General features: G+C 45.2%; 1 protein-coding gene across 1 annotated transcript; it reads left to right on the forward strand.

Annotated features, from left to right (window-relative positions):
* The first annotated feature begins 480 nt into the window (after positions 1–480).
* BRIP1 (BRCA1 interacting DNA helicase 1) lies at positions 481–114,951 on the forward strand. The gene is made up of 23 exons (XM_083379665.1): positions 481–544; positions 2,411–2,531; positions 4,155–4,266; positions 5,648–5,833; positions 6,898–7,034; positions 9,016–9,141; positions 41,987–42,280; positions 44,065–44,286; positions 45,370–45,569; positions 46,282–46,414; positions 48,656–48,801; positions 48,920–49,085; positions 51,123–51,263; positions 52,901–53,062; positions 77,362–77,521; positions 79,125–79,246; positions 97,119–97,231; positions 98,883–98,965; positions 105,965–106,252; positions 110,246–111,055; positions 112,960–113,031; positions 114,173–114,224; positions 114,317–114,951. The coding sequence occupies exons 2-22, from the start codon at positions 2,439–2,441 to the stop codon at positions 114,181–114,183; spliced, it is 3,777 nt and encodes a 1,258-aa protein (XP_083235791.1). The 5' UTR covers positions 481–544; positions 2,411–2,438; the 3' UTR covers positions 114,184–114,224; positions 114,317–114,951.
* Positions 114,952–144,179: the final 29,228 nt, after the last annotated feature.

Below are 144,179 nucleotides of genomic sequence, written 5' to 3' on the forward strand. Positions count from 1 at the left end.
TGGGAGTTGAAGTCCACCCATCTTAAAGCAAACTGGCTGGGGAATTCTGGGAGTGGAAGTCCATCTTAAAGCAGGCTGGCTGGGGAATTCTGGGAATGGAAGTCCACACTGTAATCGCATTTTAACCTTCTTCCCATAATCCACTGCCCATCTTGCGCACTCAAAAATCATGAGGCGCTATAGAGTCAGTGTCAAGAGATCAAGGCCTCCACCAGTTCGAAAGACCCTTCATGGTATGGCGTCAGGGGTCTTCCTCGCAGCCAACTGAATGTAAATTCCTCAAATTCTTGGATCAGCCGGCGGAATTCACGCCGTCTCAACAGAAGACGACCAATCTGTCCCCGAAAGGAAGGCCGGGAGAATTAGGCCGCGAGGTATCTAAGCAACCGAAGGACACCGGAAGCCGCGCTATCGAACGGCTCTCGTTGGCGCTTCCAGCTCACCGCTGATTGGCAGAAAGGCAGGAAGGCGGCGGGCGCAGCCGAAGCGGGAAGGAAGGTTCGAAGTCGGAAAAAGCGAGTGAAGAAGCGCTTGAAATCCTGAGGTAACTCTTCTTGCGCGCGCTGGGAAGAGAAGGGCGCGTATTGGTTCCTGCGCGTTTTAGACGAGTCCAAAAAGCGGGTGGTTGGCGGGGGAGGAGTACAGGACCTTTCGACTCTTCCATTCCGAAGAGGGGGGGGTGATTTGTTTTTAAAGCACGTTCGGTTTTTGTGCCTTTCTGTTTCTCTGATATAAAAGGATTTTTGAAGGATCGAAAAGTGGGGCTTAGCGGAGAAAATAAAATGCCCCCATCAGCCTTTAGTGAGTCAAAAAGTCTTTTTTTCGGGGGGGGGGGCTATTGGAAAGAACCCCCATCGCGCAAGTAAAGCTTGCTTTTTTCGTGCATCAATTCATTTTTTAAAAAATTATTCCTAAAATTCCTAAAGTTATTCCTAACCTCCATTAGTTATTTAATTTTAATTTTCCATAATCGGTTCAATTATATTCAAATCGATATATATATACGTGTGTGTGTGTGTGTGTGTGTAGGTCTTGGCGTATTCGGGTCTTTTCCCGTGTAAGATTGATAGTGTCTTGGCGACGTTTCGATGAGGTCCCACTTGTCATCTTTAGGCTGGTGTCTTCGGCTTTGTGCTTGTGCAAAAGGACGAAGCCGAAGACACCAGCCTGAAGATGATGAGTGAGACCTCGTCAAAACGTCGCCAAGACACTGTCAATCTTACATGGGAAAAGACCTGAATACGCCAAGACCTACATAACATACCTGTACCCATGAAAATCTACGAAAACACTCACACACACACACGATATTAAAACTATTATTACTATGAATACTATTACTATTATATTTTATCAAATGAGATAAAATCTAGTTATGTGTGTGTGTGTATAAATTTATCTCATTAGATAAATAAAATATAGTATACAATAGATAGTATACCTTAGATAGATAGATAGATAGATAGATAGATTATAATAGTAGGAATGATACTTTTAATGCCATTGAATATCCACATCTGTCTATCCTGGGTCCTTGGGAAGGACTCGGAGAGATGGATAAAATTGCCAGATCCAGTCTAAGCATCCGGCTGCGTGTGTGAGAAACATTGCATAGACTGATTGCAAATACCAGCACGGCAAATTAGCAACAACAGTGCATTGGAAGGTCTGCAAGAAATACCATTTCTATGCAGATAATCCTCGACTTATAACGATTCATTTCGTGACCATTTGAAGTTACAATGGCACTGAAGAAAGTCTTAGGACAGTTTTTCACTGGGCAAATTACTGCAGCACGAAGATAATAGCTTGACTCCTTGTGACTTCACAAATCAAAGCTCTGGGAGCTTTCTTATTAGCGATGTAGAGATGGTTTGAACTAGCCTTTCTTCTATTAGGGATTTTCAAATTCTCAGTTGAGAAATTATTTTATTTTATATTTATTTGTTTGTTTGTATCACGCCTTCAAGTAACTCCAGGTGGCAAACATACCCAACAGATCTTCCTCCTATTTTTATCACAACAACAACCCTAGTTGTTGAGTTGGACTGAGAGAGAGGGACTGGCCCAAAGTCACCCAGCTGGATTCATGGCTAAAACAGGTCTAGAACTCTCAATCTCCTGGTGATCGGCCCAAGGTCACCCATCCAACTGTCATGACTAAGACAGGACTAGAACTCACTGCCTCCCAGTGATTGGACCAAGGTTTTCATGTCTAAGGCGGGGCTAGAAATCTCAGTCTCCTGCTGATTGGCCCAAGGTCACCCAAACAGCTCTCATGGTTAAGGCAGGACTAGAACTCACAGCCTCCTGGTGATTGGCCAAAGTCATCCGGCAGACTTTCAACTCTGAGGTGGGATTGAAATTCACAGGCTTCTAATTTAAAACACTGCTTCTTTTTTTCTTGAAGGTGGATGTCCTGAAAAGTCATTGTGATTATGGCATTACGAACATCAGAATATACCATTGGTGGAGTAAAAATTATCTTCCCGTGTAAGGCTTATCCATCACAACTTGCTATGATGAATGCAGTAAGTCTGTAAAGCAGTGATTTTACAAGAGTGATTGTAAAGTTGTGCTTAAGCCTCTGGAGCAATGTTTCTTAACCTTGGTAACTTACAGGTGGACTTCAACTCCCAGAATTTGAAAAAAAAAAGTGCATAGAAGAGCAACTAAGACGATTAAAGGCCTGGAGACTAAAGCATATGAAGAACGGTTGCAGGAATGGGGTATGGCTAGTCTAGAGAAAGGAAGGACTGGGGAGGGGGGACATGATAGCAATATTCCAGTATTTGAAGGGCTGCCACAAAGAAGAGGGGTTCAACTTATTTTCCAAAGCACCAGAAGACAGGACAAGAAGCCATGGATGGAAATTAATCCAAGGAGAGAAGCAACCTGGAATTAAGGAGAAACTTCCTAACAGTGAGAACAGTTAACCAGTGGAACAGCTTGCCTCCAGAAGTTGTGGGTTAATAATAATAGTAATAAATAATAAACCTTTATTGTCAAAGTACAACATGTGTACATTGAGATTAGCTGAGCCTCTCCCCATGCTCCCTCCCCCCAACACACAGTGACAACAAACCCTCCATCCTACCACACCATGTGAACCAACTACACCACACACCGGCCTCCCAAGTCAATTCTGCATAAGTTCACAGAGATTATGTCCCATTCAAAAGCCTAACAGCCCACGGATGAAAGCTGTTTTTCAGCCTGTTGGTACTTGTGGGTTCTCCATCACTGGAGCTTTTTAAGAAAAAACTGGACTGTTGTCTATCTGAAAGGGTATAGGGTCTCCTGCTAGAGAAGGGGGTTGGACTAGAAGACCTCTAAGGTCGCCTCTCTATTCTGATTGATTGAATTGTTAGATGCATGCAGCCGGCCAGCCTGCTGGATGGGGAATTCTAGGAGCTGCAGTCCACACTTTTAAAAATGGCCAAGATTGAGAATCACCACTTTATAGTTAGTTGCAAACCAGGATTTTCTCCAGCTTCCTTGAATTTTTTTTGTCTTTCAACTTTTAAAATCTTTGCTTGGTGTTTTTTTTTTTAAAAAAGCAGCAGGATTAAATTCAAGACTTTTAAATCACGGTGAAAATTACTAGCCCCATTTTGTGACCTTTTTTTGCCATGGTTTATTTTTTTTAAAATTTTTAATCCCATTTATATCCCGCCCTTCTCCGAAGACTCAGGGCGGCTTACAATCTAAGCACAATCAATGTTGTTAAGTGAATCACAGCAGTTGTTAAATGAATCGCGTGACTGTTAAGCAAATCTGGCTTCCTTCATTACTTTATTGGTTGGAAGCTGGCTGGGAAAGTTACATATGATGAGCCCATGATCCCAGGATGATGCAGGCTGTTCACATCAGAAATGAAAAAGTTTTTGATATTGGGGAGTCAGGATCCAACATTTCTCCCTGAGTAGAAATTGCTTTTTCCACTGAAATTCCATGTTTTAAAGTAGATGGGACGGCCACCTATGTTATTCTTCAAATTCAGTTCTGCAATGAATGAAATTAGGGAAACAGTTTGAAAGCAACGGGTAAATCAGATCTTCAGGGTTTTGTTAGTTGCCGTCTTACAGCGTGCGCAAAAAAAAAGGCAGCAGCTTGTTTTCCGTGCTGGCAAAAATTCATATCCTCCTTTGCAGATTGTGAAAGGGCTGAGCTCCGAGCAACACTGCCTGCTGGAGAGTCCCACTGGAAGTGGAAAGAGCTTGGCGCTGCTCTGCTCTGCGCTGGCCTGGCAGCAGTCCCTCTATGGTGAGGCCTCGGGTGGGCCAGCTTGAGCTCATCAAGACTCTGCTGTTGGCTTCATTTCCCCTGCTAATATGTCTGTCTGTTTATCCATAAACATCCATCCATCCATCTATATGTATCCATCCATCCCTATCCATTATCTCTCTCTCCATTATCTATCCATCCATCTCTATCCATTATCTCTCTCTCTCTCTCTCTCTCTCTCTCTCTCTCTCTCTCTCTCTCTCCATTTTCTTTCATCTATCTATATATTCATTATCTATCCCTCCATATATTATCTATCCATCCATCCCTATTCATTATCTGTCTGTCTGTCTGTCTATCTATCTATCTATCTATCTATCTATCTATCTATCTATCTCTATCTCTATCCATTTTCTATCATCTATCTATATATTCATTATCTATCCCTCCATATATTATCTATCCATCCATCCCTATCCATTATCTATCTATCTATCTATCTATCTATCTATCTATCTATCTATCTATCTATCTATCTATCTCTATCTCTATCCATTTTCTTTCATCTATCTATATATTCATTATCTATCCCTCCATATATTATCTATCCATCCATCCCTATCCATTATCTGTCTGTCTGTCTGTCTATCTATCTATCTATCTATCTATCTATCTATCTATCTATCTATCTATCTATCATCTATCTATTCATTATTTATTATCTAGCTATCCATCCATGTATCTTTCTGTCTGTCTGTCTCTATATCTATCTATCTATCTATCTATCTATCTATCTATCTATCTATCTATCTATCTATCTATCTATCTATCCAGTTTGTATCATCTATCCATCCATATATTCATTATCTATCTAACCGTGTATATAGCTAGCTAGCTAGCTTATTTAAGAACGGTTCTATCTCCCTCACAGAATAAAATATTAAAAGCATAAAAACAGTATATAAAATTTAAACGAGGCAAGGGTTGTTAAAAATTGATTAAAAGGTGGTGTGGGGGGGGGGAAGAGCTTTCAACGTGCCAGCAGTTGTGCCTGTTTTTATGCCCTCTTTTTGCCGCAGCTGTTAAGCGAATCACTGCAGTTAAGTAAATCACACGGTTCTTAAGTAAACCTTGCTTACCCCATTGACTTTGCTTGTCGGAAGCTGGCTGGGAATGTTACAGTTGGGGCTCATGTGTTCCTTGGATGCTGCAACCATCGTAAACACAGGCTGATTGGCCAAGTGCCCAAATTTTGATCATGTGATCTTGGGGACGCTACAGCAGTTGTAGGTGTGAAAAAACTGTCACAAGTCCACGTTTTTCAAGCCCGTTGTAATTTGAATGGTCATTAAGCAAATGCTTGTAAGTCAAGAATTACCTGTATTTATTTTTTTTTAAAAAAAACTTGCCTGCTCTTTAGGTAAACCGCTGGATGACTTATGCTCAAAAGAATGCAAGAAGACAGAGGCTTTGCAACGGTGCCACTGCCCGTGCCATGCTAAATCGTCCGGTCAGGATCCACAAAGAGGCAGCCAAAGCACATCTTTCTTCCCCAACAGTGCAACAGAGGCCTCACCAGGCAGTGGAAGCAGCTCATCTCAAAAAGGTATTGTCTTATCTAATGGGCTTTTAAGGGCACCACCCTCATTTATAACAGAGTAATAGAGTTGGAAGGGACCTTGGAGGTCTTCTAGTCCAACCCTCTGCTCAGGCAGGAGACCTTACCCCGTTTCAGACAAGTGCCTGTTCAGTCCCTTCTTAAAAGCCTCCAGTGATGTAGCTTCACAACTTCTGGAGGCAAGCTGTTCTTCTGGTTGATTGTTCAGAAAGTTTCTCCTTAGTTCCAGGTTGCTTCTCTCCTTGATTAGTTTCATCCGTTGCTTCTAGTTCTGCCTTCAGCTGCTTTGGAGAAAAGGTTGACACACACACACACACCCTCTTTGTGGTAGCCCCTGAAGTATTGGAACACTGCTATTATGTCACCCCTAGTTCTTCTTTTTCTTCCTTAGACTAAAAGGTAAAGGTTCCCCCGCACATGCGTGCTAGTCGTTTCCGACTCTAGGGGCCGGTGCTCATCTCCGTTTCAAAGCCGAAGAGCCAGCGCTTGTCCAAGGATGTCTCCGTGGTCATGTGGCCGGCATGACTAGATGCCAGAGGCGCACAGAGCGCTGTTACTTTCCCACCGTAGTGGTCCCTATTTTTCTACTTGCATTTTTATGTGCTTTTGAACTGCTAGGACGAGTAACAGGCGCTCACTCTGTTATTATTTATTAATTTTTATTTATTATTTATTAATTTTATTTGTATACCGCCCTTCTCCCGAAGGACTCAGGGCGGTGAACAGGGCAGTACATGTTGAAAGCACTCGGGATTCGACCCGCCAAATTGCCAACCTTCTGATCGACAAGCTCAGCGTCCTAACCCACTGAGCCACCGCATACCTTCCTTAGACTAGACATCCCCAATTCCTGCAACCGTTCTTCATACGTTTTAGCTTCCAGTCCCCTCATCGTCTTTGTTCCTCTGCACTGCCCTTTTTCCTAGGGTCTCAACAAGTTCTCCATTTTTATTTCCTTCTTATCTGCCGGGTTACGTTTTTCTGTTGAATTAGGATGTTTATAAAAATTGTTTTCGGTTTCACTGGCTCCCTTTGATGTATTATCATTGCAGAAAACCTCTCACGAACTACGTTGGCTTCAAAACTGTCCGCCAAACAGCAAGCCTCATTCCATGAAGAAGATGACAGTGACAATGATTTCAAAGTAGAAAGGAAGAGGATTCTTCGTTCGCTCGAAACAGAGGACCAGGTTGGCAAAATGTATACAGGCAGTCCTCGTCTTGCGACCATTAGTTTAGCGAGCGTTCGGACTTACAGTGCCACTAAAGCAAGTGGCCTCTGGCTGTTTTTCACATGACCGTTGCAGCATGCCCGTGGTCACGTGATCAAAATGTAGCCACTTAGCAACTGTTTCATATTTATGATGCAGTGTCCCAGGGTGTTTATAAAGAATAGAGCTGGAAGGGACCTTGGAGGTCTTCTAGTCCAGCCCCCTTCTTAAGCAAGAGAACCTGTACCATCTCAGACAGGTCATTGTCTAGTCTTTTCTTAAAGATCTCCAGTGATGGGGTGCCTACGATTTCTGGGGGTAAGCTGTTCCACTGGTTGATTGTCCTCACTGTCAGGAAGTTTCTCCTTAATTCCAGGTTGCTTCTCTCTTTGATCAGTTTCCAACCATTGTTTCTCGTCCTGCCCTCTGTTGCTTTGGAGAATAACCTGACCCCCCTCTTCCTTGTGGCAAACCCTCAGATACTGGAACACTGCTATCATGTCTCCCATATTTCTTCTTTTCTTTAAACTGCCTATACCCAAGTCCCGCAGCTGTTCTTCGTATGTTTTAGTCTCCAGGCCTTGGATCATCTTAGTTGCTCTTCTCTGAATTTTTTCCAAACTCTCAACATCTTTTTTGTGATATGGTGACCAAAATTGGCTGCAGTATTCCAGGTGTGGTCTTACTAGGGCTTTACAAAGCGGTACTAATACCTCGTGTGATCTTGATTCTATGCGTCTGTTTATACAACCCGGGATTGTATTAGCTTTTTTGGCTGCAGCTGCAACACGTCTGGCTCATGGTCAAGTGATTGTCCACTAGGACTCCAAGGTCCCTCTCACAGTTACTGACTCTCCACGATTCGTTTAACAATCTGGTTACAAATGCTGGTTATAAATACAAAACAACTCTGGAGTGCGTTGCAGTGAAGAACATCTCCCATTGTGCCAGCTTTTCAACCTCTTCCTCTTCAGGGAAGATTTTTCTCTCCATGCCACAGCCTGCAATGTGCTATTTGGGGCAAAAAGACACCTTTTTCCCAGTGGCCGTTGTGCTTTTTGCAAGGACATCATCTCTTGAGGCACGGTGGCTCAGCGGCTGAATGACGTTGGAGACGGTTTCTGCTCCAGCGGTTTGAGTCCTAGCACTGTGTGGCAGGGTGAGCTCCCATCCCTTGCCTCAGCGTCTGTACCACCTAACAGTTTGAAAGCGTGTTCTCTGCGAGTAGATAAATAGGCACCACTTCAGTGGGGAGACAGCTCGGTGCTCTGTGCAGGCAGTCGGATTCTTGCCAGCTCGGAACCTTCCCGGTTGCGGTGCCTGTTTTACAAGCTGGCTCCAGGGAAGGCAGGGGACCTTGGGTGCCGATGCAGGAAGATCTGCTTGTCTCTCTTTCTGGTGTGAAGCCAGTTCACCCTCCTGTGGCGCACCTTGGGAAGCGCACAAACGTTTCCTAGAACGGCCAGAATGGGATAACTCGACGGTCAAGTCACCACGGTCAACTTTGCTGCAGGACAGCTCGCTGCGGGGCAGTTCAAGAATTCAATTTAATTATTTTAAATAAATTGTTTTCATTTTTGTCATTCGTGTTTCATTTCGTCCCTCCTTTGGCGTCCTTTCTTTAGCGATTCTGTTCCACCGTTTCTTCGATATTAGGGTAAATCTGGCTCTGTGGTGCGTCGTCCCGTGGCACGTTGAGTGTGTTCGCTGTGGTTAATTGGCAGCCAAACTACTATTCTGCAATTGCATTGGGATCCCCTGGCTACTGTAAGAACACCATAGGTTAATAACAACAACAATAACTTCATCTCTTCAATTCTCCTAGCCCTCTGTTGCTGTTTCTCCTTCTAACAACTTGTTTTTATTACAAAAAACACTTTATCTGGGGAGGGGGGAAAAACACATTGATTTGTAGACTTTTAGCCTTCTGAATTCAAAGGCATGTTTGCATGGCTTGTAGGCGAGAAAACGATATCGGCTGGCCAAAGGAACCCAGCTGGTGGATGCTTTGGAAGTTCACGAACAGCGGAAAAATGGGGAATTGACTGTGACTCCTGGAAAAACGGATCCTTCCTCACTTAAAACCGTAAGTACAGTAATACTAAGATTTTTTTTCTTTTCTTTCTTTTCTTTTTTTTTAAAAGAGAGAAAGATGGATTGGATTGGTTTGGAAGAGCTCAGAGTTCAGCTGTGAGAAAAGATTGCTTGGATTTTGCCTCCTATTCTAGTTACAGGTAGTGGTGGGATTCAAATACCTGGACAACTTGCTCTCTGCGTGGCTGCCACTTCCGGAAGTCCATTCTGAGCCGGGGAGGCCTCCCAGGCCTAGAACGGCCCACCGGAAGTGCGTGGATGCCACTTCCAGTGGGCTGTTCTGGGCCTGGGAGGCCTCCCCCGGATCAGAATGGACTTCTGGAAGTGGTGTTCCAGCGGTCCGTTCTGGGCCTTGTGAAAAAGGGCTAGGGCAGGGGTCGGCAACCTCGGCTCTTTTATGACTCGTGGACTTCAACTCCCAGAACTCCTGAGCCAGCATAGCTGGCTCAGGAATTCTAGGAGTTGAAGTCCACGAGTCATAAAAGAGCCGAGGTTGCCGACCCCTGGGCTAGGGCATCAGCTGGTGTGACAAAGTCAACAAAAAATTAGCTACCGGTTCTACTGAACCGGTGGAAACCGGCTGAATCCCACCACTGTTCTTGACTTACGACTATTCAAGTTATGACGGATTCCCCAAAGTTACGATGCCTCTCCCATCACATGATCACATTTCGGGTGATGGATGGATTGATTGATTGATTTTTGTGTGTGTTGCGTAACCAACTACCCATCTCCCTCAGACAGATTTTTATTTTTTATTTATTTATTTATTAAATTTATATGCTGCCCATCTTGCTAATCCAAAGTGACCTTCGCTTCTGGTTTTTGGCAAAAACGCCCCAGAGCAAACAAGGGCTCTGCTTAATGACCGTAGCATTCATTTCACAACTGCTGCAAAAATGATCATAAAATCAGGTCGCTTATGTGGATGACCCCTTTATAGCCATCATGACTTACTAAGGCTCCGGTACAGTGGTAAATTGAAGACTACAGATAGTCCTCCACTTACAACAGTTTGTTTAGTGACCGTTCAAAGTTACGCTGCCGAAGGTGACTTTTCACACTTAACAAACCATTGCAGCATCCCCATGGTGTGTGACCAAAATTCAGATGCTTGGCAAATGACTCAGATTTATGACGTTCACACTCTCCCAGGGGGTCATATGATTGTGTGTTTTTTTTTGTGACCTTATGGCAAGCAAAGTCAAAGGGGAATCCAGGTTCACTTAAAATCCTGGTTACTAACTGAACAATTGGAATGATTCACAACTATGGCCAGAAGAGTCGTAAAGTGGGGCAAAATTCACTTAACCACAGTCTCGCTTAGCAACAGAAAATTTGGGCTGTATTGTGGTCCTTAGTCAAGGACTATCTGTAGTGCTTTAAAACCAAGATGAGCTTTTGGCTGTGTTCAGCCTGGCATACTTTTGTTTCCTTCTCCCTACTCTCTTGCTCCTGTTCCTCTGAGTCAGATATTTGTACTTTCCTTCATCTCTTTTATCTTTTTGAAAGGGTGGAAATGTTTTCACAAACTGAGCCTGGAGCAGCTCCTATTGCTGTAGGGATGTACGTGCGTGGTTGTTTAAAAGATGGAGTTTTAGACACATCTCCCATTAACAGTGGGCATCAGATTTGATGTATTGATGACATTACTTTGTGGGAGGCTGAGATGAAAAATGGAATGCCTGGAACATTTGTGCCTCTGCATTTGTGCAGGATGACAAGTTTAGGCTCTTTGTGGGGCTAGCAATTCTGGGTTTTTATTTATTTATTTTGTCATTTATATCCCGCCTTTATTGTTTTTACAAAGAGCTCAAGGCAGCAAACATACCTGTATTTCCCTGAAAATAAGACTGGGTCTTATATTAATTTTTGCTCCAAAAGACGTATTAGGGCTTATTTTCCGGTTAGGTCTTATTTTGGGGGAAACAGGGTATCCATCACACCTTCGTCCTCAGATTTTCCCCATAACAACAACCCTGTGAGGGTGGGTTGGGCTAAGAAAGAGTGACAAGCCTTGAGTCACCCGGCCGGCTTTCATGTCTAAAGTCTCCAACTTTCTAGCCTAAATCACTATGTCAGACCAACCTCTAAGTAGAAACGATCCTTGGCGCCATTTGCTGAGAAAAAGTATAATTTTATTAGACGTCAAGTGCATTGTGGTATTGCATAGCCAGAACTGAGAAAATCCCCTAGTCAAACTTCTCTCCCTTAGCTACCTCCCGTCAGGCGGGCTATTTTCGTAAAGGTCAGGAAAGTAGGCAGCTGGTATGCTGGGTGACCTTGAAGCAGCATCTGGGAGAGATACAGTCCTTTTGTTCCCCCCCTTGCCCTCCTTCCCCCCCCCCAAAAAAAACTAGCTCAGTGCCACCTGTCAGAATTCGAGAAGTACACCTGACCTCTAGAATGATGGGGGAGGCACGCGCTCTGAGATTCAAATGGTCTGACTCTGTCAAGGTAATATTTAAAAGGTAACCAGCTGATGTGATGTAATGTAATGTAAGATGATGCAATGATGGGAATGACTCAGCAGGGTCTGTGTCCCTTTAAGAGCCTGAGTATAAAAGGGATACTTTGCTGGAGTCTCTCTCTCCCTCCCTCTCTCTCTCACTCTTTCTCGTTTCCTGCTGTAACTGGTTTGTTGGATCCTGCTGCATTACCACGTGTATGTATATTTGTTCCTGGTGTACGATATTGTAGATAGTGTAAGGTAAACCACCGTTTAATATAGACCACTCTTTACTGTGTTTACTCCTGGGTTATCTTGCGCAATAAGACTGTGCACACTCTGACAGACTCTACCAGTACACGTAGTACTTGACTTATGACTGGTCACTTAGCAACTGTTTGAAGTTACAACAGACCTACCTTTGGGGTTCTCGTTGCATGGATTTGAAGATTTAATTTAATTTAATTTAATTTAATAACATTTATATACCGCCCTTCTCCCTGAGGACTCAGGGCGGTTCACAGGGCAGAATAAAATAGCAAATACAAACATTAAAAAAAAGATTAAACAATTGCCCTAGTTAAAAACAATATAAATACAACGCTAAAAACCCCCAGAAAAATTAAAAAACAAAAGATAAAACAACCCCAACACTCCCCCTCAGGCTAGGCCGGCTTGTAAAAACAGAAATGTCTTGAGATCGCGACGAAAGGAGCGAAGATCGGGCGCCGTCCGGAGCTCTACCGGTAGCTGATTCCACAGCTCCGGAGCGCCCACAGAGAAGGATCTCCCCCTGGGGGCCACCAATCGACATTCTCTGATCGGTGGCACCCTGAGGAGGCCCTCTGTGGGAACGCACAGGGCGCAGGGAGCTTGATGCCGGCAGCAGATGTTCCCTGAGGTACTCCGGCCCCATGCCATGGAGTGCTTTGAATACCGTTACCAGTACCTTGAATACCGTTACCAGTACCTTGAATCCAGAGGTCAGCCCCCCCCTCTGCAGTAACATGACCGAAATTCAGGTGCTTGGTTTGGTGGCTGCATTTACAGTTCTGTACGCCATCCCGCAGTCTTGATGAAAACTGGCATTTTTGCTTTTATTTATTTATTATTTATTTATTCGGTTTATATACCGCCCTATTCCCCAAGGACTCAGGGCGGTTTACAAGGCAAAATTTAAAAACAATCCAATATAAAATTAAAATAAATTAAAATAAATTAAATTAAGTCTAGCCACAAAAATTAAATCACAATTTAAAAACATTAAACCCCTCAGTCCAGACCAGATAGCTCAAAGAGCCAGGTTTTTAGGTCCCGGCGAAATGAACGAAGGTCGGGGGCAGTCCGGAGTTCCGTTGGCAGTTGATTCCATAGGGCAGGCGCGCCCACAGAGAACGCCCTCCCCCTATGGATCGCCCGTCGGCAATCCTTGACTGTCGGTACCCTGAGGAGGCCCTCCCTGTGGGAGCGCACAGGACGATGGGAAATTGACGCTGGCAGCAGGTGCTCCCTTAGATAATCCGGGCCCATGCCATTTAGGGCTTTATAGGTCATCACCAGCACCTTGAATCTCACCCGGCGGGCAACTGGAAGCCAATGCAGCTCGCGGAGAAGAGGTGTTACATGGGAGTATTGGGAGATTCCCATTACAACTCGCGTGGCTGCATTCTGCATTCTTTTGGGCCTTTGGTTCACTTAATGACCTTGACATTTGCTTAATGACTCCAGCTTTCACTTAAACGACCGTAATGTTTGCTTATTCATCGCTGCAAAAGAGCCGTAAGATCCTTTACGACCGTTACAACTTACGAACCTGTATTTGAAAAGGACTACCTGTATTTTAAAACAGGGGTCCCCAACCCCCGGTCTGTGGACTAGTATCGGGCTGCGGCATGCCAGAAACCGGTCTGCATAAACAAAAAAAGCCCCATCCGCAAGAATGCAGGGAGCACACAAAACCACGACCCCTCCGGTCCGCGGAAAAACCTCTCTCCACGGAAGCGGTCCCTGGTGCCCAAAAGGTTGGGCACCTCCATTTTAAAAGGCCCTGAAGACGTGGCTCTTCACTCAGACTTTTGGCATGGATGACTGACACACACACACCCCGTTTCTCATCCCCCTCCATTCTTTTCCTTGTAAAACCATCCAGAGTTCCTGGGTGTCAGGTGACCTAATTTTTAACTTGAATCTGAACATATACTATGCTGATATATTACATCTTCCTAGGACCGTGGTGGCGAACCTATGGCACCCGTGCCACAGGTGGCACGCAGAGCCCTCTCTGGGCACGCTCACTGTTGCCCCAGTCCTAGGCCTTCAGCTGGGTTTTATACAACCTTTTTGCTTTAGGCCTCTTCCGCCGTGTGGGAAAAAAAAGGCTCAATCAATCAATCAATTTCAACTTCTCGTGGGGAAAAAAAAAAGAACTCGCAAAGTTGGAATTGATTGAACTTTTTAGTCCCACCCAGTCTGCCGTTACCACCGCAGTCCCGCCCACCCAATGGACCATGCCCACCCGGCACCTGACGACACATAAGTGGATTTTGGGTTGCAATTTGGGCACTCGGTCTCTAAAAGGTTCGCCATCATTGTCCTAGGAGGTTCTTGGAAAGAACTTGATGTGTATGAAGGCCATCACCAGCTGAAGAACAGGCAGCTGTGGTTCCATATTTTTGTACACATTATAACAATATGTCCCCAAAATGCTACCATCTCAGCCAGACATGTCAAACTCGCGACGTCACGTGACGTCGCGCAACGTATCGGGACGGTTTTGCCATTGCCGGCAATGGGGTGGGTGCGGCTTCCGCGTGACGCATCCGGCCCGCGGGCCGGCAGTTTTGACACCCCTGGTCTAAGCAGAAAAGAAAGATATTAAAATATCTTTGAAGCTCAAGGAATGGACAGCAATTGTAGCGATACGTTACTCCTTGCGGAATTAAATCAGCCCTCTTATTGTTTATGTGTTTTGTTTTGTTTTTTAAAAAAATCTTCGAGATTTCTTTTGCCATAGTTAACAGTGGCACCCCTAGAAGAAATTAGGTAGCCATTTCTTAGAAAATACGTTTCGGGGTCTTGAGGTTTTATTGGAATGTTTTTCAAACTTGGCAATTTTAAGATACACAGACTTCAAACTCCCCCAGCAAAGCTGACTGGGTAATTTCTGGGAGTTGAAGTCCACGTGTTTTAAAGTTGCCAAGTTTGAAAAGCGTGTTTTTGGTTTTTTTTTAATTCCTAAGGCACTTCAGGCTGGCAAAATGCGTGGGCAATTTTGGATAAGAGTTTACGAGCTGTTTTACAGAAGCAGTGGAAATCCATTCCACCAAGCGACAGAGCATCAGAAACATTAAGAAACAGTCTGAAGATCAGCAACAAACTTATTACAAAAAGACAATGAGCAAAAAGCGTATTTCAAGAGAATCAGACTCCAGGGGTTACAAAGGTCACGGATTGGAACCCCGGAGTAGCTAATTCAGACCCAAATGTTGGTTTTTTGGGCATTCATTGACTCTGCTCTTTAATGTTCTTGCTTTTTGAGAAGCTCCTAGACTCAACATTTTAATCCGTGGAGATTAACCAAAAGGGACTGTTTGTGTGCACAAATAAGCCCCTTGATCCCCTAGTAAACCTTTCCAGCCGTTTGGTGACCCTAGACCTACTTAACCACCCCATCTTAATCTTTTTGAGGTTTTGTTCAGGGTCAGGCTGGGATCAGAAGCTCTCTCTCCCCTCAATGGTCCAGATCTTCTTGACATTGTGTCTCCCGAGGACTTGGGCCTTTGGGATGGTGGTTTAATTCATCCACTGGAAGATCTAAATTCTTGTGACCTTTTTTTCCCCAACCAGTGCATCTAGGACCCCATCCAAGACCAGAGGTGACTGAATTTGGACCAGTTTGGGTCCAATTCTCCATCCAGGAAGCAACTGGACTTCCTTGTTTTTCTTTGAAGACGTTTCTCTTCTCATTCGAGAGGCTTCTTCAGCTCTGACTGGACGGTGGGGAACGGAAGGATTTATACTCCTTGCTGACAGCTGGTCATTTGCATTCCTTTTAGAGAGTCCTTGAGGCCACTTGGAGGTTTGTCTGTGTCCTCAGGGTCAGCTGAGTGGTGCAAATGGGTGGGGAGCCTTCTTGGCTGCAGGTGGTTTTCCGCCCTGGGTCCCTTCCCTGTTGGAGACGGGCAGACAGGCTGTTGGGGATGGGTTAGGGTAGTCTGCATCTCATACTGAAGCACAAATGGTTCCTGGAGTCTGCAATGTCTTCTGGAAATCCGTTCACCCTCTCGCACCCAGAGCCATTCCATCTTGCTGTGGTCCTCAAAAGGGAAGAACATTTCAGTCCTGTTGTTCCCCATCCATCCCTATATCTTTAGGTCACCCTTTCGAAGCAGGTAGTGCCTTTCAGCACCCCTCCTGCGTTTTATTATCTATTTGAGGCTCTCTGCTCTCACTGTCAGAATCCATTTTTATCATATTCATAAATGGAATGTTTCAAACATTATTCCATGGATTCTGCCATCTCCTGAAGAGAAGAGAATAGATGTGTATTGAACCGGCAATAGGCATTTCAAAGGAAAGGAGAAGCCTTTTGAACTGGGGAAACAAAAGGGGGGGCTAGCATCTGGCTTTTGTCACGGAAGACAGCAATAAACATGAAGGGTGCTAAGTTCCTTTTTCCCACCAGAGGGATGATACGAGATAAAGGATGGGGGACTGACCAAATGGGGTTAAGGGGGGTTAAACCGGGAACTCTTTATAAGGGTTTACTTCGTGGAATAATATTAAGTCCTGTCTCCTTTCCTACAACCAAGCATGTCATAGTAAAGATTCTTTTTGGAATAGATTTGACTCCAAGAATTTTGTCTTCCTAAGACGTGGTTTGGGGTGGGTCCTGACACTCACAGTCATGAACTCAGAGGTCCTTGGTGTTCTTTGAGCTTGGTGGTTTTCTTGCAGACTGATTGAGCACTGATGACGTTACCTAGTTGGGTCATGAAACGTCTGCAAGAAAACCACCAAGCTCAGGACTGCATCAAGGACTCCTTATTTCAACCCTGAGCTACAAATATTCTTTATTGGAATCATGAAATCTTAAGATTAAGATTAGACCAAGGACTCCATAGTTGTCGTCCTCCTCCTCCTCCTCTTCCTCCAAACCCCACTCCCTTCTAGCACTGATGATGTTACCTAGTTGGGTCATGAAACGTCTGGAAAACATCCAAGCTCAGAGAGCACCAAGGACCCCTCATTTCAACCCTGAGCTACAAATATTCTCCTTTTCTGGAATCATGAAATCTTAGAAATTAAAATTAGAGCCAAGGCAAGTGGTTGGTTTTGCAGTATGCTGTCTTCCCATTTTTAAAAAAATTAAAAGCAACTTTTTTTAAAAAAAAAATCAGCTGAATCAGGAAGCTTGGTCCTTTGAAAGGAGAAATCATTGGGTACAGATAGTCCTTGGCATACGACCACAAGTGAGCCCCAGATTTCTGTTGCTAAGTAAGACACATTGAGTTTTGCCCCATTGTATGACCTTCCTTGCCACAGTTGCTAAGCGAATCGCCGCAGTTGCTAAGTTTGTTGTTAACGTGAATCCGGCTTCCCCATTGACTTTGCTTGTGAGAGGGTTGCAAAAGGGGAGCACGTGACCCCCAGATGCTGCAACCGTCGTAAATATGAGCCAGTTTTTCAAACGTCCGAATTTTGATCATGCGATCGTGGAGATGCTACAATAATCATAAATGAAAATTGGTCATAAGTCGCTTCTTTCAGTGCCGTTGCAACTTTGGTCACTAAAGAAACGTTTGTAAGATGGAAACTACCTATATTGAACCGATGATCTTGGAGGAAATATCGCCCCCTCCCCCAAATCTTAATTAACGACTCAATTTCGTTGTGGGATACACAACGGCAGCAAAGATATTCGATTCTATTCTTGGTTGTCTTTGGGTCTTGCCACGATAAGCCTGCTGATACGGTCCCTTTCAAGATGTCCAAAGTTAGACAAGATCTTTGCATAGCTCAGAAAAGCACACACACACACAATGCTTTGTTGATACCTCTGCTTTTCTAATCTTTTTATGGTAGGAAAAGTTTTCTCTGTTTGGAGCTGTGACAGGCAACGGTGACAAGAAGACACGTCTATTCCCAAAGCAGTGTTTTGGGGTTCATGTACAGGCCGTCCTCGACTTAACGACCGCAACTGAGCCCAGATTTTTTTTGTTGCTAAGCGAGACAGTTGTTAAGTGAGGTTTGCCCCATTTTACGACCTACCTTGCCGTAGTTGTTAAGCGAATCAAAGCAGTTGTTACATTAGCAACACGGTTGTTAAGTGAATCTGGCTTTCCCTTTGACTTGGGTGATCAGAAGGTCGCAAAAGGGGGATCACCTGACCCCGGGGCAGTATAATTATCATAATTATGAATTATGTGCCACGCGTGTGAATTTTGGTCACGTGACCCATGGGAATGCTGCAGTGGTCCTAAATGTGGGAAACGGTCCTAGATCACTTTTTCCCCCCATGAAAACATTTCGCTTCTCATCCAAGAGGCTTCTTCAGTTCTAGTGTGTCATGGTTCCGACAGATGAGACTCTTCAAAGAACTTCGAGGCGTTGTTTACCTTAAAGATTCTTTATTCAAGTTGCATGGCATCGGTACGTACATGGGCGAAGCCAAAATCTGAATTCCCCTCCCCTAAACCCAGATTATCAAAGCACAATTCCGTCCTGTATGGTCTTCCCAGTTGCAATGTATGGCTGTGAAAGTTGGACCATAAGAAAAGCCGAGCGCCAAAGAATCGAGGCCTTTGAACTATGCTGCTGGAGAAGACTCCTGCGAGTCCCTTGGACTGCAAGGCGATCAAACCGGTCAGTCCTAGAGGAGATCAACCCTGACTGCTCTTTAGAAGGCCAGGTCCTGAAGTGGAAAGTCAGACTCTTGGTGGAGCAGTGGGCTAATGCCTCCTTAAGTAACACCAGCTGCCTGCAGTTAGTGCAGGTTCGAGTCCCACCAGGCTCAAGGTTGACTCAGCCTTCCATCCTTCCGAGGTAGGTAAAATGAGGACCCAGATTGTTGGGGGCAATAAGCGGACTTTGTAATAATGCCGCTTGGGGTGTGTGTGAAAGCCCTAATAAGCAGGCATATACATAGAATGAAGGCTATTGCTAAGCACATTGGTTTGTGCTTAAAATTGTAAGCCACCCTGAGTCTTCGGAGAAGGGCGGGATATAAATGGGATTAAAAAAAAATCCTTTGGCCACCTAATGAGAAGGAAGGACTCACTGGAGAAGAGCCTAATGCTGGGAAAGGTTGAGGGCAAGAGAAGAAGGGGACGACAGAGAAGGAGGTGGCTGGATGGAGTCACTGAAGCAGTAGGTGTGAGCCTAAATGGACTCCAGAAGATGGTAGAGGACAGGAAGGCCTGGAGGAACGTTGTCCATGGGGTCGCGATGGGTCGGACACGACTTCACAGCTAACAACAACAACAAAAATCACATTCTCCAATTAGTTTGAAATGCAGACCTCCCCTCCAGTTCTCCAACTCGCCATTTCTTATCATCTCTTATTCCAAAAGCTCCTGAATTCACACACTATTACCATGTTGTCATGTCTAACTAACTCCCATCTCATTCCTCATCCTCCCCCAGTATCATCTAATTCTAAGAGTAAAGCATAGGAAAGAAAAAAGGGCTGCATCTCCATACGGTGTCAAAGCAAGAACATCCGATGTTAGCAGCGTTGACATCGTGATTACTTCCTTGGACAGGGGTCCCCAACCTGTGGCCGCTTGGCCACTGGGCCTGCCCCCGAGCATCCCACCGTCACTAGCGCCACCCCACCCCAAGCATCCCACCAGCACTAGCGCTGCCCCGCCCCCGAGCGTCCCACTGGCACTACTAACGCTGCCCCGAGCATCCCGCCGGCATTAGTGGCGCCCACAGTGTTCCACCAGCGCTAGCTAGCGCTGCCTCATTTGCAGCACTCGCGCCTGCACAGCCCCGTTTGCACGTGTGCATGTGCTCGCGTGTGGCCTTTTGCGTCTGCACATGCGCTCGCACACGGCCCATTTGTGCATGCGTGAGCAAGGGTCATTTTTGCGCATACACATGCACGGCCCATTTCATCGCGTGCGCACGTAGCGGTGTTTGCCTCCCTTTCCGGGCCACCAAAACAAAAAGGTTGGAGACTTCTGTCCTAGGATATGAGGAAGGTTTCTGAAGCTAAGGGGGCGGCAGCAACTTCCCTCCGCCCAGTACGCTCCCACAGAGAGGGCCTCCTCAGGGTGCCACCGGTCAAAGAATGCCGACTGGTGGCCCCCAGGGGGAGGGCGTTCTCTGTGGGCGCGCCGGATTTATGGAACCATCTTCCGATCGAGCTCCGGATGGCGCCTGACCTCCGCTCATTCCGGCGTGATCTTAAAACCCACTTTTTTGAACAAGCTGGCCTGGCCTGATAGGCTGGGGTTGGGTTTTATAAATTGGTTTTAATTTTAATTTGTACTAATTTATTATGGGCATTGCTATTTAATTACTTTTAATAATTTTTAATTTTTGTATCCTGTTTTTATTATGTATTGCCCTGTTCACCACCCTGAGTCCTTCGGGAGAAGGGCGGTATACAAATTAAATAAATAAATAAATAAATAAATAATAAATAAAGAAAATATAAAGAAAAAACCAGAAACTTTTCTTTTGGATATAATGGAAAAAGAGTTGGGGTGGGTGGGGGGGGGGAAATGAATGGTACTCTGATGTTATGTTGACATCAGCAAGCTTACTTTATGGATGAAAAAGGAAAGACATTTGGATTCCCACAATGGACGAATGGCTGCAAAAGTTGGTGGAGTTAGCAGAGATGGCTAAATCGACTGCTTTGGTTAAAGCAGAAACAAAGAAACAAACACACAATTGCTTTTGTTTCTACTTGGAAATCGCTTCTGGACTTGGTGCTTGAGGTGGGAAAAGAAAATGAAATTTTGATTTTGGGTTTTACCGATGAGAGAGGCTTGTTGTTCTAGTTATGTGGCTAATTTATACTACTAATGTAAAAGGGAAAAGTGGAGGTTTGACGCTATTATCTTATTCTACTGCATGAAGGGCATTCGGAAGTCAACGCATTTCCTTTCTTTTTTCCCTTTTCCCTTACACTTTCCCCTTCCCTTCTCTCTTCCCTGTTGTTGTTAGTTGCGAAGTCGTGTCCGACCCATCGCGACCCCATGGACAACGTTCCTCCAGGCCTTCCTGTCCTCTACCAAAGTCCATGGGGAAGCCAGGTTCAGTTTACAACCGTGTGACTAACAATTGCAGTGATTCACTTAAGAACTGTGGCAAGCGACGTCGAAAAATGGGGCAAAATTCACTTAACAGCTGTCTTGCTTAGCGACTGACTCGTATTTATGACGGTTGTGGTGCCCTAAGGTCATGTGATGACCTTTTGTGATCTTCTGACAAGCCAAGTCAACAGAGAAGCCAGATTCACTTAACTTTCGTGTTACTAACTGAACAACCGCAGCGATTCACTTAAAAACTGTGGCAAGAAAGTTCGTAACGTGGGGCAAAAGATACTTAGGCACTGCCTTGCTTAGCAATGGAAATTCTGGGCTCAATTGTGGCCGCCGTAAATCGAGGACTACCAATAATCTGGTGTTTTGTTTCGTTTTTCTTCTTTGGGTGAATGTTCACTTCATTACAAACTTAACGCTTTATATCTTGAAGTCTATGAAAAAGATAAATTGTGCTGTTTATTAAGCTGTGCGTATCTCGCAGAAGAGGAATTGTGTTGGTAGGCTGAAACAAATTTATGAAGCTTGAAATTTCATTTCAAATAATTTTGAGGACCAGCAGGGGTTGCTGTTGGTTTTCAGATGCAAATCCTTTTTTAAAAAAATCATTAACCTGCTCAGTTTCCTGAAAAATGGTAAGACAAGTCCACGATTGCTAAGGCAGGTTAGGGCACATATAGATAGCAGTGGTAAACCACAGTGTGAAGATTTGTACATACACAATATTTTATCTGAACGGGCTCCAGAATTAGAAACCGTTCCTTAAAAAATTAATAATATTGCCCACTGGCAAGAGAAGACTATTTCTGCTTTCAAGGAGCAAAAAATATAGTTTCAGTTTCTATTCGCAAATCTTACTGATATTTGAAATCCAAAGTGAATTGGTGGATTATTGGCAAGTTTTCCCAATAGTTCAACACTCTTGTTACTGCAAATAGTTTAGTTTAGTTTAGTTTAGTTTATTAGACTTATATACCGCCCTTCTCCCGTAGGACTCAGGGCAGTTCGCAAGGTTTTTAAAAAGAAAACAATACCACAATTACAAAAATTAAAACAATTAAAATGATTATATTAAAACCTTGAATATAAAAATCCTAATTAAAAAACAATTAAAACCCCAGTTAATACCCTCAGTCCAGGCCAGAAAGCTCAAAGAGCCAGGTCTTCAGGTCCCGGCGGAATGAGCGGAGGTCAGGGGCAGTCCTAAGCTCTACAGGCAGCTGGTTCCAAAGGGCAGGCGCACCCACAAAGAAGGCCCTCCCCCTGGGTATTGTCCGCTGGCAATTTTTTACCGGCGGTACCCTGAGAACCTGAATCGGACACGACTTCGCAACTAATAACAATAACAACCCTGAGAAGACCCTCCCTGTGGGGGAGCGCACAGGACGAAGGGAGCTTGATGCCGGCAGCAGGTGTTCCCTCAGATATCCCGGACCCAAGCCATTAAGGGCTTTATGGGTCATCACCAGCACCTTGAATCTCACCCGGAGGGCAACCGGAAGCCAATGCAGCTCGCGGAGTAGAGGTGTTACATGGGAGTATCGGGAGACCCCCATCACGACTCGCACGGCTGCATTCTGCGCCAGCTGAAGCCTCCGGGTGGTCCTCAAAGGCAGCCCCATGTAGAGAGCGTTGCAGTAGTCCAATCGGGAGGTCACGAGCGCATGAGTGACTGTGCGTAGGGCATCTCGGTCAAGGTAGGGCCGCAACTGGCGCACCAGGCGAACCTGGGCAAAGGTCCCCCTGGTCACGGCTCCTATATAGTCTTCAAAACTGAGCCGCGAATCCAGGAGGATTCGAAATAGAAAACAGAGCCTTGAGTTTATTTCAACTTTTGTTTTATTTACCTACATTTGTATACTTCCAAATCCAGAAAGCTCTAAGTAGCAACTGAAAGATGAGAAAAGCTACTTTTGCAATGTTCATAGTGACTCAAAGTATCTTACGATCAAGAAGAGTGGATTAGTTGAGATTTCTACATTACTGTTTTTCCCTACAAATCTTCTACTGTTCTTTGTCTCCTTGTTTTATTTCTCCAAGAAAAAAAAGGAAGTAAGAAAGGGTTTTTCCTAGCCATGTCCACCTTTGACTTTGTTCGCCAGGAAAATCTAGTCCGTAGTCCTATCTATTAGGGATTTACATTTGCTGGGATCACAAAAAAGGGCTTTTGTCGATCGTGGCCCGTTCTCTGTGTAACAGCTTTCTCCTGGAGGAACGATTGGTTCCTAACCCCAAATAGAGATGGAGCTGATCAAGGAGTTGGTTTGATCGTATAGTGCTATCATGGAGGAATGGGCTTTTAATTGTTTTTATGTGGTGGAGTCACCTGTGCGCAAGTTGGGTGGCCATATGAATTTGAAGAGAGAGAGAGAGATGGGAGGAAGGAAGGAAGGAAGGAAGGAAGGAAGGAAGGAAGGAAGGAAGGAAGGAAGGAGCTGATTTAGTGGAAAGAAATAAACCAGAAACTGGAAACTGCACCCTTTTCCCTTTCTTTTAGGGCAGGGTTAGGGTTAGGACGCTGAGCTTGTCGATCAGAAGGTCGGCAGTTTGGCGGGTCAAATCCTGAGTGCCGCATAACAGAGTGAGCGCCTGTTACTCGTCCCAGCTTCTGCCAACCTAGCAGTTCGAAAGCACGTAAAAATGCAAGTAGAAAAATAGGGACCGCTACGGTGGGAAGGTAACAGCGTTCCGTGCGCCTTTGGCGTCTAGTCATGCCGGCCACATGACCACGGAGATGTCCTCGGACAAGCGCTGGCTCTTTGGCTTTGAAACAGAGATGAGCACCGGCCCCTAGAGTTGGAAACGACTAGCACGCATGTGCGGGGGAACCTTTACCTTTACCATTTTTTAGTGTTAGGGTAAGGGTTCCTGAGCCAGTCACACTGAGGAGAAAGGGAGAGGTTTCCATGGTGAGCCATGCTGGCTCAGGAATTCTGGGAGTTGAAGTCCACGAGTTATAAAAGGGCCCAGTTTGAAGACCCCTGGACTAGAAGACCTCCAAGGTCCCTTCCAACTATCTTAGTCTATGTTCTATGTTCAATTACATGAAACATTGTGGACTTCAGCTCCCAGAATTCCTGAGCCAGCCACGCTGAGGAGAAAGGGAGAGGTTTCCATGCTGAGCCATGCTGACTCAGGAATACTGGGAGTTGAAGTCCACGGGTCATAAAAGAGCCAAGGTGGCCTACCCCTTAGGGTATGACCAAGGTCAGGCTCAATTCCTTTCTTTATCTAATCCCATCAGATCCAAGTTGTTCAGTGAATCTGACTTCCCCATGGACTTTGCTTGTCTGAAGATTGTAAAAGGTGATCACATGATCCCGGGACACTTTGCAACCATGATAAATATGAGCCAGTTGCCAAGAGTCTGAATTCTGATCACATGACCATGGCGATGCTGCAGTGGTCGTAAGTGTGAACAGTGGTCTTAAGTCACTTTTTTCAGTGCAGTTGCAGCTTCGAACAGCTACTAAAGTTTTAAGTTAAAGATTGCCTGTCCTAGAGTAAAACTTGTATCTGAGCACCTGAGAGCAGGAGAAGAAGCAACGGATGGAAACCGATCAAGGAGAGAAGCAACCTAGAACTAAGGAGAAATTTCCTAATAGTGAGAACAATTAACCAGTGGAACAACCTGCCTCCAGAAGTGGTGAATGCTCCAACACTGGAAGTTTTTAAGAGGAGACTGGACAGCCATTTGTCTGAAATGGTATATGGTTTCCTGCCTGAGCAGGGGGTTGGACTAGATGACCTCCAAGGTCCCTTCTGTCTCTGCTATTCTGTACAGGTAGTCCTTACAACATTTTATTGATAAAATAGTTTACAAAGTTACAGCAGCCCTGAAAAAGGGACTTACGTCTATTTTTCACACTTGCGACCGTTACAGCATCCCTGTGGTTACACATCCAAAATTCAGACACTTGGCAACAACTGACTCATATTTATGACGGTTGCAGACTTCTGAGGTCACGTGATCCCTGTTTTCGTGATGAGCAAAGTAAATGGAGAAGCCAGATTGACTTAACAACCGGGTTACTGACTTGACAACTGCAGTGATTCGCTTAACGATTGTGGCAAGAAAGGTTGTCAAGTGGGGCCAAACTCACTTAAACCCACGTCTCACTTCGCCACAGAAAGTTTGGACTGAGTTGTGTTTGTGGGTTGAGGACCACCTTCTATTGTAGAAATACATTGTCCAAAGGAATTAACTTTGAGTTGCCGACCTTCAGCTGCGGCATTCATCCTTTCTCTTGAAATGAGCTCTTTATTTAGTAGCGATTCTAATGTTTCTGAGAAAAGGAGACAAAAGTGAGGAGGAGGTTAAAGCCACAGGTCCACCCTCTGCTTCTATATTCCCTTTTTGATCCCGCACAGCGGATGTGCATTGTGCCAGCCTGGTGTTTGTTGACAATCCATCCTTTAATGGATGTTTTTCTTTCTCTTCTGCTCTTGTGCTAACAATGACTTCTCGAAGCAAGGCTGCGCACAGCCGGTCCTTTTGAAAATATGCAGATGTTGGTTTTGGAGATGCTCTTTTGTCCTCAATTCACAGAGCATGTATCCCCAGTGCAACAATTAAGAGCATATTTATTCAGTTAAAAGACTTGTCATCCGTTTCGGGAGAAGGGAAGAAGAATAGAGAGAGAAAAACTGGCGGTTGTGTTGTTTTGAGCTGAGCTACAAGTATGTTCACAGTTAAAAGGGCGCTGCGCTCTTGTGGGCTGGGTGCGATCTTTCATCGGAAAACAATGCCTGTTTTGTAAAAGTTGACCCTCGCATGCATCTGGGACTTGGCAGCCGAAGATGATTTCAGAGAGTCAAAAGACAATTGATAGCATTCAGTAAAGATAGGCCATCTGCTCACCTTTAACAGAATAGTAGAGTTGGAAAGGGACCTTGGAGGTCTTCTAGCCCAACCCCCTGCTCAAGCAGGAGATCCTACATCATTTCAGACAAATGGTTGTCCAATCTCTTCTTGAAAACCTCCAGTGATAGAGCACCCACAGCTTCTGGAGGCAGGTCGTTCCACTGATTTAATTATTCTTGCTGTCAGAAAATGTCTCCTGGTTCTCTCCTTACTTAGTTTCCATCCATTGCTTCTTGACTTGTCTTCGGGTGCAACTCCATACCCATCTCTAGCAACCGTTCTTTATATGTTTTAGCCTCCAGCCCCCTGATCATCTTTGTTACTCTTCTCTGCACTCTTTCTAGAGTCTCAGCATCTTTTTTTACAAACTGGATGACCAAAACTGGATGCAGTACTCCAAGTGTGGCCTTACCAAGGCATTGTAAAGTGGTATTAACACTTCACGTGATCTTGATTCTGTCTCTCTGTTAATGCAGCCTAGCACTGTGCTGGTTTTTCTGGCAGCTGCAGCACACAGCTGGCTCATATTCGTTGACTACCTTTGTACAGGTTGTCCTTGATTTACGACTACAATTAGGACCAGAATCCTGGTTGTTGAGTCCAGCGGTTAAAGCTTCGCTCCATGACCACCCTCCTGGCACTCCCAATTGTGGTCATTGAGCAGTCTCCCAGGTCATTAAGTGGGCATAGCGAAAGAGCTATCTGCTGAAGGATTTCAGCTTCATAGGTGGATGAGTCTGTCCGATTGGCAGGCAGCTCTTTGAGAGCAAAAGGGACTGCCTGCCGGAGGGATTCAGCTTCACACGGAGCTGAAATCTTTTGATTAGGCGGCTCTTTCAACCAGCCTCTAGGGACAAGAGGGAGCCTTCTAAGCAGGTGGCACCAGCTTTCAATCTTCCCCGCCAGTTTCCCCCAGTGAATTTCTGGGGAAGTTGGCAGAGGAGAATTGGGAATGCAGGTAGTTTTCGACTTGCAACCATTTGTTTAGTGACCGTTCAAAGTTACAGCTGCACTGAAAAAAAGTGACTTACGACTCTTTTTCAACACTTAGGGACTCCTCCTCCTCCTCCTCCTCCCTGCAAATCCACCCCCTTCTAGCACTGATGATGTTACCTAGTTGGGTCATGAAACGTCTGCAAGAAAACAACCAAGCTCAGAGAGCACCAAGGACCCCACAGTCGTCGTCGTCCTCCTCCTCCTCCTCCTCTTCCTCCTCCTCCTCCTCTTCTTCCTCCCCCTCCTCCCTTCTAGCACCGATGATGTTACCTAGTTGGGTAATGAAATGTCTGCAAGAAAACCACCCAGCTCAGAGAGCACCAAGGAAGCAACAGTCCTCTTCCTCCTCCTCCTCCTCCTCCTCCTCCTCCTCTTCCTCTTCTTCCTCCTCCTCCTCCTCCTCCTCCTCCTCCCTTTTAGCACCGATGATGTTACCTAGTTGGGTAATGAAATGTCTGCAAGAAAACCACCCAGCTCAGAGAGCACCAAGGAAGCAACAGTCCTCCTCTTCCTCCTCCTCCTCCTCCTCCTCTTCCTCCTCCTCCTCCTCCTCCCTTCTAGCACCGATGATGTTACCTAGTTGGGTAATGAAATGTCTGCAAGAAAACCACCCAGCTCAGAGAGCACCAAGGAAGCAACAGTCCTCCTCCTCCTCCTCCTCCTCCTCCTCCTCCTCCTCCTCCTCCTCTTCCTCCTCCTCCTCCTCCTCCTCCTCCTCCTCCTCCTCCTCCTCCTCCCTTTTAGCACCGATGATGTTACCTAGTTGGGTAATGAAATGTCTGCAAGAAAACCACCCAGCTCAGAGAGCACCAAGGAAGCAACAGTCCTCCTCTTCCTCCTCCTCCTCCTCCTCCTCCTCCTCCTCTTCCTCCTCCTCCTCCTCCTCCCTTCTAGCACCGATGATGTTACCTAGTTGGGTAATGAAATGTCTGCAAGAAAACCACCCAGCTCAGAGAGCACCAAGGAAGCAACAGTCCTCCTCCTCCTCCTCCTCCTCCTCTTCCTCCTCCTCCTCCTCCTCCCTTCTAGCACTGATGATGTTACCTAGGTGGGTCATGAAACGTCTTTTTTTTAAAACAAAACAAAACAAAACAAAAACCCAAGCCCAGAGAGCACCAAGGACCTCACAGTTCCAACCCTGAGCTACAAATATTCTCTGCTACTGGTAGAATTGTCCCTGTCAACAGAAGGCAACAAAAGATTCAGGTCAAACCCCTGTTAATTAATCCCACCCAAGTGCGAATGTGCTTGTAATCTTTTCTCTCCAAGGAACAAGGGGGCGGTTGCACGAAGGAAGGAATCCCGATGTACCCAAGGCAGGGAAGTAAATAGTAAACGGAGAAGCGTGAAACAAACACTCGGGGGTATCAAGAAACAGCTGTGACAAGCATCTAGCTTAATGCGCCTGTGTGTGTGGTTGAAGATATTGCTTACCAACAGCACAAAAGAGAGCCGAGGGATTTCAGTTACACATTCCCGGAGAATGGCAGCCTACGACAATCGAAAGCCCTGGCTTTCGAGGCGGGCAAGCTCACCGCCGGCGCGATGAAGGAATTGTGGGTTTGTATTACCTTCTGCCACCTGACCCACATCTGATTCTGGGCTGCTGTTGATTGATGTTCTGAATGAAGCCTTTGAAGGGAGTCCCAGCTTAATTAAAATGTTTGCTTGGTTCGCCGTGATCTGTGAAGCTCTCGATAAATATTGAATTGGGTTCATCTGCTGGTTACTGCCAGGGGATAATAAACAGAGGCTTTGTGCTGCTTAATCAAGAAGCCAAGTCTTTTTTTTCTTTTTCTTTTTTAAAGGAAGATTTTTCAATCAGGCCACTTCGGGATCTCAGCCATGTGTGTTTGTGTGAGATTTCGCACACCTGGCACTCTAGGCGAACCAGTTTTGTTTCCCCATAATATGTATCTTGGGGACTTGGAGAAAAAATTGTTTCAATAAAGGAGAATATTTGTAGCTCAGGAGGAGGGATCTTTAGTGTTGTCTGAGCTTGATTGTTTTCTTGGAGACATTTCATTACCCAACTAGCTAACATCATCAGGTGTGGTGTGAATTGTCGGATGGATGGATGGATGGATGGATGGATGGATGGATGGGATGGGATGGGATGGGATAGGATAGGATAGGATAGGATAGGATAGGATAGGCAGACACATGAATTCATAGACAGACAGATAGATCCAGGAGATGATAGATAGATAGATAGATAGATAGATAGATAGATAGATAGATAGATAGATAGATAGAATGAATCAGAGACAGACAGACAGACGAATTGATAGATAGACAGATCCAGGAGATGATTGACAGACAGGCAGAGAGATCTCTCCTTTGTTTTAGAAGTGTGCCAGTGTGCTTGTTGGAGTGTTTGCCTCGGGGGCGCACGAGATCCAGTCGTTTGGCGGCCTCGTTTCCTTTTCCCACAAACTCTTCCCAACATAATTGCTTTCTCCGGTGAATTTCCCCACATGACATGGTCAAAATAAGTGAGACACAGTTGCGTGATTTTTTCCCCTTCCAATAAAATATCTGATATTAGGCGCTCCAGGACTTGCTTGTTAGTCCCCTTTGCTTTCCAAGGAATGTGCAGGAGCCTTCTCCATCACCACAGCTCAGACAAGTCAATATTCTTCCTATCTTCCTCTCAACCTCTCTAAAAAAACCCTTTTGCTTGTCCCTCTTTCTTGGAAAGCAAGTACCTAACGATCTTGTAATAAAGCACTCTTCTGTTTAGGAGGAAAAAAAATCACAACATTAACATAGGCTTCCTCTGTTTTGGGGCATGCAACTTTCCCAGCTTCCCGAGATAATATCAGTAATTACACATGAAATCTTTTTCAGGTAAAACTGTGGCTTCTTCCTTAGGAAATTGCCAGACATAGATAATTGATCCGTCTGGTAAATTGGGATAGTTGATCCGTTTAGGGCAGGGGTTAGGCAACCTTGGCTCTTTTATGACTCATGGACTTCAACTCCCAGAATTCCTGAGCCAGCCATGCTGACTCAGGGATTCTACGAGTTGAAGTCAACAAGTCATAAAAGAGCCAAGGTTGCCTACCCCTGGTTTAGGGTTATTCTGTGATTTTAGGCAGGGTGTCAACACCCAGCTCGAGAATCCAAATAAAACTACAGGTTTGTTCCGCTTCCAAAAATCTTACTGTTTATTGAATACATTGCTTGGTTATGTCGAAAAAAAACTAACTCTGAGGTTCCAACACCAGTTCATAAGCTTAAACAATAATTTTCCCAGCCAAACCCCAATGTCTTACATAATCCATATTAACAAGTTCATTTTTTTATGGGAACCGTCTCCTTCAAATCCACACCTGTTCTGGTGTCCTTGACAAGGCTTCAGGCTCCTACAGTCTGCAGCTGAATCAAAGAAGCTTCATTTCTCCATCTTTCCTACTTGAAAGTAACACTTCCCCCCCTTAATTTAAAGCCAAGTTGAAATGCAGAGGCACATAGCTGCCAAAGTTTCATCCTTAATTGTGGTGACATGCAAACAACAACGCCTATCTATACCTGCCTTTTGTGTCCCGATCAATGTACACTCGAGAACCTCATCACTGTGCGACAGAACACAATTAATGTTGCTAGCTTCTGGGCAGGATCTGTTTAACTTGTACATATTTTAATCTTATATTTTACATTTTAAATTTTACATCACACAGTATGCCTTATATTAATTGTGATGCTTCTGATGCAAATAAACAAACAAACAAACCTATATTTGGTTGCCAGGCTGAAGTCCTTCCCGCTTCCCTATTCATCCATGCCAGGTCGTCCTCAACCTATGACCACAACGGAGCCCAAAATTTCTGTTGTTAAGTGAGCTTTGTTCCATTCTGCGACCTTTCTTGCCACAGTTGTTAAGTGAATCCCTGGAGTTGCTAAAGTTGGTTACCCTGTTGTTAAGTGAATCTGACTTCCCCCTTGACTTTGCTTGCCAGAACTTCGTAAAAGGGGATCAGATGGCCTTGGGACACCGCAACGGGTCATAAATATGATGTCAACTCTGCAACGAAATTAGCTGAAGCCATCTTCCCTTCGTTTTCTGTTGCCACAGACTAGGGAGGAGGGAGATGAGTGTTTTATCTTAGCCCTAACAATACATTGTTCTGTGGGAACCAAGGTCATTGCTAGCCACATTCTGGCGGGTTGCATCTTTCGTCAGACAGCCCGTGCAAGTAGTTAATTGGGGAATGCGATTTATGACAGGGGTGGGAAGTTTCACTTGTAACTTTGTAACCTTGGTGGTGGTGGTGGTGGTGGTGGTGGGGTATTTCAGTCTTGGGTTCACTTTTGACCGTGCCGCTGTTATGTAGCCAAATAAATATCTTCTTTAAGGAAGCTTTTTACTGGTCTCATCTATCGGAACTGCGACCTACGAAGCAGTGGCCCAGCGTCTGAATTTTGATGACAGCACCAGGGGGATGCTGCAAAGGTCATCACCGTGAAGTCACTTTCCCCAGTGCCTCTGTAACTCTGAACCGTCAGTAAAGGAACTGTTGTAAGTCGAGGACTACCCGTATTTCCTGAAACCGTCTGCCCCATAGACCGGATTCCTGACCAGTCCCCCTTTTTCTAGGTGTTTGGGTCAAACACCCCCTACCAACCGTTCCATCAACAGGCGCTTTTCCCTAGTTTTGTGCGCTCGTGTTCGGGGCCCCCGCGCGCCTAGCGATATCTTTCCTCCTTCTTTTCTGAAAGAAAAAAAAAACAAAACGAAAAAAACCAACCAACAACAAAACCCAAACCAGCAAGTGTCGACTGTAATATCACGCGGCACAGTTTGAGTTCCAGTTTTTTCTGTCCGACTACCGAGCCGAGGCCAAGAAAGCAAGGTAGGTATGTAACAGACACCCCGCGTCAGCTGTTTCCTGCTCGCCGGCGGACAAGGGCCCCATTCATCAGTCTCCCTTTTATCCTTGGGGTGTGTGGGGGGGTGAATAAGTAATTATATCAATATCGAGAAAGAGCGGCTATTTGGAAGCCTCTGTTTAATGTGGCAGGGCGACATAATGAAACCCACCGTTCCTGGCGACCCGAGAGAGGAATGTAGCGATTCCAGCGCGGCCGGTAACTTGATCCACGCGGACGGCCCCGTTTCTTTGGCACGGCAGCCGGCCTTTTATCCCGCTGGCTGGCAGCTCCTGAAGGGGTTGCATTGACGGCCGTTTTCCCCTTGCATTGTAATTTTTAACGCCAGACACGCTCGAGTGGGGACGAAGGGTAACTGGAGCCCTCTTCTCCATAGAGCCCAGGCGAGGAGATAGTTGATCCCGACTACTGTAGCGTAACGCGCCCGGTGACTTAGCATTTGCTTACCTGGGGGGGGTTGGGGAGGGGTGGGGGGGAGGATAATCTTACTGATCACAAGAGGATGGAGGGAGGGGGGATTTGGACAGGAGTACTGTGTCTGTCTGCTTCTCCGTGTCAGTGTGACATTTTTATTTTATTTTTATGCTGGGAAGGTGATGTGGCCTGGCTGTCATTGTCGCTGTTATTATTATTATTATTGGCCATGGAAGGATCCCAGATCAGAGTGAACGCTAGAATCTCAGAGGCGGAAGGAAGCTTTTAGACCTGGAGATCAACCACCGGCTCAGGGCAGGAATCGAAATGAAAGCAGGTCTGACCGACGGCTGTCCCGTCTTCTGCTTTATGACGTTCAGCCAAGGACCCAGCATCTCTCTGGGTCACTGAATGTCTTGTGGGGAGTCTCGGTCATCCAGGTCAGGGTTGTCCCAAAGGTGCTTTTTCAGGAGGCAACTGGACTTCCTTGTTTTTCTTTGAAGATGTTTCGCTTCTCATCCAAGAAGCTTCTTCAGCTCTGACTGGACGCTGAGGAATGGAAGGATTTTTATACTCCTTGCAGATAGCTGGTTATTTGCATTCTTTTAAAGAGTCCTTGATGTCACCTGGAGGCTTACCTGTGTCCTCAGGGTCACCTGAGTGGTGCAAATGGGTGTGGAGTCTTCTTGGGACTGCTGAAAGGACCGTGTCGATGATGATGATGGAAGGGACCTTGGAGGTCATCTAGTCCGACCCCCTGCTCAGGCAGGAAACCCTATACTATTTCAGACAAATGACTGTCCAGTCTCTTCTTAAAGACTTCTAGTGTTGGAGCATTCACCGCTTCTGGAGGCAGGTTGTTCCACTGGTTAATTGTTCTCACTGTCAGGAAGTTTCTCCTTAATTCCTCGTTGCTTCTCTCCTTGGTTAGTTTCCATCCGTTGCTTCTTGTCCTGCCTTCAGGCGCTTTGGAGAACAGCTTGACTCCCTCTTCTTTGTGACAGCCCCTGAGATACTGGTAGACTGCTATCATGTCCCCCCTCGTCCTCCTCTTCATTAAACTAGACATACCCAATTCCAGCACCCGCTCCTTGTATGTTTTAGCCTCCAGTCCCCTGATCATCTTTGTTGCTCTTCTCTGCACTCTTTCTAGAGTCTCGACATCTTTTTTACATCGTGGTGACCAAAACTGGATGCAGGATTCCAAGTGTGGCCTTACCACAGTGTGGCCATACCACTTACCAAAGTGGTATTAACGCTTCACGTGATCTTGATTAGCAGCTTCATCACACTCTTCGCTTACATTCGACTTGCAGTCTATTAGAACAGGGGTCTTCAAACGCCAGGCCGTGGCATGCCAGCAACCGGGTCGTGGCATGAGAGCAACCAGGCCATGCAAACATGGGACCCAGGCATCATGCAGAACCATGCTCCCTTCAGTCCATGGCAAATCCTCTCTGCACGGAACCGGTTCCTGGTGCCCGAAAAGTTGGGGGCTGCTGTATTAGAACACTCTGACCCTTTTCACATATTCACTTGCCATGGCACAGCTCCCTCCATCCTTTATGTTCAGTTGCCATGGCACAGCTCCCTCCAACCTGTACATGTGCTTTTCATTTCCATGTTCAGATAATTTTTGTTTTCTCTCTCTGCAATTTCATCCTGTTCATTTTGGCACACTCTTCAAGTCTGTCTAGATTTTGGAATCTTCTGCTTCTCTTCCAAACGATGTCTCCTCATTTTGTATCACTTGCAAATTTGATAATCATCTCTTTGGTTCTTTCATCTAGGTCAGTAAGAAAAACCTTTCATAGCAACTCAGAACAGAGCTGTTTATGGATATCCTTGGGTGCAGTCCTCCATCTAGCTCATGTATTATCTAGCTCAGGGGTCCCCAACCCTCGGTCCGTGGACCAGTACCGGGCTGCGGCATGCCAGCAACCGGCCCACACAAACAAGGAAAGCCCCATCCACAGGATGCAGGCAGCACACAAAACCACCCACTCTCCGGTCTATGAAAAAACCTTTCTCCACGGAACTGGTCCCTGTTGCCCAAAAGGTTGGGGGCCTCTGATCTAGCTCATATTTCATCTAGTGACTAAGGCACCAGGCTAGAAAACGGGAGTCTGTGAATTCTAGACCCGCCTTAGACATGAAGCTGGCTGAGTGACTTGGGGCCAATCACCAGGAGACTGAGATTTCTAGACCCGTCATAGGCTTGAAAGCCAGTTGGGTGACTTTGGGCCAATCACCAGGAGACTGAGATTTCTAGACCCGTCATAGGCTTGATGGTGACTTTGGGCCAATCACCAGAAGACCAAGTTCTAGACTTGCCTTAGAGATGGAAGCTGGCCGAGTGACTTTGCGCCACTCAGCAAGAGACTCAGAGTTCTAGACCTGCCTGAGACATGAAAGCTGCCCAAGTGACTTTGGGCCAATCACCAGGAGACTGAGAGTTCTAGATCCGCCTTAGACTTGAAAGCTGGCTGAGTGACTTTGGGCCAATCACCAGGAGACTGAGAGTTCTAGATCCGCCTTAGACTTGAAAGCTGGCCGAGTGACTTTGGGCCAATCACCAGAAGACCAAGTTCTAGACTTGCCTTAGAGATGGAAGCTGGCCGAGTGACTTTGCGCCACTCAGCAAGAGACTCAGAGTTCTAGACCTGCCTGAGACATGAAAGCTGCCCAAGTGACTTTGGGCCAATCACCAGGAGACTGAGAGTTCTAGATCCGCCTTAGACTTGAAAGCTGGCCGAGTGACTTTGGGCCAATCACCAGGAGACTGAGAGTTCTAGATCCGCCTTAGACTTGAAAGCTGGCCGAGTGACTTTGGGCCAATCACCAGGAGACTGAGAGTTCTAGACCCGTCATAAGCTTGAAAGCCAGTTGGGTGACTTTGGGCCAATCAGTAGGAGACTGAGAGTTCTAGACCCGCCTTAGACATGAAAGCTGGCTTAGTGACTTTGGGTCAATCACCCGGAGACTGAGAGTTCTAGTCCCTCCTTGGGCATGAAACCCAGTTGGGTCACCTTGGGCCAGCCCAACTCACCTCACAGGGCTGTGGTGAGGAAAAAAGGAGGAAGAAGCAGCATTTGATATGTTTGCTGTCTTGAGTGGTTTATAAAAATAATAACGGCGGAATATAAATTAAATAAACAAACTGCTCACTCCCAATTGGTCCAGTAGGATTGCAGTGACTGCCCTTTCCATCCAGTGTCTAGATTTAGCTCCACACACACACACACACACTGATGGAAACCAGCCCTAGTTTTTTTTTCTTCTTTTTTAAATGGGTACCAAGTTCAACCCTGAGCTACCAATGCTCTCTCTCTCTCTCTCTCTTCTATTGGTTCTCTTATAGGTCTGCAATGGCTGCATCTTGCTTGTCTCAATCTGAACAGCAGCTAGATGGCAGCCAAGAGTTACTCAGTGATCAGATGGTCCTCCAGGGGACCCATAATTGTAAGGAATATTTTAACAAAACCAGTCAGTAGATACTATGATAGGGAACAGGAGGGGGGGAAGGGAAGGAAAGGAAGGGAAGGGAAATGGAGAAAGGGAAGGGGAAAAGGAAAGGAAGAAAGGAAATGGAGAAAGGGAAGGGGAAAAGGAAAGGAAGAAGGGAAATGGAGGAAGGGAAAGAGGAAGGGAAGGGAAATGGAGGAAGGGAAGAGAAAAAGGAAAGGAAGGGAAATGGAGAAAGGAAGGGGAAAAGAAAAGGAAGTAGGGAAATGGAGGAAGGGAAGGGAAATGGAGAAAGGGAAGGGGAAAAGGAAAGGAAGTAGGGAAATGGAGGAAGGGAAGGGAAATGGAGAAAGGGAAGGGGGAAAGGAAAGGAAGTAGGGAAATGGAGGAAGGGAAAGGAAATGGAAAAAGGGAAGGGGAAAAGGAAAGGAAGTAGGGAAATGGAGGAAGGGAAGGGAAATGGAGAAAGGGAAGGGGGAAAGGAAAGGAAGTAGGGAAATGGAGGAAGGGAAGGGAAATGGAGAAAGGGAAGGGGGAAAGGAAAGGAAGTAGGGAAATGGAGGAAGGGAAGAGAAATGGAGAAAGGGAAGGGGGAAAGGAAAGGAAGTAGGGAAATGGAGGAAGGGAAGGGAAATGGAGAAAGGGAAGGGGGAAAGGAAAGGAAGTAGGGAAATGGAGGAAGGGAAAGGAAATGGAAAAAGGGAAGGGGAAAAGGAAAGGAAGAAGGGAAATGGAGGAAGGGAAAAAGGAAGGGAAGGGACAAAGGAAAGGAAAGGAAAGATTACAGTGTACAGAGAAATTAGAATATTATACATGCCAATTGGCAGAGGTTTTTCACATGGTGGATGACATTAGTTTGATGCAATTTATTGAACATTTAATCGACTTCTCCAAACAAAAATCAAAATTCAACACTTGAAGAAGTTACTGTTAACATTTCCTAACTCTGTCATTTATATTTTATATTGTAATCCTCCGTTCAGGGCTCTGCATGCAGTAGTTTTCATAGCTAGGAAAATGTGCTTAGATTAGTTTCAACACGTTCAGCATTATTATCCAACATTTCCTGAGCTGCTTCAGCCATAACTCTCTGGACTATTTCTGCTATAGTGGTTTAATTTTGCTTGTTAAAAATGAAGTGAAGGTCTCAAACAACTGTTGCTGAAAACTGATGCTTTTCTGGTTTTGTAACTTCACTGCATTCTGAACTTTGTTTCTTATATTCATTCACTTTTAGCTGCATTTATTTCCGTGTTACCTACTCGGTCGTCCCTGTTTTTTGATTCTAAGTAGAATGACTCGAGAAATTGCAATAAAAGCATCTTACGATGCATTGGCTGTTTTGTGCTGTTTCGTTTGGAGGTTTTTGTGCTGTCTAAAATGTAGCACTGACAGTCAGAAATGTAGGTTAATAGACAATGCTAGATTTGTTGTTGTTGTTGTTAGTTGCGAAGTCGTGTCCGACCCATCGCGACCCTATGGACAATGTTCCTCCAGGCTTTCCTGTCCTCTGCCATCTTCTGGAGTCCATTTAAGCTGACGCCTACTGCTTCAGTGACTCCATCCAGCCACCTAATTCTCTGTCGTCCCCTTCTTCTATTGCCCTCAATCTTTCCCAGCATTAGGCTCTTCTCCAGTGAGTCCTTCCTTCTCATTAGGTGGCCAAAGGATTTGAGTTTTAGCTTCAGGATCTGGCCTTCTAAAGAGCAGTCAGGGTTGATCTCCTCTAGGACTGACCGGTTTGATCGCCTTGCAGTCCAAGGGACTCGCAGGAGTCTTCTCCAGCACCAGAGTTCAAAGGCCTCAATTCTTTTGCGCTCAGCCTTTCTTATGGTCCAACTTTCACTGCCATACATTGCAACTGGGAAGACCATAGCCTTGACTATACGCACTTTTGTTGACAGGGTGATGTCTCTGCTTTTTAGTGTGCTGTCTAGATTTGCCATGGCTTTCCTCCCGAGGAGCAAGCGTCTTTTAATTTCTTGACTACAGTCCCCATCTGCAGTGATCTTGGAGCCCAGGAAAATAAAATCTGTCACTACCTCCATTTCTTCCCCATCTATTTGCCAGGAATTGAGAGGGCCGGATGCCATGATCTTGGTTTTCTTAATGTTTAGTTTCAACCCAACTTTTGCACTCTCCTTCTTCACTCGCAACAAGAGACTCTTCAGTTCCTCTTCACTTTCTGCCATTAGAGTGGTATCATCTGCATATCTTAGGTTGTTGATATTTCTTCCAGCAATCTTAATTCCAACTTTTGATTCATCTAGCCCTGCCTTTCTCATGATGTGCTCTGCATATAAGTTAAATAGGCGACAGTATACAGCCTTGCCGGACTCCTTTCCCAATTTGGAACCAATCAGTGTTTCCGTGTCCAGTTCTCACTGTTGCTTCTTGGCCCGCATATAGGTTTCTCAAGAGACAAATAAGATGTTCTGGTACTCCCATCTCTTTAAGAACTTGCCACAGTTTGTTATGATCCACACAATCAAAGGCTTTAGCATAGTCAATGAAGCAGAAGTAGATGTTTTTCTGGAACTCTCTAGCTTTCTCCATGATCCAGCGTATGTTGGCTATTTGATCTCTAGTTCCTCTGCCTCTTCGAAATCCTGCCTGTACTTCTGGTAGTTCTCGATCCACATACTGCTGGAGTCTAGCTTGTAGGATTTTAAGCATAACTTAACTAGCATGAGAAATGAGTGCAATGGTGCGATAGTTTGAACATTCTTTGGCACTGCCTTTCTTTGGAATTGGAATGTAAACTGATCTTTTCCAATCCTGTGGCCACTGTTGAGTTTTCCAAATTTGCTGGCAAATTGAGTGTAGCACTTTTACTGCATCGTCTTTTAAGATTTTGAATAGCTCAGCTGGAATACTGTCACCTCCACTAGCTTTGTTGTTGCTCAGCTTTTCTAAGGCCCACTTCACTTCACATTCTAGGATGTCTGGCTCGAGGTCAGTGACCACCTCATTGTGATTATCAGGGACGTTAAGCTCATTCTTGTATAGTTCTTCTGTGTAATTTTGCCACCTCTTCTTAATCTCTTCTGCCTCTGTTAGGTCCCTGCCATTTTGGTCCTTTATCATGCCAATTTTTGCATTGAACGTTCCCTTCATCTCTCCAATTTTCTTGAAAAGATCTCTGGTCCTCCCTATTCTATTGTTTTCTTCTATTTCTTTGCACTGTTCATTTAAGAAGGCATTCTTATCTCTTCTAGCTATTCTCTGGAATTCTGCATTCAATTGGGCGTATCTTTCTTTTTCTCCCTTGCCTTTCACTTCCCTCCTTTCCTCAGCTATTTGCAAAGCTTCCTCAGACAGCCATTTTGCTTTCTTGCATTTCTTTTTCTTTGGGATGGTTTTGGTTGCTACCTCTTGTACAATGTTGCGAACCTCTGTCCATAGTTCTTCAGGCACCCTGTCTATCAGATCTAATTCCTTAAATCTATTTGTCACCTCTACTGTATATTCAACAGGGATATGATTTAATTCATACCTGACTGGCCTAGTGCTTTTCCCTACTTTCTTTAATTTAAGCCTAAACTTTGCAACAAGAAGCTCATGGTCTGAGCCACAGTCAGCTCCTGGTCTTGTTTTTACTGACTGTATAGAGCTTCTCCATCTTTGGCTGCAGAGCACATAGTCAATCTGATTTCTGTGTTGACCATCTGGTGATGTCCATGTGTAGAGCCGTCTCTATGGTTGTTGGAAAAGAGTGTTTGCTATGACCATCGTATTCTCTTGACAAAATTCTATCAGCCTGTGCCCTGCTTCATTTTGTACTCCAAGGCCAAACTTGCCTGTTATTCCGATTATCTTTTGGCTTCCTACTTTAGCATTCCAATCCCCCATGATGATAAGGACATCATTTTTTGGTGTTAGTTCTATAAGGTGCTGTAGGGCTTCATAGAACCGGTCAATTTCATCCTCTTCAGCACTGGTGGTTGGGGCATAGACTTGGACTACTGTGATATTGAATGGTTTGCCTTGGATTCGAACTGAGATCATTCTGTCATTTTGAGGATTGTATCCCAGTATTGCTTTTCCTACTCTTTTATTGACTATGAAGGCTACTCCATTTCTTCTGAGGGATTCTTGCCCGCAGTAGTATACCTGATGGTCATCTGAATTAAATTCACCCATTCCTGTCCATTTTAGTTTGCTGATACCTAAGATGTCGATGTTCAGTCTTGTCATCTCTTGTTTGACCACGTCCAGCTTTCCTTGATTCATGGATCTTACATTCCAGGTTCCTATGGAAAAAAAATCTTTACAGCATCGGACTTTCCTTTCACCACCAGACATATCCACAGCTGAGCGTCCTTTCGGCTTTGGCCCAGTCGCTTCATTCTTTCTGGCGCTACTAGTACTAGCCCTCTGCTCTTCCCCAGTAGCATATTGGACGCCTTCCGACCTGAGGGGCTCATCTTCCAGCGTCATATCGTTTTGCCTTTTAGTACTGTCCATAGGGTTTTCATGGCAAAGATACTGGAGTGGGTTGCCATTTCCTTCTCCAGTGGATCACGTTTTGTCAGAACTCTCTGCTATGACCTGTCCGTCTTGGGTGGCCCTGCACGGCATAGCTCATAGCTTCATTGAATTACGCCAGCCCCTTCGCCATGACAAGGCAGTAATCCATGAAGGGGAGACAATGCTAGATAATGGAAAGTAATTTTTGTATTCCCACAGCTACTCAGTTCAATAAAAATGTGGGTTATTGTTCTGTACCAGCCTGCTACCGGCCCTGCAGAAAAGGCAGGGACAACCCCTTTTACAAGAAGGCAAGAGGCTGGAACTAAGCCTGCCAAATTTATGGATTCAAAAGCAAACAGAACAAGACACGAACCATGAAACAGGAGCTATTCAAGCGGTTGCCTTCAGCAAACCAGCCCTCCCACGCATTCCCCTTTTATACAGTTCAGGGCGTGGCTTCTCTCTGCCTCCTTCCGAGGTGCCCCATTGCCTTCCTCTGTTTACTCCTGATTGACTGCCTCCTGCGTCGGGCGTCCTTGAACAGGGCCAGCTGTGGGGCATCTTCATCCACGCTGTCAGGCTCGCACAGCTGGGTCTGCGTCGTGACCAGGTGAGAGGGGCCTGGCTGAGGGCTCTGTGGAGCCTCAATATTATTCTCAGCAAGCTCTTCAACACCCCCCTCCTCCTCCTCTGAGTCGTCCGACCCAACTGCCGAACCCACAGGCTGACCCTGAATCACAACAGTTATTAGTCAGTGAAAAGAGAACTCATTTATTTTCCCAAGTGATGTTTTATTTACCAGAATTAAAAAGAAATAAAGTGAGGGGTTATAACTGAGAACAGATGGCACAGTGTCTTTATCTGATGGCACAGTATCTTTATTTGATTGGTATCATTTTTGTAATGATCACAGAACCAGTTTGGTGTGGTGGTTAACGAAAAATGAGTTCTAGTCCTGCCTTAGGCAGGAAGACTGGCTGGATGACTTTGAGCCAGTCACCAGGAGACAGTGAGTTCTAGTTCCACCTTAGCCATGAAAATCAGCTGGACGACTTTCAGCCAGTCCCCAGGAAACTGAGAGGTCTAGTCCCTCCTTAGCCATGACAGCCAGCTGGACAGCTTTGAGTCAATCCCCAGGAGACTGGGAGTTCTAGTCCTACCTTAGCTATGAAAGTCAGCTGGATGACTTTGAGCCAATCCCCAAGAGACGGTGCGTTGTAGTCCCTCCTTAGCCATCAAAGCCAGTTGGACGACTTTGAGCCAGTCACCAAGAGACAGTGAGTTGTAGCCCCTCCTTAGCCATGAAAGCCAGCTGGACAACTTTGAGCCAATCACCAGGAGACAGTGAGTTCTAGTCCCACCGTAGGCATGAAAGCCAGCTGGACAATTTTGAGCCAATCACCAGAAGACAGTGAGTTCCAGTCCCGCCTTATGTAGGAAAGCAGACTGGGTGACTGTGGGCCAATCACCAGGAGACTGTGAGTTCTAGTCCCATTTCAGGCATAAAAGACAGCTGGGTGCCTTTTGGGCCAATCACCAGGACACAGTGAGTTCTAGTCCCGCCTTAGGCATGAAAGCCAGCTGGGTGACTTGGACCAATCACCAGGAGACGGTGAGTTCTAGTCCCGCCTTAGCCTTGAAAAGCCAGCTGGAGAACTTTGAGCCAATCACCAGGAGATGTTGAGTTGTGGCCCCGCCTTAAAGCATGAAAGCCAACTGGATGAGCTAGGGCCAGTCACTTTCTCCCAGCCTTAGGATGGAGGCAAGCAAAGCACTTCTGAAAAAAATTCCTTGTGAGAAAAGCTGCAGGGACTTGTCCAAACAGTCTTCAAGAACCGGACCTGACTGAACAAAAAAAAAAAAGATTAATTGAACGAATTGAATTGAAATTTTAATACCTCTTTAAAACTTTGCGATAAAAGGAACTTAGTTAGAAGGTGGTGGTGGTGGTGGTAAAATTGCCAAATTAATATCTTTAATGGGATTTTTTTTTTTACCCCCGTAGTTACAGCCTTCCAGTCCCTGCACTAAGTGTTCTTGCTCCGACATTGAGCAAAACACCAAAAGTGCTGCTGAGGCCAAGAAGGAGAACGGAGGGAAGTCACCGATCCCCAAAATATTTTTCGGCACCCGAACTCACAAGCAAATAGCTCAGATTGTGAAGGAGCTGCACCGGACTCGCTACTCGAGCGTTCGCATGACCATTCTGTCGAGCAGGGAGTACTCCTGCGTCCATCCACGGATCTCCCGAGGGAACAACAAGAATGAAAGATGCTCAGAGTTGCTGGAAGGAAAAGAGGTGAGTGGTTTCAGAATAACAGAGCTCGAAGGGACCGTGGAGGTCTTCTAGTCCAGGGCTTTTCAACCCGTGGTACATTGGCACCTGGCACTTGTGGTACGCGACCATCCTAGGAAAGTGGTAGCAGGGGAGGGGAATGAGCTGAACAGGTAGCAGTACCGCACAAGCCTGAGCGAGAGACGGCTGGAGCTGCAGGGCTGTCAGGGCTCAGCGGAAGCATCAGGATCAGCGCCAGGCTTTAGCTGGAGCTCGGCGCTGATCCTGGCGCTTCTGAGCCCAGAAGAAGCGCCAATCAGCTGGAATGTTGCAGCATCTCCAGGGTCTTGTGATTTACATTCAGATGCTTGGCAACTGATTCATGTTTATGACGGTCACAGGGTCATGTGAAGTGACCAAAACCTGATGCAACCACCCAGCAGATGAGGGGGCAGGAATAAAAATCAAACACCCCTGCTGCCGATCCTCAACAGAAATGCTCACGACAATGAAAACCTCGGACAGGAGGAAGAGCGCCGTCGGGCGGGCAGGCAGGTGTCTTGCTCGGCTGTGGCTTGGGGGGGCACTTTTTTCAGTGCCATTGTAACTTCGAACAGTCACTAAGCAAACTGTTGTAAGTTGAGGACTACCTGCTCTTCATCACTTTTTTCCTTTTTTGGGGGGGTCATCAGGTTTTTGACACCTTGCTAGGCGACTGGTGGTCCTCGGATGTTGCCGTATCCTAAAGGTGGTACAATAGGTGAAAAGGTTGAAAAGCCCTGTTCTAGTCCAACCCGCCTGGCTCAAGCAGGAGACCCCTACACAACTAGTCTCGACCCCACGGCCACAACTGAGCCCAGAATTTTTTGCTGCTAAGTGAGAAATTTGTTAAGTGAGTTTTGCCCCATTTAACGACTTTTCTTGCCCTGATTGTTAAGGAAATCACCGCCGTGATTCGATTAGTAACCTGGTTGTTAAGCGAATCTGGCTTCCCCATTGACTTTCCCGGTCAGGAGGTGGCAAAAGGGGGTCACATGACCGCAGGACACTGCAGCCGTCATAAATACGAGTCAGTCGCCAAGCGTCTGAATTTTTATCATGTGACCATGGGGATGCTGCAGTGGTCACAAGTGTGAAAAATGGTCATAGGTCACTTTTTCACTGCAGTTGTAAGTATGAATGGTCACTAAACAAGCTGTTGTAAGTCAAGGACTACTTGTAATAGAGTTGGAAGGGATCTTGGAGGTCTTCTAATCCAACACCCTGCTCAATAAGGAATCCATTTCGGATAAATGGCTGTCCAGTCTCTTTTTAAAAACTTCGTGTTGGAGCATTCACAGCTTCTGGAGGCAGGTTGTTCCACTGGTTAATTGTTCTAACTGTCAGGAAGTTTCTCCTGAGTTCTAGGTTGCTTCTCTGCTTGATGAGTTTCCATCCGTTGCTTCCTGTCCTACCCTCTGGTGTTTATATGTCACTTACATTTATTGTTGTTGTTGTAGTAGTAGTAGTAATAGTAGTAATAATAATAATTAATAATAATAATAATAATAATAATAATAATAATAATAATAATAATAATAATAATACAATAACAACAACAACAACATTGGAAGGGAACTTGGAGGTCCAACCCTCTGCTCCACTAAGAGGCCCTATACCATTTCAGACAAATGGCTGTCCAGTCTCTTCTTAACTTAGGACGGTCACTAAATGAATGGCTGTAAGTTGAGGACTACCTGCACGTGAAGGTTCGTGGTTGTTGCTGGTTTTTTTTTTAAAAAAAAAAAATCTCAATTGTCTGCTTCCAGGGCGTGTCTTGTTCTTTTTATCACGGAGCCCATAGGCTGACCGAGCGTCTCTCGATGCCGTCGGTGGATAGAAATCATCAGACTTGGGATCTGGAAGAATTGGTGAGCTTGGGAAAGAAACTCCGATCCTGTGCCTACTTTGCAGCTCGTGAGCTAATGGCGTATGCCGAGATTGTGTTCTGTCCATACAACTACCTTTTGGACTCTCAGATAAGAGAAAGTGTAAGTATGAATATCTTTGCCCAGGATTGTCTGGGACACTACACATCCTCTTCACCATGAGCCAGTCAGGATCGAACTCCTGGCAGTGGGCAGAGTTAGGCTGCAATACTGCATTCTAATAACCATTGCATCACCGTGAGAGGGAAGGAAGGAAGGAAGGAAGGAAGGAAGGAAGGAAGGAAGGAAGGAAGGAAGGAAGGGAAAAGGGAGGGAGAGAAAGAAGGAGGGAAGGAAGGAGGAAAGGGAGGGAGAGAAAGAAGGAAAGGCAGGAAGCAGTAGAACTTAGACTTATATACTGCTTCACAGGGCTTTACAGCCCTCTCTAAGCGGCTTACAGAGTCAGCCTGTTGCGTCCCCCCCCCCCTCGAACAATCTGGGTCCTCATTTTACCGACCTTGGAAGAAATAGCCTGCAGTACTGCTTTCTAACCACTGCGCCACCACAGCTTAGTTGTAAATGACGGACACACGACCCCAGGCTATTGCAACCGTTGTAAATACATGTTGGATGCCAAGCAATTAAATTTGCTGGAATTGGGTATGTCCAGTTTAATAAAGAGAAGGGTGAGCGGTGGACATGATAGCAGTCTTCCAGTATCTCAGGGGTTGCCCCAAAGAAGAGGGAGTCAAGCTATTCTTCAAAGCGCCCGAAGGCAGGACAAGAAGCAACAGATGGAAACTAACCAAGGAGAGAAGCAACCTAGAACTAAGGAGAAATTTCCTGACAGAACAATTAAACAGTGGAACAACCTGCCTCCAGAAGCTGTGAATGCTCCAACACTGGAAGTTTTTAAGAAGAGACACGACAGCCGTTTGTCTGAAATGGTATAGGGATTCCTGCCTGAGCAGGGGGTTGGGCTAGATGACCTTCAATGTCCCTTACAACAACTACTTCTTCTTCTTCTTCTTCTTCTTCTTCTTCTTCTTCTTCTTCTTCTTCTTCTTCTTCTTCTTCTTCTTCTTCTTCTTCTTCTTCTTCTTCTTATTATTATTATTATTATTATTATTATTATTATTAATTTCCAAAATAAAAAGAAGGCTGCTTTTGGTAATTGATAAACTAATTGATTTCCATTTTGTGCAGATGGAAATTGAGCTGAAAGGTCAGGTGCTGATTTTAGATGAAGCTCACAATATTGAGGACTGTGCACGGGAGTCGGCCAGCTATAACGTGACGGAGGAACAGCTCAGGTTGGCGCAAGAGGAGCTGGATGCGATGGTGAACAACCACATTAGGCCGAAGGACCACCAGCCTTTGCGTGCTGTGTGCTACAGTCTGACCAAGTAAGTGAAGAGCACTTAAGCATTGGAGTGAAAATGAGCTTCGGGACTTTGAGGTGGAAATGATTGTGTTACTTGGTGGTCATCTAAATTTCTTTAGTAAATGATTGAGTTCCATTCCATTCCATTTTATTCTATTATTATTTTACTCTGTTCTGTTCCATCTGTTCTGTTCTGTTCTGTTCTGTTCTGATCCATTCCATTCCTATTCTATTCTATTCTATTCTGTTCTGTTCTATTCTATTCTATTCTATTCTATTCTATTCTATTCTATTCTATTCTATTCTATTCTATTCTATTCTATTCTACTCTACTCTACTCTACTCTACTCTATTCTATTCTCAATAAAGATTCTGTTCTATTCTGTTCTGTTCTGTTCTGTTCTGTTCTATTCTATTGTATTCTATTCTATTCTCAATAAAGATTCTATTCTATTCTATCCTCAATAACGATTCTATTCTATTCTATTCTATTCTATTCTATTCTATTCTATTCTATTCTATTCTATTCTATTCTATTCTATTCTATTCTATTCTATTCTATTCTTCTATTCCTCAATAAAGATTCTATTCAATTCTATTCTCAATAAAGATTCTATATTCTATTCTATTCTATTCTATTCTATTCTATTCTATTCTATTCTATTCTATTCTATTCTATTCTATTCTATTCTATTCTATTCTATTCTATTCTATAAAATTTGCCTGTTTTGCAGTTGGTTAAGGCTTGCCTGCAGTCAGCTGATCCAGAGCGGTTATGAGACCTCAAACAAAGTCTGGAGCGGAAGTCAAATGGTGGCCATTTTGCATGAAATGGGAATTACAGATGCCACATTTCCCATTTTACAGGTAGGAATTTTTAACGATACATGAAAATCAGTTTGAAGATGCCATCTTCAAAACTGTTTTGGAACTCAATGGTGAAAACAGCATACAGGTAGTCCTCAACTTTTAATACTTCGTTTAGTGACTGTTCAAAGTTACAGCGGCACTGAAAAATGTGACTTATGAACATTTTTCATAGTTACGACCTTTGCAGCATCCCCATGATCACGTGATCAAAATTCAGATGCCTGGCAGCTGGTTCATATTTATGACCGTTGCTGTGTCCCAGGGTCACGTGATCCCCTTTTGTGACCTGACAAGCAAAGTCAATGGGGGAAGCCAGATTCACTTAACAACTGGGTTATGAACTGCAGTGATTCACTTAACAACTTAATTGGGTTTTAGTTTAACTTCAGGGACTGTAATTTAATTAATAGTTTTAACTGATTTTCATTTTGTATGCTATGTATTTTAATTTTCCCTGTAAACTGCCCTGAGTCCTACGGGAATAGGGCGGTATATAAATTTAAATAATAAATAAATAAATAAATGAAATAAACTGTGGCAAGAAAAGTCATAAAATGGGGCAAAACTCACTTAACAAATGTCTCACTTAACAACATTAAATTTTGGGCTCAGTTGTGATCGTACGTCGAGGACTACCTGTATTAACATTCATCTGGCTAAAACAAATTTGCACGATGTTTTTAAATTGTTTGGATTTTGCTTTGTAGAAACCTAGTAATCAATTCATTAATTAAATACTAATAGAAGTGCATATTTGTAGCTCAGGGTTTATTTTATTCATGTATCCTATTTCTGTGTGTCCCGCCTTTTATTGTTTTTTTTCCACAAGTAACTCAAGGCGGCTGACATAACTAATACTCTTTCCTCCTTCTATTTTCCTCACAACAACAACCCTGTGAGGTGAGGTGAGGTGAGAGAGAGCGGGGGGGGGGGGGACTGGCCGAAAGTCACCCAAATGGATTCATGGCTGAGATGGACTTGAATTCACAGCCCTAGTTGTATGGTTGAATTGTGGGGTCCTTGATGCTCTTCAAGCTCAGTTGTTTTCTTGCAGACATTTCATGACCCAACTAGGTTACATCATCAGTGCTAGAAGGGAGGAGGAGGAGGAGGAGGAGGAGGAGGAGGAGGAGGAGGAGGAGGAGGAGGAGGACGACGACGACCATGGGGTCCTTGGTGCTCTCTGAGTTTGCTGGTTTTCTTGCAGATGTTTCATGACCCAACTAGGTTACATCATCAGTGCTAGAAGGGAATAGGATTTGAAGAGTGGAGAAGGAGGAAGAGGAGGAGGACCATGGGGTCCTTGGTGCTCTCTGAGTTTGCTGGTTTTCTCGCAGATGTTTCATGACCCAACTAGGTTACATCATCAGTGCTAGAAGGGAATAGGATTTGAAGAGTGGAGAAGGAGGAAGAGGAGGAGGACCATGGGGTCCTTGGTACTCTCTGAGTTTGCTGGTTTTCTCGCAGATGTTTCATGACCCAACTAGGTTACATCATCAGTGCTAGAAGGGAATAGGATTTGAAGAGTGGAGGAGGAGGAAGAGGAGGAGGACCGTGGGGTCCTTGGAGCTCTCTGAGTTTGCTGGTTTTCTCGCAGATGTTTCATGACCCAACTAGGTTACATCATCAGTGCTAGAAGGGAATAGGATTTGAAGAATGGAGGAGGAGGAGGAGGAGGAGGACCATGGGGTCCTTGGTGCTCTCTGAGTTTGCTGGTTTTCTCGCAGATGTTTCATGACCCAACTAGGTTACATCATCAGTGCTAGAAGGGAATAGGATTTGAAGAATGGAGGAGGAGGAGGAGGAGGAGGACCATGGGGTCCTTGGTGCTCTCTGAGTTTGCTGGTTTTCTCGCAGATGTTTCATGACCCAACTAGGTTACATCATCAGTGCTAGAAGGGAATAGGATTTGAAGAATGGAGGAGGAGGAGGAGGAGGACCATGGGGTCCTTGGTGCTCTCTGAGCTTGGCTATTTTCTTGTGGATGTTTTATTACCCAACTAGGTAACATCATCCATGCTAGAAAGGAGTAGGGTTTTACTCTCTGTCGATATACTAGCAACCAGCCCTGTCAGTATTGGTGGGACTGGTCTTCAAAATGTTTGGCAGGCTTTTCTTAATGCATATTGTTGGGATTCTTGTTATTTTGAATGCAGTGTAAACAGAGGAACCCCATCCTCGTAGAATAATTATGTGGGTTCTTTAAAGTCTCTCTTTAACTGTTTTGCTCTTTCCTAGAAACATCTTCGCGCTGTGCTTGAGAAGGAAGAAAATCTCCCTGGGTTAGACCAGTCGATTTCCGTTCCAGTTGTCAGTCCTTCGACTCAAGTTATCCTAAAAGGTCTATTTATGGTCATCCAGTATCTTTTCAAAGAAAACCACCGGTCAGTAAAGGTCTCACTGCCCTTCTTCTTCTTTTTTCCTCCAATGTACCAACTGCGGTCCTCCGAATTCAATATACTTTCAGGGATTTATCTACATGTTCAGTTTGCTTCTCCTCAGATTTGCTGACGATTACCGAATTGCCCTGCAGCAAACTTTCACCTGGATGAACGAAAATCCACCTGAGATTCTGGATAAAGAGGGCTTTTTGGCCCGTCCTCGGAAAAGATCACGACGTAAAATGGCCGTGAACAGCCTCAACTTCTGGTGCTTGAATCCAGCTGTGGTAAGCCGTTTAGATGTGGTAATAACGTCTTGTGCTTTTAGGGACAAACAGACAAGCCTAACAGTAACCCAGGCTTCTGGATTGGCTGAATGGAAATCTTTGGTAGCGTAGTGTCAGACAAGAATAGAGGTACTGTAGTCCTTGACTTACAGTCATTCGTTTAGCGGCCATTTGGAGATACAGCAGTGCTGAAAAAGCGACTTATGACTGTTTTCCCCGCACTTACTACTGTTACACCATCCTCCTGGTCACGTGATCAAAATCTGGAGGCTTGGCAACTGCCATGTACTTGCGACAGTGGCAGTTGCAGCCAGGGTCACGCGATCACTATTTGTAACCTTCCCAGCTGACTTCCCACAAACAAAGTTAGTGGGGAAAGCCAAATTTGCTTAACAACCATATTATTAAATGGGTGTTCTTTTGCTGTTGTTGGTTTTTTGCACTCGAGTCAGAACCACCGAGTGTTGTGATTCCGTGGACCCGGCAGCTGAGTCTGGGGAGTCAGAGGAGGAGGAGGAGGGCCCTGGTGAGCCATCAGAGTCGGAGGAAGGCTCTGATGAGCTCCAGGACTTACAATCTGATAAAGAGCCTGGCCCTTCCACTCGTGCTCAGGCTGAGACCCAGCTGTGCTGGGAAGCTGAGTCAGACTCTGAGGACTCACAGCTGGAAGACATCATAGACACTCACAAACGCCGACAGGCAACAAGAGTAGGACAGAGGGAGGCAATGGGGCGACTCCAAGGGCGGAGGAGAAAGCATTGAGAAGCCACCCCTTGGGGCTGCACAATAAAAAGGGAAGGTGTGGGCGGTGCTGGTTGCTGAAGACAACCATTTGCAAAGGACTCAAGTTTCATGAGATCATGTTCTGATTGCCTTGCCTGTGAACAATTCTCCGTTTGAATCGTGTTTTGTTTGCCTTTGTTTTGTGGACATTTTGCAGGTCTGTAAATATTAAAAGGGGTTTGTTTTTCCTGCATTTCCAGCCTACTTGTTAAAAGAGGGGCTTGTCCTTGTGAGTTAACAAGGACTCACATAGGCTGTGACAGAACACCGAGGCTCTTTCAGGTTGAAAGGATGTAGCCAACAACATCACCGTTGCCCCGGGGACGCCCATTTGGGGACTTCTTTCATGACCCCGGCAGGAGCTGGAGTGGAGGATGGGAGCTCAACCCCACCCCTTAGCAGCTCTCATGTCTCAAACGCTGGCTTGCTAACCTCCTGCCCTGCTCCCACCCACACACACACATATGCACGTATGGCAAGAGTTCTACGGGTGTTTAGTCAGCCCCCTCCACTCCAAACAGTTCTCGGAAAGCACCCCTGTTGCACAGGTCCAGATTCCAACCTCAGTGTAGCAAGAGACACTGGGTAACCTTGTCAAATGGAGACCCACAAAATCCAGGAAAGCAGTCAGGATACAAGGCACAGAACTGGGCATGTTGCTCCAGCAACGCTCGAGTCCTCAGGACGGGATTAAGTAGGTAACGCCAGTGCACCCCTTCATCCGAGGCGAGGCTGCCTCCTCGCGAATAGTCTGGCTGACCCGCGTTGTGCCTGCCTCCTTTCTGCTCTGCATGACCTGGGAACAGGAGGAGGTGTGAACTCCACCTCTTCCTCCTCCTCCTCATTGAAAAGGGTGGGGGGCAGCTGCTCCATCAGGTTAGCATTCTCTGAGCCCCGATCCTAACCAGTATTTGGCTGCGCACTTTCCTTTGCCGACTCAAACTCACCCTCCTCCTCTGAACTCGCCTCCGGAGAAGGTCCAGGGCGGGATCCCTGACCCTGCCCAGCGTTTCAACCACTTGAAGCACCACGCTCCTACGTTATGAACCTAACAAATGCAGAGGATTTGCTTATTGACTATGGCAAAACAGGTTGTAAAATGGGGTGTGACTCACTGAAAAACTGCCGTGCTTAACAACAAAAAATCCGCTCTCCAAGTTGAGGACTGCCTACTGTAGGCCCGTTTTGGGGATTTACAGATCTCTACTTGAAAGCCACAAACACGGGAATGTTTTGTCTATTTATTCTCCGTAGGCCTTCTCCAGTTTAAGCAGCGTGGTCAGATCCATCGTCTTAACCTCGGGAACGCTTTCTCCAATGGATTCCTTTTCATCCGAGCTCGGGGTGAACTTCTCCATTCAGCTCGAAGCGAACCATGTCATTAGAAATTCACAGGTAAGCTCCATTCATTCAGCAGTCAATTCATTCTGAGGTTCATTCATTCAGTGTGCTGCAGCTGCCAGCAAAGCCAACACAGTGCTAGGCTGCATTAACAGAGGGATTAGAATCAAGATCACGTGAAGGGTTAATACCACTTTACAAGGCCTTGGTAAGGCCACACTTGGAGTACTGCATCCAGTTTTGGTCATCCAGTTTGTAAAAAAAGATGCTGAGATTCTGGAAAGAGCGCAGAGAAGGGCAACAAATATGATCAGAGGGACTGGAGGCTAAAACATATAATGAACGGTTGCTGGAATTGGGTATGTCTAGTTTAATGAAGAGAAAGACGAGGGGGGACATGATAGCAGTCTACCAGTATCTCAGGGGCTGCCCCAGAGAAGAGGGAGTCAAGCAATTCCCCAAAGCACCTGAAGGCAAGAGGAGAAGCAACGGAGGGAAACTAAACAAGGAGATAAACAACCTGGAATTAAGGAAAAATTTCCTGACAGTGAGAACAATTAACCAGTGTAACTCCTTGCCTCCAGAAGCGGTGAATGCTCCAACACCGGAGGTTTTTAAGAAGAGACTGGACAGCCACTTGTCTGAAATGGTATAGGGTTTTCTGCCTGAGCAGGGGGTTGGACTAGATGACCTTCAATGTCCCTTCTAACTTTATTATTATTGTTGTTGCTGTTGTTGTTGTTGTTGTTGTTGTTGTTATTATTATTATTAGTGTTTAGGTAGAGTTGGATGTTAAGATCTTTTTAAACGTACAAGTAGTCCTCAGTTTACGACAGGTTGTTTAGTGGCTGCTCAAAGTTATATGGACCTCCCCCAGGCTGCTTATGATCTGGATTCAAAGTTCCTCCCCCCCCCCCGATGGTCACGTGATCACATTTAAGGTACTCAACAACCAGCCTGCATTTAAGGCCGTTTACAGGGTCTCATGTTTTTGTCAGAAATTTACCTTTACTTCCAGCCAAAAATACCCACTACAGACAATGCATTGGCTTAAGGACCACGGTGCTTGCTTAAGGACCGTTTCAAAAAAAAGGTTGTAACGTTGGCCAACGTCCCATAGTGACCCGCTTAATGACCAGCATGACTACAATCCTAATTCCAGGCTCAATGACAGTGGTCCTCGACTTACGACCACAGTTGAGCCCCAAAATTTATGTTGTTAAGTGAGACGTTTGTTCAGTCTGCCTTGCCCCATTTTGCGACCGTCCTTGCCACCGTTGTTAAGCGAATCACCACAGTTGTTAAGTTACCAACACGGTCGTTAAGTGAATCTGGCTTCCCCCTTGACTTTGCCTGACGGAAGGTCACAAAAGGGGATCAAGTGACCCCCCCCGGGACACTGCGACCGTCACAGATACGAGTCAGTTGCCAAGCGTCTGAATTTTGATCACGTCCCCCCCCCCCCCGTGGGGATAATGCAATGGTCGTAAGTGTGAAAAACGGTCATAAATCAGTGCCGTTGTAATTTCGAATGGTGGCTAACGAACCGTCGTTAAGTCGAGGACTCCCAGCACTTTATTGCATGAGGTGGATCATCTCCTTTAAATCCTGGCTTTGCCGTTTTCTTCAACCTGGGAATTTCATTCCTGAGTAAAATTTGCTTACCAATGTGCCCATTCATATCCCAACAGGTCTGGGTCGGTACCATTGGAGCCGGCCCAAAACACAGGCAGCTACTGGCAACTTTCCAGCACACGGAAACTTTTGAGTTTCAAGATGAAGTTGGCGAGCTCTTGCTATCAGTCTGTCGGACGGTACCACGTGGGGTTTTGTGCTTTTTGCCCTCTTACAAGGTAAAGCCCATCACTCTTTTCCAGAGAGGTGTGTGTGTGTGTTTGTTTGTTTGTTTGTTTGTTTTGACTCTTTTTGTTTAGAAAGAGCCATTTGTGAATTAAAGGATTCTTTCTCCTGGGGCGGGGGTAGGCAACCTGGCTGGCTCAGGAATTCTGGGAGTTGAAGTCCAGGAGTCACAAAAGAGCCAAGGTTGCCTACCCCTGTCCTGGGGGAAGTTAGCAGAAGATCAGCCAGGAGGTGATAAGCTACCATTGTTGAGGGGGGAAAAATGTGTGTGTGTGTGTGTGTGTGTGTGTGCGAGAGAGAGAGAGAGAGAGAGAGAGAGAGAGAGAGAGAGAGAGAGAGAGAGAGAGAGAGAGAGAGAGAGAGAGAGAGAGAGAGAGAGAGAGAGAGTGTGTTCCTTGGACTGCAAGGCGATCAAACCGGTCAGTCCTAGAGGAGATCAACCCTGACTGCTCTTTAGAAGGCCAGATCCTGAAGCTGAAACTCAAATCCTTTGGCCACCTAATGAGAAGGAAGGACTCACTGGAGACGAGCCTAATGCTATGAAAGGTTGAGGGCAAGAGAAGAAGGGGACGACAGAGGAGGAGGTGGCTGGATGGAGTCACTGAAGCAGGAGGCGTGAGCTTAAAGGGACTCCAGAAGATTGTGGAGGACAGGAAGGCCTGGAGGAACGTTGTCCATAGGGTCGCGATGGGTCGGACACGACTTCGCAACTAACAACAACAAATATATATATATATGTGTGTGTGTGTGTGTGTGTGTGTGTGTGTGTGAGAGACATTTGTTAAGTGAGTCTTGGCCCATTTTACGACTTTCCTTGCCACATTTGTTAAGTAAATCGTCGCAGTTCTTAATTTACTAACATGGTTGCTAAGTGAACCTGGTTTGCCCATTGACTTTGCTCTTCAGAAGGTGGCCAAAGAGGATCACGTGAGCCCGGGACCGTCGTAAACATGAGTCAGTTGCCAAGCGTCTGAATTTTGATCATATGACCCACAGGGATAAGTGTAAAAAAAAAACAGTCATAAGTCACCGTTTTTCCCCCAGTGCCGTCGTAACTTTGAACCGTCACTAAATGAACTGCCGTAAGTCAATCATCCGAATGTAAATGTAAGTTCATTTAGTGACGGTTCAAAGTCTACCTGTACATCAATTCCTTTTCTTTCCCAAAAAGGAGGTGGGGGGGGGAAAGTCTGCTCCAAATCGGCCATTTTATCCCCTTCACTTTTACTACTCCATCAAATGGTGGCCTTTTGTATATCCGTTGCCGTCCAAAGATTTGATTCTGTCTACCGTTTTAAGCCGGCCCATTGATGCGAGCTTTAGTTGTGGCCATTTCAAAAAAACAAAACAAAAAAAAAACAAATCGTGACTGATCCCAAAGTCTTGCAAGCCTTACCGATGGGGGCCGGCCACCGCGGTAAATTAACGCGAGCGATAAAAAACATTTTAGTCAAATCGGTAGCTATCCGGGGAAGCACACATTACCCTCCCATAAAGCAGAATATTATGAAGTGAAAAGATGACGCAGAAAAACCCGAGGTGCTTTTAAACGAGATTAAGATAAGGGTCCTTCAAGTGCCTGTCGCCAATCTGTCTCCTTTTAAATGCACCCTGCCTGGTGTCTCTGCATCTTGGCCGTGATTCATTCAATATGTCTGCTATCCCAGGTCAAGAGGGGTGGTGGTGAAAGTCTTAATTGTTTTACATCGCAGGGATGCTGCGATGGGAACTTTGCATGGTACCGATAGACCCCGACACTGAAATATTATTCATTTTTTATTATTATTATCGGGGAAATTTTGACCGTTCTCAGTGTTGACTCTTCCTCTTGAAGATTGATTTGGTCAAGGGCCAGAGCACTAAGTATATGACGGTAAACACCAAGGGAGATGGTGAACGGCCATTTTTCATCCTGGCCGCGTCCACTTGGGGCCCTGGGAAAGCAGGCCCACGAAACCATGGGAATGAGCCCGCTCGGTTATTTTAAATTAAATCTGAAATCGGAGAAAGGAAAGTTTTACAAAGCACTCTTAGGCAACTGGTGAACTTTCTTTCTTGGTTCTTTGAAAAGGAACCCAGCCGCTTACAGGTGGTCCTCAAGTTACAACAGTTCATTTAGCGACCGTTCAAAGTTGCATCACTGAAAAAAGTGACTTATGACCATTTTTCATACTTATGACTGTTGAATTGCTGGACACATTGATGAATAGAATAGAATAGAATAGAATAGAATAGAATAGAATAGAATAGAATAGAATAGAATAGAATAGAATAGAATAGAATAACTAAGAGAAGTAAGGAGAAACTTCCTGACAGTTAGAACAATTAACCAGTGGAACAACCTGCCTCCAGAAGCTGTGAATGCTCCAACACTGGAAGTTTTTAAGAGGAGACTGGACATCCATCTGCCTGAAATGGTATAGGGCCATGGTGGCAAACCTATGGAACGGGTGCCACTGGTGGCACTCAGAGCCCTCTCTGTGGGCACCCGCGCCGTCGCCCCAGTCCTAGGCCTTCAGCTGGGTTTTATAAAACCTTTTCGCTTTAGGCCTCCGCCGCCGTGTACACAAAAAAAAGGTTCAATCAATCAATTTCAACTTCTCGCGGGGAAAAAAAAAGTTCTCGCAAAGTTGGAATTGATTGCTTGAACTTTTTAGTCCCACCCAGTCTGCCATTACGACTGCAGCCATGCCCACCCAATGGGTCATGCCCACAAAATTGGCCACATCCACCCAATGGGCCATGCCCATCCGGCACCCGATGATACGTAAGTGGGTTTTGGGTTGCAGTTTGGGCACTTGGTCTCTAAAAGGTTCGCCATCACTGGTATACGGTTTCCTGCCTGAGCAGGGGGTTGGACTAGATGACCTCCCAGGTCCCTTCCAACTTCTTCTTATTATTATTAGAATAGAATAGAATAGAATAGAATAGAATAGAATAGAATAGAATAGAATAGAATAGAATAGGATAGGATAGGATAGGATAGAATAATAAAACAGAATAGAATAGGATCTTAATTGAAATAAAAATAGAATAGAATCTTAATTGAAATAAAAATAGAATAGAAAAGAATCTTAACTGAAATAATAATAGAATAGAATCTTATTTGAAATAGTAATAGCATACAATCTTAATTGAAATAAATACAATAGAATAGAATAACTTTATTGTCACTTTAAATGTAGACTAATCAGCGTACATTAAAATAAAATTTCATTGCAATCAGCTCTCAAAGGGTAACCACCTCCAATATACACTATATAACATGACAAAAGATTATGCATATAACCACATACACACACACATACTGTATATATATATATATAACCCAGAGAAACAACACAGTCTAATGGGACACTAAATTTCATTTTTAGATTTTTCTCCTCCTTATTTGGAAAACTAAAAAAAAATCCCACCCTCCTCAGTTTCGTCATTGATTTTCATTTATGTTGGAGGAACACACTCATAACCTTAAGGGTATCCGAAATAACGTGGGAAATATTCAAATATGTCTCCTATTAGATCTTGAGCAGGAATGTTTCAGGTTGCAGGAAGAAAGGAGAGTGATCTGAATTAAGTTCAATAAATTACCCCCCCTTCCCTCCCCCACCCCCCACCCCCAAGTAGAAGAAGGCAGCCTGTTGAATTCCCCTGCTTTAAAAGCATGAAGCTTTGAGCACTGGCTGTTAAAAGTGAGTCAATGGCAACATCACAAACTTTAAACAGAGGCCAAAAAAAAGCTTTTTCCAGAGTGCTGGGCTTGTGACGGGACCATTAATGAGGGACGAGAAGCTTGAATGCAATTTGCACGTTCTCAAGTTTCAAAAAGAGAGATTGAGGCCGCGCATGATTCATGCACAAGACATCTGGAACTGTGCAAAAGCCACAGACATTGAGCAAGTGCAGTCCTTTCCCCCCCCCCCCCCACTAGGTCTGACGGGGACCCATTTCCTCCCTTCCAACTTTTTTTTTAAAAGTTGGAAACAATAAAACGACAATATCCAGATAAAGAGGGGAATGTTTTTTTGCGGTGTGCACATGTGTTTGTGAGAGAGACTGCGTGGGCTGGGAAGAAGGGGATGGCATGTGCAACAAGAGTTTGGAATTTCACGTGAATTGTCCTTAACTTTTGGACTCGCGCTCAAGTATGCAGATAGTCCTCGACTTACAACCGTTCATTTAATGACCATTCAAAGTTACAACAGCACTTAAAAAAAGGTTTATGACCGTTTTTTACACTTAACGACCGTTGCGGCATCCCCACGGTCACATGATCAGAATTCGGACGCCTGGGAACTGGCACGTGCAAGTAAGTCCTCAACTTAACAACAGTTCATTTAGTGACTGTTCGAAATTACGACGGTGCTGGAAGAAATGACATGACTGGTTTTCATACTTAAATGACCGTTGCAGAATCCCCATGGTCATGTGATCAGAATTCGGAAGCTTGGCAACTGACTCATGTTTATGATGGTTGAAGTGTCCTGGGGTCATGTGATTGCAATCTTCTGATGAGCAAAGTCAGTGAGAAAGCCAGAATCACTTAACAACCGTGTTACTAACTTAACAAGTGCTGTGATTCACTTAACATCCGTGGCAAGCAAGGTCGCAAAATGGGGTGAAATTCACTTCACAACTGACTTGCTTAGCAATGGAAATTTTGAGCTGAATTGTGATCAAATTGTGAAGGACTCCTTGTACTGCCTTATCCAAGATTTGATGTACTCATGATATTTATCTAGTTATCATATAGGTTCTTCTGCTTGAGCAGGGGGCTGGACTAGAAGACCTCCAAGGTCCCTTCCATTTCTATTCTATTCTATTCTATTCTATTCTATTCTATTCTATTCTATTCTATTCTATTCTATTCTATTCTATTCTATTCTATTCTATTCTATTCTATTTTTATAAAGCTGTCCATCTCACAAAAGGTGCTTCTGGGCAATTCACCATAAAGAGCTAGAAAACTAGCAATATTGAAAACAATCAACAATTAAGCAATGTTACAGGCAATGAAGGCACTTCATCAGCTCAACATTCCCTTCAGGCTTTCAGGCCTATTGACCCAATGAAGTTTTGAGAGATGTACGGAAAGTTTACAGGGATGGAGCTGACCTCAGAATAACAGTGTTGGAAGGGACCTTGGAGGTCTTCTAGTCCAACCCCCTGCTCAAGCAGAAGGCCCTACACCATTTCAGGCAAACGGTTGTCCAATCTGTTCTGAAAAACCTCCAGTGATAGAGCACCACCCACCACTTCTGGAGGCAAACCGTTCCACTGATCAATTGTTCTCACTGTCAGGAAATTTCTCCTTAGTTCTAGGTTAGCCCCGTCCCTGATCGTTTTTGATATTGCTAGCTTATAGCTCTTTATTGTGAATTGCCTCATCTCGGGTGGGGGTGGTACTGATGCCAGTTTACAACTCTTAGAATTCCCCCTTCGGGACGATCCACTCTTCTGTAGAGGTTGTGTAAGTCTGTTCTGCTCTTTGGATCTGAGATGGCTTCAGTGGTTTGGGTCAGAGGCCCTCCTTTTGTGGACTTGTGGAAGTGGTTTGGGTTAGGGTCCTCCCCAGTGGTGGGATTCAAATCCCCGAACAACTGGTTCTCTGCGTGGATGCAGGCCTGGGCCTCTGAGGCCTAGAACGGACTTCCGGAAGCGGCATCCCTGCACTTCCTGCACTCCCAGGCCTAGAATGGACTTCCGGAAGCGGTGTGCATTCAGCCGGTTCTCCGAACTCAACAATATTTTTCTGCCAAACCAGTGTGAACCGGCTGAATCCCGTCACTGGTCCTTCCCTCTTCTTTCAGTATCTGGAGAGTTGTTTTTTCCTCGGTTTTAAAAACTCTTGACCCAATGATAATGTGCAGTGGCTATCCAGAAGAGAGAGTTGGGCCCAGAGGGCAAAACCAGCATCTGAGAGAAAAAAATTATAAGAACGGACGTGCAATGTAGACATCGGGAGGAACTTCCTGACTGCCAGCTGTCAATCAGTAGAACATGGCATGGTTCCATTCTCCTCGGCTCTTTAGGCAGAACCCAGAACATTGTCTGCCAGAGAGATGCTTTAGTAGAATTTCTATGGTGGAGGCAGTTGGATTAGATGAGGGGTCTCCAAACTTGCAACTTTAAGACTTGTGGACGTCAACTCCCAGAATTCCATGCTGGCTGGGGAATTCTGGGAGTTGAAGTCCACAAGTCTTAAAGTGGCCAGGTTTGGAGACCTCTGGATTAGATTATTGCTAAGGTCTCTTCTGACTACATGATTCTCTTGTAGGCTTTACGTTACAAATGTATAGGTGTCTTTTCTCCTCAAAACACATGAGAAAGTTTTCTACCACAGTGATCAAACAGGAGTTGTCTAGTTGGGCCTATGTCTAGACGGAGGTGTGCAAATTGTTTCTCCATCCACTGGGTGCTGATTTTTCCCACATAAAACTTTTATTTGAGGGAGACTAGCAGTTATGGGGTGGGGAGGGGAGAAATAGGCAGTGGGGAGAGATTTGGTCTCTTGGTCACTCAATGATAGTCTTTGAATATTATACTGCAAAACTCGGGCAAACTGTCCCTTCCACATCTCAGAACAGTATCAATATAACAAGAACAACAACAACAATAATAATAATGTTGGAAGGGACCTTGGAGGTCATCTAGTCCAACCCCCTGCCCAAATGGCTGTCCAGTCTCTTCTTAAAAACTTCCAGTGTTGGAGCATTCACAACTTCTGGAGGCAGGTTGTTCCACTGGTTAGTTGTTCTCACTGTCAGGAAATTTCTCCTTAGTTCTAGGTTGCTTCTCTCCTTGATTAGTTTCCATCCATTGCTTCTTGTCCTGCCTTCGGGCGCTTTGGAGAATAGCTTGACTCCCTCTTCTTTGTGGCGGCCCCTCAAATATTGGAACACTGCTTTCATGTCACCCTTAGTCCTTCTCTTCATTGGACTAAACGTACCCAATTCCAGCAACTGTTCTTCATATGTTTTAGCCTCCAGTCCCCTAATCATCTTTGTTCCTCTTCTCTGTACTCTTTCTAGGGTCTCAGCATGTTGGTATGATTTATAGATTGTCCAAATGACTCTGGATGTCTTCTCCTTAAAAAACAAGAAACAGAAATACAGATTATTTGGGTCCAGAAAATCAAGCCTTGGTGGAGCAGTAGGCTAATGCCTCCTTAAGTAACACCAGCTGCCTGCAATTAGTGCAGGTTCGCATCCCACCAGGCTCAAGGTTGACTCAGCCTTCCATCCTTCCGAGGTAGGTAAAATGAGGACCCAGATTGTTGGGGGCAATTAAGCTGACTTTGTAATAATGCCGCTTGTGGGGGGGTGAAAGCCCTAATAAGCAGGCATATACATAGAATGAAGGCTACTGCTAAGCTTGTAAGCCGCCCTGAGTCTTCGGAGAAGGGCGGGATATAAATGGAATTAAAATAAATAAATAAATAAATAAATAAAACATTGATAGCAAAAAGAACATTCTAGAGCAGACATGTCAAACTTGCGACGTCACGTGACGTCGTGCGACATCTCGGAGCTTTTTCCCCATTGGCAATAGGGCGGGCGTGGTTTTGTCATGACACGTCCGCCTTGCGGGCCGGCAGTTTGACACCCCTGTTCTAGAGCAAAGGCTGTTAGACTGGACTTAGGGTTGAACAATGACTTTTGGCAATATCTGTGATTATATGTCTTTTTTTAAAAAAAAATAGTAGATTTTTATCCTCCTTTTATTATTTTATAAGCTGCTCGAGGTGATGAACGTACACAATACTTCTTCCTTCTTCTATTTTCCCTAGACCAGGGGTAGGCAACCTCGGCTCTTTTATGACTCATGGACTTCAACTCCCAGAATTCCTGAGCCAGCTGGCTCAGGAATTCTGGGAGTTGAAGTCCATGAGTCATAAAAGAGCTGAGGTTGGCTACTCCTGCCCTAGACCAAAAATCTTGTGCAGTGGGTTGGGCTCAGCATGAGCGACTGGCCTAAAGTCACTCAGCCAGCTTTCATGACTAAGCTGGGACTAGAACTCAGGGTCTCCTGATGATTGGCCCCAGGAAACCCAGCTGGTTTTCATGCAAGATGGGACTAGAATTCCCCTGTCTCCCGCTGATTGATTCAGTCACCCAACTGGCTTTCATTCCCAAGGCAGGACTAGAACTCTCCATCTCCTGGTGATTGGCCCAAAGTCACTCAGCCAGTTTTTATTCCTAAGGTGGGACTAAAACTCAGCGTCTCCTGGTGATTGGTCCAAAGTCACCCAACTGGCTTTCATGCTAAGATGGGACTAGAATTCCCCATCTCCTGCTGATTGGTTCAAAGTCACCCAACTGGCTTTCATGCCTCAGGCAGAACTAGGACTCTCTGTCTCCTGGTGATTGGCCCAAAGTCACTCAGCTGGGTGTCATCCCTAAGGCAGGACTAGAACTCATCGCCTCCTTGCTTCTAGCCTGGTTCCTTAACTTCCAAATCACTATAACCACTAATTTAATTTAATTTAATCTAATCTAATCTAATTTAATTTAATTATTTTTTTCTATCTTATTTCTATAACTGCACCCCTTGCATCAATGCTTGCAACTTCCAATTCCCCGTTCACCTCAAAATAATAATAATAATAATAATCTTTGGTTGCCGTAAGGAGCGGCTAGCTTCTACAAAACATGAGGTCAATTCCTGCCCTCGTTGTAAATGGTTTTCATCCCTATCTTATTGCCAAGAAAAGCTGCGAGACAAGAATCGGAAGGCCTGGCTTCAATGCTATTAAGTAGGGAGCCAGGAGAAATAATGGCTCTTAAATTTTTAAAGTTGATATACCTTAAGAGTGTGTTTGAGCTTGGCGTCCTGTTTTTTTGATCCGTTGAGGTGGGTTTCCTAATGATTAATGTGGGCAGATACAGATCAACCCGTTTTATATTTTCGGTAACGTTTCTACTGTAAACCTTTAATGGAGTGGTCACTTCTAAGCTGAGCCGTTTCCCATCAACCCTGGTTTGTGAAAAGTATGGACGTTGATGGAATAAGAAAGAGGAATCCAACATGGAGGGCAGCGTGTGCTTCGTTGGTAGAACCCGCCAACAGTTAATCCCTCATTCAGAATAATTTGATTCTACTGTATTTCATTCTTTCCCTCCCCACCAGTCCTTCAGGAGATTTGTGAGCGGGGATTTTAATACTTGTTTACTCTGCGGTTTAATTCTTGTTTACTCTCTCCTTGTAGAGCATCCCTTAAATATCCATTCACTTCCGATGGAAGAGTGAGGAAGATTCTCAGGGATGACTCACACCCTGGACGGTATCTCTTTACTCTCCTACCATCCGGTAGGAGATATAGGAATATAGCCAGCCGTACCAACAGGCTGAAAAATAGCTTTTATCCGTGGGCTGTTAGGCTTTTAAATGGGACATAATCTTATGCAGAATTGACTTGGGAGGCCGGTGTGTGGTGTAGTGGGTTCACATAGTGTGGTGGGATGGAGGGTTTGTTGTCACTGTGTGTTGGGGGGAGAGAGCACAGGGGGAGGCTCAGCTAATCTCAATGTACACATGTTGTACTTTGACAATAAAGGTTTATTATTATTATTATTATTATTATTATTATTATTATTATTATTATTATTATTATTATTATTAAGGAGATAGTGCCGGAATGGAATGAATGTGTCTATATATGCGACCTATGTGGAAAATGCTTTAGTTTAGAAACGATGTGTTCTAATGCAAGAATCCTGTGATTCTTTTTTTTTCCTTAATGTCTTTTGGGGAATATTGGGGTGGGAATGGAAAAACATTGGGAGCAAACTGTTCAGAAAGAAAGAAGAGAGGGAGGAAGGAAGGAAGGAAGGAAGGAAGGAAGGAAGGAAGGAAGGAAGGAAAAGATGGTAAGACAAGGAGAAGGAAGGAGAGGGAGGGAAAGAAAGAAAGAAAGAAAGAAAGAAAGAAAGAAAGAAAGAAAGAAAGAAAGAAAGAAAAAGAAAGAAAGAAAGAAAAAGAAAGAAAGAAAGAAAGAAAGAAAGAAAGAAAGAAAGAAAGAAAGAAAGATGTCCAGGCAAGGAGAAGGAAAGATGGAGGAAGAAAAGAAGGAGAGATGGAAAGGAAGGAAGAGGGAGAGAAAGAAAAGGAGAGGATGGAAGAAAAAAGAGAGAAGGAAAGAAAGAAAGAAAGAAAGAATGAAAGAAAGAAAGAAAGAAAGAAAGAAAGAAAGAAAGAAAGAAAGAAAGAAAGAAAGATGTCCAGGCAAGGAGAAGGAAAGATGGAGGAAGAAAAGAAGGAGAGATGGAAAGGAAGGAAGAGGGAGAGAAAGAAAAGGAGAGGATGGAAGAAAAAAGAGAGAAGGAAAGAAAGAAAGAAAGAAAGAATGAAAGAAAGAAAGAAAGAAAGAAAGAAAGAAAGAAAGAAAGAAAGAAAGAAAGATGTCCAGGCAAGGAGAAGGAAAGATGGAGGAAGAAAGGAAGGAGAGATGGAAAGGAAGGAAGAGAGAAAGAAAGGAGAGGATGGAAGAAAAAAGAGAAGGAAGGAAGGAAAGAAAGAAAGAAAGAAAGAAAAGAAAGAAAGAGAAAACCAGAAATATCTGGCTTTGGGACATTTCAGAGGAGCTAAAGGGAAGAATGGTAATGGGAGACTTTCCCATCTTTAATATTAAAAAAAGTCATTATTAAGAGAATTTTACTACTGAAATGTTGCCATTTTTAGATTGACTTTTGGCAAGTGGCATCAAGAGGCTATAGGAGCTTGTCGGGAAACAATAGAATATCTGTGTTTATGGAATTTGTAAGGCCGCCCAACTCACATTTATTGCTTTGGATAGCATTACCTCAGTTTTTATTTAAAGTAATGGTTGAACAAAAAGAACGTTAAACCTAGTCAACAAGCTACAGGCACACATCTTCCTCTGCTGACCAGCTTTTTCTCAGAATGGAGAGAGACAGTATGTCGTCCTCAACTATGCAGTGACCTGATGTTAAATTCAAAAATATTCTGCAGTTGCTAACTCTAGTCCTTTCTCAGGATAAAAAGTTAGAAAGGATCTCGTCACTTCTTAAGACCACCAGTGGTGGGATTCAAATATCTGAATACCTGGTTCTCTGTGTGAACGCCACTTCCAGAAGCCCATTCTGGGCCTGGGCCTACAAGGCCCAGAATGGACTTCCGGAAGTGGTGTCCACACACTGCCAGTGAGCCGTTCTGGGCCTGGGACACCTCCCCCAGGCCTCGAAGGCTCAGAACAGACTTCCGGAAGTGGCATCCATTCACTTCCGGTGGGCCGTTCTGGGCCTGGGAGACCTCCCCCAGGCCTCCAAGGCTCAGAACAGACTTCCGGACGTGCCGTCCACTCACTTCCGGTGGGCTGTTCTGGGCACGGGAGACCTCCCCCAGGCCTCCGAGGCCCAGAATGGACTTCTGGAAGTGGTGTCCACTCACTTCCGGTGGGCCGTTCTGGGCCCGGGAGACCTCCCCCAGGCCTCCAAGGCTCAGAACAGACTTCCGGACATGCCGTCCACTCACTTCCGGTGGGCTGTTCTGGGCACGGGAGACCTCCCCCAGGCCTCCAAGGCCCAGAATGGACTTCTGGAAGTGGTGTCCACTCACTTCCGGTGGGCCATTCTGGGCCCGGGAGACCTCCCCCAGGCCTCCAAGGCTCAGAACAGACTTCCAGACGTGCTGTCCACTCACTTCCAGTGGGCCGGTCTGGCCCTGGAAGACCTCCCCCAGGCCTCCGAGGCTCAGAACGGACTTCCGGAAATGGCGTCCACATAATTCTGGTGGTCTGTTCTGGGCCTTGCGAAAAAGGGCTAGGGCTTCAGCCGGTTTGCTGAAGTAAAAAAAAAAAAAATTAGCTACCGGTTCTACTGAACCGGTGCAAACCGACTGAATCCCACCAATGGATTTCACCTTTTGGGGTTTTACCTTCTTTCCCTAATCATATTTTTTAAAATAGTAACATTTAAAAATAAATGTTTCTTCCTCTTCTCTTCTTTCTCCTACAACCTTTATTGTTCCTTTGGCATTTTCCAAGATGAAATTGGTCACTTTCTTTTAAGATAGCATCCAAATCCCTTTTCTTACATCGTTTGAGAGAGTTGGGCTCTGAATGGGATGGTCAGTTGTGGGCTTGATTAAGTCTTGCAAAGCCAACAGCCAGTTTAGACGCAGGCCAATGTCTAGTTTAATGAAGAGAAGGACCAGGAGTGACATGATGGCAGTCTTCCAATATCTCAGGGGCTGCCCCCAAAGAAGAGGGAGTCAAGCTATTCTCCAAAGCACCTGAAGGCAGGACAAGAAGCAACGGATGGAAACTAATCAATGAAAGAAGCAACCTAGAACTAAGGAGAAACTTCCTGACAGTTAAAACAATTAACCAGTGGAACAACCTGCCTCCAGAAGTGGTGAATGCTCCAACACTGGAAGATTTTAAGAAGAGGCTGGACAGCCATTTGCCTGAAATGGTATAGGACAGTGACGGCAAATTTATTTATTTTATTTATTTGGATTTATATACCGCCCCTCTCCGAAGGGACTCGGGGCGGTGTACAGGGCAATTAAAACATTATAAATAACACATAATATATAAAAATTAAAATAGAATTAAATCAGATAGCCCTAAACAATAAACACATTCTAAAATTTAAATTTTTTTTAAAATTTAAAAATCTAAAATCCCGGTCCCTCAGTCCAGGCCGGCAAGTTCAAATAGCCAAGTCTTCAGGTCGTGGTGAAACGAGCAAAGGTCGGGAGCCATCCGGAGCTCTTTTAGAGACTGTGCCAAAAAACCACACCCCACCCTGCCCGCCCGCAGGACCACCCACCCCCTCCACGGCCTGCCGCAGCAGATCGCCCAGGCGGTGCAGCAGTGGCATGGCGGCCACATCCTCCACGCACGCATCATCTTCGCGCGACAGGGAGCAAGGGCGGAGTCTTTTCCCCACTGCCCAGCTGCCATGTCCTTGGCTGCGCTGCTCCATGCGGGCCGCACCCAGGGGCAACTCTCCGGGGGCGCTGGGGTGATGGCGTGCATGCCGACAGAGAGGGCTCTGAGTATCCCCCCCTCTGGCACCCGTGCCATAGGTTTGCCACCACTGGTAAAGGGTCCCCTGGCTGAGCAAGGGGTTGAACAGAGTTCCCTAAGCTTTCGTGAGGGGGAGGAGAGACCGTTTTGTGGGAGGAGCAGGCAAGTGCGCGTGTGGACGCACGAGCACCCTTTGCCTGCACGAATGAGACCCCGAACGCTTGCGTGAGTGGGGCAGCTAGCGCCTGTGACACTCGCACGAGTCAGGCTCCAGGTGCTTGCGCAAGTGGGGGCCGCGAGCCTTTTTTGATGCTCACACGAGTGGGACCGTGAGCACTCACCACGCTCGCACGAGGGGGGGGCCCCGAGTGTCCGCAACGGTCCTGTGAGTGGGGCTGCCCGCACAGCCCACAGGTTGGGGACCCCCTGGAGCGGAAGACCTCCAATTCTTGTTATTCCGTCAATAAGTATTGTGGCGATGATGGCTAGAAGTTCCAGAGACCAAATGTACCGCATCTTTAGCCAAAGCTGTGTTCAGCCGCTTACCCACAAAGGTCTGGTCTAGAGTGACCGCTGGCACTTGGCTTTTTTACACACGGAAGGATATTTTCCAGCGGTGACTTCACATCGCATAAATCAGCACGCCTAGTGGCAGTCGCTGACAGATTATCGGACACGATATCTAAAAACATTACACGCTGAACTGGCAGATGGGATTTTCTTCCCCGTCCAGTTTCCCACCCGGCATGGCAGCTCCGTTTAATAATTAATTGCGCCGTTAGTTTAACTATCTCATACGCATAGCAACAGGAAGACGAATGAAGAATTCGCGATCGCCCCGTTTCCTTTTCTCTTGAACCCTGGTAAAATGGTTGGAAAGAACTCGTTGGAAGACGCAGTCTAATTTCCCCTTTCAATTATTACATTTGGTGTACGGATTTGCCGCACAATTTAAGCAAGAACTATGAAATAAATGCTGCCCTCCATCACAAACATTGCTGTTTTATTTTGTTTTATCTTATTTTGTTTTACTTTCTCTTCCCTTCTGGAGCATTTTGTAGCAATCGCAAAATGGGGCAATAAAGGGGAAAAACAATAAAAGAGATATAGAACAGGGCTTTTCAACTTTTTCACCCATTCTGCCACTTGTAGGATATGGCAACATCCGAGTACTACCAGTCACCTAGCAAGATGTCAAAAACTTGATGACTCAAAAAAAAAAAGGAAAAAAGGGATGTACAGGTAGTCCTCGACTTACAACAGTTCGCTTAGTGACTGTTCGAAGTGACAATGGCACTGGAAAAAGTGTCCCCCAAGCCACAGCCGAGCAAGACACCTGCCTGCCCGCCCGGCGGCGCTCTTCCTCCTGTCCGAGGTTTTCATTGTTGTGAGCATTTCTGTTGAGGATTGGCAGCGGGGGTGGGGTGGGGGGGTGTTTGGTTTTTATCCCCCCCCCCCCCGTTGGGTGGTTGCAGCAGGTTTTGGTCACTTCACATGACCCTGGGACACTGTGACCATCATAAATATGAATCAGTTGCCAAGCATCTGAATGTAAATCACAAAACCCTGGAGATGCTGCAACGTTCCAGCTGATCGGTGCTTCTTCTGGGCTCAGAAGGGTCAGGATCAGCGCCGAGCTCCAGCTGGAGCTTGGCGCTGATCCTGGCGCTTCCGCTGAGCCCTGACAGCCCTGCAGCTCCAGCCGTCTCTCGCTCAGGGCTTGTGCAGTGCTGCCACCGGTTCAGCTCATTCCCCTCTCCCGCTACCACATTTCTAGGATGGTCGTGTACCACTTGCCAGGTGCCAATGTACCACAAGTGGTACCCGTACCACTGGTTGAAAAGCCCTGCATTAGATCAGGAAGGGAAAAGAGCATGTGCAAACTAAAATGTATAGGTACTCCTCGACTTAATGACCACAATTTATCTCTAGGTGAGAAATTTTGCCCCATTTTATGATTTTTCTTGCCACAGTTGTTAAGTGAATCATTGGAGTTGTTAAGTAGTAACATTGACTTTACTTGTCAGAAGGTGGCAAAAGGGGATCGCGTGACCCCGGGACACTGCAACCATTATAATAATAATAATAATAAACCTTTATTGTCAAAGTACAACATGTGTACATTGAGATTAGCTGAGCCTCCCCCCGTGCTCTCTCCCCCCAACACACAGTGACAACAAACCCTCCATCCCATCACACTATGTGAACCAACTACACCACACACCGGCCTCCCAAGTCAATTCTGCATAAGATTATGTCTCATTTAAAAGCCTAACAGCCCAGGGATAAAAGCTATTTTTCAGCCTGTTGGTACAGCTGGCTATATTCCTATATCTCCTACCAGATGGTAGGAGAGTAAAGAGATACCGTCCAGAGTGTGAGTCATCCCTGAGAATCTTCCTCACTCTTCCAAGGCAACGAGCCCTGGCGATGTCATCCAGTGGTGTCAGGGAACAGCCCACAATGTCTTGTGCTGTGCTCACTACCCTCTGTAATACTTTACTATCCGCAGCTATCAGACCAGCATACCAAACCACAATACCATACAAGAGGACGCTCTCTATAGTAGACCGGTAAAAGAGGGTTATTAGCTGTTGTTCTACTCTGTTCTTCCGCAAGACCCTAAGAAAGTGAAGCCTCTGTTGGGCCTTTCTGGCCACCTGGGTTGTGTTAACTTTCCAGGTCAGATCTTCACAGAGGTAGACTCCCAGAAATTTAAAGGAGGAAACTCTCTCTACACAGTTCTCTCCGATGTAAAGTGGGGCAGGTTCCTCCTTTTTTCTCCGGAAGTCTAACACCATCTCTTTCGTCTTGCCGATGTTTAGGTGCAAGTTGTTGTTACTACACCATATGGATAGTTTTTGTACCTCCGCCCTATATGCTGTCTCATCCCCACCTGTAATGAGACCCACCACAGTTGTATCATCTGTGAACTTGATTATCACAGTGGATGGGTCAGATGATACACAATCATAAGTGTATAAAGAGTACAGATAGGGGCTAAGCACACAGCCCTGTGGCGTGCCGGTGCAAAGCTTCAGGGGGGTGGACAAAGCAGAGCCGACCCTCACTGTTTGTACCCAATCCCTAAGAAAATCTTGAATCCAATTGCAGATGGCGGGGGAGAATTTCAAGTCAGTCAGCTTCTCGATGAGAATGCTCGGCAAAATGGTGTTGAAAGCCGAGCTGTAGTCAACAAAAAGCATCCTGAGGTAACTTCCAGGCTTCTCGAGATGACTTGCTACAGAGTGTAAAGCAGTAGCTATGGCATCGTCTGTCGACCTATTTCCCCTGTAGGCAAATTGATGTTTATCAAAGTCCAGTGGGAGGCATGTCCTAAGACAGGGGTCGGCAACCTAAAAAAGAAAAAGAGCCACTGGGAACCGGTTCCATCACAAATTAAAAAAAGAGGGAGCCGCGTGCGTGTGTCCATGCACGCGCATGCGCAAAAAGGTTTTTTGCGCATGCGCGGACGCACGCGGCTGCCATTTTTTAAAAAATGAGATGGAACCGGTTCCCGGTTGCCTGATGGCGACGGCCCGTCTGCAAAGCTGCCGCTTTCGGCAGCTTTGCAGACGGGCCGTGGCAGCTTCCGCAAAGAGCGGCGCCCCTGCCCATTCCGAGAGGTGCGCGCGCACCTCTCCGAACGACCGGAGGTGCGCGCGTACCTCCGCGCGAATGGGCAGCGGTGCCGCTCTTTCAGGAAGCCCGCCGCGGCCCGTCTGTGAAGCTGCCGAAAGCGGCAGCTTAGCAGACGGGCCGCGGCAGCTTCCGCAAAGAGCGGCGCCCCTGCCCATTCCGAGAGGTGCGTGCGCACCTCCGGTCGTTCGGAGAGGTGCGCACGCACCTCTCGGAATGGGCAGGGGCGCCGCTCTTTGCGGAAGCTGCCGCGGCCCGTCTGCTAAGCTGCCGCTTTCGGCAGCTTCACAGACGGGCCGCGGCGGGCTTCCTGAAAGAGTGGCACCGCTGCCCATTCGCGCGGAGGTACGCGCGCACCTCCGGTCGTTCGGAGAGGTGCGCGCGCACCTCTCGGAATGGGCAGGGGCGCCGCTCTTTGCGGAAGCTGCCGCGGCCCTTCTGCTAAGCTGCCGCTTTCGGCAGCTTCACAGACGGGCCGCGGCGGGCTTCCTGAAAGAGCGGCACCGCTGCCCATTCGCGCAGAGGTACGCGCGCACCTCTCCAAAGGTTTGGGGAGGTGCGCGCGCACCTCCGCCCATTCGGGGAGGTGCGCGTGCACCTCTCCAAACGGGCGGTGCCACTCTCCATTTGGAGAGGTGCGCGCGCACCACTGCCCGTTGGAAGAGGTGCGCGCGCACCGGGCGGCTGGGAGCCGCAAGAGACAGCTCAAAGAGCCGCATGCGGCTCCGGAGCCGCAGGTTGCCGACCTGTGTCCTAAGATGTTGGAGAACCAGCCTTTCGAAGCATTTCATGACTACAGACGTTAATGCAATAGGTCTGTAGTCATTCAGGCACTCAACTGCAGTTTTCTTGGGGATTGGGACAATGGTAGCTGCTTTCAAGCACGATGATGCACATGCCGTTTGCAAGGAGATGTTAAAAATCCTTGTCAGCATGAGTCAGTTGCCAGGCGTCCGAATTTTGACCACGTGACCACAGGGAGGCTGCGACCGCCATAAGTGTGAAAAATGATCATAAGTCTCTTTTTTTCAGCGCAGTTGCCACTTCACGCAGTCACCAAACAGGGCTATCTGCATAGGCAGTCCTCAACTTACGACCCACAACCGAGCCCCAAATTTCTGTTGCTAAGCAAGTCAGCTACAGAGGGCTCTTTCCCATCACAAACAGGCAAGCAGGAAGCAAAACTGGACTGTCAGTTTTGGTTGACATGAATTATCTCAAAAGGGTTGGATGGGGAATTTAATTAGCGATGGGAAACCAGGTTTCAGATAGTCCTTGACTTATGACCACGATTGACCCCGAAATTTCTGTTCATAAGCGAGACAGTTGTTAAGTGAGTTTGCCTCCTTTTACGACCTTTCCTACCATGGTTGTTAAGTGGAGCACTGCAACTGTTAAGTTAGTATCACGGCTGTTAAGTGAATCTGGGTCTTCCCCATTGACTTTGCTTGTCAGAAGGTGGCAAAAGGGGGGTCACATGACCCTGGGACACTGCAATTGTCATAAATATGAGTCAGTTGCCAAGTGTCTGAATTTCAAACATGTGACTGTGGGCAATGCTGCAACGGTCGTAAGCATGAAAAATGGTCATAAGTCATTTTTTCAATGCTGCTGTAACTTTGGATGGTCACTAAACAAATGGTTGTAAATCGAGGACTACCTGTACTTTGAGCTAAATGTATTTAATCTCCATACTATACGCAAAAGGGCTTGTAAATTATTTCAGCCAATCCAATCCATAATAATAATAAAGTTGGAAGGGACCTTGGAGGTCTTCTAGTCCAACCCCCTGCTCAGGCAGGAAACCCTATACCATTTTGGACAAATGGCTGTCCAGTCTCTTCTTCAAAACCTCCAGTGTTGGAGCATTCACACCTTCTGGAGGCAGGTTGTTCCACTGGTTAATTGTTCTCACTGTCAGGAAGTTTCTCCTTAGTTCTAGGTTGCTTCTCTTCTTGATTAGTTTCCATCCGTTGCTTCTTGTCCTGCCTTCGGGTGCTTTGGAGAATAGCTTGACTCCCTCTTCTTTGGGGCAGCCCCTGAGATAATGGAAGACTGCTATCGTGTCACCCCTAATCCTTCTCTTCATTAAACCAGACATACCCAATTCCTGCAACTGTTCTTTATATGTTTTAGCTTCCAGTCCCCCGATCATCTTCGTTGCTCTTCTCTGCACTCTTTCTAGAGTCTCAACATCTTTTTTACATCGTGGTGACCAAAACTGGATACAGTATTCCAAGTGTGGCCTTAATGTAATTCTTAAATGTTGGAATGGTTTCCAGCGTGGGATAAGTCCGATTATGCATGAGGTAGATTGTTGCGGGTGAAGAAGGAGAGTGCAAAAGTTGGGTTGAAACTTAACATTAAGAAAACCAAGATCATGGCATCCAGCCCTCTCAATTCCTGACAAATAGATGGGAAAGAAATGGAGGTAGTGACAGATTTTATTTTCCTGGGCTCCAAGATCACCGCAGATGGGGACTGTAGCCAAGAAATTAAAAGACGCTCCTGGGGAGGAAAGCCATGGCAAATCTAGACAGCACCCTAAAAAGCAGAGACATCACCCTGCCAACAAAAGTGTGTATAGTCAAGGCCATGGTTTTCCCAGTTTCAATGTATGGCAGTGAAAGTTGGACCATAAGAAAGGCCGAGCGAGAAAGAATTGAGGCCTTTGAACTATGGTGCTGGAGAAGACTCCTGCAAGTCCCTTGGACTGCAAGGCGATCAAACCGGTCAGTCCTAGAGGAGATCAACCCTGACTGCTCTTTAGAAGCCCAGATCCTGAAGCTAAAACTCAAATCCTTTGGCCACCTAATGAGAAGAAGGAAGGACTCACTGGAGAAGAGCCGAATGCTGGGAAAGCTTGAGGGCAAGAGAAGAAGGGGATGACAGAGAATGAGGTGGCTGGATGGAGTCACTGAAGCAGTAGGCGTGAGCTTAAAGGGACTCCAGAAGATGGTAGAGGACAGGAAGGCCTGGAGGAAGGTTGTCCATGGGGTCGCGATGGGTTGGACATGACTTCGCAGCTAACAACAAAGATTTAATTCCATTTTTTTTTTAAAAAAATCACCTTTTTCCACCTCAATGTTGGCAGGTTCAGCATATTAGCTGTGGAACCTTTGGTGTGCAAAAACATTTCATTTTTCATTACCGATGTCGCTGTTCATGTTTTCCATTATTTAAAAGCTTTATTGAAAAATTCATGCCCTCTCGGTACCCAGAGACATCTCGTAGCTCGCTGTGTTGGGTTTACGGTGCATGGGACACACAATGTTGTGTCCTGCTGGCAACTGGCACTTCATCATGATCCTTAAAGAAAAACCCTTCCCATGAAATCCCTTGCGTTCCTTCGAAGTTGACTCATGCATACTCTGATCTTCAGAACCGACGATGAATTATTCACAGTTGATGGTGCAAGTGTGGGCACAATGCTGATCATCACCTTGCTTGCAATATGCGCTTTATCGCCCTGTTCCCAGACCTGGTTTAATTATAGAATGCAAATGGGGCATGTGATGTTTTAAAAAAGAAAAAAGATATAAGAGGTTTGTTTTTTGTTTTTTGATAGAAGAGAATATTTGTAGCTCAAGATTGAACTGTGGGGTCCTTGGTGCTTTCTGAGCACGGTGGTTTTCTTTCAGACGTTTCATGACCAGACCAGGTAATATGATCAGTGCTAGTAGGGAGTGGAGTGTGAGGAGGAGGAGGAGAATTGTGGAGTTCTTGGTGCTCTCTGAGCTTGGTGGTTTTCCTGCAGACATTTCATGACCCAACTAGGGAACATCATCAGTGCTAGAAGGGAGGGGAGTTTGCAGGGAGGAAGGGGAGGGGGAGGAGGGAGGGTGGAAGAGAAGGAGGAGAATATTTGTAGCTCAGGGTTGAAATGAGGGGTCCTTGTTGCTCTCTGAGCTTGGTTGCTTTCTTGCAGATGTTTCATTATTAAACTAGGTAACGTCATCAGTGCTACTGGGGAACGGGATGTGAGATGTTGGGGGGACTATGAGGTTCTTGGTGCTCTCTGAGCCTGGTTGCTTTCTTGCAGATGTTTCACTACCCAACTAGGTAACATCATCGGTGCTAGTAGAGAATGGGATGTGAAGAGGAGAAGGACCATGGGGTTTTTGGTCTAGGATCCTTGATGGCACAGTGGTTAGAATGCAGTATTGCAGGCTAACTTTGCCCAAAGCCAAGAATTGGATCCTGACCAGCTCAAGGTTGACTCAGCCTTCCGTCCTTCCTAGGTCAGTAAAATGAGGACCCAAATTGTTGTGGGGCAATAGGCTGACTCTGTAAACTGCTTAGAGAGGGCAGTAAAGCACTGCGAAGCCGTATATACGTCTAAGTGCTATTGCTAGTGTTGTTGGTACTGTCTGAGCTTGGTGGATTTCTTCCAGATGTTTCATTACCTAACTAGGTAACATCATCAGTGCTAGAAGTGAATGGGGCAGGTGGAGAAAGACAACGACAGTGGCGGGATCCTTGGTGCTCTCTGAGCTTGGTAGATTCCTTGCAGACGTTTTATTACCCAACTAAGTAACATCATCAGGGTATGCCACCTGTCTCGCCAACGGCTTAACAGACGATGATTAAAATGCCTTGTGAAACATTAAAGCAGTAAGTAAAGATCTTAAATTTACAATGCAACTGAAATAAAACTAAACGGAATAGAAAGGGAGGGAGGGAGCAGATTATACCCAGAGAGGAGGTGGCCTGTTATCTACAGGTTGTTCCACAGGTTAATTGTTCTAACTGTCAGGAAGTTTCTCCTTAGTTCTAGGTTGCTTCTCTCCTTGGTTAGTTTCCATCCGTTGCTTCTTGTCCTGCTTTCAGGTGCTTTGGAGAATAGCTTGACTCCCTCTTCTTTGGGGCAGCCCCTGAGATATTGGAACACTGCTATCATGTCCCCCCTCACCCTTCTCTTCGTTAAACTACACATACCCAATTCCAGCAGCCGTTCCCTATATGTTTTAGCCTCCTGTCATATTAAGCAAAGTACAATTGCAAACTGCAAAATTAAGCCTAGCACAGACTTTGGGTTCAATACCAGGTGTGAGAGAGGTTCCCTCCATATGTGCCCCATCACGAGCCCAGAAGCTCAGAAGATTATATCTTTGGTCCCAGGGACCAACCCAGGTTGGATCTGGAATAGGTTTCCTCCCCTCAACATACATCCAAAATTGAGCAAGCCAAGAAATCAGCTAAGGGCTGATGCAGGCTCTTGGAAATGTTTGAAAATGACCATTTTTGGAGGTACAAAATCAGTTTAGTGGTTCATTGGCAATATCCCCTGCATTTCAAGGGCCTCCAGTAGATGGGTGGGCAACCGTTAACGGATGCCAGGTAGTAAGTGAAAATAAGATTGGACCATGCTTATATACAATGGAGCTGGAAGGGACCTTAGAGGTCTTCTAGTCCAGCCCCCTGCTCCAGCAGGCGAACCTATACCATTTCAGACAAGCGACTCTCTAGTCTCTTCTTAAAAATCTCCAGTGATGGAGCACCTACGATTTCTGGAGGCAAGCTGTTCCACTGGTTGATTGTCCTCACTGTTAGGAAGTTTCTCCTTAATTCCAGGTTGCTTCTCTCTTTGATCAGTTTCCAACCATTGTTTCTCATCCTTCCCTCTGGTGCCTTGTGACCCCCCTCTGCCTTGTTGCAGCCGCTCAGATACTGAAACACTGCTATCATGTCTCCCCTATTTCTTCTTTTCTCCTTATGCTATGTTGCAACACGTCATTTACATATCGATGGAGCAATATGGGGGGGGAAATAGTCACACTGCCAAGAACTGCATTTACTCACGATAAAAATCAAGATTCCTTGTTTTTCTTCCTTTCTTGTGAATAAACAGCATATTGGCTCACGCAGGCTATTTATTCCTTCCAATGAAAAATGATTGTGGTACCTCAGCTTGTGTTCCATGGAAGCCCTGATCGAAAAAGAGCAGCAAGCTGTCTTTTTGGGACACCCCGCAGTAGGATCTCAAAATCGTCCATCCAAAACTATTAATTTAGTCAGCCCAGTCAGGAAGTGGACTGAACACAGTGCTTTTAGCTCAGATGTGTGTCTGGTAAACGTGGGTTGGATCCAGCTTTCCTCACAACAGAAATAGATATACTGATATAGGCAGTCATTCTAAATATTGCCGTGGTGGTTAGAATGCAGTATTGCAGGGTGACTCTGCCGACTGCCAGCAGTTCGATACTGACCGGCTGAAGGTCGACTCAGACTTCCATCTTCCGAGGTCGGTAAAATGAGGACCCAGATTGTTGGGCAAGGTGCTGACTCTGTAAACCGGTTAGAGAGGGCTGTAAAGCACTGTGAAGCGGTGTTTTAAGTCTAAGTGCTATAGCTATTGCTATGTCTATAAATTTATAAATATATTAAATCTATGGGATTTAGGCATGTAGAGCTTATCAGAATTTAGCAATCATGCTCCTGCTTGTTTTATGTATTATGTTTAAGAGCCAGCTTGGTCTAGTGGTTAAGACTCCAGGCTACAAAGTGGGAGACCGTGAGTCCTAGTTCTGCCTTAGGCATGAAAGCTGGCTGGGTGACCTTTGGCCAGTCACCAGGAGACGGTGAGTTCTAGTTCCGCCTAAGGTTTACTCAGAAATTTTTCGGAGGGCTTTAGTTGATTTTTGTGCTACAGTGAATTATTACAGCGAATACAGGAATGATTAGAGGTAGTCCTCAACTTATGAACACAACTGAGCCGAAAATTTCTGTTTCTAAGGGAGACAGTTGTTAAGTGAGCTTTGTCCCACTTTATGACTTTTCTTGCAACAGCTGTTAATCACTGTTAGTAACACAGCTGTTAAATGAATCTGGCTTCCCCACTGACTTAGTTTGTCAGAAGAGTGAAGGGAAGAGCAACAAAGAGGATCAGGGGACTGGAGGCTAAAACATAAGGAACGGGTACAGGAATTGGGTATGTGTAGTTTAATGAAGAGAAGGACGAGGGGGGACATGATAGCAGCGTTCCAGTATCTCAAGGGCTGCCCCAAAGAAGAGGGAGTCAAGCTATTCTCCAAAGCACCTGAAGGCAGGACAAGAAGCAACGAATGGAAGCTTATCAAGGAGAGAAGCAACCTAGATTGAACTAAGGAGAAACTTCCTGACAGTTGGAACAATTAACCAGTGGAACAACCTGCCTCCAGAGGTGGTGAATGCTCCAACACTGGAAGTTTTTAAGAAGAGACTGGACAGCCGTTTGTCTGAAATGGTATAGGGTTTCCTGCCTGAGCAGGGGGTTGGACTAGATGACCTCCAAGTTCCCTTCCAACATCATGTCATCATATTTATTTATTTATTTTATTTTATTTGTTTTATTTGTTTTATTTATTTATTTATTTATTTATTTATTTATTTATTTATTTATTTATTGTGGTGGCAAAAAGGTGATCACCTGACCTCGAGACACTGCAACTGTCATAAATATGAACCAGTTGCCCAGCGTCTGGATTTTGATCACGTGACACACAGGGATGCTGCTGTGGCCATAAGTGTGAAAAACGGACATAGGTCACCTTTTTCAGTGCCGCCGTAAGTTTGATTGTTCCCTAAATGAATGGCTGTAAGTGGAGAACGGCCTGTGTCCGTTTTCTTTGCTTGCTGGGTTTATAATCCTCCCGTTTTCTTTTTGGATCTTCTGTGGAGATGTTAGATAAATTGAAGGACCGCTGGCTGCACACAGGCTTGTGGGAGAAGCTGGAGCTGATTAAAACGGTCGTTGTGGAACCCAAAGGAGGCGACAAATCTGATTTTGATGAGCTGCTTCAAATATACTCCGATGCCATCAAGTCTCAGAATGGCAGAGGTAAGTAAAAATGCAGAAAGGGGTGGGGGGAAACCTAGCTGGAACCTACTTTGAGTGGAACAAGATTCTACCATATTACAGGTAGTCCTCACCTTATGACCACAATTGGAACCGGAAGTTCCATTGCTAAGCCAGAAGGTGGCAAAGTGAGTTGCGCCCGATTTTACAGCCTCTTTGCCAGGGTTGTTGTTGAGTGGGTCACTGCTGTCGTAAAGGAAATCATGTGGTTGTTACGCTTCCCCCCATTTACTTTGTTGTCAGAAGACTGATGGGAAAGTCACAAAATGTGACCACATGACCCTGGGAGAGTGCAACCTTCATAAACACTGGAAGTTTTTAAGAGGAGACTGGACAGGCATTTGCCTGAAATGGTATAGGGTTTCCTGCCTGAGCAGGGGGTTGGACTAGATGACCTCCAAGGTCCCTTCCGTCGTCTTCTTCTTCTTCTTCTTCTTCTTCTTATTATTATTATTATTATTATTATTATTATTATTATTATTATTATTATTATTATTATTATTATTATTAACCTTGTTTCCCCGAAAATAAGGCCTACTACCCTGAAAATAAGCCCTAGCTTGATTTTGGAGGGTGGGCCTAATATAAACCCTACCCCCAAAATAGGCTCTAGTTTTGGGGTGAGGCACACCTAAAAATCAAGCCAGAGCAGGGGTTGGGAGGTGGAGCTGCCCCACACACCCCACACCCACTTACCTCGCAGTTAGGCCTCTCCTTGCCAGCCCATTTCTTCTTTTGCCGCGTTTTCTGCAGCCAGGTCTGCATTTCTCAGTCACAGGCCCTTCCAGAAGGCCATTGCAGTCAAGAAACAAGCTTGGTATTCAGCTGCAGAGGCCTTCTGGAAAGGCCTGACTGCAAAATGCAGGCCCCAATGCAGCTGCAGAACTTTGGCCCCAGAAGAAGTGGACCGGCTGGGTGGGGATATCAGTGCCGTAGGTGAGGTAAAGCGTACCCTGAAAATAAGACCTAGTTTTGGGGCGAGGCACACCTAAAAATCAAGCTAGGGCAGGGGTGGGGAGGTGGAGATGACCCACATGACCCACACCCACTTACCTCACAGCCAGGCCTCTGTTTGCTGGCCCATTTCTTCTGCGGCGTCTTCTGCAGCGAGGCCTGCATTTCTCAGTCAGAGGCCTTTCCGGAAGGCCACTGCAGCTGAGAACCGAGCTATGGATTGAATCCATAGCTCGGTACTCGGCTGCAGAGGCCTTCCGGATAGGCCTGACTGCGAAATGCAGGCCCGAATGCAGCTGCAGAATGAAGCTGCTCCTTTGGCTGCAGAAGAAGTGGGCAGGGCTGTCGGTGCTGGAGGTGAGTATAAAAGACACACACCCCCAAAATAAGACCTGGCGCCTCTTTTGGAGGCAAAAATAAAATAAAATTAAGACCCGCTTTTATTTCCAGGAAAACACGGTACATGCTAGTTGCTGAGCGTCTGAATTTTGATCATGTGACCACGGAGATGCTGCCACGGTCATAGGTCACCTTTTTCACTGTTGGTGTAACTTCAAATGGTCACTAAATGAATGGTTGTAAATCAAGGGCTACCTGTATGATGTTAGAGGGCTGTGTTCTATCGCTTCAGATGGAGCGCTGCTTATAGCTGTGTGCAGAGGCAAAGTCAGCGAAGGCCTGGATTTTTCCGATGACAACGCCCGGGCGGTTCTCACCATTGGAATTCCATTTCCAAACTTGAAGGACCTTCAGGTAGGGGATGCTTAAAATCACTTGGGGCGTCTTTTATCAAGAAGGGAGTAAAGTCCTGAATGGATAAATTGTCAAATGTTTGCAGTGTGGTGTTATTTTGCACACACACACACACACACACACACACACACACACACACAGATGGAGGGTTTGTGTCACTGTAAGCTGGGGGGTGGGGGCATGAAGGGAGGCTCAGCCAATCTCAATGTATACATGGTTGTACTTTGACAATAAAGGTTCATTCATTCATTCATTCATTCATTCATTCATTCATATATAAAGGTAAAGGTTCCCCTGCAGATGCGTGCTAGTCGTTTCCGACTCTAGGGGCCGGTGCTCATCTCCGTTTCAAAGCCGAAGAGCCAGCGCTTGTCCGAGGGCGTCTCCGTGGTCATGTGGCCGGCATGACTAGACGCCAAAGGCGCACGGAACGCTGTTACCTTCCCACCGTAGTGTCTCAAGTTACAGCATCAAATATTTCCTCTCTTTTCCCCTTAATATCTACTATCTCATACTAGGCTATCTCTTCAACTAAGTAAAAACACCCTTGTTACATTTATCAATAATTTTTAGCTTATACATATCTTAATTGTGTTTCCATTCAATCCTTGTATACCATCAATGTCCTGTCATAGCTTTTTCCCCAAGCTTTAATTTCCCATCAATATTCAAATTAACATTTGTTATTTATGATTTCCAAGCTCTTTTTTTTGAGAGCAAAATAACAATTTGTAATAACCGATATTCATCAAGGTTCTGTGCGTGTTTATCTCTGTGATTATTGTGAATAGTCTTATTAGTGAGAATAAGCACAGGTGGTCCCACAACAGAGCCCAAAATTGCTGTTGTTGTTAACAGTTGTTTAAGTGAGTTTTGACCTATTTTGCGACCTTTCTTGCCACAGTTGTTAAGTGAATCACTGCAATAACACGGTTGTTAAGTGAATCCGGCTTCCTTGTTGACTTTGCTTGTCAGAAGGTCACAAAAGGTGGATCACATCACCCCGGGACACTGCGACCGTCATAAATATGAGTCACTTGCCACGAGTCCAGATTTTGATCAAGTGACCCTGGGGATGTTGCAATGGTTGTTAAGTGTGAAAAATAAGTCACTTTTTGCAGTGCTGTTGTAACTTTGAAGGGTCACTAAATGAATAGTTATAAGTAGAGGGATACTTGTACATGATTCCACCCAAGATTCTGCGATTGTTATCTTTGTGATTATTGTGAAGTCTTCTTATTGAGAATAAGTAGAGTTTAACAGATCTTAGCATTTCTTCCTGTGCCTTTGATTCAGAACTGAGTTTCTAGATCAGGGGTCTTCAAACTTGGCCCTTTTATGACTTGTGGACTTCAACTCCCAGAATTCCTCAGCCAGCAAAGCTGGCTGAGGAATTCTGGGAGTTGAAGTCCACAAGTCATAAAAGGGCCAAGTTTGAAGACCCCTGTTCTAGATTATCCTAGATGATTTTTCCTTCGTTCCCTGAAGTCCTCAACTTACAGTGCAAGTTGAGTGGTCTTTGAAATGGCAATCACATGAGCTCGGGATACCGCGACCGTCGTAAATACATGCCAGTTGCCAAGCGCCCAAATTTTCATCATGTGACCTGCGCTTAAAATGGCCTTTATGCTCTAGAACAGAGGTCCCTAACCTTTTCGGCACCAGGGACCGGTTCCGTGGAGAGAGGTTTTTCCGCGGGCCGGAGAGTGCGTGGTTTTGTGTGCTCTCTGCATTGCACGGATGGGGCTTTGCTTGTTTCTGCGGACCGGTTTTTTTAAAAAAAATTATTTTAATTCCATTTATATCCCGCCCTTCTCCGAAGACTCAGGGCGGCTTACAAGCTTAGCAGTAGCCTTCATTCTATGTATATGCCTGCTTGTTAGGGCTTTCACACACACCCCAAGTGGCATTATTACAAAGTCAGCTTAATTGCCCCCAACAATCTGGGTCCTCATTTTACCTACCTCGGAAGGATGGAAGGCTGAGTCAACCTTGAGCCTGGTGGGACGCAAACCTGCACTAATTGCAGGCAGCTGGTGTTACTTAAGGAGGCATTAGCCCACTGCTCCACCAAGGTTGCTGGCATGCTGCAGCCCGGTACCAGTCCACGGACCCAGAGTTGGTTGAACCCGGCTCTAAAACCACTCCATCCCTGCTGATTTTGTAAAAACCGGACTTGTGCATAGATCTTTCAAGGATGTTGTCAGCCAGGGATGCTGAAAACTGCCTGCCACAATGTAGACTTCTTTGCAAGAAAGTAGAATAACAGAATTGGACAGGACCTTGGAGGTCATCTAGTCCAACCCCCTGCTCAGGCAGGAAACCCTATAGCATTTCAGACAAATGGTTGTCTAGTCTCTTCTTAAAAACCTCCAGTGATGCAGCACCCAGAACTTCTGGAGGCAGGTTGTTCCACTGATGAATTGTTCTCACAGTCAGGAAATTCCTCCTTAGTTCCAGGTTGCTTCTCTCCTTGATGAGTTTCCGTTCATTGTTTCTTGTTCTGCCTTCAGGTGCTTTGGAGAATAGGTTGATAACCCTCCCCCCCCTCTTCTTTATGACAGCCCCTCAAATATTGGAAGACTGCTATCATGCCACCCCTAGTCCTTCTCTTCTTTAGACTAGACATACCCAATTCCTGTAATAGTTCCTTATATGTTTTAGCCTCCAATCCCCTAATCATCCCTGTTGCTCTTCTCTGCACTCTTTCCAGAGTCTCAACATCTTTTTTACATTGTGGCAAAAAAAAAGCCTGCCACCAGATTGTTTTACTAAAGAATCTGATCTCCTGACCTTTGCCTGGATTCGTGAAGATCTTCCTCCTACATAGGCCCTTCAAAGATACCGTTAGATAAACTATTTGTGCAGGAACAAACTTCTCCTTTTGCCTTAGGGAGATTACTTTTTGGATTCCGGAGGAAGGGGAGGAAACTCCAAAATTATGTTTCCCCCCCCCCCCCCGTGCCCCCTGTGTTCAGCTTGTCCTTAACCAGTAGCACTGACCTTCACGTTTTTATACTTCACTGTCAAAGTAGGTTGAAGGCTTGAAAAGCAAAGCTATCACCAGGGGGACTTGTAAGGATGGCTGACACTTACCACTTCAACTTAGACGCTGTTCCAAAGACTGTGCAGATGCGTGCACATTGTTCCTCCGGGGACGCGGCTTGATTTTTCTTCTCTTCTCCTCCTCCTCCTCCTCCTCTTCCACTTCTGGTTCAGTGGAAGAGGATTTGCTCTGCCAAGGAGAATTTGCCTTGCATCTGATTTTAATCAAGTGGCTTGTTTGCAGCCCTTCAAAGTGTCTCAAACCCTGATGATGAGTGGTTGGGAACTGATGAGAGATACAGGGATGCGCTGCGTGTTAGAGCTTTGCTTGTGGAGGGTGGCTTGACGTGCTCTCCTGCTTGTAACGTTACAGCCTGTCTGTTTCCCTTGCCACTTGGATTAAGGGTGCAGGATGGGAAGGATTGAGCCTTTAAGGTGTGATAGATAGGTAGGTAGGTAGGCAGGCAGGCAGGCAGGCAGTAAAACGTCAACTGTCGGATGGATGGATGGATGATAGAATAGATAGGTAGGTAGGTAGGTAGGTAGATAGGTAGATAGGTAGATAGATAGGCAGGCAGGCAGGTAGTAAAACGTCAACTGTCGGATGGATGGACGGATGATAGAATAGATAGATAGACAGACAGACAGACAGACAAGTAGGCAGGCTGGCAGGCAGTAAAATGTCAACTGTCGGATGGATGGACGGACAGGTGATAGAGAGATAGAGATAGATAGGTAGGTAGGTAGGCAGGCAGGCAGTAAAATGTCAACTGTCGGATGGATGGATGGATGGATAGACAGACAGACAGACAGACAGATAGATAGCCAGCCATTAAAACATCAGTCCTATCAAATGGTTGGATGGATGGATGCCATGGTGGGTTTAGCCGGTTCGCACCGGTTCGGTAGAACCAATAGCTAATTTTTTGTTGAGTTCAGCGAACCGGATGGTGCCCATTGAAGCCCTAGCCCTTTTTCGCAAGGCCCAGAACGGCCCTCCGGAAGTGTCTGGACACCGCTTCCAGAAGTCCGCTTTGGGCCTTGAAGATATGGAGGAGGCCTTCCAGGCCCAGAATGGCCCACTGGAAGTGCATGGATGCCGCTTCTGGAAGTCCATTCTGGGCCTCGGAGGCTCAGGCTCAGAACAGGCTTCTGGTAGCGGCATCCACGCAGAGAACTGGTTGTTCACGTATTTGAATCCCACCACTGGATGGATGCATGGATGGATGGATAGGATATGTAGGGCAGGGATCCCCAACCTCCAGTCAGCGGACCAGAAGCAGTTATGAAATCCAACCCCCTGCAAACTGCAGGATGTTCCATTCCTGTCAAATGGACGGATGGATGTTCTCTCCAAAAAAAAAAAAAACTTTGATAAAGTGGTGCAGCGATGAATGAGATTCTTTGGTGCGCTCAATAAAAAGCTCTTAAGAGCCTTAACTGGTGCTGAAAACAAAGGAAGAGACTTGAATTCTTTGAAATGACCAACAGCAAGAAATATAATCCACGCATTATTGGACCAGTTTGATAAATTCCTTGGTTCCACTAGGAATCCCTAAATTGCCATTCCGTTAAATCTAGGGCCATTTTTAAACCACCTATCGTTGTTGTACTATTCTTGTTGTTGTTGTTTGTTTTTAACTGTGTCCTGTTAGCATTCCTCTGTCTCAATTTTGCTTTTGGGGTAGTTTTCCTGAAAGATGAATTGTTTTCCCTTGCAAATGCCCACTTTAGAATGCTTTTCTTTCTTTCATTTTTTTTAGAAAGATATGTATGCTAACTGAGATTAAGCAAAGTCTCCTCTAAACAGTGAAAATGGACAATTTTTATTTTAAAGGTACACTCTTAGGCTTTTGCTAGTAAAAATTATCTTGTTCTGATAATTCGGTTTACAGTCTGTTAATACTGGATGGAAAATGTTTCTTGCATGATTTCCCCCCCCCCAACCCCTCTGCAGTTTTTATTTTAAATGGGTTGAAACTTTGCTGCTTTGGCTAAAGATAAAACTTTTATGCGTGAGTGTCTGGCAGACGGTGTGTTTATTTTTACTGAGGCAAAGGGGTTTTTTTTAATGGTTTGGATCTGTGCTGTTTAACAGGTTTAGCCCTGATATTTATTTAATGGACTGAACCTTTACTCCTAAAAGGCCTTATCACTTGGATAATGAAACAGTGCCAGGCTGATCTTACATTTTGTTTATAGGAGGGCACTGTAATCATTTTAGAGTGCTCAGCATCATAGACGTTCAGAAGTGCATCATTTCTGTATTGAAATAATAACAGAATAAGAGTAACACCTTATTATAAGAGTAACTCTCCAAAGCACCTGAAGCCAGGATAAGAAGCTAGGTAGGTCAGGGGCTGCCACAAAGAAGAGGGGGGGTCAACCTATTTCCAAAGCGCCTGAAAACAGGACAAGAAGAAACGAATGGAAACTCATCCAGGAGAGAAGCAACCTAGAACTAAGGAGGAATTTCCTGACAGTCAGAACAATTAACCAGTGGAACAACCTGCCTCCAGAAGCTGTGGATGCTCCAACACTGGAAGTTTTTAAGAAGAGACTGGACAGCCATTTGTCTGAAATGGTATAAGGTTTCCTGCCTGAGCAGGGGGTTGGACTAGATGACCTCCAAGGTATCATTCTATTCTATTCTATCCTGTAATTCTATTCTATTCTATTCTATTCTATTCTATTCTATTCTATTCTATTCTATTCTATTCTATTCTATTCTATTCTATTCTATTCTATTCTATTCTATTCTATTCTATTCTATAATTCTGTTCCATTCCATTCTATTCTGTTCTATTCTATTCTCTAATTCTGTTCTGTTAAATACTATTCTGTAATTCTGTAATTCTGTTCTATTCCATTCCATTCCATTCCATTCCATTCCATTCCATTCTATTCTATTCTATTCTATTCTATTCTATTCTATTCTATTCTATTCTATTCTATTCTATTCTATCCTGTAATTCTATTCTATTTTGTTCTGTTCTGTTCTGTTCTATTCTATTCTATTCTATTTTATTCTATCCTGTAATTCTATTCTATTCTATTCTATTCTATTCTATTCTATTCTATTCTATTCTATTCTATTCTATTCTATTCTATTCTATCCTATCCTATCCTACCCTACCCTACCCTACCCTACCCTACCCTACCCTACCCTATCCTATCCTATCCTATCCTATCCTATCCTATCCTATCCTATCCTATCCTATTCTATTCTTTTGTTCTGTTATATACTATTCTGACATTCTATTCTATTCTGTAATTCTATTCTATTCTATTCTATTCTATTCTATTCTATTCTATTCTATTCTATTCTATTCTATTCTATTCTATTCTATTCTATTCTATTCTATCCTGTAATTCTATTCCATTCCATTCTAGTTGGAAGAATCCTGGGAGATCTTCCAGTATAGACAGAGAAAGAGGTAGGAAGAGAATGAATAAACATCTCCCTTCTGAATGCACAGAACTGTTACCCATAGTTGAAACCAAAAGCATACTACATTGTTACATTCTGAACTACAAGTAGTTCTCAACTTACAATCATTCATTTAGTGACCATTTGAAGTTACAATGGCAGTTAAAAAAAGAGAGACGACCATTTTCACACTTACGACAATTGGAGTTAAAATCCACGAGTCATAAAAGAGCCAAGGTTGCCTACGCCTGCTTTAGGCTAATCATCAGGTAACTGGGAGTTCTAGTCCTGTCTCAGGCATGAAAGCAGGCTGGGTGACTTAGGGTCAATCCCTTTCTTTCAGTACAACCCACCTCACAGGGTTGTTGTGCAGAAAATAGGAGGAGCTTGTATGTATGTTTGCTGCCTCAAGTTACTTATCAAGTAATAAAGGCGAGATAAATATCTAATAAATAAATGATTATAATCCGAGAATTATTCCAGGATCTTTTGGATCAATTTGATAAATGCTGTTATCTGGCAGCCTCTAAGGAATCACACAATTACTGAGCCATTAAATCTAGTGTGTGTGCGTGTGTGTGTGTGTTTGTGTGTTTTCTTGGAGTCAGTCTTGACTCTTGGGTATAGCCTGAATAAATTCTTGCAGGTTTGGGGGCAATTTTGGTCACCACGATGTAAAAAAGATGTTGAGATTCTAGAAAGAGTGCAGAGAAGAGCAGAGAAGGGGACTGGAGGGTAAAACATATAAAGAATGGTTGCTGGAATTGGGTAGGTCAGGGGCTGCCCCAAAGAAGAGGGAGTCAAGCTGTTCTCCAAAGCGCCTGAAAACAGGACAAGAAGCAACGAATGGAAACTCATCAAGGAGAGAAGCAACCTAGAACTAAGGAGAAATTTCCTGACAGTCAGAACAATTAACCAGTGGAACAACCTGACTCCAGAAGCTGTGAATGCTCCAACACTGGAAGTTTTTAAGAAGAGACTGGACAGCCATTTGTCTGAAATGGTATAGGGTTTCCTGCCTGAGCAGGGGGGTTGGACTAGAAGACCTCCAAGGTCCCTTCCAACTCTATTATTCTATTGTATTCAGTCACAGTTGATTGGGTTGAAAGCCCATTAGCTATATAAGGCCGTATGGCAACCCGCCCTGACTTGTGGTCTCTTGTTGGGAATGCAGTCTTTAGCCCAGTAAATCTGCTGGTTGATGCTGGATTGTCAATCCCGTGTTCTGCTATAATACCTCAGAAGGGGGACAATCACTTCCTGATCCCCCACTTCCTTTCGTATCTCCTTGCTTTCTTCCTTTTCTTATTTTTCCCTTCCTTCCTCCCTCCCTCCCTCCCTTTCACTTTTTTCTTTCCTTCCTTGGTCTTTCCTCCTTTTCTTTCCTCTTTTTCCTTCCTTCCCCCTCCCTCCCACCCTCTTTTCTCCTTCCTTTCTTCCTTTTCTCATTTTCCCTCCCTCCCTTCCACTTTTTCCTTTCCTTCCTTGGCCTTTCCTCCTTCCATCTTTCCTTTCCCCTCTTCCTTCCTTCCTCTTTTTTCCCTCCTGCCTTCCTTCCGCCTTCCCTCCCTTTTCTCATTTTTTCCTTCTCTCTCTTGCTCCCTCCCACTTTTTTCTTCCTTGGCCTTTCCTCCTTCCATCCTTCATTTCCTTTCCTTTCTTCCTCCCTCCCTCCCTCCCTCCCTCCCTCCCTCCCTCTTTTCTCATTTTTTCCTTCCTTCCTCTCGTGTTCCCTTGGTCTTTCCTCCTTCCTCTTCCTTTCCTCCTTTCCCTTCCTTCCTTCCTTCCTTCCTTCCTTCCTTCCTTCCTTCCTTCCTTCCTTCCTTCCTCCCTTCCTCCCTTCCCCTCTTCTCTCTCTGTTCTATTTTTTTATCTTCCCTTTCTTCCTCTTCTTCTTGTCCCTCCTTTTTAATCTTCCCTTTCTTCCTCTTCCTCCTATCCTTCCTTTGCATAAAACAAAAAAAGCCACCAGGCCTAGAAGAGCAGGCAGGGGCTCTGTGGGAATGGAGATGGGAAGAAGAGGAGGAGGAGAGTGAGGCAGCGGGCCAGGTCTGCCCAGCGCAGCAGCCTTCCAGGAAGCGGCAGTTAGCGGGGCCTTCCGCTGCGAGGCTCCATCTAATCTGGAGGCGTCCCTGACCTCCCAGATAGATCAAAGCCTTCATCTTTCTGACAGGGACAGGACGACGACGTGGCTTGCCACAGGCTTTCTGCCGCTCCCACTGAGCCTCTTTGTCTTTCAACTGCGCCCGATAGCGACGAGTACATTTTCAAGGCTGAACAGGTAGCCAGGAAAAGGGCTGTCTCTTGACATTTTCGCTAATCCCGTCAAGCCTGCGGTTAAACCGCGCGATCCGGGCGCGCTCGCCGGCAGAGACCCTGCCTCCTCCACATATGCACCCTGTCAGTTCCAGAGGACGTCCGATAATTTGAAACGAGGTTCAGTGAAATGGATGCCGAAGCATTAAACTGACTTCGACTGACCCAGGGGGTAGGCCACCTTGGCTCTTTTATGACTCGTGGACTTCAACTCCCAGAATTCCTGAGCTGGCCTGGCTCCGCATGGAAACCTCTCCCTTTCTCCTCAGCATGGCTGGCTCAGGAATTCTGGGAGTTGAAGTCCACCAGACATAAAAGAGCCAAGGTGGCCTACCCCTGGTACTAACCTATTGAAATGCCTCATCCTCCAGTGAGCTGAGGGAAACCGCCGTCCCTGTTGTGCAACAGGCCGAGATTTGGAGGTTGGCTTTTTTCCCCCCTCAGAATCAGTGGCTCAAAAGTCGTTCCTCTTCACGTGGCCTCCGGGCAGACACTAAAAGCACTAGCCACATAGATCGTCCCTCGGAGAAAACAAAAAAAAACACCACATATGGTAGGAACCGTGGTTAGATGATAGGCCTGTCTACAGGATGAGCTCTCGGAAAACTAGGTACCGGGTATGGAACTGGTTATAGCTAGTTTAGAGAAAAGAAGGACTAGGGGTGACATGATAGCACTATTCCAATATCTCAGGGGCTGCCACAAAGAAGAGGGAGTCAGCTTATTCTCCAAAGCGCCTAAAGGCAGGACAAGAAACAATGGATGGAAACTAATCCAGGAGAGGAGCAACCTGGAATTAAGGAGAAACTTCCTGACAGTGAGAACAATTAACCAGTGGAACGACTTGCCACTAGAAGTTGTGGGCGCTCCATAACTGGAGGTTTTCAAGAAGAGATTTGACAACCATTTGTCTGAAAACGATACAGGGTCTCCTGCTTGAGCAGGGGGCTGGACTAGAAGACCTCCAAGGTCCCTTTCCAGCTCTGTTTTGACTGATCGATTGAAAATTTAATTTAATTTTTTAATTTAATAATATTTATATACCGCCCTTCTCCCTGAGGACTCAGGGCGGTTCACAGGGCAGAATAAAATACTAAATACAAACGTTAAAACAAGATTAAATAATTGCCCATATTAAAAGAGTTGGGATCAAATTCTAAAGCACCAAGTTAAAATTAAAACACAAGAATAAAAACCCCACCAATCCCCATCAGGCTAGGCCGGCTTGAACAAACAGAAACGTCTTGAGATCGCGACGAAAGGAGCGAAGATCGGGCGCCATCCGGAGCTCTACCGGTAGCTGATTCCACAGCTCCGGAGCGCCCACAGAGAAGGATCTCCCCCTGGGGACCACCAATCGACATTCTCTGATCGGCGGCACCCTGAGGAGGCCCTCTCTGTGGGAACGCACAGGGCGCAGGGAGCTTGATGCCGGCAGCAGATGTTCCCTAAGGTACTCCGGCCCCATGCCATGAAGGGCTTTAAACACTGTTACCAGTACCTTGAATCTCACCCGGAAGACAACTGGCAACCAATGCAGCTCACGGAGCAGCGGTGTAACGTGGGAGTATCGGGAGACTCCCAACACAACTCTCGCGGCTGCATTCTGTACCAGTTGGAGCTTCCGGGTGGTCCTCAAGGGCAGCCCCATGTAGAGAGCGTTGCAGTAGTCTAGACGAGAGGACACGAGCGCATGAGTGACCGTGCACAAATCATCCCGGCTAAGATAGGGCCGCAACTGGCGCACCAGGCGAACCTGGGCGAAGGCCCCCCTAGTCACAGCTCCTATATGGTCTTCCAGGGTGAGCCGTGAATCTAGGAGGACACCCAAGTTGCGAGCCCTATCTACGGGGGGTAATAGTTCACCCCCCATAGCCAAAGGTGGAACATCCGAATAAACCCGGGATGAAGGTATGCAAAGCCACTCAGTCTTGTCGGGGTTGAGCTGGAGTCTGTTCCTCCCCATCCAGACCCGAACCGCCTCCAGGCACCGGGACATCACGTTGAGGGCATCACTGGGGTGGTTTGGGGTCGAAAGGAAAAGTTGGGTATCATCAGCGTACTGATGATACCCAACTCCAAAGCCACGAATGATCTCACCCAGCGGTTTCATGTAGATGTTGAACAGGAGAGGCGAGAGGACCGACCCCTGAGGAACTCCACAAATGAGAGACCTCGCGGTCGACCTCTGTCCTCCTGCCAACACCGACTGCGAACGTCCCCGGAGATAGGAGGAGAACCACTGTAAAACTGTGCCTCCCACTCCCAATCCCCTGAGACGCCGCAGCAAGATACCATGGTCGATGGTATCGAAAGCCGCCGAGAGGTCTAATAGGACTAGAACAGAGGAATATCCCCTGTCCCGAGCCCTCCAGAGATCATTCACCAGCGCGACCAATGCCGTCTCCGTGCTGTGCCCGGGCCTGAAACCCGATTGGTACGGGTCTAGATAATCCGCTTCATCCAGGACCAGAGGGAGCTGATGCGCCACCACACTCTCAACAACCTTCGCAAGAAAGCGAAGGTTGGAGACAGGACGAAAGTTGTTTAATACAGCTGGGTCCAAGGCAGGCTTCTTGAGGAGAGGCCTCACCACCGCCTCTTTCAAGACAGCAGGAAAGCAACCCTCACTCAGAGAAGCCGATATAACTGCCTGGAACCAGCTGCGTGTCCTCTCCCGGGCTGCATAGACCAGCCAGGAAGGGCACGGGTCCAATAAACATGTGGTGGTGCTCAGCCTCCCCATGATCCTGTCCACTTCCTCCGGAGTCACAGAATCAAACTCCTCCCAGATGATATCGACAAGACCGCCAGTGTCCTGATCGTCAGACTCTGCCCAGTCAGAGTCCAGACCGGTCCGAATCCGAGCGATTTTGTCCGACAGATGTTGATTAAACTCCTCGGCACGACCCTGCAAGGGATCCTCCCTCACCTCCTGATTTAGGAGGGAGCGAGTCACCCTAAACAGGGCGGCCGGGCGATTATCTGCGGACGCGATAAGGGTGGCGAAGTGGTTAGACCTCGCCTCCCTTATCGCAGCGAGATAAGACCTAATATAGGCTCTTAGTCGCAATCGGTCGGATTCGGATCGGCTGGACCTCCAACCGCTCTCTAGGCCCCGTCTCCGACGCTTCATCTCCCGAAGCTCCGCAGAGAACCATGGAGCTCGACGGGATCTGCACCGGGTCAGGGGCCGCAGGGGTACAACTCGATCAAGAGCCTCAGTGGCCGTCCTTTCCCAGGCTTCCACTAAGGCATCTGCCGAGCTGTGAGCAAGGGAGGCAGGTGGGGACCCCAGCGCTGCCTGGAACCTCTGGGGAAATGTCAGGATGTTGGTCGCAATCGTTTGACCAAAGCTGCACACCGGTAGAAAAGGGGAGGGGCTTTGGTCACATGTATGTGGCTTTTTTTTTTGACACCCCATCAGATAAGAAGGTAAAACTTAAGGGTTACTTTTGAGGCTTGTGGGGAAATTGTTGCGCAGATGCACCATCTTAATAATATGTATCTGAAAAATCTTATTTTATTCTTAAATCTTAAAACCATCAACCATGGCTGTTTATAGATGCTCAACGTGACAGAAGGTAGTGAAGATCAGTCATTCATTCTTCCGTTCGTTCATTCATTCATCCATCCATCCATCTTATATGCCACTCATCTTGCCAGAGAGAGATTCTAATAATGGTAGTCCTCGCCTTATGACCAGTTGCTTAGTGACCATTCAAAGTTACAACAGATCACCCCCCAAAAAAGTTACTTATGGCTCGACATTGTTCCACCCTCAGTCATGTGACTGCATTTTGGGTCCTCAACAACCGGCCTGCATTTACAACCATTTGCAGCACACCATAGTCATGTGACTGTGATTTACTATGGTTTTGCTGGAAACTGGTGTTTACTTCTGCTTTCCACCTGAAACTGGCTGACAGTGAGCAGTCGAGTCAGTTTACAACTGCCGAGCCCACTTAATGGCCATCACGACTTTCAGCTGTAATAGCCAGACCCAATTACAATAGCAATAGCACTTTAAACTTATATACCGCTTCCCAGTGCTTTACAGCCCTCTCTAAGCAGCTTACAGAGTCAGCCTATGGCCCCCAACAATCTGGGTCCTCATTTTGCCGACCTCCAAAGAACGGAAGGCTGAGTCAACCTTGGGCCAGTCAGGATCAAACTGCTGGCAGTGGGCAGAGTTAGCCTGCAATGCTACATCCTAAGCACTGCGCCACCACAGCTCCCTAACAGTCCTACCATTCGCCACCACTTCTAAAGTCATAACTTGAGGACTACCTGTAGGTAGAAGCAGGCAGATACCGGTGGTTGGCAGGAGACTGCCGCTTTTGGTCTTATCCCCGCTCTCCTCCCTTGCAAAGCTGTACGGATACATAAACCTTACATTTTGGTTAATTTAAGAATAATATCCTGGTTCAGAAGAGCTACAAGTTGTAAAAAGGGAAATGACGGCTTCCACTTTTCACCTTGTAGCATCCCAGAAAAAAAAAATGTTCCATTTTAATTTTTGGGCTTTGGGAATTCTGGGAGTTGAAGTCCACCCATCTTAAAGCTGCCATGTTTGACACACGGCAGCCTAAAGAAATGGCGAACGCTTGTCAAGAAGCAGACGGGCGGACCTATTTTGTCCCAAAGGTTGTTTTTCAAAAGGCAACTGGATTTCCTGTGGTTTTTTTTTTCCTCCTGAAGACACCTCACTTCTCGTCCGTGAACTGAAGAAGCTTCTTGGGAGGAGAAGCGAAAGGTCTTCAAAGAAAAAAACCAAGAAAGTCCAGTTGCCTTTTGAAAAAGCACCTTTGGGACAACCATGATCTGGAGGACTGAGAATCTCCAGAGGCAAATGTATTTCGGTTCGCTATTTGGAGACAAACGTAAACCCAAATCAAAGTGAGACCGTTGTTCTGTACCAGCCTGCTACCGGCCCTGCAGAAAAGGCAGGGACAACCCCTTTTTCAAGAAGGCAAGAGGCTGGAATTATGCCTGCCAAATTTATTACCACAAAAACAAACGGAACAAGACAAACCAAGAAACAGGAGCTTTAAGAAACATGAACTATCCGAGGTTGCCTTCAGCAAACCAGCCCTCCCACACATTCCCCTTATATAGAGTTCAGGGCGTGGCTTCTCTCTGCCTCCTTCCGAGGAGCCCCATTGCCTTCCGCTGTTTACTCCTAATTGACTGCCTCCTGCGTCGGGCGTCCTTGAACAGGGCCAGCTGTGGGTCATCTTCATCCACGCTGTCAGGCTCACACAGCTGGGTCTCCGTGGTGACCAAATGGGAGGGGCCTGGCTGAGGTCTCTCATCAGCAAGATCTTCAACCCCCTCAGCAAGGTCTTCAACACCCCCCTCCTCCTCCTCTGAGTCGTCCGACCCAACTGCCGAACCCAGAGGCTGACCCTGAATCACAACAACCGTATTTTGCAAGATACACAGGTGTCTGAGTAAGACAACTCATTTTTTGTAGTAGCAAAGCTGGAGAAAACTTAACAACTCTTTGAGCTGTTGTTCATCTCATTAGATCTTCTTGCCTCTAGTTAGTATCTTCCCTTTTCACTATCTCTCATCTTTCTCATTGCTACTAGTCTTCAACGTATAACCACAACTGAGCCCAAAATTTCCGTTGCTAAGCGAGACAGTTGTTAAGTGGGTTTTGCCCCATTTTACGACCTTTCTTGCCACGGGTGATTAAGTGAATCGCCGCAGTTGTTAAGCTAGTCACACGTTTTTTTTTAAGTGAAACTGGCTTCCCCATTAGGGGTTCCTGCCTGAGCAAGGGGTTGGACTAGATGACCTCCAAGATCCCTTCCAACCTATATAACTTTAATTCATTAAACATGAAACTCAGTCAACTGAACACTCAAATTGGGTGGCACTAATGGTTGACACGGGTTGCTGCCAGCATCCTAGGTATCAACCAGGTATCTCCTTAAAATGTAAGATGTTCCGAGTAGCACAGCTTTTTGTAGCTTTGCTGGAGTTATGGCAGGAAGCTCCAATTTCTTGATGTGTTTTGCAAAGTTTTTGGACCTAGTTCCCAGTGCCCCGATGACAATGGGTATCACTGTTACGCGTTTCATCCATAATTGCGCAGTTTTGATGGCCAGGTTGCGGTATTTTGTAATTTTTCCCAGTTCTTTTTCTTCGACTCTGGCATCTCCTGGTACGGCGATATCAATCAACTCTATTATTATTATTATTATTATTATCATCATCATTATCATTATCGTCATCATTATCATTATTATTTCTTTTTATAAACCATGAGGATGCTGCAAACAGTCATAAGTGACTTTATTCAGTGCCATTGTCATTTCGGTCACTACATGAGTGGTTGTAAGTCAAGGACTATATACAGATAGTCCCTGACACAACCACAACTGGGACCAGAATTTCCATTGCTAAGCAAGGTTAAATGAGGTACATCCGATTTTATGGCCTTTTTTGGTATAGTTACCAGGGCTAGGGAACCTTGGCTCTTGTGTGACTCGTGGACTTCAACTCCCAGAATTCCCGAGCCAGCCAAGCTGAGGAGAAATGGAGAGGTTTCCATACTGAGCCATGCTGGCTCAGGAATTCTGGGAGTTGAAGTCCACAAGTCATAAAAAGAGCCAAGGTTGCCTACCCCTGATAGTTGTTAAGGGGATCACTTGGTTAAGTAAACCCGGCTTCCCCCATTGACTTTGCTTCTCGGAAGCCAGCTGGGAAGGTTGCAAGCAATGATCACATGACCTCAGGAGGCTGCAACCATTGTAAATACATGCCTATCCCCACATGCACAAATGTTGATCACAAGACCGCTGGCATGCTACAACGGTCCTTAAACAAATGGCTGTAACTCAAGTGATTCACTTACCTGCCTATATCTAGCTATATTGTGGCAACAATGCACTGTTGGTAGCCAAAAAGAGTGATTGGCAGATTATTGTATTTGATTCCGAATTAGAAGTTGTTCACCATCTATTCTGGGCCTATTGCAGAGCCTGATAAATATCAAATAAAATAAAATTAAAGGGTTCCCTCCGCAAACTTCAAACAGCGTTGGGGAAAAAACCTTTGGCCCAAAGTTCATAAATTCTGAGTGACAGAAGCAAATACGAGAGCTATGAGATCAAACTGAATTTATTTTCTGCCTGTGAAGTTTGAATTTGTGAATTTGACAGGTTGTTTTAAAGGGCACGGGCACATAAAATAACATGAAAAGAATAGAATTCTTTTACCTAAGCGAGAGTTGAGGGTTTCTTGTCAGAAGCTGTTAGGAGTCGGCTGCGTTCTCTCTTGAAGCTTGTCCTTTCACTTGTCAGTTTTAAAAGGTTAATACCGAATAAAAGAGCAGTGAAATTAACCTTCCATTGTGTGGCTGGTGTGCCTTCCCTTTCAAAACAACAGGTTTGCAGAATAAAAGAGCTGATTTTCTAAAGGACCGTTTGTTGCACTCTTGTCCCCAGCCTCTCTCTCTCTCTTTTTTTTTTTGGCTATTGGGAAAGTTCTTACTAAAATGGAAAAATCCAGTTCGTGAAAAATTTCTTGGCAGAAATCAAAGAATAATTGACTTCTTCTAAGCCCACAACTGAATAGCACTAGCACTTAGACTTATATATCGCTTCATAGTGTGTTTACGGCCCTCAAGTGGTTTACAGAGTCAGCATCTTACCCCCCAACAACCTAGGTCCTCATTTTAGTGACTTCGGAAAGATGGAAGGCTTGAGTCGACCTTGAGCCGGTCAAGATCAAACTCCTGGCAGTGGGCAGAGTTTGCCTGCAATAGTAATAGCAATAGTACTTAAGACTTATATACTGCTTCATAGTGCTTTTACAGCCCTCTCTAAGTGTTTTACAGAGTCAGCATCTTGTCCCCCAACCATCTGTGTCCTCATTTTACCAACCTCAGAAGGATGGAAGGCTGAATCCACTTTGAACCAGTCAGGATCGAACTGCTGGCAGTGGGCAGAGTTAGCCTGCAATACTGCATTCTAACCACTGCGCCAACACAGCATACACCCTTGCACATACAGTTCAATGCCCTATGCCAGATTCAGTGAAATGGATGCTGAAGTATTAAACTGACTTCGACTAACCCAGGGGTAGGCAACCTTGGCTGTTTTATGACTCATGGACTTCAACTCCCAGAATTCCTGAGCCAGCATGGCTCAGCATGGAAACCTCTCCCTTTCTCTTCAGCGTGGCTGGCTCAGGAATTCTGGGAGTTGAAGTCCACGAGTCATAAAAGAGCCAAGGTTGCCTACCCCTGCCCTATGCAAAATGAGGGTAGGAAGAATGCTATTGAATTGTATGTGCCCTGCTCACTTGACACACATACGCACGTGTCATTGGTCTTACATTTATGACGGTCGCAGTGTCCCAGGAACATGTGTAATCCCCTTTTGCGACCTTCTGACAAGCAAAGTCAACAGGGAAGCTGGATTCCCCTAACAACTGCAGTGATTCACTATACAACTGAGGCAAGAAAGGTCATAAAATGGAGCAAAGTTCACTTAACAACTGTCGCTTAGCAACTGAAATTTGGGGCTCGGTTGTGGTTGCCTGTTGAGGACCACCTCGATCAATTTCTTTAATGAATAAAATAAATACATACTTGTTGCTAAGCAGCCAAATTTTGATCACGTGACCGGGCGACGCCGCGATACTCATCAGGACTGGTCTTGAGTCCCTTTTTCTTCAGCGCTATCATAACTTTGAATGGTGGTTAAACAAATGGTCATAAGTCGAGGACTACCTGTCATTTGGTCCAGAGCTCCCCAACCTTTTGGGGCACCAGGGACCGGTTCCGCGGAGAGAGGTTTTTCCGCGGACCGGACAGTGCGTGGTTTTGTGTGCTGCCTACATCCCGCGGATGGGGCTTTGCGTGTTTGTGCGGCCCGGTTGCTGGCATGCCACAGCCCGGTACCAGTCCATGGACCGGGGGTTGGGGACCCCTGATTTAGTCCAACCAAGATGGATGTTCATTGGGGAGGTGCCTTCCCCCCCTCCCCTGGTATTGTTGAAAAAAATCGAATCCTCTTACGATTGATCTTTTTGCAGAAAATTTTACTGTAATTGTAATTTCTGCAGGTGGAACTGAAAAGGAAATACAACGATCAACACTCAAAAGCCAGGGGTCTTCTGACAGGAAGCCAATGGTACGAGATCCAGGCCTACAGGGCCCTGAACCAAGCTCTTGGCAGGTGAGGGAAGCTATTTGGTCAAGGTTAGGCCTTCAGATATGGGTGAGTGAAGGTTATTCCTTCAACTCTCCGTCCTCAAAGTCTTTGGCGGGAGGGCTGTTGACCAACCCTTAAAACAAACACTGCTGTCAACTTGGATTTTTCCAATAGCGTGTAGACTTATATACCGCTTCATGATGCTTTACGGCCCCTCTCTATAGAGTTTTACAGAGTCAGCATCTTGCCCCCAACAATCTGGGTCCCCAGTGCACCGACCTTGGAAGGATGAAACCATCTGTTGCGCTCTTGTCCCCAGCCTCTTTTTTTTGGGGGGGGGGTATTGGGGAGTTGCTACTAAAATGGAAAACTCCACTTTGTGAAAAGTTTCTCGGCAGAAATCAAAGAATTGGTGACTTCTTCTGAGCCCACAACTGAATAGCAATAGCACTTAGCACTTATATACCACTTCATAGTGCTTTTACAGCCCTCTCTAAGTGGTTTACAGAGTCAGCATATTTGCCCCCAACAATCTGGGTCCTCATTTTACCAACCTCGGAAGGATGGAAGGCTGCGTCAGCCTTGAGCCAGTCAGGATTGAACTGCTGGCAGTGGGCAGAGTTAGCCTGCAATAGTAATAGCAATAGTACTTAAGACTTATATACCGCTTCATAGTGCTTTTACAGTACTCTCTAAGCAATTTACAGAGTCGGCACCTTGCCCCCAACAATCTGGGTCCTCATTTTACTGCCCTCGGAAGGATGGAAGGCTGAGTCAACCTTGAGCCAATCAGGATCGAACTGCTGGCAGTGGGAAGAGTTAGCCTGCAATACTGCATTCTAACTACTGCACCACCATGGCCCTTTTAACGTTTGAAATCCAAAGCTTATTTGGATTTGGATTTGGATGCTTATTTGTTCGTTTGTTTGTATCCTGCCTTTATTGTTTTTTTTTAACAAATAACTCAAGGCAGTGAACCTATCCAATACGCCTTCCTCCTCCTATTTTCCCCACAACAACAGCCTTGTGAGGTGGGTTGGGCTGAGAGAGACTGACTGGCCCAAAGTCACCCATCTGGCTTCCAGGCCTAAGTCAGGACTAGAACTCACCCCACCCTGCCTTCTAGCCTGGTGCTCTAACCACTAGATCAACCTGTTTCTCAGTTATCCCCAAAATTCAGAAAGAATGAGGCTATTTCTGTGACAATAAAGATCCAAAAAGTCTAAGCGGCTTTATTTTTTTTTTAAGGTATGGCTTTGGAAGTTGGACACTGAGAAAGGGCAAAAGTTGTCAAGTTAGTCACACCGTTGTTAAATAAATTTGGCTTCCACATTGACTTTGCTTGTCAGAAAGTTGCAAATGATCCCATGAGCACTGCAACCGTCATAAATGCATGCCGGTTGCTCAGCATCCAAATTTTGATCCGACGACCACAGCAATGCTACAACGGTTGTGTGAAAAACAATCCTAAGTCATGTTTTTCAGTGCTGTTGTAACTTCAGTTGTAGGTTGTAAATTGAGGACTATCTGTATCTAAAAGCAGACCTAAAGCTGGTCTCCGATTCTCTCTCTTTCCTGAATACTTTAAGAAAGAAGATCATGGAGTTGTGGGGGTTTTTTTTGGTTTTTTGTTTTTTTTTTTTTTTTTTTTTGCTGATGTGTTCTTCTGTTCCAGATGCATCCGTCACCGAAACGATTGGGGCGCACTTATTTTAGTTGATGACCGTTTTGGAAAGAACCCCAGTAAATACACAGCTGGTAAGATATCATGCTTATTCGAGTGATACATGTCGGCAAGGCACGGGGTAAAATGCACTCACCCGAATTCATTTTTCAGGGGTGTCAGCAGGGATGTTCCCAAAAAATGGGTCAGAAAAGTCAAGATGGCAATCACACCCAGGTGATTAAAAACCCTGCCCCCCCCCTTTTTAAGTTACATGGCCGTCTTGCCTTTTTGTTTAATCCCCATTCCCACCAACCTGTGAATGCTCCAACACTGGAAGTTTTTAAGAATAGACTGGACAGCCATTTGTCTGAAATGGTATAGGGTTTCCTGCCTGAGCAGGGAGTTGGACTAGATAACCTCCAAGGTCCCTTCCAACTTTTATTATTATTACTATTGATCATCGCACAGTCAGCCAGATGTTCAGTCTGGATTTGGCATTTTTGTCTATCGAGTCCTTCCCAAGAACCTGGGATAGGCAGATGTGGTTGTTTGATGGTATGACAGATCTTGTCGCAGGATGGAAGCAGTTCCTAGTAAGGCCGCCTTTTGCAATTGACTCATGGCGAATTTGTCAATGCCAATGATGGTGTTCAAGTGGTGCTGCAGTTGTTTTGGGATTGCACCCAAGGCGCCTATTACTATTGATGCTACCCTTGCTTGCCTTTGCCACAGTCTTTCTATTTCTATTTGTAGGTCTTTGTATTATTATTATTATTATTATTATTATTATTATTATTATTATTATTAAACTTTTATTTATAAAACATGAAACTCAGTCAACTGAACACTCAAACTGACTGGCACTAATGGTTGACACGGGTTGCTGCCAGCATCCTAGGTATCAACCAGGTATCTCCTTAAAATGTAAGATGTTCCGAGTAGCGCAGTTTTTTGTAGCTTTGCTGGAGTTATTGCAGGAAGCTGCAATTTCTTGATGTGTTTTGCAAAGTTTTTGGACCTAGTTCCCAGTGCCCCGATGACAATGGGCATCACTGTTACATGTTTCATCCATAATCACGCAGTTTCAATGGCTGTTGTTGTTGTTGTTATTATTATTATTATTATTACCACCCCCCACAAGGATGAACTTGCCAACTATTGTTACTGCTATCAGGAAATGGGTCTTTGTAGTCCATGTAGTCCTCGCCTTAACAACCGTAATTGTGCCTGGAACTGTGGCTGTAAGTTGTGGTGGTCATTAAGCGGATCATCACATGACCGAGCTGATTTTATGATATTATTTTTTTTTTGTTTGTTTCCGCTGGGCTCCTTCCGTGAATCAGCATGGTCGTGAAGCTAATCCTCGCAGTCCTTAGGGCACTGGTTTCTGGCCAAAACAAAAAACAAAAAAAGAGAAAAAACCTCATATATTGCAGTCACGTGACTGCATGCTGCAAATGGACGTAAATGCAGGCTGGTTGCCAAGTGCCCAAAATGCGATCAGATGACCATGGGGGGGAGGCGGGGGAGTGAGCGACGGCCAATGGATCTTCAAATCTAGGTCATAAGTACCATTTTGGGGGTCCATCATACTTGCTAAGCAACCGGTTGTACGCCATGGACTACCTGTATGCATTTGGTAATCCTGGCTGATAAATCACTCACAACTAGCTATTCAAAGAATTATTTTTTTAAAAAAAAATAGATATGGAAGTGAAGAAAACTATACAGGTAGTCCTCTGCTTACGACCACAATTGAACCCAAAATTTCCGCTGGTGAGTGAGACAGCTCTTAAGTGAGCTTTGCCCCATTTTACTACCTTTCTTGCCACAATTGTGAAGTGAATCGCTGCAGTTGTTGAGTTGGTCACATGGTGGTTCAGTGAATCTAGCTTCGCCCACTGACTTTGCTTGTCAGGTCGCGAAAGGGGATCACGTGACACCCACCCACCCACCCCCCGGGTACACTGCAACAGTCATAAAAACGAGCCAGTTGCCAAGCATCCAAATTTTGATCAGGTGACTGTGGGGATCCTGGAATGGCTGCAAGTGTGAAAAACAGTCCTAAGTTTAGAATAGGATAGGATAGGATAGGATAGGATAGGATAGGATAGGATAGAATAGAATAGAATAGAATAGAATAGAATAGAATAGAATAGAATAGAATAGAATAGAATAGAATAGAATAGAATAGAATAGTTGGAAGGGACCTTGGAGGTCTTCTAGTCCAGCCCCCTGCTCAAGCAGGAGAACCTATACCATCTCTTCTTAAAAGCCTCCAACAATGAAGCACTCAGGACTTCTGGTGGCAAGCTGTTCCACTGGTTAATTGTCCTCACTGTCAGGAAGTTTCTCCTTAATTCCAGGTTGCTTCTCTCTTTGATCAGTTTCCAACCATTGTTTCTCATCCTTCCCTCTGGTGCTTTGGTGAACAACCTGAGCCCCTCTTCTTTGTGGCAGCCCCTCAGATACTGGAATACTGCTATCATGTCTCCCCTATTTCTTCTTTTCTTTAGCCAAACCCAAGTCCCACAGCCATTCTTCCTATGCTTTAGTCTCCAGGCCTTGGATCATCTTAGTTGCTCTTCTCTGAACTTTTTCCAAGGTCCCAACATCTTTTTTTCACTGAAAGTTATTTCTTTCAGTGCCGTTGTAACTTCAAACGGTCACTAAACAAATGGCTGTAAGTCGAGGACTACCTGTATACTGCTCTATACTGAACTGGTGAGACCACACTTGGAATGCTGCATCAAATTCTGCTCACTAAAATATCAAAAAGTTGCTGAGACTCAAGAAAGAGCGCAGAGAAGAGCGACAAAGAGGATCAGGGGACTGGAGGCTAAAACATATAAGGAACGGTTGCTGGAATTGGGCATGTCTAGTTTAATGAAGAGAAGGACTGGGGGTGACAGGATAGCAGTCTTCCAATCTCTCAGGGGCTGCCCCAAAGAAGAGGGAGTCAAGCTATTCTCCAAAGTGCCCGAAGGCAGGACAGGAAGCAACAAATGGAAACTAATCAAGGAGAGAAGCAACCTAGAACTAAGGAGAAATTTCCTGTCAGTGAGGAAAATTAACCAGTGGAACAACTTGCCTCCAGAAGCGGTGAATGCTCCAACACTGGAGGTTTTTAAGGAATGATTGGACATCCACCTGTCTGGAATGGTCTAGGCCAGGGGTAGGCCACCTTAGCTCTTTTAGGACTCGTGGACTTCAACTCCCAGAATTCCTGAGCCAGCATGGCTCATTATGGAAACCTCTTCATTTCTCCTCAGCATGGCTGGCTCAGGAATTCTGGGAGTTGAAGTCCACGAGTCATAAAGCGGCCTAGGCCAGGGGTAGGCAACCTTGGCCCTTTTATGACTCGTGGACTTCAACTCCCAGAATTCCTGAGCCAGCATGGCTCATTATGGAAACCTCTCCCTTTCTCCTCAGCATGGCTGGCTCAGGAATTCTGGGAGTTGAAGTCCACGAGTCATAAAGCGGCCTAGGCCAGGGGTAGGCAACCTTGGCCCTTTTATGACTCGTGGACTTCAACTCCCAGAATTCCTGAGCCAGCATGGCTCATCATGGAAACCTCTCCATTTCTCCTCAGCATGGCTGGCTCAGGAATTCTGGGAGTTGAAGTCCACGAGTCATAAAGCGGCCTAGGCCTAGGCCAGGGGTAGGCAACCTTGGCCCTTTTATGACTTTGTGGACTTCAACTCCCAGAATTCCTGAGCCAGCAGGGTTCAGCATGGAAACCTCTCCATTTCTCCTCAGCCTGGCTGGCTCAGGAATTCTGGGAGTTGAAGTCCACGAGCCGTAAAAGAGCCCAGGTTGCCTACCCCTGGTCTAGGGTCTCCTGCTGGAACAGGGGGCTGGACTAGAAGACCTTTCTAGTTTTGTTATTCTCTATTCTGTAATCTTAATTCTTTATTTGGCCTCCCTCAGCAATTTTGTAGACTTGATAAAAGCCCACACTGCCCTTGTCGTGACAGTAGGTGGTGCTCCGTTTCCACGACATGAACCGTTTGGGCCATGTCACCGAAGGGCGTAAAATGAAAGGATGACAGTGACTCTCATTAAAATCTCTTTCAACAGTAATTTTAGATGCAATCCGTGGTGGGTGGGGTTTTTCGTTTCGTTTTGCTTTTTTCCTTTGCAACTTGGTATTTGCCATAATGGTATTTTTTTTTCCCCTTAACCTCTTTCTTGTTGAAACAAGACCCATTAAATCAGAGAAGGCACTAAATATTTATGAATTAATTATATTCAAACGGAAATCTAAGAAGCTTTCAAAGGTATCACTTACTGGCGCCGGTTTCACAGGTGTGGAGAAGCTGTAGCCATTCCGGTATTGTTCATCTTCAACTCCCACTAACTCATCCAGTGTGGCCAACAGCCAGGGGAAAAAAAACAAGATGGGAATTATAATCCCACATGTGGAATGTCTCGCGTTCCCCTCCCCTCTCCTTTGCCTTGTGCGTACATGTCTGTACACACACCGACACGCGCAATATACACAAGGCCATTGATCCCACGTAATTTTCACGCTGAATTTTTTTTGGCCGATGGAGCGTTCTCTATTGTGTAATTATTTCTGTTTGTATTTTACCCTGCTGTCCTGGCAGGTTGTCAGAAGAGGAATTTTAGTTTTTCAGAATAAACCTGCAGGACTCATCGTACAGGTAGTCCTTGACTTAGAAACCAAGCGTTTAGGGACCATATGAAGTTACCACAGCACTGGAAAATGTGACTTCACACTTACAACCAGCACCCTCGTGGTCAGATGATCAAAATTTGGGCACTTGGCAATTGGCATGTCTTTGTGACAGTTGCACTGTCCCGGGCTCATGTGATCATCATGTGTAAACTTCCCAGCTGGCTTCCGACATGCCAAGTCAACGGGGGAAGCCAGCTTCGTTTAATTACTACATGATTCGCTGAACAACTGCAACCACAACATCTGGAGGCAAATCCTTCCATAGATTAATTGCTCTCACCATCAGGAAATTTCTCCCTCATTCTAGCTTGCTTCTCTCCTTGATTAATTTCCATCCATTGCTTCTTGTCCTCCCCTCTGGCGCTTTGGAGAATAGCTTGACCCTCTCTTTTCCGTGGCAACCCACGGGGAGAGAAGGGGGGCTGGTGTGCTATAGTCCAGAAATGGCGAGCCTTTTAGAGACCGAGTGCCCAAACTGCAACCCAAAACCCTCCTATTTATCGCCAGGTGGGAGGTGGCCCGCTGGGTGGGCGTGGCTGTGGTGGTCATGGAAGACTGGGTGGGTGTGGCCAAAGTGGGCATGGTCACCTTGATGTTGCTCATGAGGAGGGACGCCTGTGGGGGCCAGGCAAGGTTGGGGGAGATCCAGGGGGTCACTGGCGGGTGGGGTGGTGGGCAGGAGGCTCGTCTTGTGGGGTGAAGCGAGGCAGCGCGGGGGTGCCATTGCCGCAGGGCAAGGTGAGGCAGGGCCTGGGGCAGCTGCTGCCTGACACCATCGCCCCCCGCCCACAGAGGCCAGCGAGCTCATGGGGGCCGACGGTGTCCATCAGCAGCCACAGCCTGCTGGCTGCTTGACCGGCGCACTCTGGGGCTCCGCAGCCCACCGCCAGCAGTTCAGAGAAGCCGCCTCAAGGGTGAACAGCTGGATGACAGCTGAGGAGGTGATGCAGTGGGTCGTGCCCGGGAAAAGGAGAGCATGCGAGGCCAGGAGGGATGGGATGGCGGGTGGGGGGAGGAAGCCAGCCATGCCGGGATGCATCCGGCCATGTGGGACCTTGGGTGGCCATCTCCGAGACATGGCACCTGTGCCCACAAAGAGGGCTCTGAGTGCCTCCTCTGGCACATGTGCCAGAGGTTCCCCACCACTGCTATAGTCCATGGGGTCACCAAGAGTCGGAAACAACTTCGTGTCTGAACAACCAACAACAAGCAAAACTGGGATCGCAAAGCTAAACCCATTAGAACCCAAGCAAGTTGGATCCAATTCATTGTAATGATGATACCTCCTCCAAAACAAATTTTCAGTCCAGGTTGTAGAATCTCACAAAACAGTGGAAGGCTGAGGATAGCCAAGGATCCTGAACATAGCAATTGTGCCCCCCCCCAAAAAAAAGGTGGTAAAATGGGGCAAAGCTCACTTCTTGCTTAGCGGTGAAAATTTGGGGCCCAGTTGTGGCCGTACATCGGGGGACTCCTTGTACACCAGCAATATAATAATAATAAAAAAGATCGTGAATCTCTTACGTAGCAGTTGAGGTTTATTCTTCGCTTACTTCAAACATTTGCTCTTAAAGTTTGGCTCTTGGACTCAACCAAGGCTGAAAGATTATCATTGCTCTTCGCTGAGCAGACAAAAGACGTCGTCTCCCCTCCACATCTACGAAAAGCAGCCTTGGACGACTGCTCTTTTCCGTCACATCTCTGAAACACTTCTTCCCAGCTGCCTCTGTCTTGCCTTGGCAGGAAAACAAGCAGCCCAGTTGCGCATCAGCAGAGTCCTTTAATTTCCCAAGGTGTCCTTGAGTGAACAGCTGAGGACTTAAGGACACGGGAACGTTTCCAAAATTTCTCTTCTCCCTGACCCTGGAGAAGTGGGAGAGGAAGGGAACGTGGCAATTTTTTTTTAAAAAAATTGAGCCTTGAGCCACGAGGAGGACATAATAATGGTGCTTTTTTTTTAAAAAAAAAATAGAACTTGAATCTTTGGGTTATCTTCAGCCTTGTGCTGTTTTGCGAGATCATACATTTTTTTAAAAAACCAACAATGTGAATCCTGGAGTTCTCCTCAACCTTCTTCTGTTTTCTGAGATTGTACGACTTGGATTGAAAATTCAGCAAAAGTTTTGTTTCAGAGGCATAATCGTTACCACAAATTGGATCCAACCGATCTGGTTTGTGATTCCAGTTTCATTTGTTGCTGTTCAGTCGCTAAGTCACATCCGACTCTTTGTGACCCCATGGACTATAGGCCTGGCTGAGGAATTCTGGGAGTTGAAGTCCACGAGTCCTAAAAGGGCCAAGTTTTGAAGACCCCTGTTATAATGTATAATTATAATGTAATTGTAATGTAATAATGATTCATCTCTAATTCATTATATCACTGCCCCAGGGTTGTCTAAATGGATTCGGCAGCAGATCCAGCACTACAAAGACTTCGATAGCGCCCTCGGCTCTTTGGATGCCTTTGCTAAAATGAACCAGAATGGCTCCGGAGCTGCACTTCTGGATAACAACAGCTCGCTTCTCAAGTCTACAAGTCCAAAGACTCTGACACCCCTTTCTCCTCTAGAGGAAACCCTTCCTTTGTCCCCAGGAGCTCTTCGTGAAAAGGAAGCACGAGATTCGGCTCCAGAAACAGGTGCTGCAGGCCCCATCACAACTCACCCGATCCCATCCGGTTAGTCATGGGACCTTTCGTCAGAGTAAAGTTAATCTTGCTAAGATTTTTTTAAAACAACAACAACAAATGCTTTAGTTCTGCTTATTTCTGGACGGCCTTACGGGCATGATACGAGGATCTTGCTTTCATCCCAAGCCATCCTTCATCAGGAACCCTGCACCTGAAAACCCAATTTTTAAAAGGGGCTAAAACTGTCTCGTCAGATTGCCGTGGTCTCACCTCGGAAGGTCTTGCCATCTCGTGCGCTTTTTGCACGGCGGTTTTAGGAACTTTTTTTTTGTCTGAAATCTCCTTGTCAGAAATCATTTCAGGCAGAGGTGTCTCAAACTTTTGTCTGAAACGGTCTAGGGTTTCCTGCCTGAGCAGAGGGTTGGACCAGATGACCTCCAAGGTCCCTTCCAACTTGATGATGATGATGATGATGATGATTATCATCGTAACTGCTGGTCCGCCAGCCAGTTGCATCATGTGGGGGCCGCGCCCACCCCAGCTCCGGCAATGTGAAAAAAGTCGTGATGCGTCACGTGACGCGGCGAGTTTGACACCCGTGATTTAAGGACTCCTGCAAGAAAACGGAAAATGTCATGAGATGATTTTGTCAACATGGTAGGTAGGTAGGTAGGTAGGAAAAGAAGGAAGGAAGGGAAGGAAGGAAAGAAGGAGTGGATGAGTGAGTTGGTAAGTTCAAGGGGGGCAGGGAGGGAGGAAGTTGGAACGAACGAACCAAGGATGGGTAGAGGGAAAGAAGGAAAATGAAAGAAGGAGGGAAGGAAAGAAAAAATGAGAATGAAAGGCAGGAGACTAGAGAGGAGGAGGATGGAAGGAAGAAAAAGGAAGGATGGAAGGAAGAAAAATAAGGAAGGAAGGAAGGAAGGAAGGAAGGAGAAGGAAGAAAAGGGAAATATGGGCGGAAGGCAGAAGGAAGGAAGGAAGAAAAAAGAGATGGAAGGAAGAAAAAGGAAGGGAGGGAGGAAAATAAGGATGGAAGGAAATGAAGGAAGGAAGGAGAAGGAAGAAAAGGGAAATATGGGCGGAAGGAAGGAAGGAAGGAAGAAAAAAAATAGAGATGGAAGGAAGAAAAAGGAAGAGAGCGAGGAAAATAAGGATGGAAGGAAGGAAGGAGAAGGAAGAAAAGGGAAATATGGGCAGAAGGAAGGAAGGAAGCAAGAAAAAATGGAAGGAAGAAAAAGGAAGGGAGGAAGGAAAATAAAGAAGGAAAGGAAATGAAGGAAGGAAGGAGAAAGAAGAAAAGGGAAATATGGGCGGAAGGAAGGAAGGACGAAAAAAATAGAGATGGAAGGAAGAAAAAGGAAGGGAGGGAGGAAAATAAGGATGGAAGGAAATGAAGGAAGGAAGGAGAAAGAATAAAAGGGAAATATGGGCAGAAGGAAGGAAGGAAGAAAAAAAATAGAGATGGAAGGAAGAAAAAGGAAGGGAGGGAGGAAAATAAGGATGGAAGGAAATGAAGGAAGGAAGGAGAAAGAATAAAAGGGAAATATGGGCAGAAGGAAGGAAGGAAGGAAGAAAAAAAATAGAGATGGAAGGAAGAAAAAGGAAGGGAGGGAGGAAAATAAGGATGGAAGGAAATGAAGGAAGGAAGGAGAAGGAAGAAAAGGGAAATATGGGCGGAAGGAAGGAAGAAAAAAAATAGAGATGGAAGGAAGAAAAAGGAAGGGAGGGAGGAAAATAAGGATGGAAGGAAATGAAGGAAGGAAGGAGAAGGAAGAAAAGGGAAATATGGGCGGAAGGAAGAAAAAGGAAGGAAGCGAGGAAAAAATAGAGATGGAAGGAAGAAAAAGGAAGGGAGGGAGGAAAATAAGGAAAGGAAGGAAGGAGAAAGAAGAAAAGGGAAATATGGGTGGAAGGAAGAAAAAGGAAGGGAGGGAGGAAAACAAGGAAGGAAGGAAATAAGGGAAGGAAGGAAGGGTTTCTTTTGTTTTTCAGGAGACTTCCATCACCTGAACTTGGCTGGGCAGATTTAGGAGCAGGGAGGTGTTTGTTCTGAAGCCTATGAAGGCATTCGCATCCCCCCCTCCCCCGCAACTCTTTAAAGTAGCAGCGTCTGTCCCTGGGATTGTACAGCCGCTTTCTGTAGCTTTTCCTGCAACTCCAGGGAAATGCCCGCTGGATTCTGAAGCATCGTCCTGAGCCAGTGGAGAGCCAAGAGCTGCCAGCTGTAAAAAAAAAAAAGTCCCCACGAAGCCTGCAGGGCTGTGTTGGGCCACACACAGGGCTCCCTTTGTTCCCGAGTGGAAAGGAGGGATTAAACCCATCTTTACAAAATGTTCCACGGCAGTTCCTCCCCGTACTTAGTTGTATATACACCGAAGGCAGGAGGCTCCCTTACGGCGTGTCAATCTGCTTGCTTGCTTGAAAACTGGTCACAGTCTCTACAAAGACGGGAGTTCAGTTCCGGAGGGTGGAAAGCCATCGACGGGGCTGGTTTGATTTTGCTAATACAGAACAAGCAGCTGTGTGTAGTGTTGATGGAATGCCGGACGCAGGGTGGAATTCCTTTACAACATTAACATTTTTAATGTTTCCTTCCTTCCTTCCTTCCTTCCTTCCTTCCTTCCTTTCCTTCCTTCCTTCCTTTCCTTCCTTCCTTCCTTCCTTCCTTCCTTCCTTCCTTCCCTTCCATCTCCCACCTTTTTCCTGCCCTCCTTCCTTCTTTCCTTCCTCCCTCCCTTCCTTCCATCTCCTTCCTTCCCTTCCTTCCTTCCTTCCTTCCTTCCTTCCTTCCCTTCCATCTCCCACCTTTTTCCTGCCCTCCTTCCTTCTTTCCTTCCTCCCTCCCTTCCTTCCATCTCCTTCCTTCCTTCCTTCCTTCCTTCCTTCCTTCCTTCCTTCCTTCCTTCCACCTCCCTCCTTTTTCCTGCCCTCCTTCCTTCTTTCCTTCCTCCCTCCCTTCCTTCCTTCCTTCCTTCCTTCCTTCCTTCCTTCCACCTCCCTCCTTTTTCCTTCCCTCCTTCCTCCCTCCCTTCCATGTCCCTCCTTCCTTCTTTCCTTCCTTCCTTCTTCCCTCCTTTCCATCTCCCTCCTTTTTCCTTCCTTCTTCTTTCCTCCCTCCCTCCCTTCCATCTCCTTCCTTCCTTCCTTCCTTCCTTCCTTCCTTCCTTCCACCTCCCTCCTTTTTCCTGCCTTCCTTCCTTCCTTCCTTCCTTCCTTCCTTCCTTCCTTCCTTCCACCTCCCTCCTTTTTCCTTCCCTCCTTCCTCCCTCCCTTCCATGTCCCTCCTTCCTTCTTTCCTTCCTTCCTTCTTCCCTCCTTTCCATCTCCCTCCTTTTTCCTTCCTTCTTCTTTCCTCCCTCCCTCCCTTCCATCTCCTTCCTTCCTTCCTTCCTTCCTTCCTTCCTTCCTTCCTTCCTTCCTTCCTTCCTTCCACCTCCCTCCTTTTTCCTGCCCTCCTTCCTTCTTTCCTTCCTCCCTTCCTTCCTTCCTTCCTTCCTTCCTTCCTTCCTTCCTTCCTTCCTTCCACCTCCCTCCTTTTTCCTTCCCTCCTTCCTCCCTCCCTTCCATGTCCCTCCTTCCTTCTTTCCTTCCTTCCTTCTTCCCTCCTTTCCATCTCCCTCCTTTTTCCTTCCTTCTTCTTTCCTCCCTCCCTCCCTTCTCCTTTTCTCTTACTTTCAGTATTCCATGGACACGTGACCACAATTTACATTTTTTTTTGCTGGAAACTGATGTTTACTTCCAGTTTCTGGCAAAAGACGTCCCATGCAGACAGTGGCTTTGCTTAACAACGATTGCGTTGACGTAACAACTGTTGCACTCACTTTTTTGTTGTTTTTTTAAAATGTGTTGGACTTTTGTATTTCAACTTTTTTTTTGATAAAATAGAAAGTTTAGAAAAATAAATAAGTAAGGATGGGATATAAATCTATTATTTAATCAATTATCCTGAAACCCAAGCACTCATGGGTATGCTCATGACAAGAATTAATCAACTCTCCTTCTGTCTCTCTTTCTTATTATCTGCTCTTCCTCCCCCAGATTCTCCATCCTCTTACCAGACCATAAAACAAAACAAATTTACAGACTCCAGCCCCAAGGCTTCACCTGTTGGAAACAGTAGGGGGAAAACGAACGGTCAGTTCTCTACTGGCAGCATAAAAAGTTACTTCACTAAAATGCTAAATTCAACACCAGCGGTAAAGAAGAATGACGTCTTCAAGGCTACCGGACGGATAGAAAGAGCAATAGAAGAAAAGAGTCAATCCGTTACCCATGGACCTCAGCGGAATGCATTCTGGGTTGAAGAAGACCAACCAATAAGACAATTGACAGATGGGGAAATGATTGGCAGTTCTCCGAGAACAAAGATTAGCTTGATGACTGAGAAATGTCCCCACAGAAGCCAGCAGACTGGACATGAAGACTTGGAGGAGGTCGTGTCTTCTCCAAGGAGAGCAAACATTGAACTTTCCAGGTCAGGCCTAGGTGTCGAAACTGACGCCGGAGAAGACAGGCTCTGTTTTACGCCTGAACTGTATGATGACGAAGAGTTGGTGGAAGAGAAGGATGAAGTCTCGATTCACAATTACAACAGTACCTTCACTTCTTTTGAAACCGCAAACACCGTTCTGGTGGATGAACTTTGTCCGCCCAACGCTCAGAAGCCGGGAGATGCCACCTCCAGGTTTAAAGGGGAAGCAGGAGTGGACGCAGAGTGGTGGGGGATCCTGGAGGACAGTCAGAAAAACAGAAGGGCCACTGAGGCAGCTGGGCATAATGTTGGCCTCGAAGAAAGCCAGCAGGAGGCAAAGGACAAGGAAAACCAGCTTCCTGGATCACAGATCAAAGGTGTGTCTCGCCCTGGGTTCACTTAAGCGTTAAAAATCAGGCTGGAGAAAAACAGGGTCAACTGTTTCTAGTGAAGGTCAGGAACCGATTTAGAGAATCCGTTTTTCGGGAAACTGGAGGGACATCTGTACTTCGGGGACATCTGCCTTCACGGAAAAAGTTGACTCGGAATGGAGATTCAGCAACCATGTCCAAAAACGTCCCACCTCGCCTCCCGTTCTCTTCTGCAACATGACAGACAGGAAGATGTGATGCGGTACCTTTATCCGCGTCCCTGTCTCTACAAGTGTTGAGGAATGAAAGGGAGCATCCATCCATCAAGATGACTGGCGTTTCCAACCAGTCACGGATTGGACCCCTTCTTATTACAGAACATTGCAGAGAAAGCAGAGGAGATGTAGGAGAAGAAGCAGAGTCGAGAGAGGAACTAGCCTGGAGGCCATCTGCGGGAACGTAAGGACTCCAGGCTAATTCCTCTCTTGACTCCGCTCCCTGTCTCTGCCTGTCTTTCTCCTAAAAGAGGCTGAACCATTCCTTTCAGGAACAGATCCAACCTAGGATGGACAACAATTAGTGTAGTCTTGGGAAAACTTTAGAGATGTTAAAAAGGCAGGAGAAACCACTTGGGTCTTGGGTTCTTCTGCTGCAAACTGATTGTCCCATCTTCGTTTTATTATTATGTCTCACCAGCCTGTTTGTGGAAAGAATCAGGTTTATATGAAGAAGCCAATGAGATCATTTCCAGATAAATGTAATAGGGCCTACTTCACTCACTACTTTTTTCCCTTGGGGTAAGGAGGAGATATTGAGTTTATATGAGTGTAATTTGATTAACAAAACGCAACGCTTGCAAAAAGATCGATTATTGAATTAGATTAGTGGCTACCAGCTTAGGAAGATTGATCAAAACCATGTTGGTTTGCTGAAATTTTGGAGACTGTGTTCCCATTCCCTATCCTTTGGCCTTTTTAAACAATCACAGTGTGCCTACCATGAACTGGGAAAGCTAAACCAAACCAAGTAGCTTTTTTTACAGTAAATAAGCAATTCTACACTTTTATGTAATATTATCCACCATCAGAACTGGCAAAACAGATATTATGGCATAAGCGGGTAGCAAGAATTAAATATTTCATGAGCCTATCACCAACATATTTTTTTATTATGAAGAAGTCTGCAGGCATTATTTTGCTAGGAAAATATATAGAATGAATCAGTGCTATGCTTCTTCACCAGGACTTTATTTAGTTTTCTGCATAATGACTTGATTTGTGTCAAATATAAATGCATCCTCAAATATTTTGGGGAATCAAATCAAGTCTCAGGCACCGGAGCACATTTAATTAAAGATGTAAGTCTGAGACCTTATAAGTGATGGTCAAAATTTGTGTCACATCAAGGCTGATGAGATTGTTAGGAATTAATCTTATAATTGGGAACGCCACTTCATATCCATTGGATCTCTTGTAATGTCCATTTCTTCTGAGTAGAACATGTTTGTAAGGAACATATCATAAGAACTTATAAACCCATTAGTAGCAATTTTAGAACAGCTTATTAACTATGTGGTATAATTTTTTCCTTCCCTTTTTTTTCTCTCTCTCCCAAACTCATCTTCCTTTCTTTCAATCTGGGACAAACATTTTTCTTAATCATTAATCATTTTCTTAATCATTGTCAAATAAATCATCGTGGCGTGTTAGATATTGACCCACGAGCTTCATCATTTTTCATTTGCCTCTTTGTGAAAAAAATACAATGATGGAGTAATTGAAGGAAAGCTTCTGAAGCATTAGAATAAAGTTGTCTTAAATAATATGTTGTCATTTGAATATAAGCAAGGGAGGGCTTGGGGGTTGTAATAATTAGGGGGGAAAATTAATTGAATCCTGAATCTATTGAAGGGCTGAAAGTACAGAGAAGGTATAAACGAAGAGCCAGGAGGTCATCTAATAACAGAGGCACACCAACAACAGGTAACCTTAAAGAATGTGTAGATTGAAGAGTATGAGTGGTCATATTAGTTATCTAGCCCAGGGCTTTTCAACCAGTGGTACGGGTACCACCTGTGGTACGTTGGCACCTAGCAGGTGGTACGCGACCGTCCTTGAAAAGTAGTGGGGGAGGGGAGTAAGCTGAATTGGTGTCAGCACCGGACAAGCCTGAGCGAGAGACGGCTGGAACTGCAGGGCTGTCAGGGCTCAGCGGAAGCGCCAGGATCAGCGCCAGGCTCCAGCTGGAGCTCGGCACTGATCCTGGCGCTTCTGCTGAGCCCAGAAGAAGCGCTGATCAGCTGGAACGTTGCAGCATCTCCAGGGTCTTGTGATTTAGATTCAGATGCTTGGCAACTGATTCATATTTATGATGGTCACAGTCTCCCCGTGTCATGTGAAGTGACCACAACCTGCTGCAACCACCCAGTGGACGGAGGGGAATAAAAACCAGACACCCCCCCTGCCCCACCCCTGCTGCCAATCCTCAACAGATGCTCACAACAATGAAAACCTCAGACAGGTGGAAGAGTGCGGGCAGGCAGGTGTGTTGCTCGGCTGTGGCTTGGGGGGCACTTTTTTCAGTGCCATTGTAACTTCAAACAGTCACTAAGCTAACTGTTGTAAGTCGATGACTACCTGTACTTCATCACTTTTTTCCTTTTTTTTGTTTGTATCATCATGTTTTTGACACCTTGCTAGGCAACTGGTGGTACTCGGATGTTGCCATATCCTAAAGGTGGTACAGTGGGTGAAAAGGTTGAAAAGCCCTGATCTAGTGAGATCCATGTTGTACGAAACCTTCAGGTCCCATTAAAGATCTCAATAGCTAATGTAAGATGACATCCATTACAAGGCCCTTTCTGATGTTCATGAGTTTCAAGATTGACCATTGGCTAGAAACATCTTCCTTCTGCATCGTTCAAGGCCAGACAGAAGAAGTCACGGAGATGGGACAGTGTGAGCTTGGTAGATCCATCATGCAAGATCTTCTCATGTGACTGACTTCCAGACCTCTTGAGAAGAAACGAGTCTTTAGGTCATGTTGAGTTGTGTAACGTGTGGACAATGTCCCAGTAATATTTAAGTGCTGGAGACAATTTTCAAATTCCTCTTTCAACAACAGCATATGGCTAACCGTTGCTACACCCACTGGTGACTACTTCCCCCCGGATTCTGTCAGGTAAAACAGTCATCTAGTCTTGGTTTCAAAATGGTGCCCTTGCAGGGTAGGGTAGGGAAGAATTTCCTCACTGGCTTTTCCTGCAAGGATTGAGGTAAGCAGAGAATGGCATTGGAGGACATAATTAAAGGTAGGAATTTTGTGATTCTTCTTGGACTTCACTACCATTGCACTGAGGTGGCTCCCAAAGTCAACCCACGTTCATTGTGCAGCAAGCTGGGATCAGTCTCTGTAGCTTCCTAAGGGCATCCACAGGGATGTCCAACCTCGGCCACTTGAAGACTTGACTTCAGCTCCCAGAATTCCATACTGGCTGGGGACTTCTGGGAGTTGAAGTCCACAAGTCTTAAAAGTTGCTAGGATGGGATCCCCCTGGTTTAAAAAATCAGGAATGGGAAATGGAACCAAGTAAGTTTTTTTAACGTGTGTCATTTGTGTAACACACCTAAAAAGGAGCAAGACCAAGACAGTTGCAGCCACCACCTTGACTTTTTCACCCTTCGGTGGTCATACTTGTCTTCACCCCCAAGTCTTCAGAATGGACCTGCTGCTTTGTGGAGAAGACTACCAGCTTCTTAGCATTTGTGAAAGCCTTAAAACAAGCTGATGTTTGAATAAGATTGTATTTGCTGGTAATTTTGTACATGTGTATGCACCTATGTATTTTACTTTGGTTGATGCTTTTACTGTAAAGATCTTTGGAAGTTGGTGGAATAAAAAGTCTGCATTTTTTTTTAAAAAAAGAAATCTTGTTGGTTTTCCCCAGGAGTCTTAAGCATAAAGAATATACAGCCCTGACATGTTGCTTATTTCTGGATATAATAATAATAATAATAATAATAATAACAATAATAATAACAATAATAATAACAATAAATAATAATAATAATAATAATAATAATAATAATAATAATAATAATAATAATAATAATAATAATAATAATAATAATGGTAAAGGTTCCCCGGCACATGCGTGCTAGTCGTTTCCGACTCTAGGGGCCGGTGCTCACCTCCGTTTCAAAGCCGAAGAGCCAGCGCTTGTCCGAGGACGTCTCCGTGGTCATGTGGCCGGCATGACTAGACGCCAGAGGCGCATGGAACGCTGTTACCTTCCCACTGTAGTGGTCCCTATTTTTCTACTTGCATTTTTACGTGCTTTCGAACTGCTAGGTTGGCAGAAGCTGGGACGAGTAACAGGCGCTCACTCTGTTACGCGGCACTCGGGATTCGACCCGCCAAACTGCTGACCTTCTGATCGACAAGCTCACCGTCCTAACCCACTGAGCCACCGCGTCCCTAACAACAACAACAACACCAATAATAATAATAGTAATAATAATATTGGAAGGGACCTTGGAGGTCACCTAGTCCAGCCCCCTGCTCAGGCAGGAAACCCTATACCATTTCAGGCAAATGGCTGTCCAGTCTCTTCTTAAAAAACTTCCAGTGTTGGAGCATATAATTCAACAGTTCTACTTATTGCTTGATGTAATCCCCCCAGTCTTAAGAATTATCTCTAGATTCTTTTTAGAACTATGGTCATTAAAATGAACAGTTGCCGGGCTACAGAAACCAGGCAAGCTGGAATGTAGACTCAAATCAACTTTATTCCTCTTCAATTAGCTTCCAAGAGTTTTTCTTTGGCGTTTCTTTGATGGTTGCATGTGCTGGTGGAACAGAAGCAGAGTCATCCTGTCATTTCCAGATGTCTGTTTCTAATGCCATCACCTGTATTTTCATCCTTTTTTTCACTTGTTCTGCGTATCACTTTGCAGCGCTTTACTCTTAAACATTGTGGGAAATGCTTTCAATTAAAAACAAATATTTGGCAGGCAGGGTTCTGTATAAGGATGCCCTACCCTTAATTGATCAGTTTTTCCACTATCTCCTCAGCTTCTTCCCATCTAATTCCATCAGATTATCCATCTGTAATCTATCATCTATTTATTAGCCACATCTATCTATCTATCTATCTATCTATCTATCTATCTATCTATCTATCTATCTATCTATCTATCTCATTTATCCATCAGCTATATCATCTATTATCTATATTTGTCATCTATATCTAGCTATCTTTCATCTGTCAGTTATCTATATCAGCGGTGTTAAACTGCCGGCCCGCAGGCTGGACAATTATCCAGAAGCTGTGCCCACCCCATTGCCGGCAATGGCGAATCCGGATATGTTGTCCGATGTCACGTGATGTCGTGAGTTTGACATGTCTGATCTATATCATCTATCAGCTGTATTATTGCTAATCTATATCTCGTCTATCTTACCTATGTGTCAGTTATCTCATCAATGTTATCTATTATCTATATCATCTATCATCTGACAGTTATGTATCATCTCTTATCAATATTTATCATATATATATATATAAATTTATCCACATTTCACCTGTCAGTTATCTTAACATCTAGCATCTCACAATCTATCTATCATCTATATCTAGCTATCTATCATGTCAGTTATCTCTTATCACGTACCATCTATATCATCTATCAACTATATTATCGCTATCTATTTATATTTCATCTATCTAACAATTGGTCTTCGCTCTTACAACCATCACAACATCTGCATGACCACGTGATCAAAATCCAGCTGCTCGGTAACCGGCATGTATTTATGATGGCTGTAGTGTTCCAGGATCATGTGATCACCTTTTGCGACAGAATAGAATAGAATAGAATAGAATAGAATAGAATAGAATAGAATAGAATAGAATAGAATAGAATAGAATAGAATAGAACAGAACAGAACAGAATAGAATAGAATAGAGAATAGAATAAAGAATAGAATAAAGAATAGAATAGAATAGAATAGAATAGAATAGAATAGAATAGAATAGAATAACAGAGTTAGACGGGACCTTGGAGGTCATCTATTCCAGCCCCCTGCTCAGGCAGGAAACAAATGGCTGGCCAGTCTCTTCTTAAAAACTTCCAGTGTTGGAGCATTCACCACTTCTGGAGGCAGGTTGTTCCACTGGTTAATTGTTCCAGCTCTCCTTAATTCTAGGTTGCTTCTTTCGATTAGTTTCCATCCATTGCTTCTTGTTCTGCCTTCTGTTGCTTTGGAGAAATAGCTTGACTTCTCTGGGGCAGCCCCTGAGATATTGGAACATGTCACCCCATTCTTTCTTTTCATTAAACTAGACATACCCATTTCCAGCAACCATTCTTTATATTTTTTCTAGCCTTTTCTAGAGTCTCAACATCTTTTTTACATCGTGGTGACCAAAACTGGATGCCGTATTCCAAGTGTGGCCTTACCAAGGTCTTGTAAAGTGGTATTAATACTTCACGTGATCTTGACTCTATGCCTTGGTTAACGCAGCCTAGAACTGTGTTGGCCTTTTATGCAGCTGCAGCACATGGCTGGCACAAAGCTGACAAGCAAAATCAATGGGGAAGCCAGATTCACTTAACAACTGTGCTATTTAACAACCACTGCCCGATTCACTTACTGTGGAATGAAAGGTCGCAAAATGGGACCAAACCCACTTAACAGCCATCTTGCTTAGCAACCGAAATTTTGAACTCAATTGTGTGGTTGTAAGTCAAAGACTACCTGTGCTCTAGGCTAAAAACAAATTAAATTTGGTAGCAGTTGCAAACACTGCAAAGTTCTCCAGACAAGCTTCCAAATTCAAAACAGAACTGCACAATGCCCCACAGAACAATTTTTTGCGTAAGCAGACTTGAACTTGTTCTCAAATTGCAGCTCACCTGTATAGTGAGCCACTTCTGAAAGGGGATGATGGGTGCCCCCAATCAGTTTATAATATTACATTAAAGGGATTATTCTGAAGCTCTTACCAGCTACTTTAGGCTGGTTATGTTCTTACCAGCTGCGATTTTCAGCTCCACAGAGAGTACAAGTCAATCCTATTTTCCAAATCTAGACCGTAAACAAATAACAGAGTAACCTTCCCAAAGGCTCTCACGTGTCTAAATGCAGATGCAACTGTTATTTTTAAGAGAGAGCGTTTATATCGCTCCATCCTCCGCAATCACGCTTTGTGATAAACCGCAGACTGAATTAGAAATAAACTGGGCATTTTTTCTCAGAGCGCAAAACGGCGATTTAGTTCGGTGTTTTCTTGCTGGCATTCTTACACCTGTAAAAATAGATCAATTGTTTGGTTAAAGTGTACGTTCTGCGAGAAACACATTTGATGGCCACGCTGCATCCAGTTCGGCAGGTCGCGATGCAAAAAAGATGTTGAGGCTCTAGAAAAAAAGAGTGCAGAGAAGGGCAACAAAGAGGATCAGGGGACTGGAGGCTAAAACAAATAAAGAACGGTTGCAGGCATTGAGTATGTCTAGTCTAAGGGACTAGACATACTCAAGGGACGCAGTGGCTCAGTGGGTTAGGACGCTGAGCTTGTCTATCAGATGGTCAGCAGTTTGGCGGGTCGAATCCCAAGCGCCTGTTACTCGTCCCAGCTTCTGCCAACCTAGCAGTTCCAAAGCACGTAAAAATGCAAGTAGAAAAATAGGGACCACTACGGTGGGAAGGTAACAGTGCTCCGTGCGCCTTTGGCGTGTAGTCATGCCGGCCACATGCTGGCTTTGAAACGGAGATGAGCACCGGCCCCTAGAGTTGGAAACGACTAGCACGCATGTGCGGGGGAACCTTTACCTTTACTAGTCTAACGAAGAGAAGAACCAGGAGAGACATCATAGCAGCCTTCCAATATCTCAGGGGTTGCCACAAAGAAGAGGCAGTCAAGCTATTCTCCCCTCCAAAGCACCTGAAGGCAGGACAAGAAGCAACGGATGGAAACTAACCAAGGAGAGAAGCAACCTGGAACTAAGGAGAAACTTCCTGACAGTGAGTACAATCAACCAATGGAACAGCTTGCCTCCAGAAGTTGTGGGCGCTCCATCACTGGAGGTTTTTAAGAAAGAGACTGGACAGCCATTTGTCTGAAATGGTATAGGGTTTCCTGCCTGAGCAGGGGGCTGGACTAGATGACCTCCAAGGTCCCTTCTAACACTGTTATTCTATTCTATTCTATTCTATTCTATTCTATTCTATTCTAATGTCGCAAAAGGTGATCACATGATCCTGGAACACTACAGCATGGCTGGCTCAGGAATTCTGGGAGTTGAAGTCCACGAGTCATAAAAGAGCCAAGGTTGCCCACCCCTGGTATAGGGTCTCCTGCTTGAGCAGGGGGCTGGACTAGAACTATGGTCCCCAACCTTTATGGCTTGGCAGCCCGACAAGTGGGGATGGGGGAACCACTTGCGCAAGACAAGCTATGTGTGTGCCCACCAGCCTTCTGCTGACACAGGTCAAGCTGTGTGCATTTGTGCGCCAGCCAGCCGCTCACGTGGCCCAGTTCCAAACAGGCTGTGGCCAGGAGGGGGCTTGGTGACACCCCCCCCCCCAGAATAGAAGACCTCCAAGGTCCCTTCCAACTCTGTTATTCGGCATTCTCCCTTTATGAGGTTTGATTAATTGAAAGAGTATAAATCTGTTTGAAGTTCTCTTGTTTTGACGATGAGAATGGCTGGACCAGTGTAAATCCCACATCACGCAGAGAGTCCTCGACTTCACGACCACTGTTGAGCCCAAAGCTTCTGTTGCTGAGTGAGACAGTTGCTAAATCAGCTTTGCCCCATTTTACGAACTCTCTTGCCACAGTTGTTAAGTGAATCGTTGCGGGTGCTAAATGAGCAACACGGTTGTTAAGTGAATCTGGCTGCCTCATCGACTTTGCTTGTCAAAAGGTCGCAAAAACGTGATCAAATGATCCCAGGACACTGCCGCCGTCATAAATACGGGACAGTTGACAAGCGTTTGAATTTTGATCCTGTGACCGTGGGGATGCTGCAACGGTTGTTAAGTGTGGAGTGTGATTCTAAGGCCCTTTTCTATTTATTGAGGGAGAAGGTTTGGGTCATCCAAATACGTCATTTAAAAGCAGATCTGGGTAAGTCTGCTGTCCCTTATCTCAAATTTTGTCCTTTCTTCCTACAGCAGAAACTTTAACGTGTAACACGTAATCTGAATTTTGGAAGCCGGGGAACTTGAGACTGCTGCAGCTGAGAAAGGAATCCACAAAGTGCTGTTTACAAGTGTTTTTGGTCACTTTTATTTAAATCCATAAATTTTAATAATAATAAAAAATACCAGGTGGTCCCCTCACTTCCAAGAACGTCTAGACCATTTTTTAAAAAAATTCCTAGCAAAAATCCCTAAACTCCGTCCCATTTTAATATGTTTGGGGCATCTTATTGTCATTCTTCACGTAAAGGTAAATTAGGAAACGTCTTCCACATATTGCTTATAATGCAGGAACTGAGCAAACAGGCAGTCAAATGTTTTAGGAATAAACAAAATGTCTCTTTTTTTTTTTAGGCTGCCTACATGAAATTGGACCTCTTTACTGTATTTAGACAGACACCTGCAGTAATCTGTAATAAAACCAACAAATCTGTGGCATCCGGGATCCCTTTATTTCTATGGTATTATATGGTTTAAAGGTAAAGGTAAAGGTTCCCCTGCACATGCGTGCTAGTCGTTTCCAACTCTAGGGGCCGGTGCTCATCTCCGTTTCAAAGCCGAAGAGCCAGCGCTTGTCCGAGGACGTCTCCGTGGTCATGTGGCCGGCATGACTAGATGCCAAAGGCACACGGAACGCTGTTACCTTCCCACCGTAGTGGTCCCTATTTTTCTACTTGCATTTTTGCGTGCTTTCGAACTGCTAGGTTGGCAGAAGCTGGGACGAGTAACAGGCGCTCACTCTGCTACGTGGCACTCGGGATTCGACCTGCCAAACTGCCGATCTTCTGATCGAGAAGCTCAGCGTCAGAGCCACCGCGACCCACATTATATGGTTTACGATGTGGTAAAAAGAAATAGGAAGGGTTAGAAGCAGGTATTTCCAACCTTGTGGGCATACTAAATTGGCTTCAGGCTTTCCTTAAAAATTATATTAGGTTCTAAAGGTAACCCTCTTCTCTCTGATCCTTGTGATTTTGGCACATTAGAATAGAATATAGAGTTGGAAGGGACCTTGGAGGTCATCTAGTCCAACCCCCTGCTCAGGCAGGAAACGCTATACCATTTCAGACAAATGGCTGTCCAGTCTCTTCTTAAAAACTTCCCGTGTTGGAGCATTCACTGCTTCTGGAGGCAAAGTCATTCCATGGATTAGTAAGTTGAAAAGGAACACTGGGAATAATGTCCAAGACGCATTTGGGAAGTAGTTGGGGGCGGGGGGGGGGCTAGATTTGGGGAACTGAATTTGGAGCTGTCCCATGTAAAGAGACCAAAGCTGACCCTTGCCAGCTTTTCCCGGTAGTCCTCAATGTAGGCCCATAATTGAGCCCAAAATTTCTGTTGCTCAGTGAGACATTTGTTAAGTCAGGTTTGTCCCCATTCTACGACCTTTCTTGCAACCGTTATTAAGTGAATCACTGCGCTTGTTAAGTTAGTAGCCCGGTTGTTAAGCAAATCTGGCTTCGCCATTGACTTTGCTCATCAGAAGATCGCAAAAGGGGATCGGGTGACTCCATCATAAATACGAATCGGTTGCCAAGCGTCTGAATTTGGATCACACAGCCACGGGGATGCTGCAGTGGTCGTAAGTGTGGGAAAACGGTCATAAGTTCCTTTTTTCAGTGCTGTTAGATCTTCAAACGGTCACTATATGAATGGTTATAAGTCAAGGACTACTTGTATTGCCTGAAACAGACTCCAGATGGGATCCACCATCCTTTGCAAAGTCCAAAATATTCTAAGACAGGGTTTTCCGTGACCTGAATTCCAGGAGACCATCATCCCAACAACCCTTTGTCTCTGGTTCTTGGTCAAAAGTTTCAGGGAACTATTTGCAGCTCAGGGGTGAACTGTGGGGTTCTTGGTGCTCTCTGAGCTGGGTGGTTTTCTAGCAGACGTTTCATGACCCAACTAGGCAACATCATCAGTGCCAGAAGGGAGTGGGGATTGCTGTCTGTTGATATACTAATTCCTTCAGTGTTGGTGGGAGAGTTCTGGGTCGTTCCCTGGTTAGGCTCTTGTTTACTCTTTGAATGTTTATCTGAGTTGGTAGTTCCTTGATTGGGGTACACCTTGATTGTTAATCTAGTGTTAATATTTGTGTTAATCTCTGCTCATCTACTTATTGATTGCTGGGGAGAAGTATTTTGGTCCACCAAAAGTTTTGAAGACCACTTCTACCAACCCTGACAAGGCGATCCACTAGTATATAAACAGGGAAAACTCCACTGCCTCTTAGCACTGATGACGTTACCCAGTTGGGTAATGAAATGTTTGCCAAAAAAAAAAAAAAGCCAAGAGCAACACAAATTCAGGAAATTTTGTTTTAACTGGTTTAATTGCCTGAAAATGTTTGGAAGGCTGTGTTCCAAGAAACCCAAGTCTGCTGCTAATGTTCCCAAGCAGCTTTGTCTCAGGGATCAAGTAAGTGCCAATTTCAGGGGCCTCTGATTTGGAAGGATTTCTGGGTAGGGTTTTTTGGGAAAAGTGGTGCTGAGTAGGATAAATCAGAATTAAGTAAGCTGATGTACAATGGTATGGCTCCCTCTGCACCTCTTGAACTGTGTAACTAGGTGAGATGGGTGGGAAGCAGATAGGAGAGAGAGAGAGAGAGAGAGAGAGAGAGAGAGAGAGAGAGAGAGAGAGAGAGAGAGAGAGAGATGATAGATAATAAAATATAATCGATAAAAGATGACAGATGATAGATAATAAAATATAATTGATAAAAGATGACAGATTGATAGATAATGGCAGAGATAGATGATAGAATGTATGTATGTATGTATGTATATGCAGTGCTTTTTTTGTCATAGAACGCACAGGTCGGTGGCAAAATCATTAAAACGGTGTGTGCGGGCTGCTTCAGCCATAGATACTAACAGCAAGGAGAGGAGTTGAGAAGATTTGCCAGACGAGAATTGGACAAAATTTTGGAATTTACTATGAACATTTGCCTTCAATGCAATAAATTAAATTTATGCTAAGAACTGAAAATATAATTTTTTAAATAAAAGATTAACAAGATTTGAATTCCGGCACCTTTTTTCTTACAAAAAAAGCACTGTGTATATGCATATGCATATGTGTGTGTGTGTTTGTGTGTGTGTGTGTGTTTACGTCTGTGTGTGTGTGTGTCTGTGTCTGTGTGTCTGTGTAAGTAAATAGAAAGAGAGAGAGAGAGCTACTTCCAAGGGCATCTCAGAACAGCATTTTCTCAAATTAGGCAACTTTACGTCCTGTGGACCCTCAACTTCCAGAATTCTCCAAGGGAATTAAAAATTGCCAGATGTGAGAAAACACTGCCTTAGAGTATGGTATTCTTGCATCCTTTCTTTCAGACATGTCAAACGCAAGGCCCAGGGGCCGGATACGGCCCGCGAAGTGGTTTCATGTGGCCCACAAAGCCATCCTGGAAACAGTGAGGGAACGGCCCCCACTGCCTTGGCCCTGGCCCAGAGACCCTCCTTCTGCCGGAGACCCCCAGATCTGTCCCACTCCTGCCCAGGCCCCCATAGGCACTCTTGATGCCAACGATGTAGAGCTGGCCACGCCCACCCAGTAGGCCATACACAGTCTAGCCATGCCCACCCAGTTAGGCCACGCCCACCCAGGCCACGCCCCCCTGAGGGCAACCGCAATGCTGATGCGGCCCTCAGTGAAATTGAGTTTGACACCCCTGCTTTATTTGAATCCCCTCAAAACCCATATTTCCATAGAAGTGAACAAATGAACATTCATCCAAAGGCTGTTTCAGAAACAAACCAACAAAATACAGCCGCTGAAGCCTGGCCTACATTTAAAGGCAATTATTTTTTTTTTATAACAATGGTTTATTTTATTTATTTATTTATTTTGGGAAAAAAATAACGCCTCTCTCTCTCTCTCCCAATTTATTTACAGTAAGGGCTTCTCACCCTTGCTGATTTAGTCCCCTCAGCCGCTAAGCAGCGTTGGGTTTTCCGTAACAGGATATTGTGTTCTTCATTATGCCGCCAGATTGAGCCAACTTTTAGCTTAATGTGTCTTTTGGGAATCCCAGTCTGACCTCAATCTGAGAAAAGCCTTGCGCGTCCACTGGAGGTGGCCATAGCCATCCCAGGCGGCGTTATTTATTATCGTGTATTAATGAGATTCGGTTTAATAAAAGATTTCATTGCGTAATCAGAGGCGTCCTTGCAACCTCCCTTTGTCGCAAGTGAAGTAGAAAACTGTACCAAGCTTTGCAGCGGCCAAAACAAAAAAATGATGCGGTTTTTAATTTGTTCTTTGTGCCTGTGTGTGTGTGTGTGTGTGTGTGTGTGTGTGTTTCCAGCAGCTTTGTCCTCCTTATGATGCAAACCCATTTCAGAGAGGAAAATAGAATGCCAAAGTCTCATTAATGCTTTCTTCCCCCCCCCCACTTTGATTTGCAATGGATGTTTCAATAGGGATTTTGCGAGGAGATGTGCTAATCGTGGCGGTTAAATTGAATCGTTCATGTGCCTATTTTTTTCCCCCTTCTCTTTTCCTTGTTGATTTGCATTATGTTTGAACAATACGGGCGAATGAGACCCCAGAACAATTGAAATGCACTTGAGTGCATCTTTGTTTCAAGCTCCCACAAAGCATAATGAGAACAAATCGGAATTACTTGACAATCGTGCAGGTTAAATTGTATCATCCATGTGTCTTTCCCCCCCCTTTTCCTTATGGTCTAAGTTATGTTTTGGGGGCAAATGAGAGCCCCATATCACAAAACTTTTAGTAGGAAAGAAGCAGAAGCAGAATGTATCTATTTATCTATCTATCTATCTATCTATCTATCTATCTATCTATCTATCTATCATCTATCAAATTTATTTAAACCATCTCACAGCTTAGGCAGCTCTGACCGAATAACTAAAATATACTGGGGTACATTTTTACTTTCTATTTTTTTCAAGCTTCCACAAAGTATAATGAGAATAGATCAGGATTATTTGACAATTAAATTGCATCGTGCGATGTGCCCTTCCCCCCCCCTCTTTTTTTGTACGCTCTGAGTTATATTTCAGGACAAATCAGAAAATCACAAAACTTTTAATAGAAAAGAAGAAGCAACAGAATTTATTTATCTTTGTCTGTCTGTCTGTCTCTCACTTTATCTCTATCTCTGTCTCTCTCTCTCTCTCTCTCTCTCTCTCTATCTATCTATCTACCAATCTATCTCTATTTATCATCTGTCTCTCTGTCTCTCTGTCTATGTCTGTCTGTCTACCAATCTATCTCTATTTATCATTTGTCTGTCTGTCTGTCTTACCAATCTATATTTATCGTCTGTCTTATCTATCTATCTATCTATCTATCTATCTATCTATCTATCTATCTATCTATCTATCTATCTGTCAAATTTATCTGCTGCCCATTTCATGGTTCAGCTAACTGAGTGAATAACTAAAACACACTGGGGTACATCCCCCCCCCATTTTTTTCAATCTTCCACAAAGCATAATGAGGACAGATCGTGATTATTTGACAACCGTTTGCCCCAAACACAGTTTCCCCTATTTTTTAATAGAAGTATACTTCAACTTACAGGTGAAAGTCCTTGACTTACGACTACAGTTGTGCCCAAAATTTCTGTTGCTAAGCGAGACAGTAAAGTGAGTTTTGTCCCATTTTACGACCTTTCTGGCCATCATTGCTAAGTGAATCACTGCAGTGGTCAAGTTAGGAACTTGGTTGTTCACTGAACCTGGCTTCCCCCTTGACTTTGATTGACGGAAGGTCGCAAAAGGGGAATCCCTCAGAATGCAGCAACCGTCATAAATATGAGCCAGTTGTCAAGTGTCTGAATGTTGATCACACGATCATGGGGTCATGAGTGTGAAAAACGGCTGTAAGTCACTTTTATCTGTGCCGTTGGAACTTTGAATGGTTACTAGAACTAAGGAGAAATTTTTTTGACTGTAAGAACAATTAACCAGTGGAACAACCTGCCTCCAGAAGCGGTGAATGCTCCAACACTTGATGTTTTTAAGAAGAGACTGGACAGTCATTTGTCTGAAATGATATAGGGTTTCCTGCCTGAGCAGGGGGTTGGACTAGATGACCTCCAAGGTCCCTTCCAACTTGATGATGGTGATGACGATGATGAAACAAATAGTTGAAAGTCAAGGACTATCGGTACAACGCTGAAGCATTGTGTCTAAGGAGGAAACTTGATCTCATGGCAAACTCATTTTTGTTCCTAATACATGCGATAATTTTGTTCCGTTAAAACCTCTTTTGTTTTTCCCTCTTTTGTCTTCTATCCCGTCCCTTCCTGAAGTGGCTTCTGAATAAAGATTTTTGTACTGTTTTCAGCGGCTTTCTCAGTCCCTCCCAAAGCATTCTTTTTAAAGCCACGTGAAAGGCAGCCGTGCCAAGGAAATAATAAGATGTGCAGATTTGGCAGGCATTTGCGGTTTGACAGCTTCGCCCTTAAGTGCCTAATTGATTTAAGCCAGGTAAGGCTCCGTTCTGATCCAAGGACGTCTTGAGTAATCTCTCTGCCAGCACAGCCGATAAGACTTGGCTAAAAGCACAGTCTTTGCAGCCCCAGAAATGAAATCCCCATCCGTTAAGGATTTAGCTTTATAATCTGGTTTTACCCAATTGTACAAGCAGGCGAATCAAAGGAGGGGACTAAACCTTTCTGAATAGACGTTAGATTGGATTGGGGCTTTCTGACTAAACGCTTGTTGATAGCCATAACCTCAATTTCCACCTCTTCGCTGTTGTCTTTCTTTCACATTGGCAAGAGGCGCAGTGTTGGCAACAATAACCAGGTTGGCCAGCTTGCAGTTGCGTTCTGCTTAAATGTATGTGTGGGTTCAGGTGGAACTTAGATTAAAGAGAGCAAGGAAGAACGCAGAGACTTAAAAGACCACAGTTGTCTGTTGTTGAGAAAGTTGTTGAATGAGTTTTGCCCCATTTTACGACCTTTCTTGCCATGGCTGTTAAGTGAATCACCATAGTGGTTATGTTAGTAACACTGTTGTTAAGTGAATCGGGTTTCCGGCATTGATTCCCCTTGTCAGAAGGTCGCCAAAGGGAATCCCGACATACTGCAACCGTTGTAAAGAATCAGTCAATTGCCAAGAGTCTGAATTTTGATCACCTGACCACGGGGTGCTGCAATGGTCCTAAATGTGAAAAACGGTCGTAAGTCACGTTTTTCAGTGCCTTCGTAACTTCGAAACGTCACGAAACGAACTGCTGTAAGTGAAGGACTACCAATACTTAGAAAGTGTGTGGGAATAAAGCCGAATTGATGGCTTTAAATAAAAAGTAGATAAAGCAGAGGGCCTGCCCCAAAGAAGAGGGAGTCAAGCTATTTTCCAAAGCACCTGAAGGCAGGACAAGAAGCAACGGATGGAAACTCATCAAGGAGAGAAGCAACCTAGAACTTAGGCCCTTATTAACAGCTATTAGTAATGTTAGTTTGCTAAGTTCATAGAAATGGAAACACGAGGATTTAAATTTGCCAAACCGTGAATTCTATTTATGCCTTCCTCCTAAGACAGGGCAACCTTGGCTCTTTTATGACTCGTGTACTTCAACTCCCAGAATTCCTCAGCCAGGCATGCTGAGGAGAAAGGGAGAGGTTTCCATGCTGAGCCATGCTGGCTCAGGAATTCTGGGAGTTGAAGTCCACGAGTCATAAAGCGGCCTAGGCCAGGACAGGAGTAGGCAAACGTTGGCTCTTTTATGACTCATGGACTTCAACTCCCAGAATTCCTCAGTCAGCCATGCTGAGGAGAAAGGGAGAGGCTGGCTCAGGAATTCTGGGAGTTGAAGTCCACGAGTCATAAAGCGGCCTAGGCCAGGAGTAGGCAAACCTTGGCTCTTTTATGACTCGTGGACTTCAACTCCCAGAATTCCTCAGCCAGCCATGCTGAGGAGAAAGGGAGAGGTTTCCATGCTGAGCCATGCCGGCTCAGGAATTATGGGAGTTGAAGTCCATGAGTCATAAAAGAGCCAAGGTTGCCTACCCCTGTACCTAACACCATAAATATGTACCAAAAAAAGCAGTCTTTATCATGGGCCACTTTTTATTTCAGATTTAAATATCTTTCGACCTCTACAGATAGTAGCTACAGATAGTCCTCAACTTACGACCACAACAGAGCCCCAGCTTTCTATTGTTAAGTGAGTTTTGCCCCATTTTACGACTTTTCTTGCCCCAGTTGTTAAATGAATCATGGCAGTTGATAAGTTAGTAAACCGGTTGTTAAGTGAATCCCGCTTGCCCCATTGACTGGGATGGCCAGAAGGTCACAAAAGGGGATCACGTGACACACATGCCCCCGGGACACTTGAAACCGTCATAAATATGAGTCAGTTTCCAAGCGTCTGAATTTTGATCGCATGGGGATGCTGGAAGGGTCACAAATGTGAAGCACAGTCATCAAGTCGCTTTTTTCAGTGCTATTTTAACTTTGAACGGTCAGTAAACGAACTGTTGTAAGTCGAGGATTGCCTGTGCTGACATCTTTTTATTTTTTTAATAAAGTTTTGTTAAATTATTATCATTATTATTATTTCCACGAAGCAGGCTGTTTTGGAAGGATAAACTACTCTGCGTATTTTTCCCCCCCGCGCATGATGATGGATGGCTGTTTTGCTGGGGGGGGGAGGCAGTGGGTGGGAGGAAGCCCCTCAAATCTGTTGTCCTTCCCTGCCATATAGGTTGTCTTTAATGCCATCTTGAGCCATATTGGTTGGTGTCAATCCTACTCGTGGTGATTGTTTACATGGGGAGGATGGGGAGGAACAGGCTTCGGCTCAACCCTGACAAGACTGAGTGGCTGTTCGTGCCGGCATCCCAGGAAATTCCGATTATTCCATCTCTGGCCATGGGGGGTGAGCTATTACCCCCCGTAGATAGGAAGCGCAACTTGGCGGGTCCTTCTAGATTCACAGCTCTCTTTAGAAGAGCATATTGGAGCTGTGACTAGGGGTGCCTTTGCCCAGGTTCGCCTGGTGCGCCAGTTGCGACCCTATCTGGACCGGGATGCCTTGCGTACAGTCACTCATGCGCTCGTGACCTCTCGTCTAGACTACTGTAATGCTCTCTACATGGGGCTGCCCTTGAAGTCCACTTGGAGGCTCCAACTGGTGCAGAATGCAGCCGCGCGAGTTGTACTGGGAGTTTCCCGATACTCCCATGTTACACCTTTGCTCCACGAGCTGCATTGGCTGCCTGTTGCCCTCCGTGTGAGATTCAAGGTGTTGGTAATGACTTACAAAGCCCTACATGGCATGGGTCCGGATTACCTACGGCAACACCTGCGGCCGGCGTCAACTTCCCTCCGTCCAGTGCGCTCCCACAGAGAGGGCCTCCTCAGGGTGCCTCCGATCAAAGAATGTCGACTGGTGGCCCCCAGGGGGAGGGCGTTCTCTGTGGGCGCGCCAGACCTGTGGAACCGCTTGCTGGTTGAGCTCCGGATGGCCCCCGACCTTCGCTCCTTCCGGCGCAATCTAAAAACGTATTTATTTGAGCAATCTGACCTGGTCTGAAGGGTTAGGGTTGGGGTTTTAATATGTTTTTAAGTATTGTTTTAAATTTTAAATTTGGGCATTATATTTAATCATTTTTTAACTTTTGTATTCTGTTTTTATATTTATTGCCCTGTACACCGCCCTGAGTCCTTCGGGAGAAGGGCGGTATAAAAATATAATAAATGATAATAATTCCCCCCCCCCCCAATCTATTTCGGCTCAAGTGTTCAATGCAGAGATTAGCCACGGAAATCATTGTTTTACATTCTAATGAGCATCCCTTGTGGGATTTTTTTTTAAGGCTGATTAAAAGGGCAGTCTGGCAGCAACAACCATTGCCCACACCCCCATCCTGACTAACAAACGCTTCTCTGTTGTCTCTTTGGGAGATGCTCTTCGGACGTGTTAATTGCAGCACAAAAGCATGAATCTATTTATTTCGGCGCACAATGGGGTGGGTGGGAGGGGTAAATGCATGCTGACTGGGGAATTCTGGCAGTGGAAGTCCACAAGTCTTAAAAGTGGCCAGGTTTGCAGACCCCCCTGACATAGAATATAGAATAACAAGCTTGAGAGGGACCTTGGAGGTCTTCTAGTCCAAACGTCCCCTACCCCTAAGGCCGCAGACCAGCACAGCAACCGGGCAGCATAAGCAAATGAGGCTCCATCCGCACATGCGTGGGATCCAGGCAGCACATGAAACCACACACACACCCCGCCGGTCTGTGGAAAAACGTCCCTCCATGAAACAGTCCCTGGCGCCCAAAAGGTTGGGGGGGCCTCTGTTCTAGTCCACAATCCACATCCTAAAGCACGCTGGCTGGGGAATTCTGGGAGTTGAAGTCTCCTCCCACCTTAAAGCAGGTTGGCTGAGGAATTCTGGGAATTGAAATCCATCATCTAGACTTAAAGCATACCAGCTGAAGAATTCTGGGAATTGAAGTCTACACATCTTAAGCGTGCTGGCTGGAGAATTCTGGGAGTTGAAGTCCTCCCGCCTTAAATCATGCTGGGGGGGAATTCTGGGAGTTGAAGTCCATCATCTTAAAGCCCACTAGCTGAAGAATTCTGGGAGTTGAAGTCCTCCTGCCTTAAAGCATGCTGGCGGGGGAATTCTGGGAGTTGAAGTCCATCATCTTAAAGCACACTAGCTGAAGAATTCTGGGAGTTGAAGTCCTCCCGCCTTAAAGCATGCTGGCGGGGGAATTCTGGGAGTTGAAGTCCATCATCTTAAAGCACACTAGCTGTAGAATTCTGGGAGTTGAAGTCCTCCAGCCTTAAAGCATGCTGGCGGGGGAATTCTGGGAGTTGGTTCATCTTCTTAAGCATGCTGGCGGGGGAATTCTGGGAGTTGAAGTTTACCCACCTTAAAATTTCCAAATTTGCAAATATCACTAGTTTATATAAGGCTAATCCAGGGAAATTTTATAACTGTATTGAGCATATAATTCAATACTTAAAAATAGCGGAAATCAACCCACCAGGGATAGATAGGAAAGGAGATCATACACATCAGCTCAAAATATTTTTTCCTCAACCCTTTGTTGTGAAGAAGGAACTCATTCAAACATTTATAACATTTATTTATAAGTGGCTTGCCTTGTCAGTGTGGGTGGGAATGTTCTTGGTGGTTCCTTGATTTGGATATTGTTGTTTACTGTTTGACTGTCTGAGTTAGTAGTTCCTTGGCTTACGGGGCAAGCCACTTGTATATAAACACTCCTAGCACTGATTTTGTTACCTAGCTGGGTCATGAAATGTCTGCAAGAAAACAGCCAAGTTCAGAAAACACCAAGGATCCCACAGTCCTCCTCCTCCTCCACCTCCACCTCCTCCTCCTCGCACTGATGATGTTGCCTAGTTGGGTCATGAAACGTCTGGAAGAAAACCGCCAAGTTCAGAAAACACCAAGGTCCCCACAGTTCAGGCCTGAGCTACAAATATTCTCTTTTATTGGGAATATAAACTGCCAGTATGGATAAAAAGTGGTACCCAATGTTTCCTTCGGCCAAAGAGGAGAGTTGTTTAACTTTTGTACCTTCCCTGAAAATTAGGGAACAGGCAGATTGACTTCACTTTGAAATTCCCCTGATTTTAGCAGAAGGGCTTAAAATGACCTCTAATGCTTTCTAGACCAATTTGAACTTCCCCAGCTGTGCTTGCTAAGCAGAATTTCAAGCTATAATGGGCTGCAGGGCACAAACTTGGAGAAGGATAAATTCATGGATTTCTTACTGCGTTCACTCTATCGTCCAACGCACAAACCTTTTGTCATCGGTGGCAGCCATGAAGGGACTGCTAAGAGTCACATTGCACAACACATGGGTAGACTTCACCATAGTTTCAAATGGGAAACTGTGGGAATCCCAGACTAAGACAAACCTCAAAATGCTAGAGTGTTCCTGGAAGTCCGGCACTCAGACAAATCAGCCATCAACAGGTGCACCGAGATAAACAACAACTACATACCATTCAAAAGAGACTAGAAGACCTCCAAGGTCCCTTACAGCTCTATTCTGATTGATTGAGACAACCGGAAAGGAAACAAACAGAACAAAACATCTCCTTGTCCATGACCAACACCCAGATAAGCAGAGATTAATACCAAGATTAATACCAGACCAACAGTGAAGAAGTAAACAATACCCTGGAATTAAGGAGAAACTTCCTGACAGTGCGGACAATTAACCAGTGGAACAGCCTGCCTTCAGAACTTGTGGATGCTCCAACACTGGAGGTTTTTAAGAAGATGTTGGACAACCATTTGTTTGGAATGCTATAAGGTCTCCTGCTTGAGCAGCGGGCTGGACTAGAAGACCTCCAAGGTCCCTTCCAGCTCTATTCTATTCTATACCCCAATCAAGGAACTACCAATTAGGACAAACAATCAAACAGTAAATCACAATCTAATCAACTAACCACCAAGGACTCTCCCATCATCCCAGCAGGGCAAGCTAGTAATATATCAATACAGAGCAAACTCCTTCCCCCTCTAGCACTGATGATGTTACCTAGTTGGGTAATGAAAGGTCTGCAAGAAAACAGGCAAGCTCAGAGAGCACCAAGGACCCCACAGACCTACTATGTGCAAAGAATGCTGCACCGTTGCAGTTACGTTGCTTCTTAAATCAATCCCTTTGCTTTCTTGTACGGGACATGGAAACATTTTTGCTGAATGACAGTTTTCTTTTACTGGTGATGCTTTCCAAAAACTCTGGTATATTTGCTGACTTCTTTTATTCCAGTCCCTGATGCCTTTTTCCAGTCCTTTGTTTGAAGGGCAGATGCAGAAGCATCTTTTCACCACTGCGGGGCACCAAATATCTTTTCTTAGTGCTGATCCTGGCTGCTTGGATTGTTGAATTGCGAAAAAAGAAACAGCGGGGAACGTATACAACACACCTTTCTCCACAGTAACAACCCTGTGTGGTAGGTCGGGCTGAGACAGAATGACTGACCCAAAGTAACCCAGCCTCCTCTTTCCAGTTACGACTGTACGGATTTAAGGTTGTATAATCACCAGGAGACTGAGAGTTCTAGTCCCACCTTAGGTAGGAAAAGCAGCTGGGTGACTTTGGGCCAATCACCAGGAGACAGAGAGTACTAGTTCTGCCTTAGGCATGAAAGATGGCTGGGTGACTTTGGGCCAATCACCAGGAGACGGAGAGTTCTAGTCCCATCTTAGGCATGAAAGCCATCTGGGTGACTTTGGGCCAGTCACCAGGAGATGGAGAGTTCTAGTCCTACCTTAGGCATGAAAGCCATCTGGGTGACTTTGGGCCAGTCACCAGGAGATGGAGAGTTCTAGTCCTACCTTAGGCTTGAAAGATGGCTGGGTGACTTTGGGCCAATCACCAGGAGACGGTGAGTTCTAGTCCCACCTTAGGCATGAAAGCCAGCTGGATGACTTTGGGCCAATCACCAGGAGACGGTGAGTTCTAGTCCCACCTTAGGCATGAAAGCCAGCTGGATGACTTTGGGCCAATCACCAAGAGACGGTGAGTTCTAGTCCCACCTTAGGCATGAAAGCCAGTTGTATGACTTTGGGCCAATCATCAGGAGACGGTGAGTTCTAGTCCCACCTTAGGCATGAAAGCCAGCTGGATGACTTTAGGCCAATCACCAGGAGACGGTGAGTTCTAGTCCCGCCTTAGGCATGAAAGCCAGCTGGGTGACTTGGACCAATCACCAGGAGATGGAGAGTTCTAGTCCCACCTTAGGCCTGAAAGCCAGCTGGGTGACCTTGGGCCAATCTCTCAGCCCAACTCACCTCACAGGGTTGTTGTTATGGGGAAAATGGGAGGAGGAAGGAGCGCTGTGTATGTTTGCCATCTTGAGTTATTTATAAAAATAATGCAGATGGGATATAAACTTAATAGATAAAACATAAAATTTGGATACAGTAAATATAGCGAAGGATGCCCTTATTTTTGCACCCTTCTTCTCCTGTTCCTTTGGGCCTCTTATTTTATGCCTTGAGGAGTTGGCAAGCATCCCCTTAGCTGTCTTTCATTCTTTTCTGCTTCTGCTGTTTGATCAACCGGTGACGGTCTTACTTGGAGTAATGTAAAAGTGTTAAAACCGAGCCGTTTGTTTTGTTAAAAAGCTTTTTAGAAAATATTTAAATGCACTGGGGATTTTCTTAATAAAGAAACAACGTGTTTGGTTTTGGAAAGACACCCTGTAATCCAGTAAATATTAACAGTGCCCGGGCTTGCATGTTTGATGGATGGATCACTCAGCTGAAAAGTTTATTTAGAGACACGCTGAACACAATTGCTCAGGGTTCGTCAACTGAGCCTCACAGGAAAAATTCATCCGTGTGCCATGCGACGGACTTCTTGCAACTTTTCATGAAATTTTTCCCTATAATTCTAGGATGCACCATTAGAGGGGACAGCCATCAGGAAAAAGGAGGTCCTAATCCTGCTATCTAGAAATACAGGTGGTCCTTGGCTTACAACCTTTCATTTAGTGACCGTTCAAAGTTACAACGGCACTGGAAAAAGTGGCTCATGACCATTTTTCATACTTATGACCGTTGGAGCATCATCCCCCAAGGTCACATGATTCAAAATTCAGATGCTTGGCAACTGGTTTGTATTTATGATGATTGCAGTGTCCCTGAGTCATAAGACCTGTCAAGGTTTAATGATTTAACAGCTAAACAGTTTATGTAAACATGTAATGTAATATGGATGATGCAATAATAGGAATGACTCAGCAGGTGTGTGTATCCCTTTAAGAGTCTGAGTATAAAAGGGAAGTTTTTTGCTGGAGTCTTTCTCTCTCGCCCGTTTCACTGCTGTAATTGCTGTGTATTGGAGTTTGCTGTTTCACCATGTGTATGTATTTTATTTCTAGTGTATATTTGTAGATATTGTGTAATGTAAACCGCCATTTAATTACAAACCACTGTTTACTGTATTTACTCCTGGGTTACCTTGCACAATAAGACTCTGCATGCTCTGACAAGATCTCCTTTCCCAACCTTCTGACAAGCAAACTCAATGGGGGAAGCCAGTTTCACTTAACAACCACGTTACTAACTTAACAACCGCAGTGATTCACTTAACAACTGTGGCAAGAAAGGTAAAATGGGTTTTTAAGAAATGTCTTACTTAGTGACATCGATTTTGGGGTCAGTTGTGGCCACAGGCATGTTACAAAGGGGCGAAGTCTTGAACCTATGGTGGTGGCCACACCATCTTGACTTTTTTGACCCCCTGGTGGGCACATTCCTGCTGAAGATCTTAACGGCGATATTCTTCACAAGCCTTACTTTTTCACGTTGTCCAACTCTGGTGCATCATTGCCATAAAAGGACTAATAGGAGAGAGTTTTTCAATGATTGATTTAATATGATGCCACTTTGCAGCTGTTTGGATAGTCCCCGACTTATGACCAGTGGCTTAGTTGTTGTTCGAAGTTATAAATACCAAGGGGGTACTGACCACCGGATCCAGATGACCGTCTCCCAGGCAGGTGAAGGCATGTCGTGCATTCTTTAACTGGCTCAGTTTAGGCTCCATTACAGTCATACGTTGAGGACTACCATGGTTGTTTAAACAGAGGCACAGAATCAAGATCAACCAAAGTATTAGTACCACTTTATAAAGCCTTAGTAAGGCCGCACCTAGAGTCCTGCATCCAGTTTTGGTCACCACGTTACAAAAAAGATGTTGAGACTTTGGAAAAAGTGCAGAGAAGAGCAACTAAGATGATTAAAGGCCTGGAGACTAAAACATATGAGGAACGGCTGCAGGATTTGGGTATGTCCAGTCTAGAGAAAAGAAGGACTTGTGGGGACATGATAGCAGTATTCCAGCATTTGAGGGGTTCAACTTATTTTCCAAAGCACCAGAAGGCAAGACAAGAAACAATGGATGGAAACTAATCAAGGAGAGAAGCAACCTGGAATTAAGGAGAAACGTCCCAACAGTGAGGACAATTAACCAGTGGAACAGCTTGCCACCAGAGGTTGTGGTGGAGGATTTTAACAAGAGCCTGGACAGCCATCTGTCTGAGATGGTATAGGTCAGGGGTAGGCAACCTCGGCTCTTTTATGACTCATGGACTTCAACTCCCAGAATTCCTGAGTCAGCTATGCTCACTATGACTCAGGAATTCTGGGACTCAGGAATTCTGGGAGTTGAAGTCCATGAGTCATAAAAGAGCCGAGGTTGCCTACCCCTGGTATAGGTTCTCCTGCTTGACCTCCAAAGTCCCTTCCAGCTCTATTCTGATTGAAACTGAAATATCTGCAGATTGACCTTTTCTTCCCAGAGGTTCAAGACCACCGCCATCTTGGTTTGGCTGAAAATCCCGTGCTTTTTTTCCCCCCTTTTCTTTTGGTTTTTATATCATCAATATGAAAATTCGATCCTTCTCAGATTTTAAAATAGAATAGCACACACCCAACAACTTCATTTGCCAAGGCTGAAGGTCCCACATTTCCTTCCAAAGATTACAGCGTAAAAGAAGAAAGTCGGAGGCGTTTTTATGATACCAAAGACCCTTTTTTAAAAAAAAATTAAAATGGACACCGATAAAGGAGAATATTTGTAGCTCAGGGTTGAAATGAGCTTGGTGGTTTTCTAGCAGAAGTTTCATGTCCCAACTATGTAAATTCATAAGTGCAAAACTGAAATGTCTGAAATGGTATAGGGTTTCCTGCCTGAGCAGGGGGTTGGACTAGATGACCTCCAAGGTACCTTCCAACTTCTTCTTCTTCTTCTTCTTCTTCTTCTTCTTCTTCTTCTTCTTCTTCTTCTTCTTCTTCTTCTTCTTCTTCTTCTTCTTCTTCTTCTTCTTCTTCGTCTTCTTCTTCTTCTTCTTCTTCGTCTTCTTCTTATTATTATTCTTATTCTTATTCTTATTCTTATTCTTCTTATTCTTCTTCTTCTTCTTCTTCTTCTTCTTCTTCTTCTTCTTCTTATTATTATTATTATTATTATTATTATTATTATTATTATTATTATTATTATTATTATTATTATACCTCACTCCCTACTAGCACTGATGTTGTTTATGTAGTTGGGTCCCTTCCCTCCTCTCTTTCCTCCCCTTCCCTTCCCTTCCCTTCCCTTCCCTTCCCTTTCCTTCCTTCCTTCCTTCCTTCCTTCCTTCCTTCCTTCCTTCCTTCCTTCCTTCCCTCCCTCCTTCCTTCCTTCCTTCCTTCCATCAGAATAGAGCTGTAAGGGACCTTGGAGGTCTTCTAATCCTACCCCCTGCTCAAGCGGGAGACCCTACACCATTTCAGACAAGAAGCTGTCCAGTCTCTTCTTAAAAACCTCCAGTGATGAAGCACCTACAACTTCCTTCCTTCATCCTTCCTTCCCCTAGTATCCCTCCCTCCCTTCCTCTTTCCTCTTTGTCTCTTCCCTTCCCTTCGGTTCTCTGCCCCTTCCCACCCCTTCCTTATGCCCCCTTAAGGGCTGAGACCTGGAAAAACCTGCTAATAAAATCTACCTGCATTAACGCTTGCATGTCATGTGTGCAGGCAGGATTAGAGCAGATAGCAGTTCAGAGGCCCAAAGCAAACAGAGGACAATCGTGTTGTTGTTTTAAACCCAAGTGTGATTACAGGTAGGCTTCACAATATCTGACTTAAGCTCTCTTCAGTGTTAACCAAAGCGGAGCAGATCCACCACCCTGGCACACCTCGGCTGCTTTGTCAAAAGAGCATCCGAAGTTCAAATGAAGAGATCAAAAACTTCTCCACCAATTGCTCGGTACAGGTGCGGACCCCTTTTGAGGAAGGTCAGAATGAATGGCGTGTTGGAATTATTTTTATTAAAGCCCCACACAGAGGCACGCCAGGGAATGGGAAAGAAGGGAAGAGGGTGGCTATGAAAGAGCTGGGTTAATGCTTCTCCAAACCCGATGATGACAGATTTCTTTCTTGCAAGGATGAGTCACCCCCAGAGCCAATCAAAGGAAACGTGTCACCCCCTAAAGTCACAAAGCGTGTCTGGGCCTTGAGCGGGAAGCCTGGGAGAATAAGCGTGGACAGCTGGGCAGAGAAGATCAAAGGAGACGAGCTGATGCGTCACTTGGAAACGGCTCATTATTCCATCTTGGGCAAACGTTGGTCCGGCCTTTTATTGAAAACCTCCAGCCCTCACAACTTCTGAAGGAAAGCCGTTCCATGGATTAATTGGTCTCCCTGTCAGGAAAGTTCTCCTTACAATTAGGTTGGCTCTCTCTTTAACAAGCTTTCATCTATTGCTTCTTGTCCTGCCCTTCAGTGATTCGGAGAATAAATCAAGGTCCTCTTCTCTGGGACAGTCTCTCAAATATTGGAAGACTGCTATCGTGTCACCCCAAGCCTTTTTTTTTGTTAAGCTAGAATACCTAGTTCCCTCAGCCATTCATCATATGATTTAGCCTCCCGACATAGAACATGTAACCATTGGGCTGGAAGGGCAAGAGACCTTATAGCAGGGGTCTTCAAACCTGGCCCTTTTTAATACTTGTGGACTTCAACTCCCAGAATTCCTCAGCCAGGCCTGAGGAATTCTGGGAGTTGAAATCCACAAGTCATAGAAAGGGCCAAGTTTGAAGACCCCTGCTATAAACAGTTGAAAATGTTTAGATTAGGCACTGCTGACGCGTTTCTCTCCTCCTGCATGGACCGAAGGGCAGCATCCAAAATTGTGGGTGCTTCATTGTTCCCCACAAATAAACCAGCTCCTCACTGCCGCCATTTTGAGAGGTTCGGGTGGTGAAACATGCCCACTTTGTTCCAAAGCCTGTTATTTTAATGATTGACTTTTTTTTTTACAACTAGGATCAGAACAGGAACGTTTGGTGAAAGATGAACCCCTCGCCTTTGTGCGTGTTTGTATTTGTGTTTGTGTGTGTGTGTGTGTTAGAAAGAACTCCTTTAAAAGCCTTGTCAATATTTGCTCTGAATTTGGAAGTTGTTTCAGAGAGTACTTCTTTGATTCCCAAAACAAAGAGATTTCTTTTTTAAAAAAAATAAAAAATGCATAGGTGTGTGCACTTGTGCCTGTGTGTACACACATACACACACGCAATGGGACTATGGAGAGGTAACGGACAATCACGCAGGTTTGCTAAGCTTTGTTGTGGCTTCTGGGGATGTCCCCACCGTGGGAGAAGAAGAGGACGTCCTAGAGGCAGAAAAAGTTGTGTGGATGTTGATTGTGTTGTTGAACAGCGGGGAAGGTTGTCTGTAGGTTTTAATGGTTGAATTAAATCAGTGAGGATGGGGCAAAAAGACCCACCGTTTCCCCTGCAGTCAGGTCTTCCCTCTCAACAACCCTTAACCCTTACTCAGCAGTGACCTGTAGGCAGTAGTGGAATTCAACCAGTTTGCACCAGTTCGGCAGAACCAGTAGCTAATTTTTTCTTGCCCAGGCCCAGAACGGACTTCCGGAAGCGGCATCTGCATATTTGTCCACACATTTGAATCCCACCACTGCCTGTAGGGAGTTCTCGACTTACAACCATTCATTTAGTGACTGTTCAAAAATAAAACGGCACTGAAAAAAAGTGGCTTATGACGACGGTCATAGGTTTTCACACTGAACAGCCGTTGCAGCATCCCCATGGTCCACATGACCAAAATTCGGACGCTTGGCAAGCGGCCCGCTTTCGTGATGGTTACAGCATCTTGAATTTCCATTTGTGACTTTCCCAGCCAGCTTCCAAACGAGCAAAGTCAGTGGGAGCAGCCGGCTCTGCTTAACGACCACTGATTCGCTTAACGATGGCATGGATTCGCTTAACAACTGTGGCAAAAAAAAAGATTGTAAAATTGGCCACTTGACAACCTCCTTGTTTTTCCATGGAAATTCTGCTCCCAATTGTGGTCGTAAGTTAAGGACTTCCTGCACCGGACTCACTTACAAGTAAGTCAATGCTAGCTAGGCCTTGTCAGTCAAAGTACTGAATCATCAGCTGCAGTTCTTTTAATTCATCACTAGGTGGCAGCAGTGCACAAGGGTATTGCATGGAGCAGTCTCTCTCTCTCTCTCTCTCTCTCTCTCTCTCTCTCTCTCTCTCTCTCTCTCTCTCTCTCTCTCTCTCTCTCTCTCTCTCCTCCATCTTCATGAGTCTTTCCAGTTTAAAGCATCCTACTCTCCCTCTCTCCCCCCACCCCATACAATATCTGAAAAAAAATTATTCTGGGGAAGTTAGATGTTCATCCACAGATACTTCATCCCTGATCAATCAATCATCATTGGCCATGGAAGGAAAACCTCTTCCTGTTGAGGTGCTAAACACCTACTGGGAGAACAGAGTAGAGTAGAATAGGATAGGATAGGACAGAATAATTAAAGAACAGAACAGGACAGAATAGAAATAAGGAATAGAATAGAAATAAGGAATAGAACAGAATAGAATAATGAAAGAATAGAATAGGATAGAATAATGAAAGAATAGAATAGAATAGAATAGAATAGAATAGAATAGAATAGAATAGAAATAAGGAGTAGAATAGAATAGGATAGAATAATGAAAGAATAGGATAGGATAGGATAAGATAGGATAGGATAATTAAAGGAATAGAATAGAATAGAATAGAATAGAATAGAATAGAATAGAATAGAATAGAATAGAATAGAATAGAATAGAATAGAATAATGAAAGGATAGGATAGAATAATGAAAGAATAGAATAGAAAAGAATAATGAAAGAATAGAATAGGATAGAATAATGAAAGAATAGGATAGAGTAGAATAGAATAGAACAGAATAAAGAATAGAATAGAATAGAATAGAATAGAATAGAATAGAATAGAATAGAATAGAATAGAATAGAACAGAATAAAGAATAGAATAGAATAGAACAGAATAAAGAATAGAATAGAACAAAGAATAGAATAGAATAGAATAGAATAGAATAGAATAGAATAGAATAGAATAGAATAGAATAGGAGAGTTGGAAGGGAACTATCTAGTCCAACCCCCTCCTTAAGCAGGAGACCCAACATCATTTCTGACAGATGACTGTCCAGTGTCTTCTTGAAAGCTTCCAGTGATGAAGCACCCACAACATCTGAAGGCAGTCTGTTCCATTGGTTGATCTGTTTAGTGATCATTCAAAGTCACAAAGGCACTGAAAAATGTGACCTGAACAGTCCTCACCCTCACAACCATCACAGGATCCTGATCACGTGATCAAAATTCAGGTGCTTGCAAACCAGCATGTATTTACCATGGATGCAGCATCCTGGGGTCACGTGATCACTGTTTGTGATCTTCCCAGACAGCTTCTGACAAGTAATGGGGGGGAGGGGGGAAGATGGGTTTTTTGAATGCTGGCATGCTTCATTTAACAACTGCAGTGATTCACTTAACGTTTAAGTCTTAAACATTAAAAAAAATCATAAAATTGGACACAACTTTAACAACCGTCTTGCTTAGCAATGGAAATCCTGGACCCCAATTGTGATCATAAGTCGAGGACTGCCTGTATTTTGAAAAGTAATTTAGAGTAGAATAGAATGCCAGAGTTGGAAGGGACCTTGTAGGTCATCTAGACCAACCCCCCCCACACACACACACACAAGCAGGAGACCCTACACCAGGGGTAGGCAACCTTGGCTCTTTTTATGACTCGTGGACTTCAACTCCCAGAATTCCTGAGCCGGCGTGGCTCCGCATGGAAAGCTCTCCCTTTCCCCTCAGCATGGCTGGCTCAGGAATTCTGGGAGTTGAAGTCCACGAGTCATAAAAGAGCCGAGGTTGCCTACCCCTGTCCTACACCATTTCTGACAGATGGCAGTCCAGTCTCTTCTTGAACGCTTCCAGTGATGCAGCTCCCACAACTTCTGAAGGCAAATCTGTTCTCTTGGTTGTTTGTTCTCACTGTCAGAAAATTTCTCCTTATTTCCAGGTTGAATCTCTCTTTGATCAGTTTCCATCCGTTATTGCTTGTCTGGCCTTCAGTTTCCTGACAGTGAGGACAATTAAGCGTTGGAACAAATCGTGGGCGCTCCATCACTGGAGATTTTCAAGAAGAGACTAGATAGTTACTTGTCTGAGATGGTACTATAGGTTCTCCTGCTTGAGCAGGGGGCTGGACTAGAAGACCTCCAAGGTCCCTTTCCAGCTCTCTTCTATCCCATTCTACTTTGGAGAATAGCTTGACTCCCTCTTCTTTGTGGCAACCCCTGAGATATTGGAAGACTGCTATCATGTCTCCCCTCATCCTTCTCTTCACTAGACTAGCCGTGCCCATTTCCCGCAACCGTTCTTCGTTCTTCGTATGTTTTAGCCTCCAGTCCCCTAATCGTCTTTGTTGCTCTTCTCTGCACAGTTTCCTAATTCTGGGAGTTGAAGTCCACAGGTCATAAAGGAGCCATATTTTGCCCCCCACCCCTTGGTTTAAGCACCTAATGAAGCAGCTCACCCTCATCCTCTCCAGCTTTGGCAAGATCTGAAATCCTTTCCGTGGGTCTTCTGCTAGCTGACTTTTACCACCGAGGTCTGTTTTTCCTGGCTGCCTCTGATGTCTTTTATCTTATCAGGTTGTTAGGATTAGCCCAACTTAGTGTTAGACTCTTGTAAACATTGGGAGTCCCTGATGAAACTGGAGTGGAGATACAGGCTAGATAAAGTGAAATCGTCTGTCTCTGTGGCGTAATTAACTTAAGATTTTTAACTTGGGCTGAGATTTGGTGATGGTCATGTCCACTATTTGGAGAACTATAAAATGAGATGAAAGCAATCCATTCAAGAAGAGGAGGAGGAGGAGGAGGAGGAGGAGGTGGAGGAGGAGGAGGAGGAGGAGGACTATCTATTGTCTTCAACCAAGAAACCCAGGGTCCATTTTTAAGCACCCAATCTTACCAAGTCTTCTTTGGTATTATTCAATATTAATGTAATATGATTAAATGCCTGGAGACTAAAACATAGGAAGAATGGTTACCGGAACTGTGGTATGGCTAGTTGAGAGAAAAGGATTAGGGGGTGACATGAAAGCAGTATTCCAATATTTGAGGGGCTGCCCCAAAGAAGAAAGGGGTCAACTTATTTTCCAAAGCACCAGAAGGCAAGATGAGAAACAATGGAAGGAAACTCATCAAGGAGAGAAGCAACCTGGAATTAAGGACAAACTTCCTGACAGTGAGGACAATCAATCAGTGGAACAACCTGCCTCCAGAAGTTGTGAATGCTCCAATACTGGATGTTTTTAAGAAGGGATTGGACAACCATTTATCTGAAATGGTATACGTTCTCTCGCTTAAGCAGGGGGTTGGACTAGAAGACCTCTAAGGTCCCTTCTGGCTTTGTTCTGATCGATTGGATCTCAACTTTCATCGTCTGCTCTTCACGTGTCTTTGTACTGTAAATGCAGTCCACAATGAAGGCAGTTGGTTCAGAACTCTAGCTGAGAACCTCCTGATCAGGAGACCTAAGGTGCATCACACTTCACATGACCAACAACGCCAGGGAGGGAATAGGTAGGAGCAATTATGGGGTCTCCTATCTTTCCTCATTGGAAATTACACATCAATGCCGAGCCAGGTCAGTAGTGAAGGATGCTGGGAGCTGTAGTTCAACAAGGAGGCCAACAAGTTCTTAGAGTAAATGGATATGAACTTTCTCTGAGTCGGCCAAACTTGCCAGAGACAATCTGTAAAGTATTGTCTCTCCTTCCTTCCTTCCTTCCTTCCTTCCTTCCTTCCTTCCTTCCTTCCTTCCTTCTTTCCTTCCTTCCTTCCTTCCTTCCTTCCTTCCTTCCTTCCTTCCTTCCTTCCTTCCCAGAGACAATCTGTAAAGTATTATCTCTCCTTCCTTCCTCCCTTCCTTCCTTCCTTCCTTCCTTCCTTCCTTCCTTCCTTCCTTCCTTCCTTCCTTCCTCCCTTCCCTTCCCTTCCCTTCCCTTCCCCTCCCTTCCCTCCTCCTTTTCCATTTCCCTTTCTTTTTCCCTCCCTTCTCCTTCT

This window comes from Vipera ursinii (genome assembly GCF_947247035.1).
Source record: "Vipera ursinii genome assembly, chromosome: 1".
Taxonomy (NCBI): domain Eukaryota; kingdom Metazoa; phylum Chordata; class Lepidosauria; order Squamata; family Viperidae; genus Vipera; species Vipera ursinii.

Coding starts and splice junctions, on each gene's coding strand:
- BRIP1 (XM_083379665.1), top strand. CDS start 2,439: ATGGCATTACGAACATCAGAATATACCATTGGTGGAGTAAAAATTATC. Junction 7,035..9,015: donor CGCTCGAAACAGAGGACCAG/GTTGGCAAAATG, acceptor CATGGCTTGTAG/GCGAGAAAACGATATCGGCT. Junction 79,247..97,118: donor CAAACTTGAAGGACCTTCAG/GTAGGGGATGCT, acceptor TAATTTCTGCAG/GTGGAACTGAAAAGGAAATA.